This window comes from Oryctolagus cuniculus, chromosome 1 (assembly GCF_964237555.1).
Source record: "Oryctolagus cuniculus chromosome 1, mOryCun1.1, whole genome shotgun sequence".
Classification (NCBI taxonomy): domain Eukaryota; kingdom Metazoa; phylum Chordata; class Mammalia; order Lagomorpha; family Leporidae; genus Oryctolagus; species Oryctolagus cuniculus.
This window is the reverse complement of record NC_091432.1, coordinates 200,578,098-200,695,025: the sequence shown is the minus strand read 5'-3', so window position 1 is coordinate 200,695,025 and position 116,928 is coordinate 200,578,098. Positions and strand designations below refer to the sequence as shown.

Below are 116,928 nucleotides of genomic sequence, written 5' to 3'. Positions count from 1 at the left end.
CAGATGTGGGGCAGCTGGGACTTAAACTGGCATCTACATGGGATGCTGGCCCTGCAGGTGGCAGCTTAACCCGCTACACCACAATGCTGGCCCCTCTAGCCGGTTTTCAATGATTGTCAACATCTTTTCTAGAAGATCGATGGAAGATACTGCAACTTTTATTTTGTTTCCAACATGTCAAAATGATAACATTTTAGCAAGACCAGCTATTTAATTCTGTGTATCCAGTGTAAAATAAAAAGGCAGGCCCCTTTTCAAACACACTCAGGATGGCCGCAGCAGAGCGTCCGTCTGGCGAGGCGCTCTGCTGGGTGCGGGGCCCTCCGAGCGCACAGGTCCAGCGCCCGTGAGCTCTGCATGGACGGGAACGCCTTCATGAAGTACCCGGACCTTCAGTGATCTTTGATCCTTCGGTCTGTAGAGTTCGACTAGACATACAGCAGGGATCCCAATGGCTGTTGAATGAAGAGTTGAGTGCTAACCTGTGGTTTTCCAAACCCATGAGAAAGTTACTTGCAGCCAGAACTGTCTTCCTCTGAACAGTCTATTAGATGTACTAAGCAATGGGTTCCTCTAGTCCTGGGTAATTCACACATCGTGTCCTAGCTTCTTGGGAGCTTGGGGCCACATGTGAAGGTTCAACTGGCTCATTCAATGAGTATTGAACAAATGCTCTGTGTCAGGTCCTGTACCAGGGACTGAAGACTCAAGGATAAATAAGCCAGCCCCTGCCCGCCAGGAGCTTACAGTCTAGCGTGAGAACGTCACAGCAGCTCGGAGCCGGAGAGGATGTCCTGGGTGTCTGGCATGGTATCTGCACCACTTTACATTTCCTGCAAATGTGAATCTAAAATTTAGCAGAAAGCACAGTCTGCAAGTAGAAGGTGCAGTGAAATGTAAAAGAAACCCAAATGTTTGCTCTTTAATAGAAAAGCCATGCAACCTGTCTGTATCTGGACAGCTTAGAAAAGCTGCAAGTGCTGCCTAATTTAAAGACTTGGGACCAGATTCAAATTTTAAGTTATTTTATTATCTCTGGATGACACTTTGGTTTCTAGTGACACGTGTACTATATCCACACATACAGGAGGCTGTCTGTATGGGAAACATGGCCCTTGGGGCTCTGGCTGAAGCCTGTCACCCTACCACTAATTCATTTACAACTAAAGAGAGCCGCATAAAAGTGATTTGGAGAGTTTTTCATAATTTGCATTATCATTTGAGTAGAAGCTCTTAGGACGTCATTTAGAATTCTCTCCAGGATATAAATTGTAGAACGATCTAGGAGACTGCCCTGCACCTCCAACATGTGCTACTCTCAGCACACAGCTGAGTGGTTACTGACAAAGTCCTCTTGTCCGTGTGGACTTTATTTTCATTTCTCCCCCTGCGCGCTTCCTCTCTCCTTAAAAGCATGAAAGAGCCCTCCGCCAATCGGGGCCTTTGTCGCTGGCACGCTGCGGTCTATCCCGCCACCCGGCGGCGTCTTGGTTGGTAGCAGCTGGCCTAGTTTCAGCCTGGAACTGGGCGCTCGTACTTCCCGGACGGTTGCTGTGACAGTCAAGGGGCAGAAAGCAACCAGGGGGCCGTAGCAGACTGCGTGCCCGGAGTCTGTCCGATCAGACGGAGGCGCTCGGGACGCCCAGCTCGCCACACGGGCACGCGGCAGGTCAGGAGGCGGCAGAGCACGCTGCTTAGCAGATAGAAAACAAGCCCACAGTCCAAGGCAGATGCTGTTCTAGGCCTCGGGCCTGCGGGAAGCACCGGGGACAGGGACTGAGGCGTCGTATGTTACAGCCCGTGCGCGTCACAGCTCAGTAGGGGTCTGCAGTAACACATGACGACTGTGACTCCTCATTGGGAAGAAGTGAGTTACACCGAGTGCACTAGTTAGGCGGCGCGGCACACTTACACTCCTGAAAGACTTGCATCAAAAATAATTCCAAGATTGTGGTTTTGGCACTTACAAAGTTAGTGATCCAAATTCCTGCGTGCCGTCCCCTTCGGGACGTGGCAGGCTGTGGGGAGTGCAGTCTCCCAGCGCTCGGCCCGCTGGTCAGTCGGTGGGGACGACTGTCATCAGCCCCGGCCTTCCAACTACAAGTGTCAGACACGCGGCGCCAGGACCGCGGACTGGGGGGTCCGGGCACGCCCGCCCCACGGTACACGCGCCGGGGGTCACAGCTCTGACAGGCGTGCAGCGTGGTCCCGGCTCCAGAGCCAGGAGCAGGGAGCGTGTGATTTACCGCGTCCTTGCTTGTTTTCCTAAAATTTTTGGTATAGCTGCCTCTTTGATATCCACGACAAAACAGACGTGTGCTTTGGGCTTCTGAGGGGGGAGAAAAGACCAGACACACATTTTTAACAGACTAAATTAGAGCTGTCTTCTGCTTTACACACTTCATTTTCACAACTAAAAATAAGGAACTATTTATTACATACTTGGCCTTAACTAATACAGCACTGCCATAGACAGACCTTTCTGGAGGAAGCTTTTGAAAACAGAACCACTTATACTACAGTTACCAATGATGTATTACATTACCACTTAGAATACATTCACCAACTTTCGCGAATAAAAACATTTAAAATTTAGAGTAGAAAACACGAGATTCGATTTTCCCTTCGCTGGGAAACGGGGCCTGGACGCGCCAGGGGCTGCCTCCCACCCTCAGGCCCGTGTTTGCTGCGTGCTGGCCGAGGCCCTGGTGATGGGGACGGTGCCTCAGGAGGACAAAGGCTCTCCTGGGGGTTTGCTGGCTGTGTGTGTGTGAAAGTCTCACCTCTGAGGCTTCCCCCCCCCCCCCCCCAGGGATGCTTGCCCTCACTGTCCTTCTGTCTGACAGCTGTTTGTCCTGCTTGTGGCTTTCCGGTTACAAATGGACTTTGATGTGTGTCCTCATCAGCCTTGCAGAGGTTCTTTTACCTGAACCAGAAGGTGAGCCGGGTCTGGAGGTCTAACCCCAAACTTCAGAAGATGCTACACAAACTTACAAGCCCGAGGACTAACCTTTAACTAAAAGGTGCAATGGTAGAGCAGCAGGCACAAGCTTTGGCCTGCGATAATCCCGGGTTGGAACGCCGCTGCTGCCGCCCACTGCCGACTTAAGGTAAACCACCCAGCCCTCCTAATCCTCCTGCCTCACCTTCCCCCCAAAGCAAGCTGGGGCTCATCCCACTGACTGTGAGGTGTCTGGGAGGAGCAGCAAAGAGTGTAGTTACCTGAAGCACAACTGGTACTCTGTAGCGGTTCAAAGAACCAGTCAGTGGCTGAGTTCAGAGTTGGGCACCATGTGGGGGCAGCATTTGACAGGGAACTCTGGCCAAGGCTGCTACAATTCATGTCTTGCCTATCATCAGATTGTGGTACTTGGTAGCTTATTTTTAATGATGACATCTTTGGATGGATCTACATCCCAAAATGTACTTTAAGTATGTGTTTTTCACATAATTTCTGGCAAGCCTGTTCTTACTACACTTTGTGGTAATTTTCAATGACCAAAAAATTCCTTTCTTCAACTTCTGTGGTAAAATTATCTAATTCTTAAAACTAGTTTGAAAACCAACAGTGCTCCCAGTGAGAATGTTTATCACCTCCGTGCCTGTATGTGAATGTCTGTTTGGTAGGTCCTACAGAGAAATATCCTTTTTATTCAAGTATTTAGGTTGCCGAAGCTTTTCGGTACGATTGAAAACACTTCCCCTGTGTGGCTGGTGTTCTTGGCTCTACCACATGCTTTCCTTTTTCAACCTGGCCGTTTTCTGGGTACTGTCAGTAATGCGACTTACGGGAGAAGCGCTCACAGCCATGGCTTCTAACAGCACGCTAGGGTAGAAGCTGCCCTGAGCCAGGAATTCGGAGACTGGAGTTCAGCCTCTGGCTCTGCCACCAACTCTGCAGAACGACTTCAGGCCACTCGCTGAACTTCTCACCTGCCAGATAACATGGTCAATTCCTTTTCTGCCTCTAAAACGGCTTTCATTTACTTATCACTACTATTTAAATAATCAAAACACCTTCTGGGACTGTTAAGCACCAGTGGTTACAGAAGTGGTAACTGCTGTTTAAGGGTGGGTTTTTAAACTGATGGAGATCACCCAGAGATTACTTGGGGTTCCTGTTAAGAATACAGACCCCTGTCCTCTCCTTGGGTGAGGCCCAGGCTTGAGCATTTTCTACAAGCTCTTCAGTGATTACAGTGCACCCCCACATCGGAGAACACCGCCTAAGAGAATGCAGCTAAGAGGGCAAGGCTAGTACATGGCTTAAATAACTCCAGATTCTGGAAAATCTCTTCTAAATACAATCCCACTCTTCATGGAGATTCGAAGAAAGCAGCTTACTCAACAGGGCAGTGGGCCTTGTGCTTGACCCCCGGTCCCCTGCTTGATGCTTTTACTTGCTGCATTCCATAAAACAAAACAAAACCAAAAACACGCTACTTCATATCAGCACTTAGTCTGCCTTGGATGTGGAGACCACCGTGGGTAGGATGGAGTGGAAGGGGACTACAGGAGTCCTCACTGACAGAGCTGAGGTGGCGACACCTGCCCTACAGAAGACAGACGTAAGAGACCGCCGCCTCACTCGTGAGCGCCCTTCACCCCAGCACTAAGTCGCACAGATGCCACCACATCCATGGAGACACTGCGGTAAACTTATCAGTCCTCTTCTGTTCGATGGGAATAACCAAGGCCCGTCGCTTCCACTTTCCCTTCCGACGCTGCTGACGGAACAGAATACCAGTTAAGGACACATGCTAGAGACTCTAAATTCATACAAGTAAAGTGCAGAGAGGCGGTGATATCTCTCCTGGAATCTCACAACAAATCCCTCTCATCGTGAAAAAAACCTGTATAATTTTAACAGGAAACGTAAGACATTGTGTTGCAAGACTATCTAACAATTATGAGAATAATGGCATTATCTATGCTCAGAAATATAGAGCATATATAGAGAAATATAACAGCAAATTTAAAATGCCAAATATACTGATCAATGAAGATGAGATTTCTTTTTCAACAGCCAGCGTGCCAACATCAAACTTCTGGGTTTTATTCAATACTGGGATCACAGGTTGTTTCTCCTAGCCCAATGAACACTCCTGTCAAATGTCCACAATATTCACACCAAAGTGGAAAAGGGAAGGAGGGAGGGAAGAAAAAGAAGACAGGAGCTTAACAAGAGCTACTGTGCAAAATACCCAGAAGAGGTGGAGCCGAGCGGCACAGACGAGCAGGAGCAGAGGAATGGCAAGAGGATGCTGCCACGCCGCGCCACGCCACCTCGGAGATGCTGATGACCATGCGCTCAGGTCGCGGTGTGTTCGTGGACCCATAAGAACCAGGACCTTGACCCAAACTTAGATCTTCTAAAAGAAAATACTTCACCTAAATTGAAGTAATTTGTAAGTCAGAGACCAGAAGAGTTCCTTGTTTGATGTAAGTTGTGCCTAAAACTTTGGCTGATACAAAGAAACCCGGCCGCTAAGGCACCCTGAGGCAATCTGACAATGCGTCGGAGAGAACTTTGTTGTCAGTACCACGTCGTTGTGAGAGTACAGAGAACGGATCACCCGCAGGGGACTGGCTTCTCTGGGCAAACAGTCAACGAGTTCACTGCACTGTTTGTCAAATCCCAACAAGCGGATCCCGTAGCCATGAGGGGAAGAAATCATTCGCCCGTCTGGGCTGAAGCACAGTTCTTTGATATAGCCCCTGCCCACGTTGGCTTCCTCAATGTAATGAGTCAGTCGTAGAGAGCAGCGTGGTGAGACGGGTCGCACTGGAGCTCCTTCCTGGAATTCATAGACACAGGTCCACTAGGCAGAGAAGACAAATCAAGGTTAGAGACCCACACAGTGCTGAGGAGATCCCTTACTTTTAAAAAGCTCCACAGATCGCCAGTGCCATGGCACCGCTGCAGGAAAGCGATCAGATGAACACTATGCCTTTTCCAACCAGCAGGCTCTGCAGGTCCCTTACCTCCTTAAACCTGACTTACTCTGTGCTATGACGCTTTGAGGCTGCTTGTGACTTCAACAGTGATGCAGTCCCTTTTCTGAGGACAACCACCATTTTGATCTTTAAAATATTCCTGGGGAACATTCAAGCCCTATGGTAACTTTTCCCCTACAGACCTCAAGGCTCTTCTCTCCTTTTAGCCTCTCTAGAGCCAGTGAGATACTTGGAACATTCTTGCCTTTCAGAGTGTTGAAAATCATGAAGCCATTTAAGACCCTTCCCCCTAAGAACCCATTTAGATCTCTTCCTTTTCTAGTTTCCCCTGGTTTTTAGGAAGAGATAATTTTAATATTCAATTGGCTTAACAAAACTTCACATTTAGCCATTATAGCTGAACCATCTCAGTCCCACGTTTATTATGTAAGTTTGTTTTGTTTTCTTCCCTCCATTTTTACCTTAAAAACAATTGAGAGGCCTAATTTGAGGTGATCATGGCCCTTTAAAATACTTCCCAGCTTCCTAACACTAGGCAGGAAAGGAGTAAGAGTTTGCAAGGGATAAAGATACCAGGAAGCAAAAGAAGTCAGAAAGGTAGGGAAGCCAGCTCTCCAACAGTGTGCACCCTGGAGGGTGGGGACTTGTGTCCAGGGCTAAGGTCTGCACACTTGGCAATGGCAGTCTGGCCCATCTGCCTTGTTGAAGGCGGAGTGCTGCCACCTGTACCTCCTGATCATCGGTGTTGCTTGAGCACCGAAGAAGAGTGGCCCAGCCTTTCGGGTGCAGCTGTAAGGACGTAATGCAGTTTCCACGGTCTCTTTCACCAGGAACTTCAGGGGTTAAGACTTCAAGACTGTTTCGTGGTGAAACTCCTGAGATACAAAAAAAAGGATAGAAGATTCGTGTTATCTGAGGACTAAGACAGCTCATCAGAGCTTTGATTTCTAGCAGGCTCATCCTGGGCTTTCGTTCCTGAGTCTGCCCCTTGTGCTGCCACACGTAAAGAAAGTGGTGCCTCACCAACGATTGTGTGTGTGGATTCTGCGGGTGCAGGCACGGGAAAGGGTATGCCTAGAACTAAGGAATTCAAGGTTCTGCTGAGGAGTCTCCAGCTTCAGACCCCAGTTGATGAGGGGTCCCTTTGATTTGGATCTTCATCTCAGAAAGCCCTTTAAGAAACAGTTATGTGACATGGGAGAAATCAAGAAAGTTAAAAGAACAATTCTCATGTCAGAAACTGGTGTTCTCCAGTCCAGAGAGGGCAGTACTGGGAAACCATGAATATTGCATTCAAGTTGACGACAGCATCAGGATATTTGGTCCCTCTGATTCACAATGGGGTTACATCCCCAGCTGAAGATGCACTTGACCCTGAGCCTCCTGAACACGCTGGCTTAGCAACACAGTGCGTCGTAGGGTGCGGGCTCAACTGCGCTGGCTGGGAGCTACTGCTCACTGCCCCTGCCAGCATGAGACAGCATCACACTGCCTAGCAAAGGACCAAAATTCAGAATTCAAAATGCAGTTTCTATGAAATGCATATAGCTTTCACATCAGAACTGCAAAGTTAGCTGAACCATTCTAAGTTGGGGGCCATGAATACTGTAACAACAGACAGACAATTTTGGAGGTGAGGGAGGGCACTTCACACAGAGGCACATCAAAACAAGAGATGCGACACACTGCACATCACACCTCTTCCTGGCGCCTCGACGGTGCCCTTTCTTCCTCCCTAGCCCTGTTGACAGTAACTGCTGTTGGGGATGGAATATGTTCTGGCCTTCAGCCACGTGGAGAACCATTTTCATGGACATTGTAAGGAAGGAGCTTAGAAGCTTAAGAGAAATAGTTCAACTGTGGAAGGAGTTACTTTGAAGGTAAGGAGACCCCTGAGTTTGTGAACCGTTTTGCAAAGAGATCTTAAAAATTCCCTTTACATTACCACACTATTGGAGACGTGTGACGATCCTAATTACACTGTTATGACCAACCTATAACTAAAACAATGACTTCACACATGACAGAACTTTGAACAATTTTAGAGAAAAACTTCTAGTATAAGAATTCTGAAAACCTAAAACAAAAACAGAAGACCATTCTATTAAAGCTAAGCAGTGGTTTTCTGGTTGTGTCCCTTGGATGCGTCTCAAGAACTGGCAAAAGGAAGGAACCAAGTGAGAGCTGAAGTCACATGGCGAATACCAGAGGCTCAAGAGCCTCGCTAATCTTGCTTCAACCAGACCTAATTGGGTTTTATTTATTCTGCATCCTTAAGAATTTGCAGCAGATTTCATGTTAAAATATCTTCAGTGTTGAAATGAGTTTGAAAGTCTCTGGAAGGCCAGTGCCGCAGCTCAACAGGCTAATCCTCCGCCTTGCAGTGCCGGCACACTGGGTTCTAGTCCTGGTCAGGGAGCCGGATTCTGTCCCGGTTGCCCCTCTTCCAGGCCAGCTCTCTGCTATGGCCAGGGAGTGCAGTGGAGGATGGCCCAAGTCCTTGGGCCCTGCACCCCATGGGAGACCAGGAGAAGCACCTGGCTCCTGCCTTCAGATCAGCGCGGTGCACCAGCCGTGGCGGCCATTGGAGGGTGAACCAACGGCAAAGGAAGACCTTTCTGTCTCTCTGTCCACTCTGCCTGTCAAAAGTCTCTGGATAAAGCTACTATATTCACCAAAGGGTGGCACAGACCTATTCTAACACCTGAGCAGTACTCAGGATTTCCAACAATTACAACAACTTCGCCTGTAAGCCTCCCCACCCCCCATTTCCCTTTTTGTGTCCACCCTCTAACCTTCCACCTCTCTTCTTAGGCTCCTCAAACAGTATTTCTTCCCTCAATTCCAACTCTCTATAGCATAAAACTGCTATATATTTGTTTTGTGTTCACCACTGGCCAATAACAGGCAAGCATATGAACTATTCTTAAATTAACTTTTTCCCTCATGGATGGCATAGTCACCAATCAATAAACACTTGTTTCTTGATCATTTTGCTGACTTACCATAGCTCACGTAGAAGGGGGAGAAAAAGGTAGATCTGCAGAGACATTTCTACTACAAATCAAAGAAATGTTAAACCTACAGGCATACATCTTTTACATTTAAGGGAAGGACTTTTTTTAAGATTTACTTATTTGAAAGGCAGAGTTAAAGAGAGGCAGAGAAAGGTCTTCCACTGGTTCAGTCCCCAGATGGCTGAAATGGCCATAGCTGTGCTGATCCAAAGCCAGGAGCCAGGAGCTTCTTCCCTGCAGGTACAGGGGCCCAAGGACTTGGGCCATCTTCTGCTTTTCCAGGCCATAGCAGAGCTGGATAGGAAGTGGAGCAGCCAGGACTCTAACCAGCACCTATATGGGATGCTGGCACTGTAGGCAGTGGCTTTACCTGCTATGCCACAGTGCTGGCCCCAGGGAAGGACTTCTTAACCGTTAAGTGAAACATCACAGGCTTCAACACCCAGGGGACAGGGAAAGTCTAGCCATCAGTTGGGTTAGAAAGGGCTGTCCAGACATTTTACTGAGTTGTCAAACAAGAGAACCAGTACCTACCAGGTGAAGCCATCCAGAGAAAACAACTCAGAAGTCTAAGGTTTAGTCCCTGTCCTAAACATCCAGGTACAGACAAGCCTACCTCCGAAAACTGACCAAAAATGAGTCATGTAACCATTAGTACTCGGTGCACCAAGAGGATAAACAGTAAGTGGTGCTGGGCCAGTGCTGTGGTGCAGCGGGTTAAAGCGCTGGCCTAAAGCATCGGCATCCCATATGGGTACCGGTTCTGGTCCCGGCAGCTTCTCTTCCGATCCAGCTCTCTGCTATGGCCTGGGAAAGCAGTGGAAGATGGCCCAAGTTCTTGGGCCTCTGCACCCACATAGGAGACCTGGAAGAGGCTCCTGACTTCGGCTCAGCACAGTTCTGGCCATTGCAGCCACTTGGGGAGTGAACCAGCAAATGGAAGACCTCTCTTTCTGTCCCTCTCTCTGCAACTCTTTCAAATAAATAAAAATAAATCTTTAAAAAAAAATAGTAAATGGTGCAAGGGCTAAGACGAGGATCAGTATGGAGAGGGCCAGCATGACAGGCAGAATGCATTTCAGCTAGGGGCAGAAGGGCAGAGCATCCAGTTCTGCCAGACTGGCTGGGGGGAAACTGGCAACTACAGACGGGGCCAGACTGCAGCTCATTTTATTCCAATGCTGTCAGGCATTGCAGGGGCAAGGAAATGGAGGAGCAAAAGCCTCCTGGACTTGGGACCAAGTGACTTTCGCTATCATCCTCTCCCAACTAGACCAAATTTGGTCCAGGTGATAAAACCAAAGCTCAAATTCCCTCGAAGATTTAAGCCAAAGCCAGTCAAACCTCAGGGAGAAACCGCCTCATCTCTAATAGCTCCTATTTGTTTATAGATTAAAACCAACCAAGTAAAGCTCTGCGGTACTGCGGGATTTTATGTGACTTCTCACGTACCTTCTCTTTGAGAGGCTCGTGACATGTGTTTCTCAGAAGCTGAATTGGAATCGCTGTGATGACAAGGTGAACCAGAAATTCTAGGACCAGAAGAACTTGACGAAGTGGTCAAATCTTGAAAATACAAAGAGTTCTGACAATTAGCCTAGAATAACTCTGGTAGTGTCTTAACTCTTTAATTATCTATTTTGAACCATAGTTTTGAAATCCACCTGAAACATGGCAAAAAAAAAAAAAAAAAAAAAAAAACTGGGCTATGAACTGAACCAAGGAAAGGCAGGGCTGTTCTTTGAAGTGTCCTAAGGCCTAGGCCCATTCTAAAATCTTTCAGACCAAAAACTTGCTTATAGGAAATGAAAAACCAAATAAGCATAGTATTTTATTCCCCATCATTTATATACTGAAAGGAACCAAATAACTCAGGGAAAATTAAATTAAGCTATTTGGCCTGTTGGTTAATGTTACAGTGGGTCCAAAAATATTCCCATTTTTGGGAATACAGACCAATCGTCCTCTAAAGCATACCAAAAAATTTATCACTCTTGAAATTATACAAGCCCTGTTTGTGAAATATAGTACAAAGCTTTATCTCCAAATCTGCAGAAGAAACAAAATGCGCATCAGGTAGTTTGAGTGTGATGTACCACACCACACAGCACTCTGATTTCATCACACTTTTCTGGCGGCCCCACCTCTACAGGGAATTCTAAGTAATCTGATTTCCTATCATGTTATTTGGCATCAGAAATACCTTTAGGAGACTGAAACCTTCTTGGCTGTTGAGTCAAAGTTCAACTAGACCTTCTAAATCACTATTTCTCACTAAGCTAAAGTTGGTTATCAATATTTAACTTTTTTAGAAAGGCAGTTCTGAATTAAAAAATATTATATTCACTAATCTATTAGTCTTGCAGGTAGGTTGGTAAAACTTAAATTTCCACTTTTATCAATTAAATTGGGCAACTGTACTATAATTATGCTACATCCTCCCAAAGGAAAATAAGTGACCCTGGGAACTCAGATTCTGATCATTTTAAGCTGCCTTCTAATAGCAGCTTAAACATCTTGTGATCCAAATGTTTTTTCTGGGTTCTTGTTCATAAACACAATATTATAAATGATATGTTCCCAGACCAGTCCTCTCCTTCCCAAAGGTAGATGAAATGGTCTCTTTAATGTTGATCAAGTGTAGTACTTAAGTTTTTTTCTAAGCCCCAAGATCACTTATGTTTAATGGAATCAGCAATGGGAGAGGGGACACAACACAAATCTACAATGATCGTTAACTTTAAAGCTGTGCTGGACTCCAGGACCTGACACTACCATGGGCCATCACAAACCTTTCAGTGTGATGATTCAGAAGTACTGATGAAAGATTCTTTGGCTAGCAGAAAGCTAAGATAAAATATTTTTTATAGTTATTCATCCTAGCCCACTTTTGATATAAATTAATGCTGTCAGAGATACAATCAAATCATTTCACTACCTTGGGAAAAAGAGCTATCATCGAGCTTTCTAAAGAATGCTTCTGAATCTTGTTTCCTTTGTCCTGCTATCATTCTCAGAATAGAAATTGATGCCATTCTTATGTCTAAGATTATTTCGAAAACTCATTTTGTCAAAGAAAAGCTTACCAGAATTTGATGTAGTTCTTCTTGCTCTCAAAATGGGATAGCTGCCTACTTCTAAAGACTTGGTTAAGTCAAGATCATGCAAAATCAAGAGATATCCAGAGGACGTTGAGATCAACATTTTGGAACAATCTGGTGTTAATCTCATTCGCATGAGAAAACGTGTATGAAAGAATTTCTTATGTGGACACCCATCTTCTGTACACCTATAAAGAAATCAACCCAACAAAACCTAGAGTTACCATAACATTAAAATTTGATTTCAATTCAAAATAGAATTTACAGTCAACGTACATCTAGATTTACACATGTGCAACAACTTTTGTGCTCACCATTCGTTCTTTCATCTCCAGCCTGCCTTTACAGACCATTCTCCTTCTGAAGAACATCTCTTAGGAATGTTTAAAGTAAGACTCTGTTGAGGTAAATTCTTTTTATTGCCCTGAAAATCTTAATTTCACTTTTCCTTTTTTAAATTTATGTTTTAAACATCTATTTTCATCTACTTAAAAGGCAAAGTAACAGAAAGAGACAGAGACACTGTCCATCTGCTAGTTCATTCCCCAAATGTGTGCAACAGCCAACGCTGGGCCAGGACAAAGCCAGGAACCTGGAACTTAATCTGGGTTTCCCATGTGGGTGGCAGGGCCCACGCACTTGAGCCATCATCTGCTGCCTCCCAGGATGTAGGAAGCTGGATTGGAAGCCGAGTAGCCAGGACTTGAATTGACACTCCAATATGGGATCCAGGTGAGACCAGTGTTGTGGTGCAGTGGGTTACAGCCATGGCCTGCAACACCAACATCCCATGTAAGTGCTGTTTCAAGTCCCTGCTGCCCCACTTCCACTTCAGCTCCCTGCTCATGTGCCTGGGAAAGCAGAAGATGGCCCAAGTATTTAGGTCTCTGCACCCACGTGGGAGACCTGGAAGAAGCTCCGGGCTTTGGCCTGGCCCAGCCCTGGTTGTTATGGCCATCTGGGGAATGAACCAGTGGATGGAAGATCTCCATCTTTCCTCTCTCTGCCTTTGAAACAAACTTTTTTTTTTTTTTTAAGATTTATTTATTTGAAAGAGTTAGAGGGAGGCACACAGAGAGGTCTTCCACCTGCTAGTTCACTCCCCAAATGGCCACAATGGCTGGAGCTGGGCTGATCCAAAGCCAGGAGCTGCTTCTGGGTATCCCACATTGGTGGAGGGGCCCAAGCACTTGGGCCATCCTCCACTGCTTTCCCAGGCTCATCAGCAGGGAACTGGACTGGAAGTGGAGCAGCCAGGACCCAAACTGGCGCCCATGCTGGTGCTGCAGGCGGTGGCTTAATCCACTACACCACAGTGTCCCCCCCCCCCCCCAAATAAATCTTTAAAAAACAAAAAGGGCTAGGGGGAAATCCAAGCATCCCATACAGCAGCTTAACTGCTGTGCCATTATGCCCAATCTGTACTCTTCTTTTGATAAAAGGGTTAGCTGAGCATAAAACTCATATCGACTTAACAGTCAATAGTTATTTCTTTCTGCTTATCGAGGCTAAGTCACTTTGGATAATTTCTCTTCTGGCTGATCTTCTTGTCTTATTGAAATTTCACTCTGATATTTGTAAATCTGGATTTCTTTAGATCTTTACTGGGATTCATTTGAGTTTCCAAATCTCAAGATTCATGTTATTTACGCAGTTGGGAAAATCCTCAGTCATTATTCCAGTATTGCCTTTGGCCTGTTACTTGTTAATTCTTTTGCAGCTCCAGGTGTTTGAAACATTCTCATTTGACTCTCCTTGTCTAATAACTATTCCTTCATGTCTTCCAAGTTTTATATTGAGGTGACTTTTCAATATTTACCCTCTAATTTTGTATTTAAGAAAATTTGCAAAGCAGAAAGGCTGAGAGTGCTCTTACCTGCTGGCTCACACTCCCAATGCCTCTAATGGCTCCCAGCTGGGCCTGGAACCCTCTCCTGAATGGGCAGCAGGAACCCAACCACTTGAGCCATCAACTGCTGCCTCCCCAGGTCTGTATTAGCATGAAGCTGGAGTCTGGAGCCAGAGCCAAGTATCAAATCCAGTTACCCTAATACAGGACGTGAGCATCTTGACTGCTAGGCCAAAAGGCCCCCCCCCCCACCTTTTTTTAAAGATATTTCTTTATTTCTTTTTTCTTTTCTTTTTTTTTTTTTTTTTTTTTTTGACAGAGTGGACAGTGAGAGAGACAGAGAGAAAGGTCTTCCTTTGCCGTTGGTTCACCCTCCAATGGCCGCCGCGGCCGGCACGCTGTGGCCGGCGCACCGCACTGATCCGATGGCAGGAGCCAGGTACTTCTCCTGGTCTCCCACGGGGTGCAGGGCCCAAGTACTCGGGCCATCCTCCACTGCACTCCCTGGCCACAGCAGAGAGCTGGCCTGGAAGAGGGGCATCCGGGACAGAATCCGGCGCCCCGACCGGGACTAGAACCCGGTGTGCCGGCGCCACAAGGCGGAGGATTAGCCTAGTGAGCCGCGGTGCCAGCCAAGATATATTTATTTCAAAGGCAGAGTTGCAGAGGGAGAGATCTTCTGTTCTGGTTCAGTACCCAGATAGCCCCAGGCTGAAGCCAGGAACCAGAAGCTTCATCCGGGTCTCCCACATGGGTGAAGGGGCCCAAGCTCTTGTTCCATCTTAATGCTGCTTCCCCAGGTGCATTAGCAGTAAGCTGATGAGAAGTAAAGCAGGGGCTCAAGCTGGCACCCATACAGGATGCTGGCACTGGAGGCGGTGGCTTAACCTGCTGCATCACAACACCGGCCCCCAAATCTATATTTTTAAAGCTGTGTCTAGGACTGTTATTGTGGCACATACCATACAGGCACCAGTTCATGTCCTGGCTGCTCCACTTTCAATCCAGCTCCCTGCTAATAGCTTGGGAAAAGCAATGGAAGATGACCCAAGTGCTTGGGTTCCTGCTACTCACATGAGACCCAGATGAAGCTCCTAGCTCTGAGAGGAAGACAGATCTCTGCCTCTCTCCCTCTATTTCTGTAAATCTGACTTTCAAACAAATCTTTTTGCGCTGTATCTGATTTGCTATTTGACCCATCCCATGTCTTTAAAAAAATTGCATAGCTGTATTTTTTAAACTTCTTTAAGTTCTATTTGGCTCTTTTCCAAATTTGCAATCTTTTTGATAATTTCATTTACTTTTAAAAATTTTAACTCATAAATCTACTCAAAGTACATAAATAAAAGTTTAAAGAAAATACCTATGATTCATCACTAATTTTGTTAAGTTGAACAATACCCATATTTTAGAAGCACCTCTTTCTCTTCTGTTGTACCTCATTTTTGCATTAAGCAGTGTTTTGTCTTGGGATTATTGATCTCTTTAAAAAATTTCTTATTTGTACAGGCCTCTATATTAGAACCTTTTGTCCCCATAAAAGATCTAAAAGGCAGAGTGACAGAGCATTCTACTCCCCTAGTTCATTTACCCAAAGACTACAACAGCCAGGTCTGTGCCAGACTGAAAGCGGGAGCCAGGAACTCCATCCTGGTCTCCCTGTGGGTGGCAGGGGCCCAAATACCTGGCCCATTATCAGGGACCTGGATGGAAAGTGGAGCTGCCAGGCCTTGAACCAGAGCTGATATGAGGTGCTGCTGGTGAGCAGCAGCTTCACCTGCTGCCCTGCGACACAGGCCCCTCAAGTACCTGATTAGTTTCAGCTGTCAGCTCAGGACTCAGTGTGGGGAAACAGTGGGAACTCCTGGGTGCAGGAGTTGGGCTTGAGCTTCACAATACAGGACGAAAATTCTAATGTTAGTATTCAACAGGAAGAAGGTTCAGGTGCCCTGAATTCAATGTTCAGTGTGCATATCACCACTTAGTCTCCTTGCTTTTTGGTAAAGTACCCAGGCCTTCAAATCTATTTGGCATCCATTAATACAGATTCTCTATCCTTTTTAGTGGATAAAATTAGAAACTTCTGCTAAAATAGGAGGTTGACTGCACACTGGTATGGATTAAGGGAGGAGAAATAAACTTTTTTAAAGACTTATTTATTTAGAAAGAAAGGGAGAAACAGACATTCCATCCACTGGTTCATTCCCCAGCTGGCTGAAAAGGCCAGCTTTGGGCCAGGTCAAAGCCAGGTGCCAGGAGCTTCCTCTGGGTCTCCCATGTGGGTAGCAAGGACCCAGATACTTAGACCACCTTCTGCTACATTCCCAGGCCATTAGCAGGGAGCTGGATCGCAAATGAAGCTGCCAGCATCGCAGGCAGCAGCTTTCCTTACTGTACCACAACGCCGGCCTGAGAAATAAATTAAGTAACTCTGACTTGAACCCCTTTTATTACAGAGTACCCAAAGTTGTCAATGCCTATGATTTTTGAAGATTCTATGTAAATTGTCTTAAATTTTTAACTTTTCCTCACTAGCAGCTTAAGGTTCAACTTTCTTGAACTTAAGTAAACTTAAGTCAGTAGGAGTCATCTATTTGCTTTCTAGCTTCCAAAATTCTGTTCCCATTGTTTCTTCTCCCATCTTGCCATATTTATCCGTTTATTCCCTTTATTTTATAATTTCCTTCTTGGGGTGGGCATTTGGCACCAGGAGTTCAGTTGCTACTTGGGACACCTACATTCCATATTGAAGTCCCTCATTCCAGTCCCGGCTATTTCTTCCCATACAGCTTCCTTTAAGCACACCCTAGGGGGCAGCAGGCAATAGCTCAAGTACTTGGGCCCCTGCTACCCACATGGGAGACCCACACTGACATCCAGGTTCCTAGCTTCAGCTTGCCCCAGCCCTGGCTGTTGCAAGCATTTGGGAAGTGGATGGAAGATCTCTCTTATTTCTCCCTTTCAAGTAAATAAAAGGAATATTAAAAATTAAACCAAAAATAAAATCTTCTTGTAGTTTTAGAGGAGTCTTCTAATCTATGGACTCTTTCACTCAAGTGAAATTTTATAATTTTCTCTAAGTTATACACATCTTCTGTTAGAATTTATTCCTGTGAACCAACTAAATTTTTTATTTCAAGAAATTGTTTTTATAACACTATGCATATTTTGACCACAAGTACTTTTTACTGTTTATTTTAAATAAAAATGGCATATGTGAATGGTATACAACACATGTTAAAGCAGGTATACACTGTGGAATTTCTAAATCAAGTAAGTTAATATACACATTATCTCATACACTTGTGTGAGATTTACTTTTTTAGCAAATTTCAAGAATCCAACACATTAACTATGCCCACCATGTTGTACAATATAAACCTCCTGAACATATTTACTGAAATTTTATATCCTTTGACCAACATCTCTTCTATTCTGTCCCTTGTACTCACCTACTCACCCTCTGCCCTTAGAAGCAGAAAGTAGAATGGTGATTACTATGAATTCCATTTTTTTAGATTCCACATATATGCAGTATTTATCTTTTTGTACCTGGCTTATTTCTTCCAGGCTTATCCACTTATTGCAATGACAAGATTTCCTTTTTAAAAGCTGAATAGTATCCCAATATGTATGTGTATGACATTTAAAAAATCCATTCATCCACTGATATATCTTTGCTATAATGATTTAATTTCTTTTGGATAAATACCTAGTAGAAGGATTGCTGTATTATATGGTATTTCTATTTTTAATTTAAGGAACTTTCCTATCTCCCATAATTTATAATCTAACAATCTTGGTTACCTTTTACTAAGTCTAATCATTTCTCTGAAGAATTTCTAGGATTTTCTATATAGACCAGAATCTAGAAAACCATGGCCCATTGGTCAAAGCGGACCCACTGCCTGTTTACATAACAAATGTTAATAAAAATGAATATAGCCACATCTTTATGTATTATCTGCAGATGCTCAGAGGGTACCCTACAGTATCTGAAGTATTCATTATCTGGTTCTCGACAGAAACAGTTCGCCAACTCCTGACAATCATATCTGTGAATGATAGTAACTTTTTTTTTCCTTTCCAGTCCTTACGTATGATGGTACTTCAAAAAGTTCATGAAAGATGCATATTATGAAAACACTATGCATGGACTTCAAAAATTTTTTGCACCAGGATTAATTTCCTGTAGTGCCCTTATATATTTATTTCTTTCTCTTATTGAAAGAAACTAGGACCCTGCTTCCCACTGATTCTGTGACACTGATGTGAACAACATTACTAGCAGTGGGCATGTTCTCCTTCCTGATTTCATAGTGAAAATATTGCAAGACTCACCACTAATTAACTTAAAAAAAGACTGCTTTATTGAGGTATAGTTTACTATAAAGTTAATTCATCTTAAGTGTATAATGAAATGATTTTTAGCTTAATGGGCACTAAATTATAGTTAAAAGGAGAAAAGTTTTATTCTATTGTATAGTAGAGTGACTATAATATAATAGTAATAATTTTTAAAAGGCCAGATGAAAGGATTTTGAATATTTTACCATTAAAGAAATGATAAAATGAGGTGACAGATATATCTACCTTGATTTGAACGTTATACAATGTATATACATATTGAATCATTATATAGCACCCACAAATATGTACAAATTTGCTTTTTAGAAAATTTTAAAAATGATTTTTAGTAAATTATAGAGTTCAGCGGTCATCAACGCAATCCAGTTTCAGAACATTTTCTCCACCCTTAAAGGTCCCTCCCGACTATTAGCAAACACTTCTGGTTCCCACTCCCAGCCCAGTCAGTCACTAACCTGTTTCTGTACACTTGCCTACTTGGAAAATTTCTTTAATTTTTTTGACAGGCAGAGTGGACAGTGAGAGAGAGAGACAGAAAGGTCTTCCTTTTGCCGTTGGTTCACCCTCCAATGGCCGCCACGGCCGGCGCGCTGCAGCCGGCGCACCGCGCTGATCCGAAGGCAGGAGCCAGGTGCTTCTCCTGGTCTCCCACGGGGTGCAGGGCCCAAGCACTTGGGCCATCCTCCACTGCACCCCTGGCCACAGCAGAGAGCTGGCCTGGAAGAGGGGCAACCGGGACAGAATCCGGCGCCCGGACCGGGACTAGAACCCGGTGTGCCGGCGCCGCAAGGTGGAGGATTAGCCTAGTGAGCCGCGGCGCCGGCCTGGAAAATTTCATATAACTAGAATAAGTATTCTTTTACAAGCTGGCTCTTTTTTTTCCCCAGTTAACATTAATTGTTTTGAGATTCATACATATAGTAGCAAATATGGATACAAATTTGTCCATTTTTCAATGCCAAATAGTATTCCATTGTACAGATGTAACAAATCTTGTTTATCTACTAGTATTTACCACTTGATGAATATACAGATTGGTTTCATTTGGGGGCCATTAATAATGTTACAATAAACAAGTCTGTGTTCCCATATGTGCTAACTTCTCCTGGGTAGATATCTGGGAGTAGAATCATTGGGTCATATGGTAACTCATTATTTAACATTTTATAAAGTTGTCTTAACTATTTTCTGAAATGGCTCTAACCACCAGTTATGTGGGTTCCAGCAAGCAGAGTTCCAGTTTCTCCACATGCCAATAGTTGTTATTAATAACATGGTGTGTTCCAATCCATGAAATAGAATCTCTCCATTCACAAATTTTGTTTTTCAGCAATGTTTTATAGTTTTCACTGTACAAACTTCGTACTTCAAGTTCATTATTTAAGTATTCTTTTAATGTGAATGCGGTTTTCATTTTTTTTATTTCTTGCTTATAACTAGAAATGCAATAGATTTTTTGTTTATTGTATCTAGAGCCTGCTAAACTTATTCTAGTGGGCTTTTAGTCAATTCCTTAAAATTTTCTATGTAGTAGTATTGTCTGCATATGAAGAACGTTTTATTTTTTCCTTTCCAATCTGGATGCATTTTATTTCTTGCCTGATTACACCTCCAACTCAATGTGAGACAGTGGAGAGTGCCTTGTACTCAATCTTAAGAGGAATACATTCAGTCTTTAAACATTGTGATTTTAGCCACAGGTTCTTCATAGATATCCTGTATTAGGTTAAGGAAGTTCCCTTTTGTTCATAGTCTTATCAGAAATGGCTGTTGGATTTTGTTAAATGCTTTTCTTAGATGATATAGATTTTGACATTTATTAGTATGAAGTATGTTAAACTAAACCTGCATTCCTAGGATAAATCCTACCTGGTGGTTACATCTAGTTCTTTATATATGTGGCTAGATTTGACTTGATAATATTTTGCTCAAGATTTTATATCAATTTTTTGTAGTTTTCTATTCTCACAATGTTTATCCACCATTTAGAGAAATACTAGACTCACAGTTGAATTATTCTAATCTCTAGAAGACTTTGCAAAAGATTGATAGTATTTATTATGTAAATGTTTGATAGAATTCATCAGTGAAGCCATTAGCACCCGAGATTTTCATTATGGTAAGATTTTTAATTTATCCGTTCAATTTCTTTATTTGCTACAGGTCTTCAGATCTACAATCTATTCTTGAGTCAGTTTCAGTAATTTGTGACTTCCTAGATATTTATCTAAGTTGTCTAATTTGTTGCTATAACCTTGATTATACTATTCCTTATAGTTAATTTCTGTAAGGTTGGTAATGATGTCCCCTCTTTGCTTTCTAACTATGACTGTCGAATTTTATTCTTCAACTGAAACAATCATATGGATTTACTCATTTTATCTGTTACAGTAGTAAATTATACTAATAGAACTTTTGATAAGCCATCTTTTTCTCAATAAACTCAATTTGATCATGATATTTTAATATCTTGCAGAATTCAACTTTTATTTAGAATATACCTAGATTCATATTACAGATTGGCTTTTCATTTTTTCCATCTTCTAACCTTTATTAAGTTTTGGTATCCAGGTCAAACTAGCTTCATACATGAAGGAAGGAGAATTCTCTTTTCATATCTAACCAGTTTAATTAATAAAATTAAGTGTTCTGTTACAATATTTGGTAGAAGTCACCTAAAAAACTAGTGGGGCTGCCCTTTTATTAGCAGAGAGGGTTTAATTGATTTTTTCCATTTCTTTAATGGCTATTGCAGAAGCAATGTTCAGATTACTTAAATAACCAGTACTGCATGCATACTAGCCAGTCAGGATCTTGGAATGTCCCTGCTGAAGGGTGGATGTTACCTACTGTATCATGGGAAAACTTTGAAGGTAGTATCACCTAGAAGGAGGGGCCTTGGAAAGTCAGGAGGTGCCAGGGGATAACTCAGGGCAGTGGGTGTTTGCCAACGTAGAAGTTCAACTTTTTTTTAAAGATTTTATTTGAGAAGTAGAGTTACAGACATGAGAGGGAGACCGAAAGGTCTTCTTTCTGTTGGTTCACTCCCCAGATGGCCGCAATGGCTGGAGCTGTGCCGATCTGAAGCCAGGAGCCAGGAGCTTCTTCCTGGTCTCCAATGCAGGTTTAGAGGTCCAAGGACTTAGGCCATCTTCTACTGCTTTCCCAGGCCATAGCAGAGAGCTGGACTGGAAGAGGAGCAGGTGGGACTAGAACCGGTGCCCATATGGGATGCCAGCGTCCAGGCGGAGGATTAACCTACTGCACCATGGCGCTGGCCCCTAGAAGTTCAACTTTTAACAACTCCAGCTGAACTGGTATACAATGGCTAAATATTTATTGTATAGTCAATTTCTTTGTTGTGCTTTTATCTTTATTACTTCAATATATCCACTTTCATCAGGTTTACTCTTAGATAGTTCATAAATTTTCAGTATTTTCTGATTTCACTATGAGTTCTTTGATCTTTTACTTAGGGAGTGAGTTCCTAAGTCTTTAAGCATGGGAATTTCTAATTACCTGTGTTAACTAAATTACACTGAGTTCAGGGAAATGGTTTGTGATTATAGTTTTCAGATACCAACTGAGACCTATTTTATAGTCCTATACATGAGCAATTTTTTTTTTTTGACAGGCAGAGTAGACAGTGAGAGAGAGAGAGAGAGAAAGGTCTTCCTTTTGCCGTTGGTTCACCCTCCAATGGCTGCCGTGGCCGGCGCGCTGTGCTGATCCGATGGTAGGAGCCAGGTACTTATCCTGGTCTCCCATGGGGTGCAGGTTCCAAGGACTTGGGCCATCCTCCACTGCACTCCCGGGCCACAGCAGAGAGCTGGCCTGGAAGAGGAGCAACTGGGACAGAATCCGGCGCCCCGACTGGGACTAGAACCCGGTGTGCCGGCGCCACAGGCGGAGGATTAGCCTAGTGAGCCGTGGCGCCGGCCCACATGAGCTATTTTTATACTTTGCTTCAGTGGATGTATTCAGTATCTGTTGGGAGCTGGATTGTTAAGTCTCAATAAACCTTACTCTTTTTATCTAATATTTTGCAAGATGAATATTTTTTTTCTTAGCCTAAAATAAAAAGCAAAAAAAAAAAAAAGTTTTTAAGTGCATAAAAGGTAAGAATTCCTTTATATTGTGAAATGAACCTTTTAATATAGCACCTTTTCATTTGTCTGCTATTATGGATCTGTAATTGTTTTTCTTTGGTATATTTTTTACTTTTAACTTTCCTGGGTTTACATGTTTAGTTGTAGCCCTTACGCAGAATATATGTGTAATACTTTTTATATTTGAAAAGCAGAGTTAGGAGAGACACAGAGGTCTTCCAATTGCTGGTTCACTCCCTAAATAAATAGCCATAACAGCAGGACTAGGCCAGGCCAAAGCCAGGAGTTCAGTTTCCTCTGGGTCCCTGGTCTCCCACGTGGGCTCAGGGGCCCAAGCCCCAGGCTATCTTCTGTTTTCCCTGGCAGAGCAGAGGTAGAACAGTTAGGACTTGAACTGGTGTCCACATGGGAAGCCAGTATGGCAGGCACCGGCTTTACCTGCTATGCCATAACACCAGCTCCTTTAGTTGTGTTTTTAATCCAACTTAACCCTATCTATGAACTGGTTAGTTCATACATACTTATCATGATTATTGATATTTAGGTTATAAGCCACCATATTCTTGTAATTCCTAATTTACTTGTTTTTCAAGTGATTTTTTTCTGCTTCTATTAGACGTTTTAATAAATTTTTATACTTCTATTAAATTTTCCTACTAAATTTCCTAATTTTCCTACTAAAATCTCAAAAACAAATATTTCTAAAATTTTAACAGGTATGTTTATCTTTCTTTAAAGATAATCATTAGGGGTCGGCATTGTGGTGCACTGGTTTAACCTGCAGCTCAGAGTGCCCGTATCCCCTACCAGAGGGTTTGTTTCAAGTCCCAGCTGCTGTGTGCTTCCAATTCAACTTCTGCTAATAAGCTTGGGAAGCAGTGCATGATGGCCTAAGTCTTGGGTTCTTGCCACCCACGTGATCAGCCTGGATTGAGTTTTTGTTTTTTTGACAGGCAGAGTGGACAGTCAGAGAGAGAGACAAAGAGAAAGGTCTTCCATTTGCCATTGGTTCACCCTCCAATGGCCGCCGCACCGATCCGAAGTCAGGAGCCAGGTGCTTCTCCTGGACTCCCATGCGGGTGCAGGGCCCAAGCACTTGGGCCATCCTCCACTGCGCTCCCAGGCCACAGCAGAGAGCTGGCCTGGAGGAGGAGCAACCAGGACAGATTCCGGCGACCCGACCCGGGTCTAGAACCCTGTGTGCCAGCGCTGCAGGCGGAGGATTAGCCTATTGAGCCATGGCGTCGGCCATGGATCAAGTTCTTGAATCTTAGCTTTGGCCTGGCCTACCCCTGGTTCTTGCAGGCATTTAGGGATTGAACCAGTGGATGCAAGATCTCTTTTCTTCTCTATCTGTCGCTCTGCCTTTCAAATAGACACATAAACCTTTAAAAGAAAATAAAGGCGGGGCCAGCGCTGTGGTGTACCAGGTAAAGCTGCCGCCTGCAGTGCTGGCATCTTGTATGGGTGCCGGCTGCTCCACTTCTGATCCAGTGCTCTGCTATGGCCTGGGAAAGAAGATGGCCCAGGTTCTCGGGCCCCTGCACCCACGTAGGAGACTCAGAAACAGCTCCTGTCTTTGGATTGGCACAGCTCCAGCTATTGCGGCCATCTGGGGAGTGAACCAGTGGATGGAGGTCCTCTCCGCTTGTAACTCTGCCTTCAAATAAATATTTTTTTAAAGGGAGGGAGGGAGGGAGGGGGCAACATTGTGGCATAGCGGATAAGGTCGCTGCCTGTGACGCTGGTATCCCACATGGGCACTGGTTCGAGTCCTGGATGCTCCACTTCCAATCCAGCTCCCGGCTTTGGACTGGCCCAGCTCTAGCCGTTGCAGCTATTTGAGTAAACCAGCAGATGGAAGATCTCTCTGTAAACTCTGCCTTTCAAATATATGAATAAATTTTAAAAAGATAATCAATAGCTCTATCGTCTACGCAAATAATGCTCGTGTATCTAGAGAGCTTTTAAGAATATCCACTTTAAGGGGCCAGCACTGTGGTGTCACAGGTATAGCCGCTGCCTGCAGTGCAGGTATCCCATATGGGCACCGGTTGAAGTTCTGGCTGCTCCACCTCTGATCCAGCTCTCTGCTATGGCCTGGGAAAACAGGGGAAGATTGCACCTGTGTGAGAGACCTGGAAGAAGCTCCTGGCTTTGGTCATTGCGGTCAACTGGGGAGTGAACCAGCGGATGGAAGATCTCTTTCTCGGCCTCTAACTCTTTCTATGTAAAAAGTGGATTTTTTTAATTGCTGGGGAAAAATACTTCACAAACAATCCTGATGTGTTACTATATTATTTCACCAAAGCTAGCAACAGCAATATTTTATTTCTCAAACTATTCCTTAATTTCTCTATAAGGAAACATTTTCTTAATGTTTCATAACAGGCATAAGTGGCATTTTAGGTAGGACAACTGGCCCACTGTGCAAATTCCCATATGCTGTAGGGTGTTTGGAAACTGTGGTTCCTGCCCACTAAAATCCAGGAGAGGTCCTCTCTTCCCCAGTAGTGACAACTGAACTTGCCCCACACGTTATTTTCAAACATTACCTTTAGGATCCATACCACTCCAAATGATAACTACTCTTTTAAAGCATGAAAAGAAAAGTGTAAATTTCAAAACTCTTAGCTTTAGAATTGAAGGACCAGAAACAGTTTCACAAAGGAAATTCATTTTATAATACAGTTTTCATCAGTAACTGTTTTTCCAGTTGTTACTTGCACTTAGTCTTATTACAACATGGAATCCCTTTGATTTCCTAAAGCCAGCTATTAGCTATATTAAAAAGATTTTATTTGTAATCCTAACAGTCTATTCACAAACCTGTTAGTGTCCCAAATAATGACATTTCCATCAAATCCTGATGTTACTAAGAGTCTTGTATTAGTATCATATTCGATGTTCTTCACCCAGCTAGTATGACCATGTAAAGTGCATACTTTGGTGTTCAATTTTCTCAGATCCCATAGTGCTATTGTAGTGTCATCAGAGCAGGTAGCAAACAGCCGGTTATCAAGAAATCTATAAAGCAGAAAAGAAAAATTTGTTCACTTTTAAGGAAACTTGATTTGAGAAACAGTCTAGCCTAATTACCTGATCCAGAAAGAGAAAAAAGATGAAAGAACTACAAAGTCACTGTATAACCCCATGATTCCGTCAAAGTATAATTCACATAATCATAGAGGCTCAGGAGACTATCATATAATGAGAGCCACACTATTATTGGATCCATTTGCTTTAAATTATTTTTATTTGGAGCTGGAAGTAGGGGTAAGTGGAGAAAAGTAGAAGGAAGAAGGTAATTTTAGAATCCATGGGAAACAAAAATGAAAATTAACAGGGGGTTTTGAAGACTTGATAGCTTAGGGAGACATATTAAGTATAAAAAGTTCAAAATCAGGAGAAATATCTTCACTGCATGTAACATCTTTAGAACATATTTATAGGCAAAAACTGCTATTTAAATTGCGATTTCTAATCAATTACAAGGCAGTCCCCAAATCACTTCACAACATTTTATTAGGCCCAGTCAAGATTACAAGAGTAGAATACTCTATCAATTTTACAGTTTATCAATCCTTAGAATTTATTTTACTCAAATACTTTAGGATGCTTTCTCTAGCACGTGTTATTATGAGGGTATTTTTAAAAATTCATGGAGGGGGCTGGCGCTGTGGAACAGGTGGTTAACGCCCTGGCCTGAAGCACCAGCATCCCATATGGGCACTGGTTCGAGTCCTGGCTGCTCCACTTCCAGTCCAGTTCTCTGCTGTGGCCTGGTAAGGCAGTGGAAGATGGCCCAATTCCTTGGGCCCCTGTACCCATGTGGGAGACTCAGAAGAAGCTCCTGGCTTTGGACTGCCGCAGCTCTGGCCATTGTGGCCAATTGGGAGTGAACCATCAGATGGAAGACCTTTCTCTCTCTGTGTGTAACTCTGACTTTCAATCAATCTTAAGAAAAAAATTCATGGAAAATGGAATTAAAAGTTTTGGTGCCCAAAGAGTCTGAAATCACTGGATAGTTTTTTCATAATATACATTGTCCATGAACTTTTTGAAAACTATCCATAGGTATAACTTCCTAATCTCTTGCAGAAGAAATGAATTCTGGAGCTTCCTCCAGGAGAAAATTTGTATCCAGTTCTCATCAGAAATCAAATTCAATATGCATAGATACCATAATAATCTTCCTGAAACTTGTCATGGATATAAAATTCCAGTCTATATGGCTGGTTCTGCTACCTAAAGCTACTTTTCCCACACTCCTTGATCTGACCAACTCTTGCTTTCTTAATATTTGGCTGTCTTCTTCTGGGGGAAGCCTTTTCTCTACCTAGCCAGGGGTAGATCTACCAATTCTCTAAGTTCCCAAAGCACTCTACACTTACAATACTTAATGTAGTAGAAGGAATAACTTGACAAGGCTACAAACTCCTTGCAGGCAGGGGCAACCTGTCTGCCCAGTTTATGATTGGATCTGTAGTACCCAATGTAGTGCCAGCCAGGCACATATGCACTGAACAAATATCTATTAATAAATAAAGAAGAGCCGGCGCCACGGCTCACTAGGCTAATCCTCCGCCTAGCGGCGCCGGCACACCGGGTTCTAGTCCCGGTCGGGGCGCCGGATTCTGTCCCGGTTGCCCTTCTTCCAGGCCAGCCCTCTGCTGTGGCCAGGGAGTGCAGTGGAGGATGGCCCAGGTGCTTGGGCCCTGCACCCCATGGGAGACCAGGAAAAGCACCTGGCTCCTGGCTCCTGCCATCGGATCAGCGCGGTGCGCCGGCCGCAGCGCGCCGGCCGCGGCGGCCATTGGAGGGTGAACCAACGGCAAAGGAAGACCTTTCTCTCTGTCTCTCTCTCTCACTGTCCACTCTGCCTGTCAAAAAAAAATAAATAAATAAATAAATAAATAAAGAAGAGCTCTTTGCCTAGTGGAAGAGAGATAATAAATACATAATTACACACAATAATTATGTGGAATAGCAAAAGAAGAGGGTGGTGTAATTTGAATGGACTTTAAAAGAGGATTTGGGAGGGCCAGTGGGGGCATCCCCTGTGGACTACAGTTGAGTCCCCACTGCTCTACTTCCAATCCAGCTCTCTGCTATGGCCTGGGAAAGCAGCAGAAGATGGCCCAAGTGCTTGGGCCCCTGCACCTTCAAGGGGGGGCCAGCACTGTGGCCTAGCAGGTAAAAGCTACTGCCTACAGTGCTAGCATCACATATGGGCACCAGTTTGAGTCCTGACTGCTCCACTTCCAATCCAGCTCTCTGCTATGGCCTGGGAAAACAGTAGAAGATGACCTAAATCCTTGGGCCACTACACCTGCATAGCAGACCTGGAAGAAACTCCTGGCTTTGGTTCATTTGGTGCAGCTCTGGTCATTGCAGCCATTTGGAGAGTGAATCAGTGGATGCAAGATGTCTTTCTCTCTGCCTCTGCATCTCTGTAACTCCGCCTTTCAAATAAAAATCTTAAAAAAATATTCTGCTAAGTGCTAGGGGAAAAGTATCATGTTGTTTTAAATTGAAACTCTTATTTGCAGTAACGTTTTCACATTAATTAGCAAATTATATTTCTTTTTTTAAGACTTATTTGAGGCCGGCACTGCGGCTCACTAGACTAATCCTCCACCTTGCAGCGCCGGCACACCGGGTTCTAGTCCCAGTCGGGGCGCCGGATTCTGTCCCAGTTGCTCCTCTTCCAGGCCAGCTCTCTGCTATGGCCCGGGAGTGCAGTGGAGGATGGCCCAAGTGCTTGGGGCCCTGCACCCCATGGGAGACCAGGAGAAGCACCTGGCTACTGGCTTCGGATCAGCGCAATGCGCCGGCCGCGGCAGCCACTGGAGGATGAACCAACGGCAAAGGAAGACCTTTCTCTCTGTCTCTTTCTCACTGTCCACTCTGTCAAAAAAAAAAAAAAAAAGAGAGAGACTTATTTGAAAGTCAGAATTACACAGACAAAGGAGAGGCAGAGAAAGAAAGAGGTCTACCATCCGATGGTTCACTCCCCAATTGGCCACAATGGCCAGAGCTGCGCAGATCCGAAGCCAGGAGCCAGGAATTTCTTCCTGTTCTCCCATGCAGGTGCAGGGGCCCAAGGACTTGGGCCATTTTCTACTGCTTTCCCAGGCCACAGCAGAGAGCTGGATTGGAAGCGGCACAGCCGGGTCTCATATCAGCGCACATATGGGATGCTGGTGTTTCAGGCCAGGGCGTTAACCCACTGTGCACAGTGTTGCCCCCCCCAAAATTATATTTCTTTATGAACTGCTGTTCATACCCCTTGCTGATTTTACAACTATAGTGTTACTAAGCTGTAAGAATTTCCCTTTAGTATGTTTCATATACCAAGGTCTTCAAAAAGTTTGTGGAAAAGTGAGTATTATGGAAAAACTACGTAGGAATTTAAACATGATTTAAATGAAAATAAATCTTATTTTCCATGAACTTTTTGAAGTACCTTCCTATTTTTTACATATACTTCTATTCATGTGGCTTATGTTTTCTTACTATATCAAAATTTTGGTTCTTATATTATCAAATCCATATTTTCTCTTAAAGAATTATCTTTACTCATGAGCTTTTAAAAAAACTAATGACTTTCACACTTACAGAAAGTATATGCGAAAAACACAAAAATATTTTAAAATACAAAAGGTTACTGGAAAGTCAAACTTTAAATAAAACTGAACATCACTGAAAAATTTAGAAAAAAACATAATAAAGATGTTTAATTCAGGGGCCGGCATTATGGCACAGTGGGTTAAAGCCCTGGCCTGCAGTGCTGGCATCCCACGTGGGCGCCAGTTCAAGTCCTGGCTGCTCCACTTCCCATCCAGCTCTCTGCTATAGCCTGGGAAAGCAGTAGAAGATGGCCCAACTCCTTGGGTCCCTGCACCCACGTGGGAGACCCAGAAGGAACTCTTGGCTCCTGGCTTCAGATCAGCGCAGCTCCAGCTGATGAGGCCAACTGGGAAGTGAACCAGTGGATGGAAGACCTCTCTCTCTGCCTCTCCTTCCCTCTCTGTGTAACTCTATCAAATAAATAAATCTTTAAAAAAATGTTTAATTCAGTCTACAGAAAATACTTAATGCACATATAAATTAAATCCCAGTGGGATTAAACTGCTATGGGCCACAGGGGTCCATCTAAAGAGTTTTAAGGAAGAGACTGAGATGATTACATGGGAGTTACAGAAAGATCCCTGAGATGGCTAGGTTCCCAAAACAAGACAAAATGAGTGAGGCTGGTGTTGTGGCAAAGTAGGTAACTTCTCAGCCTGTGGCACTGGAATCCCAAATGGGCGCCGGTTCAAGTCCCAGCTGCTCCACTTCCAATCCAGCTCTCTGCTATGGCCTGAGAAAGCAGTGGATGATGGCCCAAGTCCTTGGGCCTCTGCACCTACATGGGAGACCTGGAAGAGCTCCTGATCAGCTCAGTTCCGGCTGTTGTGGCCATTTGGGGAGTGAACCAGTAGAAGGAAGACCTTTCTCTCTGCCTGCTTTCCCTCTGTCTGTAACTCTACCTCTCAAATAAATAAAATCTTAAAAAGTGTCAGCTTTTAAATTTTTGCTTTAAAGTCATTTTGAAAAATTAATCATTGCATGAACTATTTTAATACCAAAAATGTAGAAAGAATATAATCTTGAAATAAGAGGTAATAATTTTCAGTTAAGTATATCTTAAAAAAAAAAAAAGATTTATTTATTTATTTGAAAGGCAGTGTTAAAGAGGGAGGAGGCGAGGAAGAGACAGATCTTCCATCCTCTGGTTCACTCCCCAAACAGTTGCAATGGCTGGAACTGGGCTGGTCTAATGTCAGGATCCAGGAACTCCCCTGGGGTCTCCCACATGGGTGCAGGGGCCCAAGCACTTGGGCCGCCTTCCATTGCTTTCCCAGGCGTATAATCCAGCTGGATTGATAGCAGCTGGGACTTGAACCAGCATCTATACGTGATGCCAGCACCATAAGTGGAGGCCCCAAATTAAGTATATCTTAATGAGAAATTCTATACTTCCAGTTTAGTTAGCTTGAGTATTGGTCAGGATGGCATTTATCCTAGCAGATAAAACCTGCATGTAATACTGGAGTACCTAATTTCATATACCCAGCTGTGGCTACTGACTCCAGTTTCCTGCTAATTCAGACCCCGGAAGGCAGTAGTGATGGCTCAAGTAATTGGGTTCCTACTGCTTATGTAGGAGACCTGGATTCAGTTTCTAGCTCCTGACTTTTGCCTTAGCTGGGGCTACTGTGGGCATCTGTGGAGTGACTAGCAGATAGCAGCTCACTTTACCGGAATAAAGGTCGGTATTACCAGAAGATAATTTATATACATGGTATATATGCGTAAGATATATACAATACAAGGAAATAAAAATGAATGTTCTTAAAATAGCATTTTAAAACTAAATAATGCAAATAACCTTTTCCCATTTAACTAAATGCAAATTCTTAGGATAAGAATGAGTTAAACGTGTTTTTTATATAATTTTTTTTTGACAGGCAGAGTGGACAGTGAGAAAGAGACAGAGAGAAAGGTCTTCCTTTTGCCGTTGGTTCACCCTCCAATGGCCGCCGTGGCCGGCGCACCACGCTGATCCGAAGCCAGGAGCCAGGTGCTTCTCCTGGTCTCCCATGTGGGTGCAAGGCCCAAGCACTTGGGCCATCCTCCACTGCACTCCCGGGCCACAGCAGAGAGCTAGACTGGAAGAGGAGCAACCGGGACAGAATCCGGTGTGCTGGCGCCGCAGGCGGAGGATTAGCCTATTGAGCCGCAGCGCCAGCCCTTTTTTATATAATTTTGCCAATGAAATTGTGATAGTAGCATATGGCATTCTTAATATTTTTGTATTAGTCAAGTAGAAGATCATTTAAGGGCTTATTAATTTTCCCAAAAGTCTCTTCGTTGTCCTGTGAGATGCTCACATACTCTGTGAAGTGTCTAATATACCATCATTTGTCATTTTCTATTTGATAAGTTATCTAATTAATTGTATCAGACCCTCATTTGCCAATCATTTTAAATGTAACTTAATGATATCCCTTTCAGGGTTTTGTGAAATTCTATACCCTTTGCAAGATAAAGAAATTTCACATAGGCTGGCACCGTGGCTCAATAGGCTAATCCTCCGCCTTGTGGTGCCGGCACACCGGGTTCTAGTCCCAGTCGGGGCGCCGGATTCTGTCCCGGTTGCCCCTCTTCCAGGCCAGCTCTCTGCTATGGCCTGGGAGTGCAGTGGAGGATGGCCCAAATGCTTGGGCCCTGCACCCCATGGGAGACCAGGAGAAGTACCTGGCTCCTGGCTTCGAATCAGTGCGATGCGCCGGCCGCGGCGGCCATTGGAGGGTGAACCAATGGCAAAAAGGAAGACCTTTCTCTCTATCACTGTCCACTCTGCCTGTCAAAAAAAAAAAAAAAATTTTCACATTTGCACTAATAATAAGCATTGCATTTCATTATATTGTTTGAAATAAAACAATCATCAAAAGACCAACAAAAACAGCAGAAGGAAAACTAGTTCCTGGTATACGTAAAAGGACACCAATGTTTTAACTGTCACCTTGCTAAGTAAATATTCTTATGATGACTTCAGACTTATTCCTGAAACCTCTTAATTGTGTTCAGTTAGGACAACCAGCACCTGGATTACTGAATGAACTCTTAAATTTATACACAGAATTCTCACGAATAAGAAGTTTGTATAATCTAAATTACAGACTTTTCCCCTTACTTTCCCAAAATGTGAAGCAACAGAAAATATTCTCTCCAACTAAAATGTTTTCATTTTAGGGTTGTGGTGTACTGGGTAAAGTGACTGCCTGTGATGCCGGTATCTCATACGGGCGCCTATTTGTTTCCTGGCTGCTCTACTTCTGATCCACCTCCCTGTTAATGACCTGGGAAAAGTGGTGGAGGGTGGCTCAAGTACTTGGGCCCCTGTCATCCACGAGAGAGCCTGGATGAACCTCCTGGCTTCTGGCTTTGGCTGGCTCAGCCCTGGTCATTGCAGCCATTTAGGGAGTGAACTGGCAGATGGAAAGTCCTCATTCTCTTTCTCTCGGCAGACAGAAGATATTTCTTTCTTGCTGTAACTCTTTTAATAAATAAAACTTTTCGCCGGCGCCGTGGCTCAATAGGCTAATCCTCCACCTTGCGGCGCCGGCACACCGGGTTCTAGTCCCGGTTGGGGCGCCGGATTCTGTCCCGGTTGCCCCTCTTCCAGGCCAGCTCTCTGCTATGGCCAGGGAGTGCAGTGGAGGATGGCCCAGGTGCTTGGGCCCTGCACCCCATGGGAGACCAGGAAAAGCACCTGGATCCTGGCTCCTGCCATCGGATCAGCGCGGTGCGCCGGCTGCAGCGGCGGCCATTGGAGGGTGAACCAACGGCAAAAGGAAGACCTTTCTCTCTCTGTCTCTCTCTCTCACTGTCCACTCTGCCTGTCAAAAAATAAATAAATAAATAAATAAATAAATAAAACTTTTCTCTTTTTTTGACAGGCAGAGTTAGAGAGAGAGAGAGAGAGAGACAGATAGAAAGGTCTTCCTTTTTCTGTTGGTTCATCCCCCAAATGGCCGCTACAGCCGGCGCACCACGCTGATCCGAAGCCAGGAGCCAGGTGCTTCCTCCTGGTCTCCCATGCAGGTACAGGGCCCAAGCACTTGGGCCATCCTCCACCGCCTTCGCAGGCCACAGCAGAGCACTGGACTGGAAAAGTAGCAACCAGGACAGAATCCGGAGCCCCAACCGGGACTAGAACCTGGGGTGCTGACGCCGCAGGCGGAGGATTAGCCAAGTGAGCCAAGGCACCGGCCTAAATAAAACTCTCTTAAAAAAAAGAAATGCATCAGAAAACATCACCAAGTATCTGCACAACAACTATCTAGAACTAAAGCGGAAATGCACGCCCACATCTCTGAGTATAGTGAGATGGTCTAATAGAACTGAGTATGAATTCTAGCTCTACCACTTAACATTTGTAAGACCTTGTGCAAGCCTTTTTATTTGAGTTGCAGTTTCTGCATTCTATGAAATAGTCACAATGTCTGTCTCACATGGGGATACTATGAAGATTAAACAATATAATGTATGAAAAGTGCTTCGCAGAAATATACATAGTAAGCACTCAAAAAATGGAAGTTAGTATTATAAGTAATGCACAATTAAGCTCATGCACCAGGAGACCCTTGAGATCCTCATCAAAATTCTTAAATTATATTTACTTCTGAAGCATCAAAATGCATTTCTTTAATCACCAGATCAGAAGTAAATTCAAATGTGTAGGCATGGGATGCTGTGGCGTCACACTGACAGTAGCAAATGAAAGCTGATATGAAGAACACAAATTCTAACAGTGGATTAGTCAAAGTCATGTTGAGTAGGGGCAAATAACTTAACAGTCTTTTCTTTTTGAAAAAAGAAATTTTTAAATTAAAAAATATTAGAGAAAATTATATAAAAACACCTATGATACCACCACCCAGCTTCATTAAATTTTAACATTTTGTTATCTTTGATTTATTTTTCAGCATTAAAAATATAGTTAAAGTACATTGTGTAATCCCTCCCCAACCCCATTCCCTTCCCTCCCTCTCCAGAGGGAACCACTATCCAAAATATGTTGTCATTCCCCATGCAAGTTTTTTTATACTGTGAATGCGTTATGTATCCAATAAATAATTTATGGTATTGCTTTGTATCCAACATATTCTGTAGATATCTAATAAGACCATTATTGCTTAGAGTTTCAGGTGCTGAGAGAGCAGAGAACAAGCATAAATGCATGCTTTTATCAAGCTTACATATGTGAAGTTTGCAAACTTTATATAAATGGTATCACACTATACAGCTCATTCTATAATTTGCTTTTCTGCCTCAACCTTAAATTTGAGATGCATATCAGATGCTGATGGCTTCAGCTCGTTTATTTGAACTGTATAGTATTCCATTGTATGAGTACACCGAAATTATGTTTTCCTCTTAATGGACATTCCAGTTTCCAACTTCTATTACTAACAACGACAAAATGAAACTTCTTACATAACTCCTTGTTCACATGTGCACTGACTTCTTAAAAAAAAGTGATTCTCAGCTTCACCAGATATTGCAAAACTGCTCTTCAAAATAATGTTACCAATTTATATTCCATCAATTCTTTTAAAAAGTTTCAATTTCTCACCATCTTTGACAATACTTAGCATTTCTTCATGGTTATTTATGCATCTCCATGATGCCTAGTAAGCTTGAAAATCATCTTTCCATATTTATTGTTCATTGTATTTCTCTTCTGAGTCTCTGACTATTCTGCATAGGGTTACTATCTTATATATTTTAGATAGTAATTCTTTTCTGGTTATGTGCACTGAAGATATATTTTACCACCAGTCTACAGCTTATCTTCTCAAACTAGGATAATGTCTTTGGTTATAATAAAGTTTTAAATTTTCACGCATTCAAGCTGAATTTTTAATCCTTTGCACTTCTGTTTCTTAAAAACGCCTTCACAAGAGATAAATATATACTTTATTCTAAAGCTTTAAAGACTTGCTTTCAGAATTAAGATCTTTCACTGGAAACTATTTTTAGTTATGGTGTGAAGTAGAGATCTAGTTTTATTTTCACATATAAATAACCAAGTCTCTCTTTTCATTTAATTTCCATGTATTCACAGGTCTATTTCTGGAAACCCTAGTTCATCCCATCATCACTTAATCTACCCCTGTCCTAAGACAGTTTGATATCTGGGTAGGTGATTGCTTCCACTATCTTAGTGTTCTTCAAAACTGTCTCAGCTATTTGTAGTACTCTGTACTCTGATGTCCAATATAAATTTAATTAGCTAATTAATTTTTTTTTTATAGAGAAAGAACTCCTAAATGCCTATAATGGCTAAGACTGAGCCAGCCAAAGCCAACAGCTGAGAACTCAGCCCAAGTCTCTCACCTAGGTGGCCAGGACCCAATTACTTGGGCCATCACCACTGCTTCCCAGGTTCTGCATTAGTAAGATGCTGGAGTCAGAATCTGGAGCCAGGCATTTAACTCAGGTACTCAAATACAGGCATCTTAACCACTAGGCTAAATGCCTGTCCCAATATAAATTGGAAAATTATGTTTAATGAAAAATCTTGTTATTTTAACAAAACTGCATAAATTTATAGACTAATCTGGAAACAACTGATTTTTTTCTTACACTGGGTTTTCTCCTCCAGTGATCTGCATTTCTTTTTGTAGGAACCTGACAGCACTTCCAACCTGTAGCCAATTAAAAATTGTTAGCTGGAGGTTCTGGATCATACTGTAGTTTGAATTTGGGTCCCACACATGTATGAGCACTGGTTTGCAGTTAGATATTCTGAGTTCCTGACACCTCCTCCCAAAGACACAGTGTAGATGAACAGGGTTTATTTCTAGATCACCTTTATGCTGAGTAAACCCTCTGTGGTCCCACTCCTACACAGAGTCTTTACTAGATGCCTTACGTTGAACTGGCACTAAAATTAATTCTCCTGTCCCCAGTACTCTGCATATCTGTCAGAATGGAAGCTCCAGATCACCGGCAGCTGGCAGATGCCTCCAGGGAAAAAGCAGCTCAGTATCTGTTGTTCATACTTTCTTGTAATCCTGTTTCCATGTCCTTTTTGACCCAAGGATTCCTTTCTTTCTTATCAGCTCAACCACACATTAAAAACACCTATTATCAGGGCCAGAGCTGTGGTAAAGCAGGTAAAGCTGCCACCTGCAATGCCGGCATCCTATACGGGCACCAGTTCAAATCCTGGCTGCACCATTTCTGATCAAGCTCTCTGCTATGGCCTGGGAAAGCAGAAGATGGCCCAACTCCTTGGGTCCCTACACCAGTGTGGGAGACCCAGAAGAAACTCCTGGCTCCTGGTTTCAGATCGGCACAGCTCCGACTGATAAGGCCAACTGGGAAGTGAACCAGCAGATGGAAGACCCCTTTTTCTCTCTGCCTCTGCCTCTCTGTATCTCTACCTTTCAAATAAATATTTTTTTTAATTCACCACATTTTATATGGCATATTGTTTTTAATAGGAAGATTATTCAGCATATTTTGAATTCTTCTAGAGTCTAATTTGTATTTACTTGATTTACTAGTTTTGGACAGAACTATGTTAAAACTTCTCACTGTGACTGCAGACTCCTAATTCTCCATAACTGTTTTTGCTTGTATATATCAAAATTATATTTAAAGTGCACAGTTCATAATTATATATCTTCTTGGTAGGTTTTTTCTTTTATTAATATATACTGTCACACTGTATTCTTAATAAAGCCTTTGGTCGTTTGTCAGATATTGATCATCTCTAGCAGTTTTCTTTTCCTGTTTCTGGGTGCTTTTATTTTGGTATCTCTAAACAAGAATATACTACTGATGTTGTTCTTTTGTACTCAAAGTGTTGACTGTCTATTTTTCAATAAGGAAGATCAGGACAGGTGTTTAGCACAGTGGCTGAAACACTTGGGGGGACCTATATCCCATATTGAGCACCTGGGTTCAAGTCCTGGCTCTGGGACTCAATTCCAGCTTTTTTTTTTTAATAATTTATTTATTTTTTTATTTGACAGATAGAGTTAGTCAGTGAGAGAGACAGAGAGAAAGGTCTTCCTTCCGTTGGTTCAACCCCCAAATGGCCGCTATGGCGGGAGCTACACCAATCCGAAGTCAGAAGCCAGGTGCTTCCTCCTGGTCTCCCATGTGGGTGCAGGGGCCCAATCACCTGGGCCATCCTCCACTGCCCTCCCGGGCCACAGCAGAGAGCTGGACTGGCAGAGGAGCAACCAGGACTAAAACCCAGCACCCATATGGGATGCCAGTGCTGCAGGCGGAGGATTAACCTAGTGAGCCACGGCACTGGCCCCTCAATTCTAGCTTTCCACTAATGTGCACCGTGGGAAGGAGCAGGTGACACTTTAAGTATCTGTGTCCTTCCTGCCCACATGAAAGACCCAGACTGATTTCCAGGCTCCTGGCTTCAGCCTGGCTCAGCCCCAGCTGCTGCAGGCATTTGGTCAGTGACTAGCAGATGAAAACTCTCTTTCTGTGTCTTTCAAATAAATTAAAATAAATGAATGAAAAAATTTTTAAAAGATCAACCCATTTATATTTATTGTGAACTATCTATATATTTGAAATGTTACTTCTGATTTTCTATTTATCACCCTTTCCCTTTACTTAAAAATCTTTAAATAAATTTTTAAAAATAAAATAGTTTCCTTGTTTTCGCCTGAATTGGTCAAGTTTTCAATATTTCTTCCACCTTGGCTGGAAAAAAAGTTATAAATTGAATTTTCATTATTTTAATTACCTTTCTGGTATTTTTCCATCATATATACTTAATTATTCATTACTCTTAAGTCTGAATTAATATTTCTATTTTCCTCTTGAATATGACACAACCCTATAAAATTTTATACTGTCCTATTGAACAAGGCTACACCGTACATTCAATCTGTTGCTACTGTCTAAACCTACACTATTTAGTATGGCAGCCGTTAGCCACATGCAGCTTGATATGTAGCCAATCTGAAGTGAGATATGCTTTAAGTGTAAATATACCCTGGATTTAACACTTAACATTACAAAAAAATAAAATCTCAATATTTTCACATTGATTACATGTGGAAATGATAACATTTTGGGCATACTGGGCCTAATAAATTATTGAAAATGTTAGTTTTTAGTGTAACAACACAATTGAAAATTATTCATGTGCCTAACATTACATTTCTATTAGTACTAATCTAGTTTGTTTTAACACTTTTTCTAAACATTGTTTTAAATGTAGTTCCCTCCAAAAAACCTTATTTTCTTCCTGCTATTAGTAATTATAACATTTAGCTAGTAACATTAATAACATTTTCCTAATTAAAATTCTCCAATTTGGATTACCTGTTTAACTGGATATAGTATGATACTGCATTATTTTTTCTTAATATTCAAGATATTAGTATTATTCTACTTTCTCCTAGTGTCAACCATTGTTGATGAGGAATCTTTCAGCTGAATTATCACATCTCTAAGTAATGTGGCTACTAACTTTGGTGGCTTTTAAGATGTTTTCTTGACCTCTGATATTCTAACAGGTCACCATTATAACCTGGGTAGTTATGTATATATCTTGATTTCACCTGCTTGACACAGTAAATTAACTTTGAGTTTGAGGACTCAGGTCCTTCCTTTCTTCAATACCACAAATCTTCAGCAATTACACATTAAGTTTTCTACCAGGCTCTGCATTTTTCTTCTTCTTCTTCTTTTTTTTAAGATTTATTTATTTGAAAGGCAGAGTTACAGAAGCAGAGGCAGAGAGAGGTCTTCCATCTGCTGGTTCACTCCCCAAATGGCCATAATGGCTGGAACTGGGACAATCTGAAGCCAGGAGCCAGGAGCGTCTTCCAAGTCTCCCATGCGGGTGCAGGGGCCCAAGGACTTGGGCCATCTTCTGCTTTTCCAGGTCCTAGCAGGAAGCTGGATTGAAGTGGAGCAACCAGGACTCAAACCAGCACCCACATGGGATGCTGGCACTGCAGGTGGTGGCCTTTTTGCATTTTCTTTTTCTAGAATTCTTAATATACATCAGAATTTCTTTAACTTTCTTTTAACTACTCTTTAATATTTTTACCTTTTTTCTGTGTTCTGGGAGAAGTTTTTAGTACTATTTTCCAACTCACTAATACATTCATCAATGGTATAAAGGATAAATCTTATCCAATCTCTTGCTTTTTATGACCAATTACATTTTTTTAATTTCTAAGAGCTTTATTTGGTTCTAAACTACATTAGCCTGTGCTTGTTTTACCTCTTTCATTTAAAAATTTTCAGTTCTCTTTAACTGTAAAGTATCTCTTAATTTATTTCTCTGAGCATCCTGAAAAATGCTTAAAAGTTTTCCCAACCAATGGAATACTATGCAGCCGTTAAAAGGAGTAAGATCATTCCATAGGTACTGATATGGAATGATCTCTAAATATGTTAAGTGAAAAAGGCAAAGTATACATAATAGCATGTGTAGAATGCTACCATTCATATAACTCTGTGTGTGTGTGTGTGTGTGTGTGTGTGTATAGAGAGATATATATGCTTATACATGCATAAACTCTCAGAAAAGACAGCAAAAATTCTAATAGTGGTTGCCTCTGGGGAGGGAAACTGGGTGGCTAGGCGACAGAGGTGGAGATTGACTTACTTTTCACTGTTTACCCCTTTGTACCTTTGAATTTTGTACCACGTGCATGTATTACCTAGTCGAAAAAAAATAAATAAAATAATTTATTTTTTATAATGAAGTTTTTGTTGGACTACTCCATAAAATTAATTTCATTCAGAGAAAATGTTGTGGTGGCTGATTTTGTTATATTAATATTAGATGTCCTTATGAACGTTGGTTAATAGGCTCATTTTGAGTAGGACAGATTAATTTTTTTTCTCTCTTCCTAGTCAATGGTTTTAGAGTTGTCCTCCACTGGGCCTTCTGGGTATTGGGTCTACATGCTGGCCCTAAACTGACATTTCAGGGGTCCAGTTTCACAGTGATATTGGGAATAGTACATATACACATTCAGTCAGTGACTCAGCAAGTGGCTTCATTCAGTTTCTATTGATGAGGCTGTGTCTATCAGCTGAAACCCATAGCCCCAGGGAGGAAACTGCTTTTTTTCTTTTTACAGCCTTTCACAAATGAGACAGACATTTCAACCAAACACCTGGCTTTAGGTGGTGACCCTGGCCCTGGTTCCTGCCTCATGTGAAGCACTTCAGTGTGTTTTAATGCTTCTGTCTGACAGGAGCAGAACTATTAGATGTCAGTGCTAGACTGAAAACCCAGCAGGCCTGTGGTTTCAGTCTTGCTCACAGCTTTGTGTCTGCATTCCATTTCTGGCACTCAAAGATGTTTAGGTTGTTTTAGAATTTAGCTACTCATTTTATGCTATTTAACCCATTGTTCTATGTGTTTAAAGCTTGAGGTTACATCACAATTCAGTAGTACCTTGATTAGAAGTAATTTCCACATTTCTTTTTTTCTAACATTAAAAGTAATAATTATACAAGTGACAATCTCACATAATATACAAGTAACAATCTCATTACATAAAGTGTAGAATAGAAAATTACCTATAACCTATCCTTTCAGTCTAACAACTGACAGCATTTAAAAATATATCCTTTTAATTTTTTTCTGCAATTTGTATTTGTACAATTTTTATCTTGATTTTAACCTATATTTCCCAAGCATTAGTCTATGTTGCTATGTAGTCTTTATGACCATCATTTTAATGACTGCATATTAATCCACGAAACTATTCAACTGTAATTTACTTCCCAAATTACAAAGAAGCTCTCTGTGCATGTTTTTTCCTTTCAAGGCTTTGGATTTGGCGGGGTGGTGGTGAGGGAGGCTAAACAATAGGACTGCCAAATTTCTACACAGATCATAGCAGAAAGGCATTATAGGACTAGTATAATACTTGGCTGCAGTTCAGAATAATGATCCTGATAAAGGAAAAGAAAACACAAATTCAAATGAAAGTGAAAAATGTATTTCAGAAAGATGCAAGGAATTATATTCTCAATTAATAAATACAGATCATCTAGCACTGCTAGACAAAGTATTACATATTTTCACCAACTTTTAAAGCAGATTATTTTGGGCCACACTGATAAAGTTCATTCTTTCACTATAATACTAACCTGATATTATTCACACAGTCTTCATGAGCTTCAGAAAGAGTTTTTATGTGCTTTGAAGATATTGGGTCAAAAAGAAGAACTTCAGTCTGTTCACAAGCAACTGTCAGCACTGATCTGAAAGCAAAATGACACATTTCTCTTGGTTAGTTTTCTAGTATTGTTACTGATATTCACTTATTTATAATTGTACCAGCTACAGATGAATTTTTCTTTTTGGTTATGTTATTATCACATATTCCAAAGACTGTTATTACCCACTGTTGGCAAGAGTGGTAGGAAATGATTCTCTCTCCCCCCTCTGTATGATAGTGAAGTAGAAACTGGCACAGCTTATGTTTGGAGAGCACCTTTAGAGTAACTACCAAAATTTTAAACCTTTTGATTCAGTAGTTTTTTTCCTGAGAATTTAATCTATAGAAAATAATCATTTATTGGGGACTGTGTTGCAGCACAGCAGGTAAAGCTACCACCTACAATGCCGACATCCCATATGAGCACCAGTTCGTGTCCTGGTTGCTCCATTTTTGATTCAACTCCTGGCTAATGGCCTGGGAAAGGTAGTGGAAGATGACCCAAGTGTTAGGGCCCCTGCCACCCACCTGGGAGACCCAGATGAAGCTCCTGACTCCTGGCTTTGGCCTGGCCCAGCACTGGCTGGTGCAGCCATCTGGGAAGTGAACCAGCAGATGGAAGCTTGCTTTCTCTTTCTAAAATGTATTTTGTTTAAAAGTGTTACACCGAGAGGTAGAGAAAAAGAAAGGTCTTCCTCTGCTGGTTCACTCCCCAAATGACTGCAACGCCCAGAGCTGAGCAGATACAAAGTCAAGAGCCAGAAGCTTCTTCTGGTTCTCCCACGTGAGTGCAGGGGCCCAAGCATTGGGGCGTCTTCCACTGCTTTCCTAGGCACATTTAGCAAGAAGCTGGATCAGAAGTGGAGCAGCCGGGACTTGAATGGGTGCCCAAACAGGATGCCAACACCACAGCCAACTATGCCACAGTACTGATCCTGTTAACTCTCACTTTCAAAACAAATGAATCTTTAAAAAAGAATCATTTATGAATACAAAAAAACATGCATGAGGGGCCTTCAAAAAGTTCATGGAAAATGCATATTATTAAAAAACTGGCAGCATTGCAGGCCTTTGGAGCAGGGCCAAGTGGCCCATTGGGGTCTGGAATCTCAACAATGCACATACATGAAAAAAGAACAGTGAGGGGCTGGCGCTGTGGTGTAGCGGGTAAAGCCACTGCCTGCGGCACCAACATCCCATATGAGTGCTGGTTCGAGTCCAGACTGCTCCACTTCTGATCCAGCTCTCTGCTGTGGCCTGGGAAGGCAGAAGATAGCCCAAGTCCTTGGGCCCCAGCACCCACATGGGAGACACGGAGGTGGCTCCTGGCTTCGGATCGGCACAGCTCCGGCTGTTGCGGCCAGTTAGAGAGTAAGACAGCAGATGGAAGATTCATTCTCTCTCTCTCTCTCTCTTTCTGCCTCTCCTTCTCTGTGTAACTCTTTCAAATAAATAAATAGATCTTTTAAAAAAATGAGTGAATTTGTGTTGCCTTTTTAATGACTGATATAGATCCAAAATAATTAGTGATTTCTGTACTGCAGCAGATCCTTCGAATCACCTTCCAGGAGCAGCTGGATTCAGTTTTGGGGAAGGAGCAGAGCATTACTTGTACTCCACTAGTACAGGAAATAAAAGGGAAGCAAACTCATTTTGGAACTTTCTCCTTGACTATCCCTTACTCCTATCTTTTACTGGTTTGAATTTTACTCTGAATTATTAAGACCAAAAAAACAGAATATACATTTAGGACCTTTATACCAAGAAATTTGCCTTGAAAGCTGCTATTCTGTGGAGGGAAAAGTATATCAAGTTCCTGTCGGATTTTTCTTAATTTTATAAACAAGATTTCTTATGTCCTTAGATGAGGACGGATAAAACAAGTATAAATACACCTGCACACTTTTTAGCAGTTGTGTGAGAATAACGAGATTTGTGTTTTAAGGGCTTTGTCACGTGGATGTTTTTGCCACTGCAGTTGACTACTCAGAAGATCTTTTATAATGGTATAATATTTTATTTCTCACTTATCCCCTTAATGACAGTGTTTTCCAACCTATGAGCCTACCTGTCTCTAGCTAGGACATTATGAACAGTGTTTGCACTCACTGTGCAAACGCCCGTGTGTTACTATTTAAGCAACATCACAGTGCCATTGCTCAAGGAAGTTAAAAGGTGCATGCAGACACAGCTCTTTCCCCTTCCCCCCTTTTTAAATGTAACAAATACTTTTGATGTCCCCCTTCTCCCTTCCCCTATTTGGAAATGTGTCAGATGTGCAATTGTGGGGACTCAGAGTGGTCCACATGGTGTCCGGTTTTTTCTGGGCTTCATTACAAGGTATGCTGCAAGCCAGGCTACTTAAGCACCCCTTTCACAAGAAAATCTCGTGGGAGATCCAGCTGGCAGACCCAAGGAGTTTGGGAAACAGAACCATAGGGTTACACTCTGGGATCCTGGCTGTGAGTTGGATGCCTCACCTGGCTAAAAAGAGACACTGAACCTAAACGGCACAGCATGATTTTGTTCCTGCTTGGCTACATTTCTCAACACCACAGTCAGCTACGTCACCTATAGCCACCTTTGAAAAACACAGAGAACATCTTCCCCGAGGGGAAAGTAGATTTGGAGTATGCTGTCGTCAACACAATTCATCTGATAGCTTTTTAAACAATGGATCCCTATGAACTACAGATTCCTGGCACCAGCCCTCCCTGTTCCGCCATGATTCTGTGGACTCTGGTGTCTCTTAAGAGCATATGCTGGGGCCGGCGCCGCGGCTCACTAGGCTAATCCTCCGCCTAGCGGCGCCGGCACAACAGGTTCTAGTCCCGGTCGGGTCGCCGGATTCTGTCCCGGTTGCCCCTCTTCCAGGCCAGCTCTCTGCTGTGGCCAGGGAGTGCAGTGGAGGATGGCCCAAGTGCTTGGGCCCTGCACCCCATGGGAGACCAGGAAAAGCACCTGGCTCCTGGCTCCTGCCATCGGATCAGTGCGGTGCGCCGGTCGCAGCGCGCCGGCCGCGGCGGCCATTGGAGAGTGAACCAACGGAAAAGGAAGACCTTTCTCTCTGTCTCTCTCTCTCACTGTCCACTCTGCCTGTCAAAAAAGAAAGAAAAAAAAAAAAAGAGCATATGCTGGATCACAGAGAACACATCTGGTTGGCATGGCTCTTCCCAAGATCATCGTGATGGCGTGAGCCAGCATAACGGAGGTGGAGCAGGGAACCATCAACACTGGAGTGGCAGTCTGCACACCTGGAGAGGCTGTGCCTTTCAGGAAAAGCTTCCAACAGAGATCAGGGGAGAAAACAAAGATGAAAAGGTGGAAAAATTACAATTTGAAGAGGAAGATATTCCTTCTCTGAATCCAGAAGCTGGCAAACAGAGTCAGCTATGCAGACCTACTGGGACCCTTTCTGGAGTGTGGGAAAACCCACCTAGTAGCAAGCAAACTTCCAAGATGTTCATCATCAACGAAGTTTCCAAAGAGGATCCTGCTGCTGCCTTCTCTGCTGCATTCACCTCATCAGCATCTTCCCACGCAAATGGGAACAAAGCATCAACCATGGTTCCAAGCATCTATAAGGACTTGGATGCTAAGCCCAAGGTTTCCAACCCCAAGGCATGGAAAGCTAATAGAATGGAACACACACACATCAGCATCCCTTTCCTCTAGCCTGGAGTCTGCTTTTACCAGTCCAATCTCTGTTCTGAAGCCAGTGGTACTGGCTGGTGCTGCAGTTTTAAACTCTCCCAAAGAGAGTCCCTCCAGCAGTACCCCTCCGACTGAGGTCAGCTCCTCTCATCTGACCAAGCTGACCCACCGAACCACTGACAGGAGAGCGAGTTCCATCTCGAGGATGACGGAAACGGAGACTTCTCGGAGAGCACAGACTGTGACAGACCCGAGATCTGGAGGACAGCAGCACACCTGGGCCAAGGGCAGATAGAGAGGAAGGCTGGCCTCAGAATGGTCGTCTTCTCCCTGTGGTAGAAGAAGGGGAGGTCCTCCCACACTCCCTGGAAGCAGGGCACAGGTTACTGAAAGCAATGGGATGGCGGAATACCCTGAAAATGATGAGAATTGCCTTCCCCTCGCAGAAGATGAGCTCAAAGAGTTCCACATGAAGACAGAGCAGCTGAGAAGAAATGGCTTCAGGGAAGATGGCTTCTTGCAGAGCCACATTCCGGCCTGTTCTCCCCTTGGAGAAGCACTGACTTTGAGGGCTCAGACACAGAAACCAGTAGCGTGAAGCATCAGATGCTGATGCCTGGAAGCAGACATAGAAATGCTCACAGTCATATCTGACCCAGCAAACTCGACCTGTGTGTTTAGGGAGTGTATGAGAGAAATCGTTCTTTTCCCTTCCGTTTGCTTTCATTGAATTCTCCATGCACAAGGGAAATAATTGTAACCCAAAGAGAAAGCAACTGGTTTGTGTAGCTTTTGTTGTTCTTATTCCATGTTATCTGCTTAACAGAAAAAAGTCTGTGTAGGGGGAAAGATTTTTAAAATATACGTGTACACACAAACCCGATGTATATGGGGCGATGCACAGGCGGGAGCTGGCAGTGCAGACATGCAAATATACTGGTGTGCAGCAACAGCTTCTACTTCCAGCCCTGGGGCACTCGCCCCTGTGCTCAAGCAAGCAATCACTGTCAACGACAAAGTGACTACTGAAGCCATACTTGTATTTAATTAATGCTAATAATTTGGATATTTTATTTTTGGCTGAGTGGGTAACTTTAGCCCTTACCTAAACATATGTGCTCTTTTGTTTTTCTTTTTGGGTACAGCTGTAAAATACTTGGGTATAGGAAATGTGTTGTTCTTGCAGCCTTGATATTCAGGATGGATTGTAAAATATACATTTTTGTGGGATTTCAAAGATTAATATTATTTTTGTTAACATTATTTACAGATTTAAAAGATGTGGTTATCACAAGTCCTGAGGAAAACTGCATAAAATAACTTGGCATAAATATTTTTCATCGGTTAAAAATAATCGCATGCATTTCAAAAATTTTTTGCACCAAAACAAACTTCTATTTTTAATTTCATTTGTCCACTGGTTTTTTTTAAAGTACTCTGTAAAGATATGCCTTATTGTAAAAATGAAAAACTGAAAGTAACTTAAATGTAGATGAATGAGAATAACTGATAATATAAGCCCCACTTGTCTAGTGGATAGATTCTAAGATCCCCCATGGATGGCTAAAACTAGATAGCACCAAACTCTATACATGCTGTTTTTCAGTATACATATATACCTATGATAAAGCTAAAGTAGGTATAGTAAGAGGTTAACAAGGATTAAATAAAATTATAACAATATACAGTAATAAAAAATGTGAATGTGATATCATTCTGTCTCCCAAAATATCTTATTGTATTGTAGGTCTTAGCAATTTTTTTTTTTTTTTTTTTTTTTGACAGGCAGAGTGGACAGTGAGAAAGAGACAGAGAGGAGAAAGGTCTTCCTTTTGCTGTTGGTTCACCCTCCAATGGCCACCACACCATGCTGATCCAAAGGCAGGAGCCAGGTGCTTCTCCTGGTCTCCCATGCGGGTGCAGGGCCCAAGGACTTGGGCCATTCTCCACTGCACTCCCGGGCCACAGCAGAGAACTGGCCTGGAAGAGGGGCAACCGGGACAGAATCCGGTGCCCTGACCGGGACTAGAACCCGGTGTGCCAGCGCCACAGGCGGACGATTAGCCTATTGAGCCTCGGCGCCGGCCGGTCTTAGCAATCTTATTTTCTTTCATTGTTGAGAATTTTCACCTTTTCATTTAAGGAAGCACATTATAGCTTCTCTATAGCAATTCTGGATTGTCAGCATCACTATTCTTGTGCTTTGTGGCCACCATTAAGTCAAAAAGGATTACCTGAACACAGGCACTGAAATACTGCACAGTTGATCTGATAACACAGGCAGCTACTAAGTGACTAATGGGCAGGTAACATACACAGCATAGATATGCTGGACAAAGGCATGATTCACATCTAGGTGATGTAGAATGGCATGAGATTTCATCATAATACTCAGAACAGTGTATAACTTAAAACTTGTGAATTGTTTATTTCTGGAATTCTTAAAAAGTTTTATTTATTCATTTATTTGAAAGGCAGAGTGACAGAAAGATCAGGAGAAACAGAGATCTAGTTTACTTCTCAAATGTTTACAATAACCAGGGCTGGACCTGGTTAAACCTATGAGCCAAGAACTCCATCTGGGTCTTACACGTGGACAGCAGAAACTAAAGAACTTGGGCCTCCATTTGCTGTCCCCTGAGGAACATAAGCAGGAAGCTGGATAGGAAGCAGAGAAGTAGGACTTAATCGGAGGCACTCTGGCATGGGATGCAGGCGTCCCAAGTGGTAGCTTACTGCACTGTGCCACAATGTCCGCCCCTGGGATTTCCCATTTAACATTTTTGGACTGCGTTTGACAATGGGTAACTGAAACCACAGAAAGCTAAACTGTGGAAAAGGGGAGATTACTGTACTATACAGAAATTTAAAAGAGAAGGGTAGATAAGGACTCCAAAACACGTTTTTAAATGAGAAAAGCTACCTGCAAAAAAACTCATGCAGGGGCCGGTGCTGTGGCATAAAGCCTCCACCTGAAGTGCCGGCATCCCAAATGGGCGCAGGTTCCAGACCCAGCTGCTCCACTTCCGACTTGGCTCTCTGCTATGGCCTGGGAAAGCAGAAGAAGATGGCCCAAGTCCTGAGGCCCCTGCACCCGCACAGGGGACCCAGAAGAAGCTCATGGCTCCTGGCTTCGGATAGGCTCAGCTCCAGCCGTTGTAGCCAATTGGGGAGTGAACCAGTAGATGGAAGACCTCTCTCTCTCTCTCTTTCTCTCTACCTCTCCTTCTTTCTGTGTGTAACTCTTTCAAGTAAAAGAAATAAATGTTTAAAGAAAAAAAAACATGCAAAGATAAGACAATTTAGGAGAAAATCATATATAACGAAATTATTTATTTCTTCATCAACACCTCTAAAATGTATTGGAAAAGCTCTGGCATATATCCTACCTACCAGGCCAGGTAGTTACAATCAGATTTTCCCTTCCTGTTTTCTTAGTTTTGTCTTTTGTTTCAGGCCTTCTCTATGACAAAATTATATTTTAATAAACCTTTTGCAAATCATATTTTGATTTGTGAAAATTGGTCATTTACTTTTTAAAAATTTGTCTAAAAAATGTTTATTTTCATTTTAGTTGAAAGGCAGTGAGAGAGAAAGAGAGACAAAAAGCTTCCATTTATTGGTTCACTCCCCAAATGCCTACAATAGGGGAATTCAGCTCCAGGTTGAAGCCAGGAGTCAGAGCCCCAGTGGGACCTAAGTGCCTGAGCCATTACCTGCTGCCCTTGGGGGTGTGCACTACAGGAAGCTGGCATCAGGAGTGGAGCTGGGACTCAAATCCATGCACTCAGATATGGGATTTGGACCTCCCCAGTGGTATCTCAAATGCTGTGCCAAAACTCACCCCTATTGTATATTTTATATTCAATGATCATGTAATTGTCCTTTAAAGGACTATTTTTTTAGATACCTGTACTTCAAACTGTAATGATACGGGGGGATTTTGCTGTTTCCCACGTGTCCCCTGTCCATGGTCAGCGGTGCAGCAATGCTGAGAAGTGGGCCCTTTGAAAGGGGACTGGTCACAGGGTCAGTAACCTCAAGATTATACAGATCCATCTGGGGATTAATGGATTACTGTGGGAGTGGCCTTGTTATAAACACACCTTGGGGCACACTTGCCATCTCCTCATGTGATGCCCCACACCATGTTATGATATAATCAGAAGGATCTCACAGATGCCAGTGCCACACTCTTGGACTTCCCAGCCTCCAGAACCATGATTCTTTATAAAGAATATTCTCGATTCTTTATAAACTACCCAGTCTGTGGTACTCAGTTATAGCAGCAGAAAATACACCTGGGCATTTTTATGCTAGCTGATCACCATGAATAAAAATATTCAATTTGTAATTTTAGAAGATTTATAAATAGTCACTTCTTTGTTAGTTGGAAGAGCCATGAAATGAGCATTTTTCCTTTTTGTATGTAAGCAAATATATCAGTAATTCTTAAACATTATAAAGAGAGATCCATAAAACTCGCTGTTTTTAATACAATTACAGTATATTTTTATGATAGTGTATTATGGCTTGAACACCAAACTCATACAGGCGGTTAAATCCCAAAGTTTGATGTTAACAGTTGAGGGATTAATGTTAATAGTTGATGGATTTAGGGTAGAGATTTGACCTAAATATGGCATCTGGGAGGCAGGCCATGTGGGAAGTCTTAGGTCTTTGGTGGCTTGGCTTCAGAAAGTAGTTCTCAAGACAGGGTCAGTTAAATAAGCTCAGTACACTTCCTTTCACATTCTGCTTCCTGGCTTGTCATGTAAGATTGTCCCTCTGCCATAATATACTCTCACCAGATGCCTGAACCAATGAGAGCCTGATCTTGGACAGTAAACCTCCAAATTGTAAGCCAAATAAATTTTCTTTCTTCCTAATAAGTTCATTTCAGGTATTTTAGTTGTAGTAATGAAAAGCTAATACAATGGTATAATATGTAACTTTCTGAACGGATATAATATGTACCAATATCAAAGCCAACCCTGGGGACTGTGCTGCAGCACAGCGCATTAATGCCCTGGCCTGAAGCACCGGCATCTCATATGGGCGCCAGTTTCAGTCCCAGCTGCTCCACTTCTGATCCAGCTCTCTGCTATAGCCTGGGATAGCAGTATAATATGGCCCAAATCCTTGGGCCCCTGCACCCACATGGGAAGCCTAGAGGAAACTCCTGGCTTCAGATCGGCGCAGCTCCGGTCACTGCAGCCAGTTGGGGAGTGAACCAGAGGCTGGAAGACCCCCACCACCACCCCGCCTCTCCTCTCTCTGTGTAACTCTGACTTTCAAATAAATAAATAATAATTAAAAAGCCAACCCTTTTTTCCATGGGCATCTAATACCTCCTTTATCATGCATAAGATTTGTTTTTGGATTCTATATTGTATTCTGTGAATGCCACACTATCTTAACTTCTAAAAGGCTTATAGTGCATTTAGTATATGGCATTGTTTCATAAACATCTTTTTTCTTGGCTAATATTATATTCTCTCTTCAAATGAATTTTATAGTATATCAAGTCCTACTAAAAAAAATCTTGTGAAATTTTTAATAGGATGCCCTGACTTCACAGATATTTTAAACTATTTATTCATTTATTTACCTGAAAAGCAGAGTGACTAAGAGGGAGAGACACAGAGAAAGAGATTTCCTATCCATTGGTTCACACCCTAAATGCCTGCAATAGCCAGGAGCCTAGGGCTTAATCTGGGTCTCCCATGTGGGTGGCAGGGATCCAAGTACTGGACCATCATTCACTGCCTTCTCTGGGTGTGCACTGGCAGGAAGCTGGATTGGAAGCAGAAGAGCTGGGACTAGAACTGGCACTCCAAAATGGGATGCAAGTGTCCCAGGAGGCAGCTTAACCCAATGTACCACAAAGCCCACCCCTGACTTTACAGATTAATTGGGTACAACTTGTAACAAGACTGAATCATCAAATATAGTAACAGGCATACTTTCCCACATATTCATGATGTTCTAAGGAAGAGTATTTTAGCAATTCTTGGGCATTTGACTATCCCTATATATTTAGAATCAACATTATCAAGTTATGTGAACACACACACACACACACACAATCCAGCTGATTTTTTGATACTGTATTAAATTTACAGGGAAATTCGAACAGGATTGACAATTCTACAATCCAAGAACATGGTGTACCTCCATTGGTTTAAATCTCCTCTCAATGAAGTTTTATAGTTTTCATGCCTGTTTTAGGTTAGATTTATCCCTGGGTACTTGATTTTTTTTTTTTTTTTTTTTTTAAGATTTATTTACTGGGGCTGGCGCTATGGCATAGCAGGTAAACTGCCACCTGCAGTGCTAGCATCTATATGGGCACTGGTTCAAGTCCCAGCTGCTCTTCTTCCGATCCAGCTCTTTGCTATGGCCTGGGAAAGCAGTAGAAGATGGCCCAAGTCCTCAGAAGAAGCTGCAGGCTCCTAGCTTTGGATTGGCCCACCTCTGGCATTGTGACCATTTGGGGAGGGAACCAGCAGGTGGAAAATCCTCTCTTTCTCTGCCTCTCAAATAAAGAAAGAAATCTTTAAAAAATAAAAGATTGATTTACTCTGAAAGGCAGAATTACAGAGTAAAAGGAGGACAGACAGAGATCTTCTATCTGCTACTTCACTCTCCAAATGGCCACAATGACTGAGGAAGGGCTAGGCCAAAGCCAAGAGCCTGGAACTCCACTTGGATCTCCCATGAGCGTGGCAGGGGTCCAAGCCTTGGGCCATCTTCTGCTGGTTTCCCAAGTGCATCAGCAGGGAGCCAGATCAGAAGTGGAGCAACTGAGACTTGAACTGGTTGCTCATATGGGATGTCAGCATTGCAGGCAGTAGCTTAACCTGCTGCACCACAATGCTGGCCCTGAAACAAGGTTTTTAATTACAGATGTAGTACTTTCATTGATTATGGTACTATTTGAGATTCTAATTTTTTACAATATCAGTTTTGGTCATTTCTACTCTTCCAGAAATTAGCCTGTTTCACTGAAGTTGTTCACAATATCATTTATTTCCATTTTTTAAATTGAAGTATAAGTACACCCAGAAAACTGCATAAATTGTAAGAATACATCACAGAGACAGCTCTCCTCACTGGTTCCCTCCCAGTATGTTCTCATAAGGATAGTTTAAAAAGGTGCCACATGGGGCAGGCATTATGGCACAGTGGGTTAAGCTTTTTGCCCACAACCAATTTGGAATGCTGTTTCAAGTCCTGGCTACTCCACTTCTAATATGGCTTTCTGCTAACGAGCATCCTGGAAGGCAGTACTTGGCTACCTGCCACCCTATGGAGATCTCAATGAAGCTCCAGGCTGCTGGCTTTCACATGGCCCAGCCCTGGCTGTTGCAGGTTTCCGGACAATTAATTTCTCTCTCTCCTTTGCTCTGCCTTTCAAATAAATATTTCAAAGGAAAAGAAAAAGACATCTCACATCTCACATACTATTCTCTCCAGGGGTGGGGAACTCGGGTCTGCAAAAACATTTGTTCTGGCCCTGCTAAGGTAACCACAGCAGGACCAAAACAAATTCAATAAATCCACAGCAGACTAATTTTTAAGTTGATAAAACTGTATGGCCCATGAATGATGTATATCCAAGTGGCCCTTAGAAGGGTCATTCACACCTGAATCTAATAACATTATTAATTTTTTTCCAAATGTCATCTTAGGAGGTGACACACTTATTTCACAATTTTTTAAGACTTTTTTTTTTTTTTTTAAATTTATTTATTTCCAAGGCCAGGTTAGAAAGAGAGGAAGAGAAAGAGATCATTTCTCTGCTGGTTCAGTCCCCAAATGGTAGCAACAGCAAGGGCTAGGCTGAGCCCAAGTCAGGAGCCAGGAACTCCATCTGCGTTTCCCACATGGGTGGCAGGGGTTGAAGTACTTGGGCCATCTTCTGCTGCCCTCCCAGGCACATTAGCAGAAGGCTGGGTCAGAAGCAGAACAGGTGGGACTCGAACCAGTGATCTGACAGGGATGCTGACCTTGCAGGTGGCAAATTAAACCACTGCACCATAATGTCAGCCCCACAGACATTTTTGAAACTCTTTGGAAATTACTATCTAGTCCATACCTCGTTTACTTTTTTTTTTTTTGGGGGGGGGTGCCACATTCCTTTTACTTTGTTCTCTATTCAATTCATACAGTTAGGGGCCAGTGCTATCTATGGCACAACAGGTTAAAGATGCAGCCTGCAGCATGGCTGGTTCAAGTCCTGGCTGCTCCACTTCCAATCCAGCTCCCTGCTAATGCACCTGGGAAAGCAGCAGAGGATGGCAAAGGTCCCTGGGCCCTGCACCCACGTAGGAGACCGTTAAGAAGCTCCTGGCTCCTGGCTTTGACCTGGCCCAGCCTGGTCGTTGTGGCCATTTGCAGAATGAACCAGCAGATGGAAGATCTGCCTCTCCACTCTCTAAGTCTGCCTTTCAAAAAATTTTTAAATTCATAAGTGTAATTCTCATATTCTACATCATTTCTCTTCCATATTAGTTGTCCTTATAAATGACAGTGGTTGTGCTACCAGGCAAGATGAGTTAATTCATCTGTAACTGAAGAATGTAAGAAAATTATCTCATTTAACACAGATACAGCCTCTGTCTGTGAAGTTCTTTAAGTCCTATACAAAGCTGGGCATACTAGAAAGTGAAGTAACAATACCGAAGGGGCCAGCATTGTGGCCTAACAGGTTAAGTCACAGCCTGCTCCACTTCAGTCCAGCTCCCTGCTAACGCTCAAGTCCTTGGGTCCCCATACCCACGTTGGACACCCAGAAGTTCCTGGCTCCTTGCTTCAGCCTGGCCCAGCACTGGCTGTTGTGGCCACCTGGGGAGTGAACCAGTGGATGGAAGGTATCTTTGTCTTTCCCTCTCTCTGTAACTCTGCCTTTCAAATAAATAAATAAGTCTTAAAAAAATACTGAAAAATTAAAACACTGCATTATTTTAACTCACTACCTAAACAAAGATTACAAAGAATGGTGATATGCATCATTGACAAAGATATGGAAGAGGACAGGCACTTTCCTATGTGTCTAATAGAAATGAGAACTGGTATGACCTTCACAGAGGGCAATTTAACAGTAGGTATCAAACTTTTCATATCCTTTGATCATTCTAAGGATTTAACCTAAGGCCATAAGTCAAAAATATCAATTCATAGAGGTGGAAATAATGTTATAGAAATATATTTACAGGTGCCGGTGCTGTGGCATAGCGGGTAAAGCTGCCGCCTGTGGTGCCGGCATCCCATATGGGCACCGGTTCAAGTCCCAGCTACTCTACTTCTGATCCAGCTCTCTGCTATGGCCTGGGAAGGTAGAAGATGGCCCAAGTCCTTGGGCCCCTGCACTCGTGTGGGAGACCAAGAAGAAGCTCCTGGTTCCTGGCTTCAGATCGGCTTAGCTCTGGCCATTGCGGCCATTTGGGGAGTGAACCAGCAGATGGAAGACCTCTCTCTCCCTCTACCTCTCTGTAAGTTTTTCAAATAAATAAATAAATCTTTAAAAATATATTAACAAATAGCTCATAAAAACTATGAGAAAAAAAGGCTACAAAACAAGATGATTCTATGTACGTTAAAATAAACACAAAAAGTGTCTGGAATTTATTCAGTCTCTAGGATTATAAGTGGCATTTAGCTACTTAAAACAAGATGATTCTATGTACGTTAAAATAAACACAAAAAGTGTCTGCAATTTATTCAGTCTCTAGGATTATAAGTGGCACTAAGCTACTTTTTGTTCTGTTGTTGCCTAAATTTTCCACAATAAACATATATTGTATAATTTTAAATTATTGAATTTTTTCATTTTAAGTACCAGAATACCTGCAATTTGAATTCCTTCTTCATAACTCATTGCTTCTCCTATCCTCAGCCTAAAATCTCACCTCCAAAGAACAGAAGCAGTTACCTTCTCCTGTCCTGGAAGTACAGGCATAGGATGGGAGGAGAGGGGACAGGACACGGAGAGGAAAGGGAACGAATAAGGGGGAGATTCCTGGTGTTTTAGGAGACCTTGAATAAGAGGTTGGTTAGAGGAAGGAAGAGAGAAGGTTCCATGCACAAGCTTCAACGGAATTACCTTTCTCTTCCCACCAACTGTCTGCCTTAATCAGTACGCGTCCGCTCCTATGCTGTGCACCCAACCCCAAGAAAGAGAAGTGCCAGGGAACCTCGCACAGGATGTGACTAGGCCGCATCTGCGTTAGCGAAATGGCGCTAAGACCAGCCTGCTTACAACAATTTCTGACTCTGTTCCTTGGCTATTTTAGGTGTTTCTCTACAATTTTTGCTTCATAACCCTAGCCTTTCTCAGCTTCTCTAACTTGACACTGCCTCTCCCCTACCACGGGTCCTCAGCTACACCAGTCTCTAGCTGAAATACTTTTATCCCCTCTCCAACCCTATCTGAACGCACTTCTCTCCTAGGGGTTCAAGTGTCACTTTCTCAGGGAAGCCTCAAGCACCACAGTCCACAAGAGGTTGCCTCCAGCTTTTATCTCTGCTTGTAAACATACATTATGTGTTATTTTCTAAGATTATCTGATAGGTCCCAAAGTCGATGACAGCAGTGCCATTAGCTGGTTTTGCTCACCACTGTTACCCCTGCATCTGGAACAAAGCAGCGCTCAACAGGTATTTGTTGAATAAAGGAATGAACGAGCAACCAAGCGAATAACTAGCAAACCAGAGGCCTTGATAGGCTAAGAATTATAATTATGCCTCCTGTATACACATTTGCTCCTTTGGCCGCTTTCACATTTCTTCACAGGACAGAGTTGTTTTGTTTGTTTGTTTGAAGATTTCTTTCTTTCCTTGAAAGGCACAACAACAGAAAGGGGTCGGGGGAACGGGGAAAAGGAGAGATACAGCGCTTCCACAGCTGGTTCACTCCCCAGTGGCAGCAACCCAGCCCCAAGTGAAGCCAGGAGACCAGAACGCAACCCGATCTCTGACGTCGCGGGCAGGGGCCCAAGCACTCGGGTCCATCTCTGCTGGCTTCCCAAGGCGCATTAGCAGGGAGCTGGCTGGGAAGCGGAAATGCCGGACTGGTGCTCGGATATGGGACGCCGGCGTTGTAAACAGCAGCCTAACCCGCGGTTTTAAATACACAGAGAAGGCTCCTGTTATTTGGAAAATACCCCACAGCCAAAAGCACACCAGGGCCACGCATAAAATATTTCATCAGCCAAGAAAAAGGCCGGACAGCCTTAACAGAAGCCTGTCGTCCGGCCAGGGGACTTCACAAGGCTTCCCGGCAGTGTCTTGGCTTCCTGCTGGAGCCAAGGAACTCATCACACTCGCGCCCCCACGGCCAGCCCCGGCACCAGGTGCAGGGAATCTGCAGGCTCCACACCCTGGACACGAGCGAGCTTCAGCGAGAAAGCGAAGCCCAGGAGCACAGGGACAGTAGGCGCACGCATTGGAAACGTCTGCCCCGACACCGCCTGGCCTAGCTCCCGCACACCTGCCGGGCGCCCCTCCCCCAGCGTTCCCCTCCCCAGGCCTCCAGGTGGGCAAGCCTGCGAGAGGCCGCGCTTACCCGTCGGGCGAGTACTCGAGGTTGAAGACGGCACCGTGCGTGCGAGTGCTGAGGTACACCGAGTCCGCCGGGTGGATGGAACCGTAGAGGTTCGTCATGGTGCGGAAATTGTCCCGCGCCGGGTCCACGAACAGCCCGCGGCCCAGGCTGCGCTCTCTCAGCCACCCGAACAGTCTGGCGCCGGGGCCGCCCAGGCCGGCGCAGAGGCCGTGCCAGCCCCGGCTCCCGGCCTTGCAGTCCGGCCCGGAGCGCCGGCGCGGAGAGGAGGGCGGTGACGGCTCTCCCTCGGCGGAGGCGGCTGAGGACTCCAGCGCTCCGGCCGGCCCGAGCTCGCCAGCGCGCGCCGCCGGGGACAGCAAGGGGGCGCCGGGCCGGCGGGGGCTCCGGGCGGGCGGCGGGGGCGAGCCTGAGTCAGCCCCGGGCTGCGGCGGCGCGGGCGGGGGAGGAGAGGGCGGCCCGCCGGCTGCCGCTTGCCTTCCGTGGGGCGTCAGCTCCTCCGCCTGGTCCCCTTCGGGGCTACGGGGCCCGAAGGGAAACATGACCAACGCCCCCCGTCCCCGGCTCCCGGCCGCAGTCCCGCCTGCCGACACCTCAGCGCTCCCTCTCCTGCCGCTACTTCCGGGTGCGGCGGCCTAATTCCGCCGACTAGGAAACCCGCCCCGCCCAGCCGCGCCCCGCCGCGCCCAGCCGGCTGCCGTGCGCCGGGGACCGGGAAAGCAGAGGCACCGCCGCGGCCCTGAGAACCGAAGCCGGGTTGCCAGCTGTACGTTGGAGCGGGCGACCGATGCTGAAAGGCGGTCTGTAGTTGCCAGAGCCTGGTGGCTGCATGCCTGGGGACGAGGAGGCCACCGGGCAGGCCAGAGGCTGGGCAGGATTACGGACTGGCGTCTCCTCTACTGGGGGCAGCGAGGGCGGGTGGGGAATAATCGCATTATGTGCAGGTCACCCAGGGTAAGCGGCGTGGCGCACAGCCTGCTCAGCCCGGGAGTCTAAGGACTCCGGTTAATAATTTTTGCACTGAAAAGCCCTGCGGGGGCCGGCGCTGTGCTGCAGCGGGTTAACACCCTGGCCTGAATCGCCGGCATCCCAAATGGGCGCCGGTTCTAATCCCGGCTGCTCCACTTCCGATCCAGCTCTCTGCTATGTCCTGGGAAAGCAGTAGAAGATGGCTCAAGCCCTTGGGCCCCTGCACCCGCGTGGGAGACCCGGAAGAAGCTCCTGGCTTCCGATCGCCGCAGCTCTGGCCATGGCGGCCAATTGGGGAGTGAACCATCAGAGGGGAGACCCCTTGCTCTCCCCCTCTGCCTCTCCTCTCTCTGTGTAACTCTTTCAAATAAAAATAAATAAATATATTTTTTTAAAAAAAGCCCTGCTCTGCACAATACCTAGAATAAGGGGGCTACTAAGGTCCTGAATGTCTACCCAGCTCTAAGACTGACAGAGCCTTCCTCTCTACAGGAGCACAATCCAGCCAAGAGTAACTGAGGGGAGCTGCAGACCTCAATCAGATCAACCCCTTAAGCAACAAAACCAGGGTCAGTCCTGCTTCCGGATCTGCCAGGCGGGCATGGAGGCCATGACGGAGGGAGGCTCTTTACGGTTGCTGCTGAGCGCAAACACACAAAGAAGAGTTGGTTGCTGCTGAGCGCAAACACACAAAGAAGAGTTAAGGGGAAGGGGTGGGGGCGGTTTCTTTGGGAAAGGAAGTAGGCCTCAGGAGAGCAGACAGAACAAGCAGCTGTCGTAGGCCTTGGTCAAGAGCCGTGTGGCACAGAAGGCTCACCTGCAGGCTGAGGTGGATCCGGAGGAACACCAGTAGGGCCTCCCGCCAGGAAAGTTAGTAGTTCACGCTCCCCCGGCCATGAGCTGACTGAGGAGGGGACACGAGGCAGGCGTCCGGAGTTGCACCAAGGAAAGCATTCTTGGGATGCCCTCCACCCACGTTGCTCCCACAGAGCACAGGGGTAGAGATCTGTTTTATGACCAACAAATAATGTCCCTTACGTGCCACAACTTCTGGTTGCAACAGACACTTAGTACAGGCCCTCTGTTTATTCTCCTCCCACACACCCCAGGCTATGGCCAAAATTGCATGTCCTGTAAAATCTTGACCATGATATTTACAAATGTCATTACCTTTTTAAATAAGTAAAATCAAGCTCAGTTTTAAAAGATTATATACTCCAAGGTATTGAAAGTACAGCTCGAACAGAAAAACACAAGCTCAAGATACTCAGATTTCAAAATCAGTGTGCTATAGCCCAAAGTTGATTAAGAACTGTTGACAGACAACTTGTAGAATCCAGAGAAACTAAGAGGGAACAAAAATATTTTTAGGTTTGCATGTAACTCTATCAGTTAAATAATGAGAATGATTCTTGAAAAGTTAATATGGCCACAAACTAAAGGCAATGATGGTTGTAATACATAGTTCATTTGGTAATGCCAATTTTTTTCTGAATATTCCTACTTAAGGTGTAAGTGCTAATGTATCCCAAATGATTTACTGAGACCCAAAATAAGAATTATATAGGACTAGAATTCTGTTGAAATTACAATGATTTTTACAACCTACCAGTAAAAAAAAAAAAATCACTTGAAGTTACCTGAGGAAACACTAAGACAGAACTAAACTTCACCTGTGCCTATTTACTCAGTGCCTTTAAAAGTTTTTAAATTTAACCACGTTAATAAGGAATTGATTTCAAATCACAGACTAGATAGGCTGATTTCAGTGTAACGTCATTTTTGAAAACTTTCAACTTCAGTTGCTTAAATCCAGCTGAATGTCACATTATCAGAAATACCTAAAGCTTTCTTTAAACTCCTTTGCCCCTGGTGGTCCTTTTAGATCACAATAAAAGTCAACAATTAGCAGTTTTTAAAAAATGTGTCCTCTATGCCTTAGTATCACATGTCCCTGGATATCCACAACATTTAGGATTCACCTTATCAAGCAGGCAAAGAACAACATTTATTCACTTCTCTATCCATTGACTTTTTTTTTTAATTACTTCCCAACTGCTGTCTTACAATGCAAAATGACTAAGATGTTAAACACTCGTCCCACTTTCATGCTTTGGGAGGAGCAAGCTCACTCTTGATGTCTTTAACATCACTGGTTCTGCCTATGAAATAGAATTCTTTGTTAGGAACAAGATTGACAAAATTAGCAAGGCGGTTGGACATGGCATAAAAAGCTGAAATTGCAGCTATGTCCCAGGCGTCTTCTTGACTGAAGCCATGCACTTCAAGTTTTTTGAAATGGTCATCTGTTATGTCATCTGCTTGGGAAATGGCAAGTGCAAACTCCAGCATCGCTTTTTCCCGAGCAGGGAGGTCAGACTTTCTCCAGTTCACAGAGACCTGCAAGAAGAAAACTTGGTCAGATGCAGAATCTCTGTCCATCGCAACATAGCCAATACAACATAAGGCCTCACAAAATTGCCAATAATGAGAACAGAGATCCAAGGTTAGCACAAAGGGGAAAACTCAACCCAAAATAAGCTTTCCAGAAGGCCAAGTATTTTGGATCAAGATCAATGGAAGGCAAACATAGAAGTGTGGCTCAGCACCATCTCTACCAAGAAGTCTTCGCTCATTGTGACTACAAAAACTTATTTTTTCTGTAAATATCCATGGCATCAGAAAATCCCAGATCTAATAACTTTCTGCTTCCAATTTATCAAAACAAGACACAATATGCAAAATAGCTGACATCAGGAGTTACTTTGTGCTAGGAATGTGCTCAGTGCTTCACATCCATTCTCTCACTTAATTCTTATAAGCCTAGGCAGTAGTGTTTTTATTACCATCCCCATTTTATTGACAAAGAAGCAGAAGCTCAAAGAGGTGGAGTGACTCCCCCAAGATCATACAGCTAGAGTAAGGCAGATCTGATTCCAGGTATACCAGAATCCAAAGACGACACTGACGATCATTACCCTTGCTGAAGCAAGAGCATGGAAATCACTAAAAACCTAAAAAGCCAATGGCCACTAGGGAGGCAGTACCTGGGAAACTGATCCTGGCTAACAAACAAGGTCAGATTAGTAGGCAAGAGGCACTCAGCAGGGCAAAGATGATAATCTTGAAGTTCTCTTGAGGTTGGCAACAGAGGTGCCTAGGGAACAGGCTGCAGGGTCTCCACTCAAGTCAAGGGAAGAGGTTGGAAAGTAGGGACACTGATGAACCCTAACCTCGAGCGTAATGAAGACAACAGAGGTTTCTGTTCCCTGGCTCTTAGGATCAGGGATTTCACTTAGGAATAAGAGGAATTTCGTAAGCTTGGTGACAAACCCACATCTGCTAGGTCTTTACCCTCAGTCCATTTCTCTAGAAATAATTAGTATGTCCTCTGACACCCAATGGACCTGATTTTGGATAAAGCCAATTAGACTAGGTTGCTGATTAAGGGGACTGCCAGTGCTGGTGGGAACGAGTGAATAAGGCAGTTCTGGAACAAATGGCAGGCAGGCCCAGGCCTAGGGCCAGCAGCAAGAAAAAAAATCCAACAGGCTGATCTGGACTCATTAGGAGATGAAACAAATTCCCTCTGGAAGTTGCAGACAGTGTAATGTAGCAGAAAGAGTACAGCTTTGCAAATGGACTATGCCACATTCTCATCAAATCCCCCATTCGAAAGTAAGTCTCTGAACCTCAAATGTAAAATTCAGGTTCAAGTATAAATGTCCCCCCACCTTGGAGGAGAAATTGTGTGCATTCCAGAGGATATATGCCAAGTTTCCAGTACCATGTCTGGCACAGGCTGGGGCTCCTACTTTGAAACATCATATCACACACACACACATACACACACACACACACACACAGAGGCCAGTGAATTCTGTGACAAAGAATGGAAGGTGAACTCATGCAGGTGGCAGAGCTAGAGGCCTTGTTCATTGCCCTTTCTTTATGTACACAGAGGCCCTGAAACTGTCACAGGGGAGGCAGGCACTAACCTGGTCAGAGAGCACTGGGTTCTTCGAGTAGACCCTGTACCGGGCACTATGGGCAGCCACATTGTATGGGCACCTGTTGGCTAGGCTGGTCACCACAATGATGAGTTCCTTGTCAGCTCTGCTGAGTTGGCCTGGGGAGGAAGTAGAGAGCAGACTTGTCCACAAGCTCAGAGCAGTAGCTCAGAACAACCTAGACAGGCTCAGCCATGTTTTAGCAATGGAGTTGTCCACCCATCCAGTTTCTTGCTATCAACTATTATATTTTCTTCACAGTATTTAATATTCTCTGAAGTTACCTTGTTCTTTTATTTTACTTAGTTTTTCACTGTCTGTTCTCTCCTCTCAATAGTATATTTGAGGGGCAAGCATTGTGGCATAGCAGGTAAAGCATGGCCTGCAATGTCAGTATCCCGTATGGGCACCAGTTCATGTCCTGGTAGCTCCACTTCTAATCCAGCTCCCTATTAATGGACTGAGAAAAGCAGAGGATGATGGTCCAAGTGCTTGGGCCCCCACCACTCATATGGGAGACCTGAGAGAAGTTCCTAGCTCCTGGTTTCAGCCTGGCCAGCCCTGGCGATTGCAGTTACCTGGGGAGTGAAACAGTGGATGGAAGACCTCTCTCTGTGTGTCTCTCTTTCCCTCTCTACAATTCTGAATTTAAAATAAATAAGATTTTTAAAAAAGTATATTTGAAAGTCCATTTTTCTGACTCCTAAGAGAAGTACTTGGCATATAATAGTCACTCAGAAAATATGTGGAATGAACTACTCAATTCATATAAAATTTTTTGAGGACCATCAGGTGTTGGGATAACAGTTAAAATGAGGAAGTGGGGGCTGGTGTTGTGGCGCTGGCATCCTATATGGGCACCAGTTTGTGTCCCAGCTGCTCCTCTTCTGACCCAGCTCTCTGCTCATAGCCTGGGAGGGCAGTAGAAGACGGCCCAAATGCTTGCGCCCCTGCACCTGTGGAGGAGACCGGACAGAAGCTCCTGGCTCCTGGCTTTGGATTCGCTCAGCTCCAGCTGTTGCAGCCATTTAGGGAGTGAACACGTGGATGGAAGACCTCTCTCTCTGCCTCTGCCTCTATCTGTAACTCTACCTCTCAAATAAAATCATTTTTTAAAATGAGGAAGAAAAAGAAGAACGGTTTCCTAACCTCAGGGGACCTACTTCTTGGGGGAAAGGAGAGCCAGAGACGGAGGGAGGGAACTACTTGGTACCTGGCACAGTTCTGGGAACTTCATGCTATCTCATTGAATCTTCACACCAGCTTTGCACAGTGGGATTAGTAACACCGTATTACCAGTAGGAAACTAAGGCTCTGATATATTTAAGTATTTTGCTGAAGTTCACTTGGATTATTTATGGCAGAACTCTGATGTGAACAAAGTACCAATCTTTTCTTACTGGACTAGAAAGACTGGACAGATAAGATGCTAACATAAGGCAGACAGCATTCTGCATGCCACTGGAAAAGAGCAGATGAAGGAGGTGGTAGGAGATCAGAGGAGAAAGAATTTCTTATCAGTAAAGGCAAATGAGATGGACTTCCAAGGATAGATCAGATTCACAAGGCACAGATAGGAGAAAAGGCAATCGAGGGATACAGAAAAACATAAACAAAGTTAGAAGATAATCATGAGACCTGAATGCTGTGGTTAAACAGCCCACTTGACTCAGGATATAAAGAGGGCTGTGGGAGATCAGGCCAGTAAGGCAGACTGCTGTGAGGCCAGGAAGAAACACTAACAGACCGCTGGCCTTCTCCTACTCCCCATTCTCACTTTTCTTTAGTAATAGAATCCCTTAATTTTAGCCAGGCACCTGCCACACGGCTTCCCTCACAGCTAGAGGTGACAGTAAAACAAAGTTCTGGCCAATGGGACATAAATGGAAGCAGATGTTATGATCTTAAAGGTGTGCCCAGCAGTGCCCCACCCTCCCCCTGTCTCTCTTATGGTAGGCAATGATGAGCCTCCATGAGTTTGTAAGCGAGCACAATTCCAAACAGTAAACAATAAGTCACACATTAGCCCTCTGCAGCTCACATGGGGACTAGTAGAGCGAAGAGAGAGGCAACAAATAAATAAATAAATCTTGTTTAAACCACTTTATCTTAGGCTCTGGGAAGTAGTAATCTGAATCATAAATGATAAATCCATGATTGCCAGGTTGAAGACCAGTGAGATGTATGCAAGGGTGGTAGGGAACCATGGATGGCTTTTAAACCTGAAGAAAGATGAGCCAGAGTTCTTAACTAACGTATTTTAGTTCTGTACTTAAAACCATAAAAGTTGCATTAGGACCTCAGACTCAGAATTCAGAGGAGCTGAGCTTCTCTCTATGCCCACAGCAGTCAGGGACTACATGGGAAGGAATGCTACTAGGTGATCTCATCCAGGAACCACCTAGCCTTATTTCTTCATTTACCTGTTTCTTTGTTGCAGATGACATTATAATAAGCAAAGAAGGCTCTGAATTCCAATGGCCGGTAAGACAACACTTTAAATATATTTGGTAAAAATCCTGTCTGCAAGGAAAAAAAAAAAAAGACAGGGTCATACAAAATGGAAACTAAGAACAGAATGGGCAACAATTATTGTCTGCCGAATGCCAGATGAAATCTTAGGAAGGTAATGGTCTCCTCCACATGCCCTTACCTGTTAGGATGTTATTTTTAAAGGTGTATATGGCATCTTTTTGGTAAGTCATCTTAAGAAATTAGAGTGAATGCTAAAACAAAACCAAGTGACACTTGGAATTTAGGTTCTACTGCTTAGGTCCCACCTTTTCACAGAAGGGCTGGTAGTACTCATTTCTTCTAAAATTAAATTTGTAATAAGCCTTGATATCAGTACTGTTTAAAATTCTTTCATACATCTCTACAACCCTGCAAGGCAGATACGGTAAGTACTATCCTTCCCACTTTAGATAACTGAGACCCAGAGCGGTTGAGTGATTTGCTCAAGGCCATACCAAATACCAAAAGTAAAGTGCAGCTGTGGGATTTTGATACTGAGTTTTCAGAATAGTCTCTCTCTCTCTTTTTAAGATTTTATCTATTTATTTGAGAGGCAGAGTTACAGACAGCAAGAGGGAGACATGTCTTCCTTCTGTTGGTTCACTCTCCAAATGACCGCAATGGCCAGAGCTGTGCCAATCCAAGGCCAGAAGCCAGGTACTTCTTCCTGGTCTCCCATGCGGGTACAGGGGCCCAAGCACTTGAACCATCTTCTACTGCTTTTCCAGGCCATAGCAGAGAGCTAGACTGGAAGAGGGGCAGCTGGGACTAGAACCAGCGCCCATATGGGATGCTGGTGCCACAGGCAGAGGATTAACCTATTGTACCATGGAGCTGACCCCTAGAATAATTTCTAATGGGATGCTGTGGCAGACAACTGTTGGGCTGCTATTCAACAACCATATTTTTTTTCCCTCTTCTCTTGACAACAGAACTTGGATGTTGTTCAGATACGAGATTTCCATGAGTTTCAGAGAAGGCTAAGTCCTTCCTCAATGCTAGTAAGAGAATCCCTATCGGTCTAAACCAAACCATTCACGGTGATTTCATTCCACTTCTCAATGGCTGGCTGAAGAACGGGCATGTGACACCATTCTGCCTAATGAGAAATGAGAAGTCAGCTGGAAGCCTTCTTCCCTCTCCAAAAAGCACAAGCATGCCCTCCTCTCCTCGCACAGGAGTTGTGCTGTGATGGTCATCTAATAACCATGAGGGGATTATCTGAGCACAGTCACCATACTGAGAAGACAAAGCCCAAGATGAAGAGACACTGATCCTTGATGACATCACTGAGCCACTGAATCAAACAATTCAGGGGTCGCCTACCTCTGGACTTACTGCTAATAAGTGAGATATTGAATTGTCTTTATTGTTATGCTGGCTGAATTGAACTTGCTGTACAACTTGTAGCTGAAAGCATCCTAACTGATAATAAATGCTAAAGCCTCTAGAAGACATACCATAGGGGTCGGCGCTGTGACACAGCAGGTTAAAGCCCTGGCCTGAAGCGTCAGCATCCCATATGGGCACTGGTTCTAGTCTCGGCTGCTCCACTTCCCATCCAGCTCTCTGCTGTGGCCTGGGAAAGCAGTAGAAGATGGCGCAAGTCCTTGGGCCCCTGCACCCACGTGGGAGACCCAGAGGAAGCTCCTGGCTCCTGGCTTTGGATCGGCACAGGTCTGGCCGTTGCAGCCATCTGGGGAGTGAACCAGCAGATGAAAGGCATCTCTCTCTGCTCTACCTCTCCTTGTAACTCTTTCAAATAAAATAAAATAAAATAATCTTTAAAAAAAAGAATACATAGCATAAAGAAACATTAACATTGCTAGGGTAGAGTCTGGGGAAGGAAGGGAGAAGGGGTAAGGTGTGGATAGGGAAGATGGTGCTGAGAGAGGGTGAGGGCTCCAAACTCTTCCCATCACCGCAGCCAGGTTTTTAAACACTTTTATACGAGGGTATTTCAACAAGTTCATGGGAAAATGGAATTAAAGGTAAGGAATTTAAAACAGAATTAAACTTTTTGAAGAACCCTTGTATAATGAATTTCTATGCAGTACTTTCTTTGAAAAAAGAAAAAAATCCACTGAGGCCAGCATTGTGCTAGCTGCCACCTAAATCCCATATCGGAGCACTGGTTTGCATCCCAGCTGTTCTGCCTCTGATACAGCTCACTGCTAGAGTGCCTGGGAAAGCAGAGGAGGATGGTCCAAGGTGCCTGGACCCCTGTCACCCATGTAGAAGACCCGGACTGAGTTTCTGGCTCCTGGCTTTGGTCTGGCCTGGCCTGCCTTCGCCTAGCCTAGCCGTTGTGGCCACATGGGGAGTGAGCCAGTACATGGAAGATCTCTTTCTCTCCCTCTCCATCATGCTGCTTTTTAAATAAAATAAAATCAATATTTTTTAAAACGATAAAATTCTTTTTTAAAAAAATTTATTTGTTTAAAAGAGTTACAGAGAAAGGGGGAGAGACAGAGGGAGAAGGAGATATCTTCCATCTGCTGATTCACACCCCAGATGGCTACAATGGCTGGGGCTGCGCCAGGCCAGAGCCAGGGGCTTCTTCCCGGGGCGCAAGGACCATCTTCCACTGCTTTTCCCAGGCCATTAGCAAGGAGCTGGATTGGAAGTAGAACAGCCAGGACTCGAACTGGCACCCATAAGGCTGTGGCTTTACCTGCTATTTCACAATGCCAGCCCCAAAACCTACAAAATTCTATAACCAACTTTGAAAAATAAAAATTTAGAATAAATGTCTATGTTTAAGGAAGAGTCTTAGACTTTGTCAGCAAAGATCACTGGCTTTACAAACTACCATCAGAAAATAATTCAGGAATGTACATGAAACCATATATATGAACACAGAAAGTATGTTAAAAAACAAACACACACACACAAACTTTGATTCAAGTCCTAAATGTCAAGGATTTAGATTGCTAAAATAAATTGCAGTAGCTCTATTATACAATGTTCTATCATGCAGCAACTAAAAAGAATGTTTGACCTAGAAACATGTTCATGAAAACATGATTTCATTAAAAAAATTTACAACAAAAGAAAACACATCAAAATGCCATTAGTAGGTCAACTTTAAAAGGCAGAATCAGATTTATATGGTTTTTTAAATTTTCTTATTTAGTTTCACTAATTTTTCAACCTATAATTTCTAAAACTAATACATTTCACAGAAAAGAGTAAGGTAGCTTTCACTTGCTTAAGCAGTTAGCACATATTCTGCATGGTTGTATCTCTACACCACACTCTACAGAGAGCACACCTCAGTCACAGGTTAGCAGAAAACTGAGTGACAAAGAAGATAAGAAGCCAAGAGGCTTTGCCTAAGCAAGAGGGTTTGGAAAAGTATGCAATCGGGATACCTGGAGAGCCCAAAGGAAGGTTCATCCGCCCTGGGGAGCCCGGACAGCCTGCAGCAACAAAGGCTTGTGCTGGCGGGATCCCACACCACACGAGTCTCACCTTCCTTTCGATCTCCTCCATGAGCTCTAAAATATCAAAAGGCAAGTCCTTCTTGTAGGGAATGGGGTAACGGCTGATGGGTTTGGACTTCTCATCCTGCTGAGTCTCATGAAGGCGCAAGTTCAGGGTCACCACAGGCAATGTTTTCCACAATCTATTTGTAACAATGTGAAGAGACTGAAAAGAAACAAGGACAGATTTGGATGGGTTACTGAAGGAATGGCTTGGAAAATCACTCTGCACATTTTTTGTTTGTTTTAAGATTTATTTACTTGAAAGTCAGAGCTACAGAGGGACAGAGACAGAGATTTATCTTCCATCCAAAAGTTCACTCCCCAGGGCTGAGCCAGGGGGAAGCCAGGAGCCAGGAGTTTCATCTGGGTCTCCCACATGGGTGCAGGAGCCCAAACACTAGGACCATCCTCTGCTGCCTTTCCCATGCCACCAGCAGGGAGCTGGATCAGAAGCAAAGCAGCTGGGACACAAACCGGCACACACGGAAGACCAGTGTCACAGGCAGTGGCTTTACCACCATACCACAATCCTGGCCACAACAGCCAGAGCTGTGGCCACCTGAAGCCAAGAGCCAGGAGCTTCTTCCAGGTCTCCCACGCAGGTGCAGGGGCCCAAGGACTTGGGCCATCTTCTACTGCTTTCCCAGGCCATAACAGAGAGCTGGATCAGAAGTGGAGCAGCTGGGACTCGAACCAGCAGCCAAATGGGATGCTGGCACTGCAGGTGGCAGCTTTACCTATGCCACACCGCTAACCCCAGTAATAGCTTTCTAAGTGAAGAGTGGAAAACAAAAACATGGATGAGCAGCTCCTTTATGCCTTTTACCACACACAGTTATAAGAGGGCTGCAAGAAAAATCAAAATCATGGTTTTCCAGAAAACTCAGTCTGGTCAAGATGTCCCAGGCTGTGAAAGATGGTGTGATAATGCAGGGCTCAGTGGAAGCCCAACTGTCTCAATGGAATCCTGGCTGTGTGCTCTAAGGCAGGTTATTTCTCTTACTTCACTTCCTTTATCTGCACTGTCGAAAATAATACTAAAACCACAGAGCTCTATGAGGATTTGCTAACACAGGGGCTGGCGTTGAGTTGTGAGTGAAGCACCAATTTGAGTCCTGCATGCTTCCTTTCCCTTCCAGCTCCCTGCTAATGTGCCTGAGAAAGCAGCAGGAGATGGCCCAAGGACTTGGGCCCTGCCATTCCCGTGGCAATTCCTGGCTCCTGGCTTCAGCCTGGCCCAGCTCTGGCTGTTGCAGCAATCTGGGGAGTGAACCAGCAGATGGAAGATGTTTCTCTCTGTCTCTGTCATTCTGCCTTTCAAATACTAAATAAACAAATACTTATTTAAAAATAATATAAAACTTTTTAAACTCATATAATGCCTAGTATGTGCCTAATAATTCAAATCATATGTTATGTTGGTACTGTTATCCCTATTTTAAAGATAAAAGAAAAGACACCGAAAAGTCACAGAGCCTTCAAGAAGCAGAGCAAATCCAGGCAGTCATGCTGATAACCATGTGTTATGCTGTACATACAAGCTCACTGCTAAGGACTGCAACTCAATACTTTTTGATTTAATTGATTAATTATAGAGACAAAAAGAGTTCCCATCGGCTACCCGAATGCCTGCAGTGCCTGGCTGGCACTTGAGCCATCACTGCTGCTTCCCAGGGTCTGCAACTAGTAGGAAGCTGGAGTCAGGTGCAGAGTCTGGCATCGTACCCACACACTTTGATACAGGACACATGCATCTTAACTGTTGTCTTAGTGGCTAGACCAAATGCCTGCTCAACAGTACTTCTTAAAAACTTCTAAACCTGGGGCCAGTGTTGTGGCATAGCGGGTAAAGCTGTCGCCTGCGATTCTGGCATCCCATATGGGTGCCAGTTATATCCCAGCTGCTCGGCTTCTGATCCAGCTCCCTGCTCAAGGCCTGGGAAAGCAGTGGAAGATGGCCCAAGACCTTGGGCCCTTGCACCCACATGGGAGACCCAGAAGAAGTTCCTAGCTCCTGGCTTTGGCCTGGTCCAGCACTGCCTGTTGTGGCCATCTGGTGAGTAAAGCAGTAACTCTGACTTTCAAAATAAATAATTAAAAAATAAATAAGTAAATCTTTTTTTTTATTTAAATTTTTTTTTATTTGACAGGTAGAGATATGGAGAGAGAGAGAGAAAGAGAGAAAGGTCCTCCCTCCGTTGGTTTACTCCCCATATGGCGGCCACGGCCAGCACTGCACCAATCCAAAGCCAGGAGCCAGGTGCCCCCTCCTGGTCTCCCATGCAGGTGCAGGGGCCCAAGCACTTGGGCCATCCTCCACTGCCCTCCCGGGCCACAGCAGAGAGCTGGACCCGGCGCCCACATGGGGTGCTGGTACCAGCCCCAGATCTTTTTTTTTTTTTTTTTTTTTTTTACAGGCAGAGTTAGACAGAGAGAGAGACAGAGAGAAAGGTCTTCCTTCCATTGGTTCATCCCCCAAATGGCCACTGCAGCCAGTGTGCTGTGCCGATCCGAAGCCAGGAGCCAGGTGCTTCCTCCTGGTCTCCCATGTGGGTGCAGGGCCCAAGCACTTGGGCCATCCTCCACTGCCTTCCCGGAAGAGCTGGACTGGAAGAGGAGCAACCGGGACAGAATCTGGCACCCCGACCGGGACTAGAACCTGGGGTGCCGGTGCCACAGGTGGAGGATTAGCCTAGTGAGCCGCGGTGCCAGCCCCCAGATCTTTTTTTTAAGATAACTTCTAAATCTAAGCCAATCTATAAGTCTCAGGCCTGGTCCCTGCTTTCTCCTAAACCCTTCTTAACATTTGTTTTTAACGATTTACTTTATTTATTTGAAAGACAGTGTTACAGAGCGAAGTAGAGCCAAACAGAGAGAAAGATAGACAGAGAGAGGTCTTCAATCTGCTGATTCACTCCCCAAATGACCACAACGGCCAGAGCTGCACCGATCCGAAGCCAGCAGCCAGGAGTTTCTTTCGGGTCTCCCACGTGGGTGCAGGGGCCCAAGGACTTGGGCCATCTTCTACTGCTTTCCCAGGCCATAGCAGAGAGGTGGATGAGGAAGTGGAGCAGCTGGGACTCTAACTGGCGCCCATATGGGGTGCTGGCGCTGTAGGCCATGGCTTTAACCCACTGCACCACAGCACTGGCCCCCTTCTTAACATTTTAATGCTAAATCTATGATTGACTGTACTACCATTAAAAAGAACAACTTTGATCTGTTGAGTAAATACTTCACCAGGTAAATTGGTAGGAGCTTTGCAGGCACTGTCTCTAAAACTGAAATTATCTCCCTCCACTGGGGACAACCACATCTCAGCTACTTTGAGGGAATGCAAGCTCAATATTGTCATAACTTCATATTTTTCAAGAGAAGTGAATGTGGCAGTTCAAAATGAGGTCTGCTGTCAGCCCAATGATGCAGCAAAAAAAAAAAAAAAAACCAGGACATGGGAAAATGATATATCTTGGGGCCGGCACCGTGGCGCAGTGGGTTAAAGCCCTGGCCTAAAGCGCCGGCATGCCATGTGGGTGTTCGAGTCCTGGCTGTTCCTCTTCCAATCCAGCTCTCTGCTATGGTCTGGGAAAGCAGTAGAAGATGGCCCAAGTGCTTGGGCCCCTGTACCCACGTGGGAGACCTGGAAGAACTTCTTGGCTCCTCATTGGCTCAGATCTGTCCATTATAGCCATCTGGGGAGTGAACCAGCAGATGGAAGACCTTTGTCTCTCCCTCTCTCTATAACTCTGCCTCTCAAATAAATAAATAAATCTTAAAAAAAAACAAACTGGGGGACAAATGAACAAAAAACCTTGCAAGTTGCTAGGTTACAACTGTTTTAAAACTAAGTCAACTAATAAAAACACTTAAGGTATGAACATAAGCACAGTGCCTGCCATTTTTTTAAAAAAACATTTATTTATTTATTTATTTGAAAGGCAGAGTTAAAGAAGAGAGGAGAGAGAAAGAGATATCTTCCAACCATCCACTGGTTCATTCCCCAGATGGCCACAACAGCCAGGGCTGGGCCAGGCCAAAGTCAGGAGTCAGGAGCTTTTTCCAGGTATGCCATGTGGGTGCAGGGGCCGAAGTACTTGGGCCATCCTCTGCTGTTTTCTCAGGCATATTAGCAGAGAGCTTGATTGGAAGTGGAGCAGCCAGATCTTTAACCAGCACCTGTATGGGATGCCAGCATCACAGGCAGTGGCTTTACTGGCTACACCAGAGCACCAGCCCTAGTACCTGCCATTATTATGTGAGTATATAAATGGCCATTATTATTGGTGAAATATAACTTTTTAAAAAGAGGTTTATGTATTTGAAAGGCAGAATTACATAGAGAAACAGAGACACAGAGAGATTTTTCATCTGCTGGTTCACTCCCCAAGTGACCACAACAGCCAGGGCTGTGCTAAGCCAAAGCCAAGAGCCAGAAGCCAGGAAGCAGGAACTCCATCTAGGTCTCCCATGAGGGTGGCAAACTGGTTTAACAGATGCATTCACAGGGAGGTGGACTGGAAGTGAGGCAGCCAGGACTCAAACTGGCACTCTCATGGGATTCTGGCTGTGCAGGTGTTGGCTTACCCACTTTGTCACAATGCTGGTCCCATATAGTTTAAAACTTTTTGTTAACAAAAAAGAAAAAAACAGATACTTTATGATCATAAAATATAGACTGAATTTTGCTACCCATCCTTATAGTCCAGCACAATCCATAAAGGAAAAAATTAGTAATTGAATATCATCAAAATTTTAAACATGCTTCAAAAGACATCATTAGGAAAATGAAAAGCCACAGAAAGGGAGAAAATACTTGCAAAACAAATGTCTAATAAAGGACTTGTCTAGAATAAAGATTGTAACTCAGTAAGACAAACAACTTATGGCCAGCATTGTGGCACAGTGGGTTAAGCCACCACTTGCAATGCATCCCATATAGGCGGAATTGATCTCTCGGCTAATGCGCCTGAGAAGGCAGAGGAAGAGAGTGAGAATATTTGGGCCCTTGCCACCCACATGAGACACTTGGATGGAATTTGGGGCTCCTGGCTTTGGCCAGCTAATGGGGCCATCTGGGGAGTAAAAACTAGCAGACGGATCACTCTGAGTCACACATTTTCTCCATAGCTCTGCCTTTCAAATAAATAAATAAATCTCTTTTTTAAAAAGAGGCAGAGACAGAGAGAGATCTTCCCTCTGCTGATTCACTCCCAGATGGCTGCAACGGCTGGAGCCAGGATGATCCGAAGCCAGGAACCAGGAGTTTCTTCCGGGTCTCCCGTGTGGAGGTAGGGAACCAAGCACTTGGGCCATCTTCCACTGCTTTCCAAGGCCATAGCAGAGAGCTGGACCATAAGTGGAGCAGCTGGGTCTTGAACCGGCACCCATATGGGATGCCAGCACTGCAGGTGGCAGCTTTACCCATTATGCCACAGTGCCGGCCCCAATAAATTTTTTTTCTAAAGACAAGGAACCCATTTAAAAAATGGGCAAAAGATAGGAAGAAGATATTTCATTAAAGAAGATATACAAAATTTTTTGCCACACTTGTTTCATCTATTCCTCTACTTTTCCTGTAGAAACAATTCTTTTACTGTAGTAGAATATACATAACATGAAATTTGCCATTTTAAACATTTTTGGTATATGTTTGAATAGCATTAAATACTTTGTTGGATAATAATCACCAACACCTCCAGAACTTCCTTGATGTTCCCAAGCTGAAATTCTACACCCATTAAGCTCTCTTCCCGGTCCCTAAGGAGTACTATTCAACTTTCTGTTTCTAATGCGGACATTTCCTATACATGCACTAAAACAATATGCGGCCTTATTTTTTTTATGTGGCTTCTTTCATAGAGCATGCTCTCTAGGTTTATTTATGTATCAGTACTTAGTTCCTTTGTGGCCTGAATAACATTGCTTTGGAAGACACATCGTATTTTGTTTATTCATCAGTTTATGAACATACACTGTTTGCACTTTTGAGTCATTATAAGTAATTCTACTCTAAACATTTCTGTGCAAGATTTTGTACAAAGAGAAGCTTTCAATTTTTCTGTCTGATATGGGATGCACACATCCCAAGCAGCAGCTTAACCCACTGCACCACAAGACGCACCCCTCTTGGGAATACTCTAGAAATGGAATTACCAGTTTGAGGAACTGTGAAACTGTTTTTTCAAAGTCACTGCCTTATTTTACACTCCTACCAATAAGATGAATATTCCAATTTTTCTACATCCATGCTAACACTTGTTATTTTGTCTTTGATGACAGCCACCCTAGTGCAGATAAAATGGTATCTCATGTTCTTATTTTGCATTTCCCTGCTAACGGTATTGAGCATCTCTTCATGTGCTTACTCACAATTTATGTATTTTCTTTGAAGAAACGTCTACTTAGATCCTTTGCCTACTTTTACACTGGGTGATTTTTTTAAGATTTATTTATTTATCTGAAAGGCAGAATTACAGAGAGGCAGAGGCAGAGGGAAAGAAAGGAAGAGGTCCTCCATCCGCTGGTTCACTCCCCAGATGGCTGCAACGGCCAGAGCTGCACGATCCGAAGCCAGGAGCTAGGAGCCTCCTCCAGGTCTCCCATATCGGTGCAGGGGCCCAAGGATTTGGCCTCTTCCACTGCTTTCTCAGGCCATAACAGAGAGCCAGAACAGAACTGGAGCAGCCAGGACTCGAACCACCGCCCATATGGGATGCCGGCACTGCAGGTTTCAGCCCCGTCTGCTACATCACAACGCAGGTTCCTGGGTGATCTTTTTATCACTGAGTTATAAGAGCTCCTTATCCATTCCAGATATATGTCCTTTATCAAATGTATGATTTTTCAAGTATTTTCTCCCATTCTTTGGGTTGTCTATTCTAATTTTGATGAAGTTTAATGTTTATATATTTTTCCCTTGGATGCTGGTGTATTTGGTGGTGTCATATTGAAGAAACCACTGCCATATCTAATATCATCACGATTTATCTGTTTTCTTCCAAGAGGTTTTTTTTTTTTTTTTTTCCTTTAAGGCTTATTTATTTATTTTCAAAGTTAGAGTTACAGAGAGAGAGGGATCTTCCATCTGCTGGTTCACTCTCCATATGGCCACAACAGCCAGGGCTGGACCAGGCCAAAACCAGGAGCCAGCAGCTTCTTCCAGGTCTCCCACATAAGTGGTGGGGCCCAAGCACTTGGACCATCTGCTACTGCTTTTCTCAGGCAGTTAGGAGGGAGCTGGATTGGAAGTTAAGCAGCTGAGACTTGAACCAAGACGGGATGCTGGCATCTCAGGCAGCAGCTTTACCCACTACTCCACATGGCTGGCCCCTCAAACAGCTTTGTAAGATAGCATTGACATTTAAGTCTTTGACCCATTTAAAGACATTATATGTATTTTTTTTTACATGTGGATATCCAATTTTCCCAATGGAATTGTCTTGGCACCTTGTCAAAAAATCAGTTAATTATTAAGTGTGGGGTCTTATTTCTGTGTGTGTTTTACATTTTTTTTATTTGAAATGCAGCCAATGATGGCTCTCTCTCCAAATGTCCACAATAGCCAGAGTTGGGCGAGGCCAAAGCCAACAGCGCAGATCTCAGTCTGAGTCTCCCTCGTGGGTGGCAACCACTGAAGTACTCAGGTCACCACCTGCTACCCCCTAGGGCACTATGTTATGCTGGTACCCTTCTATCCGGGTTACTGCAGGCTTGGAGCAAGCTTTGAAATCAAAGATGTGAGTCCTCCAGCTTTGTTCATGACTGTTGTGGCTCTTCTGGGTCCTTTGAATGTCTGCAACAAAGCTGGTTGGATTCTGAGAGGGTTTGGGTTAAATCAATCTGTAAATTTGGAGAATATTGCTACCCTAACAATATTAAATATCCTGATTATCCTGATCCATAAACACAACAGAGTGCTGTTCCAATTACTCAGATCTTCTTTAATAACTTTTAATTTCTTTCAATACTTTGCAGCACTTATGTTAAATTTTTCCCAAGTGTTTTATTCTATGTGATGCTTCTTTAAATGGAATTATTTTTAAAATTTCATTTTTTGTTGTTCATTTCATAAATAGAATTGATTTTTTATATATATTGTTCTTGAATCCTGAAATTTTCCTGAATTTGTTAGTTCTAATGGTTTTCTTCGGATTTTCTATATATCAGAAATCACCTGCAAATAGACACTTCACTTCTTCCATTCCTACCTTGATACCTTTTATTACTTTACTTTTTTTTTTTTTTTTTTTTTTTTTTGCCAAATTGCTCTGGTAGAACCTCCAGTACAATGCTGAACACAAGTGGTGAGAGCAGACTTCCCTGTTTTAGTCCTGATCTTAGAGGGAAAGGTTTAGGTCTTTCACGATTCAGTATGTTAGCTGCAGGTTTTTCATAGATGCCCTTCATCAGGAAGGGAAGTTCCCCTCTACTATTACTTTTTATTGTGACATGGATAGACTTTGTCAGTGCTTTTTTCTATATCTACAGAGATGGTGTCTTCTTTTTTAAAAGATTTATTTATTTATTTGAAAAGTCAGAGTTACACAGAGAGAGAAGGAGAGAGAGAGGTCTTCCATCCACTGGTTCACTCCCCAAACAGCCACAATGGCTGGAGCTGGGACAGTCCAAAGCCAGGAGCCAGGAGCTTCCTCTGTGTCTTCCACGTGGGTGCAGGGGCCCAAAGACCTAGGCCATCTTCTACTGCCTTCCCAGGCCATGGCAGAGAGCTGGATTGGAAGTAGAGCAGCCAGGACTTGAACCAGAGTTCATATGGGATGCTGGCACTGCAGGCGGCAGCTTTACCCACTAATCCACAGCGCCGGCTCCAGAGATGGTATCTTCTTTAAATGTTTGGTATTCTTTACCACTGAAGCCTTCTTAGCCTGGGCAGACGTACCTTAGGATCTTACAGCCTCATGAGATTTTATGCCAATGATCAATGTTTTGCTCTGAGCTCCAAATTTACCCTTTGCTGCTTATCTGAGAAAATGGACTTGAGTCTGTGAATTTTTTTTTCCTTTGATATCTATCATAACAATAAGCTTTACAGGTAGAAGGCCCGGGAGAGTCATTGCAGAAGTGCGTTTTACTTCCTGGTGCCAGCATGCTCACTGGCACACTCCTACAACAGAAGTTCCTCCAGCATCTGTATACGCTTTAGAAACACCTAGCGGGGACAGCTCTGTGGCACAATGGGTTAAAGCTGCGGCCTGCAGTGCTGGCGTCCCATAGTTCCAGCACCCTGGTTTGAGTCCTGGCTGCTCCACTTCCAATCCAGGTCCTTATTAATGTGCCTGGGAAAGCAGTAGAAGATGGCCCAAGTCCTTGGGCCCCTGCACCCACGTGGGAGACCCACAAGAGGCTCCTGGTTCCTGGCTTTGGCTTGGCCCAGCCCTGGCCTTTGCAGCCATTTGCGGAGTGAACCAGCAGATGGTAGATCTCTCTCTGTCATTCCCTTTCTGTAACTACTTCTCAAATAAATAATAAAAATCATTTTTAAAAAAAGTATATAGGGGCCGGCACTGTGGTGCAGTTGTTTAACGCCCTAGCCTGAAGCGCCGGCATCCCATATGGGCGCCGGTTCAAGACCCAGCTGCTCCACTTACGATCCAGCTCTCTACTATGGCCTGGGGAAGCAGCAGAAGATGGCCAAATCCTTGGGCTCCTGCACCCGCGTGGGAGACCTGGAGGAAGCTCCTGGCTCCTGGCTTCAGATCGACGCAGATCCAGCCGTTGCGGCCATCTGGAGAGTGAACCAGCACATGGAAGATCTCTCTCTCTCTCTCTCTCTCTCTGCCTCTTCTCTCTCTGTGTAACTCTTTCAAATAAATAAATAAATCTTTAAAAAAAAAAAAAAAAGCATATGGGGGCCCGCCCTGTGGCTGTGGCAGGTAAAGCTGCCACCTGCAGTGCTGGCATCCCATAAGGATGCTGGTTCGAGACCCAGCTGTTCCACTTCCCATCCAGCTCTCTGCTGTGGCCTGGGAAAGCAGTGGAAAATAGCCCAAGTCCTTGGGACCCTGCAACCGCATGGGAGACTTAGATGAAGCTCCTGGCTCCTGGCTTCGGATCGGCGCAGATCCGGCCGTTGGGGCCTATTGGGGAGTGAAACATTGGATGGAAGACCTCTCTCTCTCTGCCTCTCCTTCTCTCTCTGTGTAATTTACTTTCAAATAAATAAATTTTTTAAAAAAAGGATATGAATAGCAGATATTGCAGAGATAAAGGCCAGAGGTACTGGAAGGCAGAGCTGCCATGGCTGCATGGCTCAGAACCGGCAAACCCTCAATGGAGAAGAGCCTAATTCACCCAGGCCCATTTTCCCAGAAATTCCCACGTGCGCGTCCCAGGATGAATGGCACACACAGCCCGCCGCGAAGGGCCTCCTCTGCATTGCCAACGTGCCGTCCCTTTTACAACCAGAAAAGGCAGCAGGAGAGGCTCAAAACAAAGACCTCGGGAATCTTCGGCGTAGTGGTTGACACCCACATCCCACAGAGGAGTGCCTGGGTTCGAGTCTCGCCCCGGGCTCCTGAGGCCAGCACCTTGGGGGACAACACTAAAGGCTCACAGAGTTAGGGCTCTGAGCCACGTGGGAGACCCGGATTGGGTTCCGGGATCCTGGCTTGGGCCATGCCGTATCAGCCGCGAAGGGCATTTGGGGAGGGAACCAAAGGGCAGGTTCTCTGTCTCTTGAATAAACAAACAACAAACTTAGAATGGACCTCACGGGACTCCAGGCCCGGGCCGGGCTGCTTGAAGCCGAGAGCCGGGCCTGGAATCCCACTCTGCACACGCGCCTGGGTTCTCAGGATCCCACCGGGTAGTGGGCGACCTGCACTGCCTGCTGCCCAGATCGCGCGAGCCCTCACTCACCGGCCTCAACACTCCGAGGCAGCGAAGCACCGCCATGGCGTCGCGGGCCGGCGGCTTTCCTGCGCGCCCCGCCCCTGGGCGTGTCTGGTGGGCGGGGCCCGGGAGCGACGACGACCCGCCCCCGCGCTTCCGGTCTCCTGGCGTTTGGGGCTGTCTTAAGTGGTCTTGGCTTTAGAGACGGCTACTGCCGCGTGCTGCTCCCGGAGGAAAGTGGATTCCGTAGGACTTCGCGCTAGGTCTTAACCGAGTTTCTTCCTGAGACCCCACCACTGATGTGGGGAGCCTGAGGGACAGCTCAGGGAACATTATCCGGCCTTCCCCTCTGCCTGACCTAAACAGGAGGTCGTTGAACACTCTTCAGCCTTGGCCTTGGGTCGGCCGTGATTGAAGTGGACTTGGTCACTGAATATTTACTGGTTCCAGGCCCTCTGGAGTTGGGTTGGAATGGAGAGAAACCCCCAAGTCTTTGCCAGGGAAATTAATCAAAAACACTTCTTTCAACAATCTCAGGGCACAACAACAGAAGTTATACTTGTATTTCAGCTGCTCTCTTAGCGCACTCAGGAAAAATGGCGCACTAACGTCTTGTCAGATTTGAACAGTCAGAGATGGTCTGATTAAACATGCAAAAACTTGGGCCGGCGCCGCAGCTCACTAGGCTAATCCTCCGCCTAGCGGCGCCGGCACACCAGGTTCTAGTCCCGGTTGGGGCGCCGGATTCTGTCCCGGTTGCCCCTCTTCCAGGCCAGCTCTCTGCTGTGGCCTGGGAGTGCAGTGGAGGATGGCCCAGGTGCTTGGGCCCTGCACCCCATGGGAGACCAGGAAAAGCACCTGGCTCCTGGCTCCTGCCATCGGATCAGCGCGGTGTGCCGGCCACAGCGTGCCGTCCGCGGCGGCCATTGGAGGGTGAACCAACGGAAAAGGAAGACCTTTCTCTCTGTCTCTCTCTCTCACTGTCCACTCTGCCTGTCAAAAAATAAAAAAAAGAAAAAATTAAAAAAATAAATAAATAAACATGCAAAAAGTCTAAAAATGCACTTGCAAGCCTGGTGCCTCAAAGTTGGGCAGCTGAGAGCGATCCATCTGCACCTCCCAGTGGCCGGGAGCTCTCACCTCTGCAGAGGAATCTGATCAAGTACTGATTGAAGGTGCCAGTTGATAGAAAATGGCAATTTCATTAATTATGCCTGACTCAAGAAGTCGGAAGATTGGAAGCCCTGAAGTACCTGTACGAGGTGTTTGGTTTCTCACGTGGGCATCAAAAGTGTGCTCTTGGTAAGGTAGCTGTAGGAATTTAACTCAGTTACTGATTTTCCCAGGCATGCAGAGATAATATGTGAATGCGATGTGTATTTTTGCAGGGTGAAAAGTCTAGGGGCAAATGTGTGTCACAGTATTACTATATTCATTTACTTATCAGGCATTGTTTCTTTTTTTCTTTTTTTTTGACAGGGAGAGTGGACAGTGAGAGAGAGAGACAGAGAGAAAGGTCTTCCTTTTGCCATTGGTTCACCCTCCAATGGCCGCCGCTGCCGGCGCACCGCGCTGATCCGAAGCCAAGAGCCAGGTGCCAGGTGCTTCTCCTGGTCTCCCATGGGGTGCAGGGCCCAAGCACTTGGGCCATCCTCCACTGCACTCCCTGGCCACAGCAGAGAGCTGGACTGGAAGAGGAGCAGCTGGGACAGAATCCGGCGCCCGGACCGGGACTAGAACCTGGAGTGCCGGCGCCGCAGGCGGAGGATTAGCCTAGTGAGCCTCGGCGCCGGCCCAGGCATTGTTTCATACCAGACCTTGGGCTACAATCAGAACTAGAGTGGTCGGCATGGAAGAGCACACAAACAGGCAAGACCAATACGTTTTCTTCTCTAGTTACAATCAAGGTGTTTTTTTTTTTTATGATTTATTTTATTTATTTAAAAGGCAGAGTTACAGAGCGACAGAGCTCTTCCACCTCCTGGTTCACTCCCCAAATGGCCTCCAAGGCAGGGGCTGAGCCAGACCCAAGCCAGGAGCCTGGAGCTTCATCCAGATCTCCCAGGCGGATGCAGGAACCCGAGGATTTGGACCATCCTCTGCTGCTTTCCCAGGTGAGCAGGGAGCTGGATGGGAAGTGGAGCAGCCGGCACTCGAACCACAGCAGCCTTACCCACTAGGCCACAACGCAGGTCCCCAAGAAGTTTTACTTTGAAGAAAAAGTACTTTTCCTGGTAAAGGTCAGCACACTTCTGAAGGTAGCGTCCGAAAAGAGCCCCACAAAGTAGTTTCCAAAGTCCCTCTGTTCAGCTCCCGTAATTCTCCAGGGATCCTATGAGAAGTATCTTGTAGTCCAGGGGTGCGACCGGAAGTGCAGGCTTCTCCAGTGGACTCAAGCTGGGCGTGGCTCACTGCCGACCCGCGGGCAGACCACGAGGCAGGTGCTCGGGTCCTGACACAATCACAGCCGCCTTGGGCGAGGAGCACCCGCCTGCTGGCAGAGACCCGGCTTCGCAGACTTGGGTGCAAGGCCAAACGACAGCCACGGCCGGAAGCGGAAATCCGGCCGTGGGCTGGCTGCTCCACTCGGAGACGGAAGCGGAAGTTGGGTACCGGAAGCAGTGTTTAGTGACGCCTACTATGGCTGAATCTGCGCCTGTCACAGCTGAGTCTCTCGCGGGCAGCGGGGCGCGGGCGGCGTGCACGGTTCTGAACCAGGTGGTGCTCCCAGGAGAGGAGCTGCTGCTGCCGGAACAGGAGGACGCAGACGGCGCTGGCGGGGCCGGGGAGCGGCCGTTACGCCTGAATGCCGGGGTGTGCTCGCGCGTGCGCGTGGTGTGCGGCCCGGGCTTGCGGCGCTCTGGCGATCGTCTTCTGGTCACCAAGTGCGGCCTCCTCCGCCACAAGGAGCCCAGCAGTGGCAGTGGCGGTGGCGTTTACTGGGTGGACTCGCAACAGAAGCGGGTGAGCTGGGATCCCGGGGGGGACGGGGAGGTGGGGGCGCGGCCGTGAGCATGGAAGAAGCCGCCGTGGGGCCTTGCAGTGTTAAGGCGGAGGGTGGGGGCGCTGCCGTGAGCGTGGAAGAGGCCGCCGAGGGGTCTTCCTGTGTTAGGGCGGGGGGTGGGGGCGCGGCCGTGAGCGTGGAAGAGGCCGCCGTGGGGCCTTGCAGTGTTAAGGCGGGGGGTGGGGGCGCGGCTGTGAGCGTGGAAGGGGCCGCCGAGGGGCCTTGTGTTAAGTCAGGGGTGGGGGGCGCGGCCGTGGTGCCTTGCTGCGTTAAGGCTGATTTGGAACCACCGTAGTGCAGGGCCCACCTCAGCAGCCACTGTATGTAGGACCATGAACAGTAGGGATGCAGCCTGACAGAGGCCTCTGGAGACTGAATCATGGTTATTGTCATTAAAATCCCAGTGGTTTTGGAACAGCAGGCTTGACCTTTGGCGTCCCAGCGAGCAGAACCAGGCTCAATGAGTGGCAGTTACAGGGAGTTAAATCGCTCTTAGGTGAGAACTTTCCTGGTAGGAAAAAGTGTCTAACAATGGAATGTGCTTTCCTGGTTCTAAGGATTCCAGTGCCACTGGACTTGGATGCAGCAGAAGCTAGGGACTTACTGGTAAATACTGGCTCAAATGAATAGAAGCTGTAGGGGCCACTTGTGGTGCAGCAGGTTAACGCCCTGGTCTGAAGCACCGGCATCCCTTATGGGCGCCCATTCGAGTCCCGGCTGCTCCTCTTCTGATCCAGCTCTTTGCTATGGCCTGGGAAAGCAGTAGAAGATGGCCCAAGTCATTGGGCCCCTGCACCTACATGGGAGACCTGGAGGAAGCTCCAGGCTCCTGGTTTTGGATCGGCGCAGCTCTGGCTGCTGTGGCCAACTGGGGAGTGACCCATCGGATGGAAGACCTCTCTCCCCCTTTCCCCCTCTTCCTCTATCCTCCTCTCTCCTTTCTGTGTAACTCTGATTCTCAAATAAAAATAAATAAATCTTTAAAAAAATGAATAGAAGCTGTAAATCTGAGAGTTTATACTGTGATCTCTCTTTTACTGAAAATGGCATATAATCAAACTTGTATGGGTTAACTTGTAAACTTGCATTTCGGAATATTTAAAATTATCTCTTTAATGACAACAACTAAGGCTAACTTGCTGGAGATATCTTGCAATGATAGCTTGCCATTTATGGCTGTTCTCTCAATTCTGTTTTGTAGTATGTTCCAGTGAAAGGAGACCACGTGATTGGCATAGTGACGGCTAAGTCTGGAGATATATTCAAAGTTGACGTTGGAGGGAGTGAGCCAGCTTCTTTGTCTTACTTGGCATTTGAAGGTGCAACGAAAAGAAACAGACCTAATGTGCAGGTAATGATGGCGCCTTTGACCCCTAGGACGTTCATTTATCCAGCAGCTGCCTGACCTGTCTCCAGAGCCTGGCCATTCTCCCAGCTGTGCGGGATCATCTCTGAGTGTTCGGGCTCTCAGAGTTCCTTCAGAGTCTGCAGGAGCAGAGGCACACACTTGGTTTATATTTGTGACGTTGGTTCCTGGGAGGCTTCACCTTGGAGGGGAGAGGTTCTGTTTTCTCCGCTGTTACCTGTTAGGTCCGTATCCACTGGCCAAGGTCAGGCACAGCCTTAGAGAGGGGGAAGGACAGGTGGTGCAGATCAGCAGCAGCTGTCTGTTCGCCCTGCAGAGGAGTCATCTTCTTACCTAAAGTTTGCAATTGGCCTTCTCAGGTCGCATAGCCACACCCTTCCTGTCTACCCAAGCCAGGAACTTGGTGGCTTCTTTGCCCTTTCACCTCTAGTCACTAGTTGCTTAATCCTATTTTGAGCCTACCTCCATCCCTTTGTCTCCACTTTGCAAGTTCAGGCCTTAAACCCCCGCCCCCACAACTGAAGTCAGTGAGTGATCCTATTAACTCCTTTACCTCCACCCTTTTACCCCATCCATAGAGGCTTTGGGGAGCTGATATCCCCTTTCTCAGACTAAAAGGAAGATTCTTCAAAGCCTGCAGAATTCCTCAGCGTTACCTCCTTCACAGCGTGCGTGAATCACACCATACTCTACTGAACTCAGTTTCCTGCCCGTGTATCTTGCTTGGGTCATTCAGGTTGTTCCCTGTCGGGATTGCACAGGCTCATCCTTTGGGATCTGGGGTGAACAGGACCATCTTTGTGAAGGCATTGCCAGTCATCACTTTTTTATCTTTGCTTTAGCACTTAACTGAATTTGGCCTCGAATGAAATCTAATCTGTGCATCCCAGCTGCACTCCAAGACCAAATGCTTCTGAAAGGCAGACAGTGTTTTGTTCCTCTCTAGGAACGTGGTCACTGACAAAAAGTAGATATTTAATGTTTCCTTGAGTGAACAGAACAGTGGAGGTAGGCTCAAAATAGGATTAAGCAACTAGTGACTAGAGGTGAAAGGGCAAAGAAGTCCACTCTATTTCCTCAGTTCTGGCGTTCTGAAATTTAGCCTATGAGACTTCTAAGTAAATCTCATATGGAGAAGTGTCTATGAATTACCACCGTTCCCTCTTGCTTTGGATCATTTGCATACCTGGAGTTCCTTTCTCTGTCCGTAAATCTGTAATTCTCTAGAGTAACTTCCTGTAAGTAACTATCTGCACTGACTAGCTTGGAAGCTACTAGCTATGTGTGGCTGCTGACCATTTGACATGTGGCTAATGCACTGGTTTTTAAATATCTGATTTTTAAAAAAAGATGTTTTATTCATTTATTTACTTATTTAAAAGGCAGAGTGACAAAGAGGGAGACAAATTTTCCATCCACTGGTTCACTCCCTTAATGGTCACAATAGCCAGGGCCCTGCTGGTCCAGGCTGAAGCCAAGAGCCTAGCATGCCATCTGTGTCTCCCACAAGGGTGGTAGGGCCAAGTACTTGGGTCATCTGCTGCTGCTTCCCCAGTACATTAACAGAGAGCTGGATTGGCTCCCAGCTGGGATTCCCTGACAGCTGCAGGGGGCAGATACATGTGTCCATTTTGCCTTCAAGACTCAATTCCAAAGTGGCTGTGGACATCCTAGAGCAGTCAGTCCCTTGGCCACAGAACCGCAGATGGCTAGCATTGAGAATGACCAACAGAACCTGTAGATTGGTGTACTAAGAAAGTAACTTTTTTTTTTAATGTTATAGGTTGGCGATCTCATCTATGGCCAGTTTGTGGTTGCTAATAAAGATATGGAACCAGAGATGGTCTGCATTGACAGCTGTGGACGAGCCAACGGGATGGGTGTGATTGGACAAGATGGGCTGCTTTTTAAAGTGACTTTAGGCTTAATTAGAAAGTAAGTCTGGCTTGCCTGCCTTCTATAATGACTAATCTTTGGGAATTACATTCTTGGTAACTGATTTCTCCTGGAGGTTAAAAATCACTATCCAAGTTAGCATATTTCTAAACTCATGAATTTAGTTCTGTCCTGAACATAAACTTAAGTCCACATGTATTTGACTGTGTAGCTTCTGGTGCTAGTGTAGTGTCGGGGCTAATACTTCAGGCTTCAGGCTCATACTCTGTCATATTCAAATCTTCTCTCCAATAAGGCCTGCTAAGCTTACAGGGTCAGGAAGATAATCTGAAATATTCTTTTAGCACTGTAGGTAACAAAAAAAGCTATCATTGTAAAGTCTAGAATTAAGGTGCTGAGAGACAGGTATTTGGTGCAGTGGTAAAGCCACTGCTTGGGATGCCCATGTCCCGGTTCACGTCCTGGCTCCTCTGCTTCTGATCCAGCTTGCTGCTAATGCACACCCTGGGAGGCAGCAAATGATGGCTCAAGTACTCTGGTCCCTGGCACTTAACTGGGAGATAGAGTTCTGGGTTTCCAGTTTTGTCTTAGTCTAGCTGTTGCAGGCATTTGGGGAATAAATCACCAGATGGAAGATTTCTATCTCTAGTAAAAGAATTAAGGCGTTCTGACAATTCAGGGGAAGAAGAGTTAGCGACACAGGAGTTTGATTTCCTTGTCGGGGACAGCCCACCCATTGTGCCTTTGAAAAGTATAAAACTTCTTGGAAGAAAGGGTGGGAAATGTCATCATGTGACTTTTTGGAATGAAGTTGGTAGAGCTTTGAACAGCTATAGAGAACTGCCCAGGAAAGGAGCCTCTTTGTAAAGGAGAGTCAGGAACACCCTACCACGTCATTGAAGTTCTTTTCTTCTTCCCACCAGGCTGTTAGCTCCGGATTGTGAGATCATACAGGAAGTGGGAAAACTCTATCCACTGGAGATTGTATTTGGAATGAATGGAAGAATATGGGTTAAGGCCAAGACCATTCAACAGACATTAATTTTAGCAAACATTTTAGAAGCTTGTGAACATATGACAGCAGATCAGAGGAAACAGATCTTCTCCAGATTGGCAGAAAGTTGATGTATGTGGACTCTTTTAATGGATCAATGGAGCCAAGAGACTGTGGGTTTCCTGGGGGAAACTTTTTTTCAAGTAAAGCTCTTCTTGTTAAATCTTCAGAAGACAAGATGTAAATGTACATTGTCTTATTAGAGTCCTAAGTATTTTTGTAAGAAAGTTACTGGTTTTTACTCATGCTGTGTTGGTGTGAAAATAACTATAAAATTGTAACTTTTTTTGTTCTGTACAATAAAGTTTACTAAAAAGTCATTACAGTTTATTGGAGTTAATTAATTCTTTGTTAGAGTGCAGCTTCAATAATGAGGCTGGAACTCTGAAAATAATTCTCTGTTAACAGTAAAGCATGTAGAAGACAAAAAAGAAACAAAAGCCACCTTTAACTCCAGTATTCAGTGAGTAAGATCTAACAAGTCTTGTTGGCCATATACCAAGTATTGTTCCAATCACTTTTGATTGGGTTAACTCATTTCTCCCTCATAGTTGAAGAAACAAAATTTAAATTGGTCTCCATTCCCAACCACTATGTATATGGTTTTCAAATTGGCATTATAAGATATTTATACTACTTTCTAATCTACTTTGTCCACTTCAAATAACATGAATCTCTATCACAATTGCTAACAAAAATTCACTGGTTGTGTACATCACTTTCATATTACAGGATTTTTATATAGTTTTTTTGGTTATACAAATAATACTTCTGAATCTAAACTGTCCAAATCTTAGTTTGCAAAAATCATTTCCTAGAGGCCAAACAAAAGGCTACCTTTTCAGGTTTTGGAATTTTTTTTTTTATGGGAAAGGTTTATGATAAAAGTGAAAAAGGATTTAAAGATTTTATTTATTTGAGAGGTAGAGTTACAGTGAGAGGGAGAGACAGAAAGAAAGGTCTTCCTTCCGTTTGTTCACTCCCCAAATGGCTGCAATGGCTGGAGCTGTGCCAAACTGAAGCCAGGAGCCAGGTGCTTCTTCCAAGTCTCCCAAGTGGGTGCAGGGGCCCAAGGACTTGGGCCATCTTCTACTGCTTTCCCAGGCCATAGCAGAGAGCTGGATCGGAAGTAGAGCAGCTCATATGGACTGCTGGCACTGCAGGCAGTGGCTTTACCCACTAAGCCACAACACCAGCCCTTGCCTGCTTTTAAACAATATAAATACTGGGGGCTGGTGCTGTGGCATAGTGGGTAAAGCTGCCCCCTGCAGTGGTGGCATCCCATATCGGCACCAGTTAGTCCTGGCTGCTCCACTTCCTATCTACTCTCTGCTATGGCCTGGGAAAGCAGTGGAAGATGGCCCAAGTCTTGGGCCCCTGCACCCATGTGGGAGACCTGGAAGAAACTCCTGGCTCCTGGCTTTGGATCGTTGCAGCTCCGGCTGTTGCAGCCATCTGGGGAGTGAACCAGTGAATGGAAGACCTTTCTCTCTCTCTCTCTCTCTCTGCCTCTCTCTAACTCTGCCTTCAAGTAAAAATAAGTGAATCTTTAAAAAAGACTGATTTTCTAAGTGATCATGGCTCCTGAGGGATTGAACTGTGAAGATGAAGGGGCAGCGGAGAAATACCTTTGGATTCTTTGTGAATTCATTAGTAGTTTAACCAGCAAGTTAACTCACCCAAACGGCAAGAGCAACTATAGGACACAAGGAAAGGAATATGAAATTTGTGTAATAAGAGGTAGGCTATTTTATCTAAAATGCTGTCATAATGCAACATTTCTGGCTATTTTCAAGTTAGATTTTTATCAACACTTTTTGTTTTCAGTTTGATTGCTTAATTACGTATATATAGTAGTCCCCTCATCTGGGGACATATTTCAAGATTCCAAGGGATGCTTTATACCACAGAAAATACTGAAACCTGTATATGCTGTATATACCTACCTATAATATGGCTGAATTTAGAAATAAGACATAGGAAGATATTAACAACAACAAAGTGGAATGTTTGCTATAATAAAGTGATTAAAGCATGAATTATTTATTTCCAGGATTTATCAATTATCTTGACCCCAATTAACTGTGGATAAAGGAGGACTACTGTATGCAAAGAATCTAGTTTGTAGACGTCTAAGGAGGATACAGGGCTATTAATACAAATCCTCCAGTAGGATCCTTGCCCATACTCAACAAGGGAGTACAGGGCAAGAGCCACGGTGGGGACAAAGGAGAGCCAGGTCAGGAAAGACTGATCCTTACAAAGCTGTTTACAGCTCATTACTGAGCTGGGAGAAAAGTCAGCACGATCAGCGGCGGCCAGGGAAATGCATACAATTTTATGATGCCAAGTTAGTGAAAATTCAATTCTTGATGTAACAATAAACAGTCTTTCAGTCTTCGACAGAGACAGGTGAATCAACACATACACAGCCACATAGTTTTAGGGCTAATTGTTATGTAAACTTTTTACTTAAAATATATTCGGGCACTTTCGGTGAGCTAGGCACTATAGGAGATACAAAAGAGCACAAACTGTGGTCCCTGTCGTTAGTAGATTATATCCTATGAAGACCCAAGACGCCAAGTTAAGGTGAATGTGTGCCACTGCCACCCTCTGCCCTGCTCCTCGGTGAGGATGTTTGCAGCAGCTGCCGCTAGGCTGCCCATCATTCCACCAAACTGCGCACAACGTAGCCTTTTCCTGAAGAGACACCTTTCTTCAGCGCTTCGGGCCAGCTGTGAGTCTCAAAGTAAGTGGCCAGGACATCAAATACTGCCAGAGAGAAACAGAAAACACAGTAACCACGTAATAAAAACCAGTGAGTGACTAACGAGGAAATGCATGTTCTGGAATATTTCATTCAACAAGTCCACTGCGCACCACACACAGCAGTAGGTTGTGAGGGGACAGAAGTGAGGACAACTACCTCACAACTACCTCAGTCTACACTGAGAGATACAGGCCTATGATGGATATTGCTACAACCCAGAAAAAAACAAAGAAGGGGCCCAGATGACCTGGGAGTGGGAGGGAAGTTGGCCAAGATGCTTCTAACCTGAATCTCAAAGAACAAACAGGAAATCACTGGTCAAGAAAGCAGGACATTCTAGGCCAAGTGGACAACTGGAACCACCTTTGCCATAACTGAGCACCAGGGAGAAAATGAAGAATGCCACGCGATGTCCAGCACAAACACCACAAGCTGTATGCAGTAAAGTTCAAGCACATGAGTCACTGGAGACTGCTCCAAGGGCCATTTAACTGTAAACACTGAAAAGATGCCGTGCCAGAACGCATGCACGCACGCACGCACGCACGCACTGTGGGCCACGGGAGAAGTACCTTGGTTGATGGCCAGTATCTCTGAATGATAGTTTTTCCCGTTCTGGCATCTGACCATGTACTCCTGGATTGGCAAGCGGGCTGTCTTCACAGAGTGTTCCCAAGCCTTTTGAAATGTTACTTTCTGTAATCACAGTTAAATATTTTTATCACAAAATATATGCAAGTTTATTCTCAACTCCATACAAATTGTGGGAATTCTATCTACAATTTCCATCTCTACTTATAATTAAAGGATAAACATTTAAAATAAGCAAGCTTGCATAAGATGATGACCATCGGACTGCTTCATTTTAATGGTACATTTTTGCCTTTGTAATTTGTAGGTTGATATGTAAATAGCTGGTCCTTCTTTCATTCAGTCAACTGCCTGAATCAATATTACACTGGGAATTACAAAATAAAGAATGCATAATATAATTAAAAAAATCTTCATTTACTAGATGATATTCTTCTGTAAGAGATCTCTTGACTATTTTTTATATTTTTCAGTATGGAGTCATGGAACACCAATATTTTAAAATTAAATGCAATTAAGCTATCATCTATACACATATAGATGATATATATACATATACATGATTTATATACATATACTAAAAAGTATATGTATATAAAAATATATCCACATATATGAAAGATATCCATGTAAAATAAGTGTACAAAACATTTATGTGTGATCATAGACTACATTGAGGAAGATACACAAGAAAAAATTTTTTTAAAAAATTTATTTATTTGAAAGTCAGAGTTACACACAGAGAGAGGCAGAGAGAGAGGTCTTCCATCCGATGGTTCACCCCTCAATTTGCCACATTGGCTGGAGCTGCACTGATCCAAAGCCAGGAGCCAGGAGTTTCTTCTGGGTCTCCCACGTGGGTGCAGGGGCCCAAGACTTGGGCCATCTTCTACTGCTTTCCAGGGCATAGGGCTGGACAGGCAGTGGAGTAGCTGGGAATAGAACTGTCACCCATATGGGATGCCAGCACTTCAGGCCAGGGCATTAATGCGCTGTGCCACAGCGCCAGCCCTAATACACAAGAAAATTTAACAGTGGTTGTCTTGAGAAGGGAAGCCTCATTACTCACTCTATTCTTTGTACATTTTAACTATTATATCATTATTTAACATACATATTATCTATGTAATGTATGTTGGCAAATATAAACAAAGGAAATTAGCAACTATTTTTATAATAGAAACACGTTTCAAAACTCTGGTGATGCTCCAATTATTCCACTAAAACTCCCATTCAACAAAAGACATTTGGACAATCATATTAAGGATTAAGTGTGAAATTCTGGGATAAGATTTATGGCAGGAGACCAGCACTGTGCCAGTGGGTTAAGCCACTGCCAGTGACACCAGCATCCCATATGAGCTGCTCCCCTTCTGATCTAGTTCCCCACTAATGCACCTGGGAGGGCAGTAGGGGATGGCCTGGTGCTTGGGCCCCTGCCACCCACGGGGGAGACCCACACAGGGTTCCAAGCCTGATCCAGCCCCAGTGGTTGCTGCCATTTTGGGGAGTGAACCAGTGATGGAAGATCTTTCTCTCTCACACTCTATCTGTAACTCTGCCTTCCAAATAAATAAATAAATCTTTAAAAAACAAACCCAAACAAACAAGCAAACAAAAACAAGCTTTTTATCAGAAGGGAAGGTGGTTTGGGAAGGAGCAAACTACTCTCTCACAAAGATTAAACTGAGTGCTGAGCCAGTGCTCACCTGGTCAAGATCAGTGTTATCCCCTGTAAAACTGAACAGAACAAAGCAGCTGGGCCAGCACTGTGGCACAGCAAGTTAAAGCCCTGGCCTACAATGCCAGCATTCCATATGGGTGCTGGTTGGGAGTCCCGGCTGCTCCACTTCTTATCCAGCTCTTTGCTTATGTGCCCGGGAAAGCAGCAGAGGATGGCCTAGTCCTTGGACCCCTGCACTCACGTGGGAGACCCCGAGGCGGCTCCAGGCTCCAGGCTCCTGGCTCCTGGCTTTGGATTGGCTCAGCTCCAGCCCTTGTGGCCATTCAGGGAGTGAACCAGTGAATGGAAGACCTCTGTCTCTACCTCTCTTTGTAATTCTTTCAAATAAATAAATAAAGACTATTAAACACAATATATAGCAATTAACCAAAAATTATTAAAAAAAAAAAAGGCAGCTCAACAGGGCTTTTTATGTAATTATCAAACACAACTCATTCCAGTTCCTGACTGTGGATTCTGTCAGGCTCAGGACTGGGGCCAGTGTGAAAAGAGGTTACATCACAGCCTGGGGCCAACCCAGGGAGACGAGGCTTGCTCCTCCTATTCCCTCTGAGTGCTCAGGCCCACTGGGTAAGATTATGACAGAGCAAGAACCTCTAAAAGTAAACACTGCTTTTCAAAATGCGGATGTTGAAGTCAACTTGAATACTGACCTTCTGAATACTTTCATCCACAAGTCCACCAAGGATGTAAACTTTGTTTAGAGCAACATCTTCAAGAGCTAATGAAACAATAAAGGTCACTGAGATCAAAACTGTTTGTTAATTACTAAACTCAAAGAAAGCAAAAGGAAATAATTAACAGTACAAGTAGAAATTTAATGAAAGAGAAAAAAAGCAGTAACTTGCTCAAGAAAACCAAAGGCAGACTAACAGACCAATAAACAGACAAGTTATTGGCATTTTTAATCAAAAAGGTAGTAGACCCAAGGTAGTAGATTTAGAAAGGAAACAAAATTAAGAGAGAAAATAATCAGAAGGTAATACTATGAATAGCTTAATAACAGTAAACTTAAAAATTATGTGAAATGAGGCCGGCGCCGCGCCTCACTAGGCTAATCCTCCACCTAGCAGCGCCGGCACACTGGGTTCTAGTCCCGGTCAGGGCACCGGATTCTGTCCCGGTTACCCCTCTTCCAGGCCAGCTCTCTGCTGTGGCCAGGGAGTGCAGTGGAGGATGGCCCAGGTGCTTGGGCCCTGCACTCCATGGGAGACCAGGATAAGTACCTGGCTCCTGCCATCGGATCAGCGCGGTGCGCCGGCCGTGGCGGCCATTGGAGGGTGAACCAACGGAAAAGGAAGACCTTTCTCTCTGTCTCTCTCTCTCACTGTCCACTCTGCCTGTCAAAAAAAAAAAAAAAAAAAAAAATTATGTGAAATGGATGATTTTCTAAGACAAGCAATACCTTAGCATTGATCCAAGAAGGACCAATGGGGGCGGCCGAGCAGGGAACCTGGGAAGGGCTGCCTGGCAACACATAAGGCCTAGCGAGGGTGGAAACCCTACATCTGTGTTGCTGTGTGCACAGGGCTGAACACACGCAGAGAATCCAGCGAGGGATCTGCCCATCAGAGGAGAGCAGTTTATGTTCCATCTTTGACTGGCTTTGATAAATTCTGCTATGGGGAACAACGAAACAGAGGTCTAGGAACAAAGCCCTACATGAATCCATGCAGTGAAGTACATACCGTGTTCTGAGTCAGGAGTCAGGTACACAAGGGTTTCCAGAGGAAATAAGTTAAAGCAGTCTTCTTCTGTTATGTCTAGCTGAAAAACACAAAGGATCCAAGTGGGAAGCTGGTTAAAAGACAGCCACATTCAGTAGCTAGTCACTGGACATCTAGTTTCTTACCGTCCGTGGCCCCAGGTGCATCAGGGAGCTGCACTCCTGACAGTTTCTTCTTGGAGAGTGTTTGGTCAGGCAGGGGAAGTAGAAAGGCACAAACATTTAAACCATGAAATCAGACAGAAAGTGATACAGGGCACCCACAGAGGTACAGGGAACAGAACTAAAGCCAGGGAAGACCTGTGGGTGAAGGAAAGGCAGGAGCTGAACTCCTGAGAGGAAGTCAGGTTGATACAGATGAAAGGAGAACCATTCAAAGCAGACCATCCCCTAAGAAAAGCAGGAAGACAGCAAAGCAAGGGACGACATGATCTGTGAGTGCGTCTGTGGAATCATAAAAAAGTGCAGTGGGTGGGGCTCAGTGCTGTGGCGCAGTAGACTAATCCTCCGCCTGCCACACGAGCATCTCATATGGATGCCGGTTCTAGTCCCAGCTGTTCTTCTGATCCAGCTCTCTGCTATGACCTGGGAAGGCAGAAGATGGCCCAAGTGCTTGGGCCCCTGCATCTGCATGGGAGAACCGAAAGAAGCTCCTAGCTCCCAGCTTCAGCCACTGCAGCCATTTAGGGAGTGAACTAACAGATGCAAGACCTTTCTCTCTGTCTTTCCTTCTGTCTGTAACTCTGTCAAATAAATAAATCTTAAAAAAAAAGTGCAGTGGGTGTTTGCCACAGTGGGTAAGATGCCACTGGAGATGCCAGCATCCCATAGAGGAGTGCCTGCGTTCCAGTCCCAGATCGACTCCTGATTGAGCTCTCCTAATGCACACCCTGGGAGGCAGCAAGTAATGGCTCCAGTACCCAGGTCCCTGCAATCCACGTGGGAGACCCGGGACCGAGATTCCGGCTCCTGACTTCAGCCAGGCCCAGACTTGGCTGTTGCAAGCACGTGGGGAGTCAATTAGCAGATCAGAGAGCTCTGCCTTTAAAAGTACAGACATAAAGGTGGATATGAGTGCACTTCAGCCGAGATTGTTAAGATAGTACTATCAACACAGCTGGCTGCGTAGCACCACAAAGTACACCCTTCACACTTCTCGCCTAGAGAAGGCCGCCACTGCGCAGCCTCAGCTACACAAAGCACACCCATGAGGGCATTCTTAGTGACAGTTCTTAGAGGGTGGTCTGGATTCTCACGTGTCTATCACTACATTACGACATTCTTGGGAGAGTTGAAAAGCATCCTAGTACTTCCTAAAACTCACTTTAAATCCACACTACTTTTTTTTTTTTCTTAAAAGCAAAAAACTGAAATATCTAGTGAATTTACTCAAGTGAAGAAAGTTTAAAAGATACAGAAATGAAAAATATTAGAAATATATACACAATAAAAAGTGAATATAAATTAGCTAATTTCATGGACATTTCCAGTTAAACACTCATACAAACACATATTCACCTTTTTATTTATATAGCAATAATACATGGCACAATGATTCTGGCAAAAAAAATCAAAGATACTAAAAATATTCTCAAGTTTTAAAAATTGTGTGGAATATATCTGAATAATAACATTCTATGTGAATGTAAACCCCCGATTTAATGCCCAGAATTTTATAATACCAGAAGCATGGTTGGTTTAAATTTTTTAAAACGGATATTGGTATCATCACATATTGGCTTAGTAATAATTAAGGCATTTTGCATACACAGCATCTCAATGTGAACAAAAAATTTTTAATAATTTACTTTGATGTTTTCACTTTCAAAGTCTTTCAACATAAGAAAATATCTGCACACACTTAAGTGTTTTTTTTAATAAAACACAATCTTAAAAAAATCATGATTGGTCTTTTTTTAAAAAAATATTTATTTTTATTTATTTGAAACACAGAGTTACAGAGAGAGGTAGAGATAGAGAGAGAGGTCTTTCATTCGCTGGTTCACTGCCCAGATGGCCACAACAGCTGGAGCTGTACTGATCCGAAGCCAGGAGCTTCCTCCAGGTCTTCCACATGGGTGCAGGGGCCCAAGGACTTGGGCCATCTTCTACTGCTTTCCCAGGCCATAGCAGAGAACTAGATCAGAAGAGGAGCAGCCAGGACTCAAACTGGCACCCATATGGGATGCTGGAGCTTCAGGCCAGGGCTTTAATCCGCTGCACCACAGTGTCAGCCCCATGATTGGTCTTTGTAGTTTCTAGTAATAAGTTTTGTCTTACTTTTGCAGAGTATAAATTATATTCTTATGCATGACTGCATTAAAATCCAGTAGTTCTTAAACAATGTTATTAAATAACCACATGGATCCCAAATGCAGCAAAGGTGAACAATCTTCATAGTGCCCTTTTACCTCATTGAAGTTGAAATTGTTCCTTTTAGATACTATTCCACTTCAGTGTGAAGTAGATTGTTAGGGTTTAATTAGTGGTTTCATTATACGACTTTTTAAAAGAAAAAATGATTTTGCTTTCTTCCGCAGTTCAGTTCTCAGGAAAGACCTATTTTTAGAAACCTTATAGTGCCAAGATGTCTCAAATAACCAAATGCTGTTTAGTAGTAGAAAAAAAAATCTCTCAATGCAACTGCAATAAATAAGCATTTATAGCCTTAGCTATATTACCAGTATATCCTGGCAGTAAGATGGTTTCCCTATTCCCACAATCCACTTCATTGTTGTTTTAAAATCTGAATATTTCTGTCATTTCTGATTCGATTTGTATGACAGTTCTGACCACCACCTTTTTATGACTGCTTGAAGCCAGTTTACATGACCTATTACATATTCTTCCAATCTGCTTTTAAGTAATGACTTTACTAGAGGCAACAAGTCCACACGGCAGCCAAGTGAGATCTAGTAAACTGTGGGATTCCCGTACACTGTGGTAAACTGCCTGTGGTAAGCAGACAGGCAATCCACACCTCCAAGATCTTCTATCCTCAGCAGCTAGGCTACAAGTTCACTTACGCTTCTCTTTCTCTCGAAAGTTAAAGCTACGTTCAATCACAAACTCCTGCTGAATAAAACTTGAGTCACTGCTTCCTGGTCCTGCGAAACCTCAGGGAAAAACCCACTATATTTTGATAATGGGCTTTCTGTCTGTGAAGAACCAGGGTCACTGGAATTAACCAAATATGTTCGACTATCATGGTGTAATTTTTCAGGCAGGCAACCTGCACAAGCCAGTTCATTTTCTTTATTTGCCGTACCATAGCCCTCACTGCTAGGGGACTATTTTTATTTGTAACAAGGATTTGAAAAGGGGTGATGAACTTCCTTTCTGCAATAGATCACCTTAAATAATTTATGTGCAGTTTTCACAATTTGTCCAACTGTTCTATTTATGTAAGCAGCCAACTGGGAGATTCTTTAACCTCTTTCATATTCTTATTGGTGAAATTAGAGATCTTTTTTCTAGGAAGATCAGTAGAATGATCCTCAATATTATTACAAAAGCTCTATTTTTTAACACTGTGGGTTTCAGATGCCATAGTCTCTTACATACCTGTGCTCACGGTACCACAGTGCCTCAGCCCTGCCCAGGCGCTGCCGAACTGTGCCCGGCAGCCTAGCATGTCCCTCGGCTCCCCCACCAGCCACATTACTTTTGTTTGCTTTTAAACTATTTGAGAAGCAGAGACAGAGAGTAAGTCTGTGTGTGTATGTGTGTTTTCCCATCTGCTGGTTCACTTCCCAAATGCTTTCAACAACCAGGGCTGCGCCAGGACAAAGCCAGGAGCCAAGGACTCCAACCAGGTCTCCCACATGGGTGACAGGGACCCAGTATCTTTGGCCATCACCTGCTGCTGGGGAGCACATCAGCAGGAAGCTGGGACTGGTAGCAGGGCTGAGACCCACACCTAGTTACTCAGATATGGGCAAGGGCATCTCAAGCAGCATCAATACCTGCCCCTAAACTCACATTACTTCCTAAAGCATTCCTCCACTTCCTCCATAACTAACTCTGCATTACCAAGAACAAGAAAGGAGTCATGGGGGCCAGTGCTGTGGCGTAGCGGGTAAAGCCGCCGCCTGCAGTGCCGGAATCCCATATGGGTGCCAGTTCGAGTCCTGGTTGCTCTACTTCCGATCCAGTTCTCTGCTATGGACCTATGGACTGGGAAATAAGGAGAAGATGGCCCAAGTCCTTGAGCCCCTGCACCCTCATGGGAGACCTGGAGGAAGCTCCTGGCTCCTGGCTTTGGATCAGTGCAGCTCCGGCCATTGTGGACAACTGGGGAGTTAACCAACAGATAGAAGACCTTTCTCTCTTTCTATGCCTCTTCTCTCTCTGTGTAACTCTAACTTTCAAATAAATAAATAAATCTTAAAAAAAAAAAAAAAGAAAGGAGTCATGGCACTTTCCAGAAATACTTCTGGAGTATATAATCTAGCATTCAATATATAGGACACAAATTACAGTCCTAGATCCTGGGAATATCAGTTTGTCAATATAGTTGAAGGATGAGAAGATTTTTTAAATGAAAGAATGGAGAAGGTATGAATTCTTCTTTTAGATTTCAACATTGAAAACATGTAATTAACACACACAAACACATACATAAAATTACAGTGTCATTCAGTATCTACAGGGGATTGGGTTCCAGAACCTCCAATGATACCCAAATCCAAAGATGCTTAAGTCCTTACATAAAATGCCACAGTATTTGCATATAAACTATGCACGTCTTTTAGTATTCTTGATTATTTATAATACCTAATACACTGTGAATACTATGTAAATAACTGTCATAGTGTACTGTTTAAGGAGTAATGACCAAAAAAATCTGCATTTTTTCAGTACAGATGTAACTGTTTTCCTGAATCTTTTCAATCCTTGGTTGAGTGACTGCAGATACAGAATCTATGAATTCAAAGAGACTAACTATACATCAAAATATGAAAAAACGAAAACACAAACTTTTATCATTACAATACAATCAGTTTTCAGATACTTGTAGTTCAAATAATTTGCATAAAGGGACTTACCAAGTAACTGGAAAATCCATCATTCATCCTCAAACACTCTTCATAGAGGGGGCTGTCTGTTGTGAACCCAGTGAGGTAGATCCAAAATGGCCTGTCAGCCTTCTTGTTTGAACCGTACAACCTTCGGATCTGCCCAGCCAGTCTACTCAGTTCCTTCAAAGAAATAAGGACAACAAGGTGGAAACAAGCCAACTCCCTAAATTCATTATCAACAAATGGCTATGAACATAGCAAGTCCACTGAATGCTATTCTAGAAAATGTCATGAACTAGGATGGCCTCTTTTATTCCAGGAGTGAGCACACGTACGTGTGAGTGTGTTACAACCTATGATGTCACAACTTATGGATGAAAGTTCAGATAAAAATGTTAGCCAGGAAATAGTGAGTGCGAGTTAGTGGGAAAGCAGAATTCTTTGTCCTGCTGGCTCTATTGTTATACATTTAATATAGATAAAATTACTTCAGCTTTTACTAAAATCATACCATGTGATATTACTATTTGAGTTATTAAAAAGAGATTAGATAACTAGAAATGTTTATACTTCAGTAAACTTAGCACCTCCTCCCTAACTCCAACAGATGCCACAGGGGTTGGAAATTTAACTTCCCATGCTGATTCAGAGACCTCACTCTTACAGAAAGCAGCTTCACAATCTAGCCCTATTTATTCAACAGAGAAGAAAATGTTTCTGGGGGCAAGCGTTTGACCTAGCAGTAAAGACACCGGCTGTGATGTCTGCACCCCATTGAAGCGACTAGTTTCCGGACATGGCTCTGCTTCTGCTTCCGACTTCCTGCTGATGTGCGCTTCGGGAGGCAGCAGGTGGAGACTGAAGTAGGTGGGTTCCTGCCATTCATGTGAGAAACCTGGACTGAGTTCCTAGCTCCCAGCTTCAGCATGGTCCAGCCCTGGTCATGCAAGCTTGTGAGGAGTAAGCCAGTAAATGAGAGTTCTTCCTGAATCTAGACTTGATTTAATCTGATATCTAAGTTAATACAAACAGTAGAGACTTTTGGTTTACCTTTTTGAAGAATTATAATTAAATTCCATGTTAAGAACCTACAGTTTTCCTAATTTTTCTGAAAAACATGCAAACACTGGGGTGGATGTTTGGTGAAGAATTCAGATGCCATGTAGGATGCCCACATCCCACACAGGAGTGCCTGGGGTCCCGGATCCACTTCCAATTCCAGTTTCCTGCTAATGCATACCCTGGGAGGCAGTAGCTCAAGTATCCAGGTCCCTGCCACCTCTACAGGAGACCTATACTGAGTCCGGGCTTCTGACTTCAGCCTGGCCCATAAACAGCTGTTGTGGACATTTGGGGAGTGAACCAGCAGATGGAAGATCTTTCTCTGTCTCTTATCTATCACTCTACCTTTCAAATAAAAATAAATAAAGATCATAAGTAAAATTATTAAAATGGTGAACTCCCGACAACATGCTACCCAACAGATATTCCTCTCCCCAGTAGAAGGCCAAAGAACTGGTGTGTAGAGAAATGAACCTGAAAGGCTCACTTCAGACTGGGGACAGCACGAACAGAGAGGCCAAGGGATCAAAACGGATGACAAGGTAAAAATATGCAAGCTACACCGGGGGATGCACCTCTTCTTCCAGATTCTTTACAGTAACCACTTGGAATTTAGTAGGCCAGTGTAGAAAGCCAAACACTGGGTTTATTAAAAATCACAGAAGCTGAAGCTGGTCATATTCTTCATGACAAATGCACCCTCCTGAGCCTCCCTCATCAGAGCAGGAATTCCAGGCTTAGCGAATGCTCTACCTTCTTTGACATATGGTGGGTCATACTCAAATCAATACACAGTCTTGGTCCTGAGTGTTTGGCTTCCAAAAGCTTCTCTTTGGTTAAGGCTCTCAGAAAACGTTTGCTGTGCTGGGGGCAGATGCCTAGAGCAAAAATATCAGGAAGGAAGAAAAGTGGGAAAACAGAGGAACAATCTTCCACAGAAACAAATCTCCCTGGCCAGCTGCATAGTTTTTGTATAGGAAGAGAAATTGAGGCTCGCACAGGATATTCGTTCATTAGATTCATGCATGGCAGAGTGGTAAGGAGTATAGGCTCCGGTGCACACAGGCGGGTTAAATGCAAGTTCAGTTTGTTCACTTATTAGCTGATTCATCTTGGGCATATTACTTAATTTCTCTGAGCCTCAATATTTTCACCGATAAAACAGGGATGACAATAGTACCAACATCCTAGAATGTACAACTCTTAGAACTGAACTTAGCACCCAGCTGTGAACAAACGTTAATGGTTGCTGGTATCATTCCTTCTAATTTCAAGCTCACAACCCATATTCACTAGACAGCATGTATCTGAAAAGCAGCCTTTGGAATGCAGACATTTTGTCACAGTGGGTTAAGCAACTGCTTGGGATACCCACATCCCTTATTGGAGTGCCAGTTCAAGTCTCAACTACTCTGCTTCAATCCAACTTCCTGCTAGTGTCCTGGGAGGCAGAAGATGATGGTTCAAGTGTTTGGGCCCCTGACACCTAGTTTACAGAGATTCATGGAGTTCTGGGCTCCTCTTATTTCAGCCTGGCCCAGCACCAGTTATTGAGGACATTTGAGGAGTGAACTAGTGAATGGAAAATCTGTTTCTTACTTGCTCTCTTTCTCTCTCTGTTGCTCTCCCTTTCAAGTAGATGAAAATAAACATTTAATGAATAAACATTTTTAAGGATTTATTTATTTGAAAGGCAGAGTGACAGAGAGACAGACAGACAGAAACAGAGAGCTCTTCTATGTGCTGGTTCCCTCCTTGAATGCCCCCAGCAGCCAGGGCTGGGCCAGGCTGGAGCCAAGAGCCAGGAGCTCCACCTGGGTCTCTCACATGATTGGCAGGAACTTAAGTACTTGTTTCATCATCCCCTGCCTCCCAGGATGCGTAAGCAGAAAGCTGGATCAGAAGTGGAGAAGCCAGGACTCAAACCAGCACTCTGACATGGGATGTGGGCATCCCAGTGGAAGTTTAACTGGCTGTGCCACAAAACCTGACCCAAATTTCTTTGATACTATGAACCCAAAAAATAGGACAACAAGCCCCATCTTACAGATATTTGTCCACTTAAATAAAATTCCTATTTGCCTAAGAATATACAGATGCCTGTTTACTAAGCAACAAATATGATTCCATGAGTAATCTACTACCTGGATTTTCTGCACGATTGGCTTTTCTTCTTTCTTTTTCTTGTTTTCTTTTACTCTTCTTTGCTGCAACTATCTTTTCCCAATGTCTCTGTTTCCTTTGGACATTTTTCTTATGTTATCCAGAAAACAAAATTGTTTGAGAACTTCATAAGCACCAAAAAGGAAAATGAATATTAGAAACAATTACTTAATTTTTTCACTTACATGTAGAGTTAGGTGAGAAAAAGGATATTATTAAAAACTCTCTACTTAGAGAAAACAGAGCCCCAGAAAGAGATGTGACCCACCCACGGACACAGTAAGTTAAAAAGGAACAGGGCCAATAGCAGAGTGTAGACTCCCGGCCCCTCTGAGGTATATTACAAGTTCCCTTTAAACTTTATTTACTTTTTCCTATGACTTAAATGGAACTGAAATTTTAAAGCAATTACCAGGAAGTTAATTCATCACTCAGAATACACAAGACTCACTCCTAGCCTCTTTTTTTCATGATCAGGATCTACCCTGACAACAGGGTGCTCCAGGACATCCCATCATTCAAGGCCCTTGGCCAAGCAACTGACTGCACTCACCGAGCACCATGACGCAGTGCCTGCGGGTAAGGTTTCTCCCCCACCACACTCGCATCCCACGTCAATCTGCAGAAGCTGGAAGCTTTCAGAGACGCCATCTTCATCTGTGTCTTCCAGGATGCCTTCCCGCTCCTGCACAACAGCTGACGGTGTCTCCTGGGCACTCCCTTCAGACTTCCACTCCATGCGCTTAGTCCCCGCTCCTTCAGAAAAAGGTACAATAATTTGTGAGATATTACTTTGTTTACACAGCCATTTTCCTGTATCCTAAAGACCAATGGTGTTAAAATATTGACCCAAATTTAATGAACTAAGAAAAGCAAGTGTGTCTCCCAGAGAAAGGATTTAACACAGAAGAGTACCAGTACTTAGTTCAGTACTAAGGGAGCCAAATATTCTCCTTTCAGGCCAAGCACAATCAGTGACATCTCTGAGCTGTCAATCATTATCTACTGTTGCAGTCACACAGATAACCAAGCTACCTATTGTGTTCTCCATAATGTACTGTATGATTGTATCTCAAACAGCTCATTTTCACAGTTTTTTTTAGCAAATATTTATTCAGCACCTCCTATTTTCAGCATCCTCCAGTAGAAACATCCTAGGAGAATGAAGGGCTAGCTAAAAAGTAGGACAGAGTGGCACAAAACCAGGCAGGAGTTTGTCTAGGCTCTTGGAGATATAACAGAACTAGTTTTTTTCAAATGATATATTCCCTCCCCTAGACCTGCTGAGTGCTGTGGCAGCAGGGAGCCAGTCACCAGTGATGATGTTTAACATTCCTCAAAAGAGCCTGAGGTTGGAAAACATGGACAAGCACTGGTATAGCACACTTAACAAATGCTGCCAAAATTTCAGCGGTGTTCAAAATCCCTGAGAAAGACAGTCAGTCACAAATGCTCTAGTTGGGGCTGCTGCCTGCGGTGCTGGCTGCTCCACTTCCAATCCAGCTCCCTGCTAACACACCTGAGGAAGCAGCAGAGGGTGGCCCAAGTGCTGCACCCATGTGGGAGACCCTTAAGAAGCTCCTGGCTTCAGATTGTTCTAGCTCCAGCCACTGCAGCCATTTGGGGGGTGAATCAACAGATGGAGGACCTCTTTTTTCTCTCTCTACCTCTGTCTCTCTGTAACCCTGCTTTTCAAATAAATAAATAAATAAAAAAGAAAGAAAAAAAGAAATGCTCTATGGTCAAGTGTCACAGACCAAGAACAGTGTGCCCATTGCCATGATCTTCTGAGTCCAGTCACACTATTATAGGGAAACTGTATCCTTAAAAATATAAATGTCATATGATTCATGTATATGGTTAAAAAAAAAAAAAAGTCTTTTATAATGAAAAGTGATGATCCTCACCCCACCCCTTCACCTCTGTGGGCAACCCTGGTTAAGCAGCTGGTTTTCATTCTCCTGGTAACTAACACCTTAACCTGAAGTTGTGCTCACACCATTACTTTTCGTTTCATCAGCTTTGAATTCACTGGCTCCTGATGAAAACGTAAGAACTGAAACCACTTAAATCAACCCCCTATTATTTCCACTTCTCTACATGTTATCTTGCCCTATATATTTTCTTTGATATAATTTTACATACAGCAAAACGCGAAATCATAGGGTACAGTTCAGTTTGTGGAGGGGGTGGTAAAACATACTAGTGCGGTGAATTTTGTTGTTTTTTTTTTTTTTTAAGATTTTTTAAAAATTTATTTATTTGACAGAGTTACAGACAGAGAAAGAGACAGAGAGAAAGGTCTTCCTTCTGTTGGTTCACTCCCCAAGTGGCCGCAATGGCCAGAGCTGCGCTGATCCGAAGTCAGGAGCCAGGAGCTTCCTCTGGGTCTCCCAAGCAGGTGCAGGGCCCAAGCACTTGGGCCATCCTCCACTGCTTTCCCAGGCCACAGCAGAGAGCTGAACTGGAAGAGGAGCAACGGGGACTAGAACTGGCGTCCATATGGGATGCGGCGACGCAGGTGGAGGATTAACCTAGTACGCCATGATGCCAGCCCCCTAGTGCAGTGAATTTTGAAAAAAGCACAGGACTGATGCTACTCATATTCTCCTCAAGATATAAAACATTTCTATCACTCCCAGAAAGTTCCAGCTCTTTTTGCACTTTCCACATTAATGCCCACCCTATTCCCAGTGCCTGCCAAAGGCAGCCACTGTTCTGTGTTCTGCATCATAGATTAGCTGTGCCTATTATAAAATTTCTCATCAACAGACTAAAATATGTACTATTTAGAACTTGATTTCTTCCCCTTTAGCAAGTTTTTTTTTTTTATTACTGAGCGATTCTATTGTATGACTAAGCCACACTATATTTTCATGCAGCTAGACATTTGAGATTTTTTCCAATTTGAGGGTATTATGAATAAAACTGCTATGAACATTCTCGTACAACTGTTTTGTGGACACGTGTTTTCACATCAACTGGCTAGGAAGCTAAAAGTAGAATAGCTGGGTCACAGGATAGGTGTATATGTAACTCAGGAGAAACTACATCAGTTTCCTAAAGTATAGTGCTATTTTATTTGAAAGGCAGAGAGACAGAGACCGTGTCTGCTAGTTCACTCCTTAGATGCCCACAACAGCCAGGGCTGGGTTGGACCAAAGCCAGAAGCTAAGAACTCAATCTGGGTCTCCCACATGGGTGGCAGGGACCCGAATACTTGATCATAACTGCTGTCTTTCAGGGTGTGCAGTAGCAGGAACTGGAAGCAGAACATTATTGGGCATTGCCTAAAATGGTCCCTAACAACATGGTGCCTAGCGGACGTTCGGGGGGGCATTTCTGTGGCCGCTGCAGTTAAACCACGCGAGACTGGACCACCTGCAGGGATAGGTCCGCTTTAGTTCCAGACACGTGGACAGTGCATGATCCCTGTACCTCACTTAAGATGCCCCTGTGCATGGTCCACCCATGCTTGCGTGACCTTTTCACTGATTGGCTCCCCTACTGCGCATGTCTTTCTTAAGCTTTATAAGCCTGTACACTTCCTCAATAAAGTAGTTCCTGCTTCGACAGAACTCACGGGTGCTTGCTAGGGTGTGCATGACCCGTCGACCTTACCTCTCCCATTTGCCTTGTCAGGGGGTGCTTGTACTGTCCTCTGCCGGTCAGGGGCCAGCCTCAGGCTTAAGACCCCAACAGAATGTGAACCCAAGTATTCAAATATGCAATGTGGGCATCCAAAGCAGCGTCTTAACCACTGTGCCAAATGGCCAGCCCTACTGTATCTTTTTTTTTTTTTTAGTTTTTTAAAGATTTATTTATTTGAAAGCAGAGTGACATAAAGAGTGAAAGTGAAAGAATCTTCCATTTGCTGGTTCACTCTCCAAATGGCCACAATGGTCAGGGTTGGGCCAGGCCAAAGCCAGCAGTCTGAAGCTCCACTCAGGTCTCCCATGTGGGTGGCAGGGGCCCAAGTACTTAAGTCATCATCTGCTGCCTTCCCAGGTCCATTAGCAGGGAGCTGGTTTGGAAGCATGGCAACAAGGACTTGAACCAGCATTCTGAGATGCTGGCACTGCAAGCGGCAGCTTACCCACTGTACCACAATGCCAGGCCCTGTGCCATTTTAAGAGACAGAGAAAGATACAGGGATCACTTCATCCATTACTTCACTCTCCCAAATGCCCCCAGTGCCTGGGGCTGGGCCAGGCTGAGGCCAGGAACCAGGAACTAAATCCATGCCTCCCATATGGGTGGCAGGAGCTCAACAATGGTTCACAGTAGCATGAAGCTGGAATCAAAACCTAGAGCTAGGAGTCAAACCCAAGCACTGTGACATGGAACACGGACATCCCAACTGGCATCTTAATCACTATGCCAAATGCCTACACTGTACAGTACCATTTTATACAGCTGTGAGCAGTGTATGAGAATTCCAGATGGCCCATATCATCAGCACATCTGCTGCGGTCAGGGTCCTAAACTTTAGTCGCTTTTTTAAAGAATTTTTATTTACTTATTTATTTGAGAGGTAGAGTTTACAGACAGAGAGTGGGAGAGAAGAAACAAAGGTCTTCCACCCCCAGTTCACTCTGCAAATGGTCACAACAGCCAGAGTTGGGCTGATCCAGAGCTAGGACCTTCTTCCGGGCCTTTCACGTAGGTGCAGGGGACCAATCACTTAGGCCACCTTCCACTGCTTTCCCAGGCCATAGTAGAGAGCCGGATTGCAGAAAGCAGCTGGGACTAGAACAGGCAGCACTGCAGCAGAGGCTTAGCCCACTATGCCACAGCACCAGCCCCGTTAGTCATTCTTGCAGAGCACACTGTTATGTTTTCATTACACATTTCACTGACGGATGATATTGAACACTTTCTCATGTTATTTATCAGTCACCTGTAATGTCTTTGTGAGACACCTGATGTCGTCTGCTCACTTAAACCTTTTAAGTTATTGAACTGTAGGAGTTTATCATGTATTCTGGATACAATCCTTTCCAGATACATGTAGTGGGACTATTTTCTCTCAGTCTGTGACTTGCCTACCCATTTTAACATTCCCTTTTCATGAGCAAAAGCTTTAAATTTTCATCAATTTATCATTTTTTTCTTATATATGCTGTGTCCTCTTAAGAAATCTTTGTTTACTCCAAAGTTTTAAAAATATTCTGTTCCCTTCAAAAGTTTTAGTTTTTTTTTTTTTTTAAAGATTTATTTATTTATTTGAAAGGCAGAGAGACAGAGACAGGAGCTCACCCATCTGCTGGCTCACTCCTCAAATGTCTGTAAAAGGCCAGGAGTGGGCCAGGCCAAAGGTAGGAGTCTGGAGCTCCATCCATACAGGTCTCCGATATGGGTACAGGAACCCAAATACTTCTGCTGCCTTCCCAGGCACATAAGCAGGTAGCTGTCTGAAGTGGAGCAACTGAGACTTGAATCAGTCCATATGGTATACCAGTGTCGCAGGGGAGGCTTAACCACTGCACCACAAAACAGCCCCAAAGTTTTATACTTCCAGTTTTACATTAAGGCCTATACTCCAAATTCATTTCATAATTAATTAATTTGAGAGGCACAGAGACAGAGCTACCATCTCCAGGTTCACTCCCCAAATTCCTGGACAACAGCTGGGGCTGGGCCAGCCTGGGAACTCAATCCAGGCCTTCCACATGGATGGCAGGAATCCAATTAACCAAGCCATCACCACTGCCCCATAGGGTCTACACTGGCAAGAAGCTGGAGTCAGGAGCCAGAGCTGAGCATCAGTCCCAGGTACTCTGATAGAGAACATGGGCATCTTAACCAACCGGCCAATCATAGCCCCTCATTTTTGTGTCCGGCACGATTTGTAGAAAAGACTTTTTCAGCTGAACTGGTCTGGAATTTATATCTTGCAATGAACTTGTCCACTTTATCTAAACTGACAAATTTATTGAGATAAAGCTACTTACAAATATCATCCTTTTGAGGTCGGTTTCCAAGATGGAAGAATAGGGAGGGAGCTTCCTGCTCTAGTCTAGGGGAAGATAGTTTAAAAAAAAGCAGAGAGTGTGCAATCTTAGGGAAGAGTTAGGGAGAAAACAGCAGAGAAAATCCATGCAAATTAGAGGGACACTGTGGCTCTATGTGGAGGGTGAGGACACACACAACCCAGGTCCCCAGCAGCCGAGAGCCTCAGCACCAGTTCTGGAGAATGACGTGAGGCCAGACTGCAGCAGCCCACCCACTGGCAATAAAGCTGTGGGAGGAGCCTGGCATGAGTCTGGCATGAGCCCTGTGGAGGACAGTGTACCTGGCAACCTTGAGGAAAAAAAGGGGGCATGTTTCTCTCTCCCTGACCACCTGGCACCAGTGTCCTGTAACTAGCCGAGAGAGGGTGGGCACCATTTTGGACATATGTAACAACTGTGCCAGCTCGTGTCCATGTGCCCAGCAAACAGCCAACAGGAGATGCCTGAGTCTGGGTGGGAGAACTGACGGGGCCTGAGTGCTTGTGACTGCGGGAGCCTTGTGTGCTGCGACTGTGAAAACACCGTGGCTCCTTGGGATACAGCAGGGTGTGGCTGGGTCTTTGGGCAGTCACTGCGGGCAGCTTCACATGCTCAGGACTTCCTGATTCCCTGGTGAGGGTCACTGCTGAGGGATCCGTGTTCACACCAAAGACTGCATGGATCATTTGTGTGGTTCTTGTGGTGGCGTGAATGAAAACTACTCACTGGGGCTAGTGCCCGGCACTGGAGGAGAGTAGGTGAGTGTAAGACTATGCTAGCAGAGCTGAACAAACCTCCCCTGTGATTATGACAAAAAGAGAGCAATTTACCCAACTTGGGTGTCACCTTGGACACTCCCCTCACCCTGGAGCACTGAACAGAGCTCCCTGACCACATCCAACACACATCTCTGGGTATTCACTGAAATAGCGGACATTCCACTAAGCCAGAGAGGCGTAGTCCAAAGATAAAAACCATCACAGGGAAAAGGGAAAAAAATAAAAACACCAAGTATCTCCAAAATGTCTAATAATAAACACAGTAATTCAAGAACCAAGTCAAAGAAAGACAACATGACACCCCCCAAAGAACACAACATTTGAGTACTAGAACGTGAACATGAAGAGACTGAAGAAATGCCACAACGGAACTAAAAAAATTGATCGTAGGATTGCTTAGAAGCAATCACAAGCAGCCGGCGCCATGGCTCACTAGGCTAATCCTCCGCCTGCAGCACCAGCACCACGGGTTCTAGTCCCGGTTGGGGCACCGGATTCTGTCCCTGTTGCTCCTCTTCCAGTCCAGCTCTCTGCTGTGGCCCAGGAAGGTAGTGGAGGATGGCCCAAGTGCTTGGGCCCTGCACCCGCATGGGAGACCAGGAGGAAGCACTTGGCTCCTGGCTTCAGATCAGCGCGGTGCGCTGGCTGTAGCAGCCATTTGGGGGGTGAACCAACGGAAGGAAAACCTTTCTCTCTGTCTCTAACTCTGCCTGTCAAAAAAAAAAAAAAAAAAAGAAAGAAAGAAAGTAATCATAAGCAAATCTGTGAACTACAGAAATCCATACATGACATGAAGGAAAATTTTTCCCATGAAATTGAGATTTTAAAGAGAAATCAAAACAAAATATTGGAAATGCAGAATTCAATAGAACAAATAAAAAATGCAGTGGAAAGCTTTAACAACAGACTCAGCAATGCAAAGAACAGCTGAGTTATAAGACAAATCTCTGGAAAGTTTGCAGTCAGGCCAAACAAGAGGAAGGAATTAGAAAGCTAAAAAACAGTGTTGGAGATTTATGGGATACCTTCAAACAACCCATCACACGGGTCTTAGGAGTTCCTGAAGGCATGGAAATAGAGAATGGGTTAGAAGGCCTTTTTAGTGAAATAATTATGGAAAACTTCCCTAATTTGGAGAAAGAAAGGGATGTCCAAGTACATGAAGCACACAGAACTCCTAACAGACATGACCAGAAAAGCTCTTCACCACGACACACTGTAGTCAAATTCTCCACAGTAAAACAGAAAAGATTCTCAAATGCACTTAAGAGAAAAGCCAGATTACTTTCAGAGGATCTCTAATAAGACACAGAGATGACTTATCCTACAGGCTAGGAGAGAATTGAGAGATATATTCCAAGTCTTAAAGAGAAAAAAATCTGTCAACCCAGAATACTTACCCTGCAAAGCTCTCACTTATGAATGAAGGTGAAATAAAGACCTTCCATAACAAACAGAAATTCAAAGAATTTGTCACCACCCATCTAACCTTACAAAAGATGTCATCTGAATGGGATTCGCTGCTCCTGCTTCCCTCCGGCAAAGTTTTAAAAGGACCTATTCCTGAACACATGGCTCTCTTCTCTCCTGCTCTCTCCTCTCGCTCTCTCTTGATCACTCTCTTCTCTCTGCTCTCTCGTCTCCTCTCTCTCTGTCTCCTACACTCTCTTTCTCCATCCTCGTCCCTTCTCTCTGGCCTGCTGGAATTTCCCCCAATAAACCCTTTCCCTTAGTCCAGTGTTTGGTGTGTTTTGTGACGATCTTACAATCAGGGAAATGCAAATTAAAACCACAATGAGGTTTCACTTCACCACCGTTGGAATGGCTTTCATACAAAAATCAACAAACAGCAAATGCTGGCACAATGTGGGGGAAAAGTTACCGAACCTACTGCTGGTGGGAATGTAAATTGGTACAACCACTGTGGAAGACAGTAGGGAGATATCTCAGAAATCTAAATATTGAATATACCCAGCCATCTCACTCCTGGGAATGTATCCTAGGGAAATGAAATCAGCATATGAAAGATTATCTGTACCTCCATGTTTATTGCAGCTCAATTCACAATAACTAAGGTATGGAATCAACCCAAACATCTTCACCTGAAGACTGGATAAAGAAATTATGGCATATGTACACTACGGAATACAACACAGTGGTTAAAAAAAAATGAAATCAAGTCATTTGCAACAAAATGGATGAAACTGGAAAACATCATACTTAGAGATAAGTCAGTACCAAAAGGACAAATACTGTATGTTCTCTTTGATCTGTGATAACTAATAGAGCACCTAAAAGGTAATGTATAGAGGGCTGGTGCTGTGCCATAGCAGGTATAGCTACCACTTGCAGTGCTGGAATCCCATATGGACGCCGGCTCGAGTCCCGGCTGCTCCATTTCCAATCCAGCTCTCTGGTATGACCTGGGAAAGCAGTGGAAGATGGCCCAAGTCCTTGGGCCCCTGCACCTGCATGGGACACCTGGAGGAAGCTCCTGGCTCCTGGCTTCGGATTGGCACAGCTTTGGCCATTGTGGCCAACTGGGGAGTGAACCAGCAGATGGAAGATCTCTCTCTCTCTGCCTCTCCTTCTCTCTCTGTGTAACGGAGATGCAATGACTTTGAACAGCCCTTGTCTCGACTATTAAGGAAGTTTTTTTTCCCACACTATTTGTCGAAATCTTAGTATAATCATATGTGTATAAAGTTAATTGAAAATGGATCTTAGCAAAAAATAAGAATGGGAATAGGAGAGGGAGGAGGAAGAGGGTTGAGAGTCTGAGTGTTTTATTCGTGTTTACTGTTTAAAAAATTGGAGGGTGGGTACAGTGGGAAGAATCACTATGTTCCTACAGTTGTACTTATGAAATGCATGAAGTTTGTATTCCTTAAATAAAAGGTTTCTGAAGGAAAAAATATCCTTTTAGTATCTGTAGTACCTGTAGTGACATCCCTGGGTCCATTATTAACATTCATACTTTGTGTCTCATTAAAAATTTTTTCCCATGATCTGTTCATTTAGGGGCTTATCATTTTTTTTTAAATTTTAGTGATTTTTTTTCTCTATTGTTTCTTTTCTGTTTCATTAAAATCTGCTCTTTATTTTTGTTACTTTTTCTTTTTTTCTTCTATTCAAAGAAGTTTTCCCCCCAGCTTCTTGATAATTATTGATTTTTTTTTTTTTTTGACAGGCAGAGTGGACAGTGAGAGAGAGAGACAGAGAGAAAGGTCTTCCTTTGCCGTTGGTTCACCCTCCAATGGCCGCCGCAGCTGGCGCACTGCAACCGGCGCACCGCACCGATCCGATGGCAGGAGCCAGGTACTTATCCTGGTCTCCCATGGGGTGCAGGGCCCAAGCACTTGGGCCATCCTCCACTGCACTCCCTGGCCACAGCAGAGAGCTGGCCTGGAAGAGGGGCAACCGGGACAGAATCCGGCGCCCCGATAATCATTGATTTTATAAACTTTTTTTAAACATGAGCACTTTATATTTTAAACTATAAATTTCCTTCTATATGCTATTTTAGCTGCATACCATGAAATTCTGACATCTTGGGTGATTCACTGCTTATTACTATGAAACAAATTACCCAAAACTCAGCAGTTTAAAAAAAAATCTGGGGCGCGCACAGTGGTTAAGATGCTCTGGGGACACCAGCTTCCATATTGGAAAGCCCATGTTTGAGCCTCGCCCTGCTTCAGAATTCCACCTTCCTGCTAAGTCACATCTTTAGGAGGTGATGGTTCGAGTATCTGCTCCCCGCCACCGACACGGGAATCTGGACTGGGTTCCCAGCTCCTGGCTCAGGCCTAGCCCAGTCCTGTCCTGCCCCAGCTGTTTGCATCAATGGATGGGAGATGTGTCTTCCTGCCTCTCAAATAATAATTGCGTTCCTGCCATCCACATGGGAGACCAGGAGTGAGTTCCTGACTCCTGGCTTCGGCAGTGCCCAGTGTGGGAGTTGCGTGGGCATTTAGGGAATGAACCAGTAGATGGGAGCGCTGTCTGCCCCTTCAATGTGGGATGCAGCTTTTTTTTAAAGATTTGTTTTATTTTTATTTGAAAGAGTTACACAGAGAGAGGAGAGGCAGAGAGAGAGAGAAGTCTTCCATCCGCTGGTTCACTCCCCAGTTGGCCGCAACGGCCAGAGCTGTGCCAACCCGAAGCCAGGAGCGAGGAGCTCCTTCCAGGTCTCCCATGCGGGTGCAGGGGCCCAAAGACTTGGGCCATCCTCTACTGCTATACCAGGCCACAGCAGAGAGCTGGATTGGAAGAGGAGCAGTCAGGACTCGAACCAGCGCCCTTATGGGATGCCAGCACTTCAGGCCAGGGCATTAACCCACTGTGGCACAGCGCCAGCCCCAGGGTTGCAAATTTTCTAAGCAGTGGCTTACTTAACTCACTGTGCCACAATGGCCACCCATGTCTTTTTTTTTTTTTTTTTTTAGATTTCAAAGTGTTAGAGCAGAGAAAAACAGGTCCTCCATCCACTGGTTCACACCCCAAATGGCCAACATCCAGGATGGGCCAGGCTGAAGCCAGGAACTTCTTCCAGATCCCCCACATAGGTAACAGGGACCAAAGCACTTGGCCCATCTTCTGCCGCTTTTCCCAGGCCATTAGCGGGGAGCTGAATCGGACATGCAGCAGACAGGACACAAACCCACACCCATATGGGATACCAGTATTGTAGGAGGTGGCTTTATCTGCTGTGCCACAACGCCGTACCTGCTGCACAACACCAGCCCCACACCATATCTTTAACAAACAGTACTCTGACCTGTCATAACTCTTCCTTTAGAGGATGAAACAAACTATAAAGCCAACCACGAGTCATCTGGATTTTTCTGCATTTAGGCATTCACAAATGAAATGAAAACTTTAGCATGAATGGATTCAGTTAAATTCATTTTATTAGGGTAAGAAAAACACCAATTTGTTAAATGAATGCTTCTTTGCAAATAGCCATGTGATCTCTTCTCCCTGAGAACTTGGCAGCACTTTGTAGTTACTTGTGTCTGACCATTCATTTTTTTTTGTTTGTTTGTTTTTTTGTTTTTTTTTTTGTTTTTTTGACCATTCATTTAACCACTGAACACTGAGGTCCTCCTCTGTGACAGGCCTTGCTGGGGAACGACCAGGCAGTAATGCATGTGGAGGTCTCTAAGAAAAAGGGAGCTAGGAGAGGGGTAGCTTCAGGAGCTGACAGCTGTCCACTGTTTAAAAAATTGGAAAGGGGCAGGCGATGTGCCGAAGCAGGTAAAGGCCCCACCTGCAATGCCGGCATCCTATATGCGTGCCAGTTCGAGTCCCAGCTGTTCCACTTCTGACCCAGCCCTCTGCGGTGGCCTGGGAAAGCAGTAGAAGGTGGCCCAAGTGCTTGGGCCCCTGCACCCGCATGGGAGACATGGATGAAGCTCCTGGCTCCAGATCAGTGCAGCTCCGGCCGCTGTGGCCATCTGGGGAGTGAATCAGCAGATGGAAGACCTCGCTCTCTCTCTCTGCCTTTCTCTGTGTAACTCTTTCAAATAAATAAATAAATCTTTAAAAAAAAAAGTAAAAAAATTTAAATTGGAAAGCCAGAGTTGATCATTTCTCTCCCATCAAACTGAATTCTTTTGCAGGAAGGATTGTGAGATGTACATGTCCACATTCACCTAAACACTCAACAACTCCCAGCAGTGCTGGTGCTTACGGAACTGCACTGAATTTTACCCCCACCACGCCCCTGCCCCTTTTCCTCTCTCCCCTTCCTGGTACTAAGCCTCCTTAAATTCCTATAGTCCTTGAGGATGTTTTCAGACCAGGAACCGGGGTGCAGTGATCTTGAAAAGCTAATAAAGACGATCCCGACCACTGCCACCAGGGTCTGTAACATCGCAGACTGGCCATTCCTGAAGGCACGCACCATCTCGTTTCCGTCTTTGCACCGCTGCTCATCAGCACAAGGCCTGGCACTAAACGGAAGCTCAGAAAAATGCTGAACGGGAGCTTGCCACAGAGGGAAGCTGGGCACCGCGGAAGCACGGACCTGCTGAACTGATGTGGGACGTCACCCACGCCAGACCTAGCCCTTCCTTATTCAAGAATCTTTTCTGAGCCTCCACCACAGGCCCAGCGGGGGTAGGAGGAATTAACAGTTACTAAGTACCTAAGCCACAGCGAGGATCTGGGGCTGGCATTCACTCTGCCTTCAGGGGATTCCAATCATCGACTCAGCCTGGATTACAAGCCCTTCCAGGGAGCAGGGGAGAAGAATTCACCTGCACTCCCCAGTATACGCAGCCTCCAGGGCTAAGAACTTTCCAGATGTTTGACAGTCACATCCCCCTTCTGCTTAGAAGCCGGCAGGGCTCTCCATTTCGCTTACAGTAAATAACCCAAACCCATACAAAGGCCTGTCCGGGCCATTTAAGTCTACCTCCTCCAGCTGTCTCCCTGGGCCCACCTGCTATTCCCCAAACACACCCACCGCGGGGCCTCTGCGTTCGCGGCCCCGCATTATCTCACTTCCTTTCGTCAGGCCCTTCCCCACCCCCACAATGGAAGCCCCTTCAATACCGTGCGGGCTGGGGTAATAATCGTCCTCCCCCACCTCGGGCCCACACATGCCCAGACCCCTTCGAGTTCAAGCCCCTCCACCCCGAAGGCGGCACACGCCGGCGCCACGCCCCAGGACGGAGCAGCCTGTGTGCCCACGTCTCTCTCCCCCTCACTCCAAGCCGCAGCCCCCCGCGGCCCGCTCCAGGCCTCTCGGCCCCTTCGGTTCTGGAACACCCTGACCCCCGGCCCGAGACCGCTCAGCTCCCGCCGGGCCGCCCGCTGTGAGGCAGACAGGGGAGGCACCGAGAAAGTGAGGAACCGCGGGCCACCTAACCGAGAACCGCTGCCGTCCGACGCCGGACCCCGCAGCCCTCGCCAGCCCCCGGCCCGAGCCCCAAGCGTACCTGACGCCGTCACCTCCTGCAGCGGCAGCGGCTACCGGCGCGATGCAGTCTGGCCCCGCCCCCGCACCACTTCCGGTTCCTGTCTGCGGTTCCGAATGGCATCCAGGGGAAATGTAGTTTTCCACTTGAGAGCTCGGTGGGATTGGGACAGAGCAGAGGTTTCGGCTTCCGCGACCCGCTTCTCTGAGCCTCGGCTTCCCCGTCTGTTAGGTTACAGTCGCAGTCCCTGGGAGACCTTACAGACTCTTGTAGGCAACCAGACCCTTTATTGGCTGTCAGGTGCTGGACGTGGCGCTACAGGGATGAAACCAAGACTGGGACCACTTTATCCCGCGCCGTGAGGGGCTTGGCCACCCACAGGTGTCCCCGCGATCAGCACGGTGCATGGGCTGACACGGCCTTTACCTGAGCACACGGCCCCCTTCTCCGCCACCTGGCTGTGCAGGCTTACAACAGAGATGTCCTGGCTCTGGCGGATAAGGGATCTAGCCTCTGGGCACTCCCCTTGCTTCGTGTCCCCGCACGTGTCATCGGGGAAACTGAGGCTGGGAGACGCGAAGCAGCTGGTCCAGTCCTCGGCCTGACAGACTCGCAGCCACGCCTCCCTGTTCTGTGGCTGAGCTGAAACATCTCCCTCTCAAGAAAGCAGAGCCTGGTTGGATCCCTGCCGGATCTCTGAAGCTTCTCTCTGGGGCTCCCGCCCGTGCTTCAGACACACCCAGGACCTTTGTTAGTGTTTGCATGGCTGCTGTCCCATTCTTTGGACCTCAGCCTAAACGTCCCCTCTTCAGAATGGCCTTCCTCGGCCACCCTGTGTCGCACTGGCTCGTTCCAGCCTTGTCTTGGCCTCTTCTTCGTTTTTAGCAGCACCTCTCAGTCTGGAATGGATTTTCCTGTGTCAGTCCTACTAATTGGGAGTTCTCTGAGGAGACTGTGCCATGTTCATGGCTGTATTCCCAATGCCACCGCAGAGTAAATCTTTGCTGACACAGTATAGGTCTCTCTCTCTCTCTCTCTCTCTCTCTCTCACCAGAGAGAAAGAGAGAGGGAGAAAGAGAGAGTGCTCCAATCCAGTATTTCATTCTCAAATGCCTGCAACAGCTAGGGCTGGGCCAGACCAGAGCTGAGAGCTAGGAGCTCAATCCATGTCTCCCATGTGGGTGGCAGGGACCCAGTTACTTGGGCCAACACTACTGCCTCCCAAGGTGTGCATTAGCAGGAAGCTGGAATTGGATTTTCTCCATTCTTGATACATCCAAATTCTGCCTACAAAACCCATGGCCTGAGCCCTCACTGGACACATACTTAGCATATTAGTTCTAATTAATGCTGCCTCCACAGGATGCCTTCCATGATTACTCCTCTGCCCCTGGCTGTAGAGATGAAATAAAAATGGAGTAAGTGTGGCTAAAAGCTAACTGCATGATTTCCCACTTCTGTAAAGATCAGTCTTGCCTGCGTGCTTGCTAAGGGCTATCTCGTGAAACTGTGTGGCGCAAAGTCCAGGGACTGATGTATGGAGCCAATTCTAGGAACGGAAAAAAGGCCCAACCCAGTGTTCTAAGATTAGAGACATGTGCCTCGCCACGTTTATCTTACAACTACATCCTGGGCCTAGTAACTGCATGACAAGAAGTTTCAAAACTGAGCCCTAGTGGACAGAATGCTATATGAATCTGTGTAACTCGCTGCTGGGGGCCGCACTCTGGTGAGGGCTGTCGGTCCTGATTGGTTGCCGTGCCTTTCAAATAAAATGTTAGCGTGTGACTGTCGCTAGCCTCCGTAACATTCTGTTTCAGTGAATGAGTGGATGCAACACCAGCCCTCAAATTATTTCTGCCTCCTTTGAGCTCCCATGGCCCCTTATCTGTTCCCTTTGGCACTCTGAGCACAGCGTGCCTTATGTTGCAAATCTCTGTGTGTCCTCCAATCACCAGGAGCTCTTGAAACTAGGATCCTCACCCCATTATTTTTATGCACCGTCCTGCGTCAGGCACCAGCTGGCACGGGAGCACCACCAATGGACGCTGAGAGAAAGGAGTCCTGTGGTGCGATGAGTGAGTGAGAAAAGGAAGGCGGGCTGTAAACGCAGCCGTTCCTCAGTCAATAACCGCCGGCTCTCACACGCGGCCAGGCAGCCGTCCCTGCCACCTCCCATGCCAGGCTGTGCGTCTGAAGGCAAGGGTCAACGGCACAGCGCCCCCTGCACCTCACCGTCTCCATACGCCGCACTGGTAGTGTGCATAAGAAAATGCACGCGAGCTATGGAAACAAGGCGCCCAGCACCCCGCAGTCCTTGTGTCCTTTTGTCCGATGCGGGAAACAAAGCCCCACAGGTGCACCTCTGACAGCACAGGCCGCAGCCAGGGTTGAAGCCTCCAGTCCTGAACGTCCCTGATCGTGTTCCTTAGCTGGCCGCGGGCAGAAGTTTCAAATCCCAGGTGGGTGTGTGGTGCGGTGGTTAAGGCTCCTATTGGGCTGCGCGCTTCTCACAGTTGAGTACCTGGGTTTGATTCCTACCTCTGGCTCCTGACTCCAGCTTCCTGCTACGATGCAGACCCTGG

General features: G+C 44.7%; 4 protein-coding genes, 1 long non-coding RNA gene and 2 pseudogenes across 8 annotated transcripts; 3 read left to right on the top strand and 4 right to left on the bottom strand.

Moving 5' to 3' along the window:
- Positions 1–2,804: 2,804 nt before the first annotated feature.
- On the bottom strand, positions 2,805–56,958 carry DCAF10 (DDB1 and CUL4 associated factor 10). Of its 2 annotated transcripts, XM_008263653.3 has the most exons (7): positions 56,420–56,958; positions 41,126–41,239; positions 25,232–25,429; positions 12,062–12,264; positions 10,428–10,541; positions 6,688–6,833; positions 2,805–5,822 (listed from the first exon to the last, which is right to left on the bottom strand). In XM_008263653.3, the coding sequence occupies exons 1-7, from the start codon at positions 56,956–56,958 to the stop codon at positions 5,454–5,456; spliced, it is 1,683 nt and encodes a 560-aa protein (XP_008261875.2). In that variant the 3' UTR covers positions 2,805–5,453. The 2 variants fall into 2 exon arrangements, with proteins under 2 accessions (XP_008261875.2, XP_051699829.1); XM_051843869.2 differs by lacking the exon at positions 25,232–25,429.
- On the top strand, positions 43,719–45,482 carry LOC100349886 (vasculin-like protein 1 pseudogene; annotated as a pseudogene).
- Positions 56,959–57,046: 88 nt separating the features above from the next.
- On the top strand, positions 57,047–57,785 carry LOC138844763 (uncharacterized). Its single transcript, XR_011381103.1, has 2 exons — positions 57,047–57,182; positions 57,553–57,785. It is a non-coding gene; the product is annotated as an uncharacterized lncRNA (long non-coding RNA).
- A 1,586-nt stretch (positions 57,786–59,371) lies between these two features.
- Positions 59,372–78,393, bottom strand: LOC100350375 (uncharacterized). The gene is made up of 5 exons (XM_008263708.4): positions 78,273–78,393; positions 67,384–67,560; positions 63,819–63,918; positions 61,384–61,514; positions 59,372–59,785 (listed from the first exon to the last, which is right to left on the bottom strand). Exons 1-5 carry the CDS (start codon positions 78,306–78,308, stop codon positions 59,492–59,494), a joined length of 738 nt encoding a protein of 245 aa, XP_008261930.2. The 5' UTR covers positions 78,309–78,393; the 3' UTR covers positions 59,372–59,491.
- A 2,425-nt stretch (positions 78,394–80,818) lies between these two features.
- EXOSC3 (exosome component 3) lies at positions 80,819–85,885 on the top strand. 2 transcript variants are annotated; one of them, XM_002707964.5, is made up of 4 exons: positions 80,819–81,209; positions 82,451–82,600; positions 84,399–84,550; positions 85,435–85,885. In XM_002707964.5, the coding sequence occupies exons 1-4, from the start codon at positions 80,886–80,888 to the stop codon at positions 85,634–85,636; spliced, it is 828 nt and encodes a 275-aa protein (XP_002708010.2). In that variant the 5' UTR covers positions 80,819–80,885; the 3' UTR covers positions 85,637–85,885. The 2 variants fall into 2 exon arrangements, with proteins under 2 accessions (XP_002708010.2, XP_051699851.1); XM_051843891.2 differs by lacking the exon at positions 84,399–84,550 and having other exon boundaries at positions 80,842–81,209.
- A 1,689-nt stretch (positions 85,886–87,574) lies between these two features.
- TRMT10B (tRNA methyltransferase 10B) lies at positions 87,575–114,499 on the bottom strand. Of its 2 annotated transcripts, XM_002707967.5 has the most exons (9): positions 114,365–114,499; positions 101,199–101,401; positions 100,627–100,735; positions 99,236–99,360; positions 97,448–97,600; positions 92,362–92,440; positions 91,327–91,394; positions 88,911–89,034; positions 87,575–88,340 (listed from the first exon to the last, which is right to left on the bottom strand). In XM_002707967.5, exons 2-9 carry the CDS (start codon positions 101,382–101,384, stop codon positions 88,234–88,236), a joined length of 951 nt encoding a protein of 316 aa, XP_002708013.1. In that variant the 5' UTR covers positions 101,385–101,401; positions 114,365–114,499; the 3' UTR covers positions 87,575–88,233. The 2 variants fall into 2 exon arrangements, with proteins under 2 accessions (XP_002708013.1, XP_008262193.1); XM_008263971.4 differs by lacking the exons at positions 99,236–99,360; positions 100,627–100,735.
- Positions 94,901–96,091, bottom strand: LOC138844761 (KATNB1-like protein 1 pseudogene; annotated as a pseudogene).
- Positions 114,500–116,928: the final 2,429 nt, after the last annotated feature.

Excerpts from the sequence above, each read along its gene's own strand:
- LOC100350375 (XM_008263708.4), bottom strand. The coding sequence starts at position 78,308 with ATGGCGGTGCTTCGCTGCCTCGGAGTGTTGAGGCCG. Across the intron at positions 67,561-78,272 it reads GCCTCGGAGTGTTGAGGCCG|TCTCTTCACATTGTTACAAA; the intron begins GTGAGTGAGGGC and ends GTTTCTTTTCAG. Across the intron at positions 59,786-61,383 it reads ACCCAGTGCTCTCTGACCAG|GTCTCTGTGAACTGGAGAAA; the intron begins GTTAGTGCCTGC and ends TTCTTCTTGCAG.
- EXOSC3 (XM_002707964.5), top strand. The coding sequence starts at position 80,886 with ATGGCTGAATCTGCGCCTGTCACAGCTGAGTCTCTCGCGGGCAGCGGG. Across the intron at positions 81,210-82,450 it reads TGGACTCGCAACAGAAGCGG|TATGTTCCAGTGAAAGGAGA; the intron begins GTGAGCTGGGAT and ends TCTGTTTTGTAG. Across the intron at positions 82,601-84,398 it reads GAAACAGACCTAATGTGCAG|GTTGGCGATCTCATCTATGG; the intron begins GTAATGATGGCG and ends TTAATGTTATAG.
- DCAF10 (XM_008263653.3), bottom strand. The coding sequence starts at position 56,958 with ATGTTTCCCTTCGGGCCCCGTAGCCCCGAAGGGGACCAGGCGGAGGAG. Across the intron at positions 10,542-12,061 it reads AAGAACTACATCAAATTCTG|ATTTGACCACTTCGTCAAGT; the intron begins GTAAGCTTTTCT and ends TGTATTTTCAAG. Across the intron at positions 6,834-10,427 it reads ACGAGCCTCTCAAAGAGAAG|GAGTTTCACCACGAAACAGT; the intron begins GTACGTGAGAAG and ends TTTGTATCTCAG.
- TRMT10B (XM_002707967.5), bottom strand. The coding sequence starts at position 101,384 with ATGGAGTGGAAGTCTGAAGGGAGTGCCCAGGAGACACCGTCAGCTGTT. Across the intron at positions 97,601-99,235 it reads CCCACCATATGTCAAAGAAG|GAACTGAGTAGACTGGCTGG; the intron begins GTAGAGCATTCG and ends ATTTCTTTGAAG. Across the intron at positions 91,395-92,361 it reads GACTCCTGACTCAGAACACG|CTCTTGAAGATGTTGCTCTA; the intron begins GTATGTACTTCA and ends TTGTTTCATTAG.